Source organism: Podarcis bocagei (assembly GCF_964188305.1).
Source record: "Podarcis bocagei genome assembly, chromosome: W".
In the NCBI taxonomy this organism is placed as follows: Eukaryota; Metazoa; Chordata; class Lepidosauria; order Squamata; family Lacertidae; genus Podarcis; species Podarcis bocagei.
In genome coordinates this window covers 24,483,530-24,627,708 of record NC_138131.1, presented here as the reverse complement: position 1 = coordinate 24,627,708, position 144,179 = coordinate 24,483,530, and the positions used below count along the sequence as shown (strand labels likewise).

At 46.8% G+C, this 144,179-nt stretch overlaps 2 protein-coding genes across 2 annotated transcripts; one reads left to right on the top strand and one right to left on the bottom strand.

Moving 5' to 3' along the window:
- Positions 1–25,292: 25,292 nt before the first annotated feature.
- Positions 25,293–79,885, bottom strand: LOC308577844 (uncharacterized protein; the record flags this gene model as incomplete). Its single annotated transcript, XM_081178241.1, has 9 exons — positions 25,293–25,495; positions 27,593–27,772; positions 28,618–28,719; positions 33,719–33,872; positions 48,172–48,272; positions 49,050–49,190; positions 52,888–53,083; positions 61,288–61,367; positions 79,691–79,885. Coding segments are annotated over 9 exons (1,341 nt in total), but the record flags the coding sequence as incomplete, so codon positions are not given.
- A 4,858-nt stretch (positions 79,886–84,743) lies between these two features.
- On the top strand, positions 84,744–131,652 carry LOC308578057 (uncharacterized protein; the record flags this gene model as incomplete). The annotated part of the gene is made up of 9 exons (XM_081178341.1): positions 84,744–84,938; positions 103,264–103,343; positions 105,017–105,212; positions 114,921–115,061; positions 115,836–115,936; positions 125,619–125,772; positions 128,225–128,326; positions 129,147–129,326; positions 131,424–131,652. Coding segments are annotated over 9 exons (1,341 nt in total), but the record flags the coding sequence as incomplete, so codon positions are not given.
- Between the last annotated feature and the right edge of the window lie 12,527 nt (positions 131,653–144,179).

The following is a 144,179-nucleotide window of genomic DNA, read 5'->3' as shown; positions in this document are numbered from 1 at the left end:
ATCTTCCATTCAATCTCTTGGTTCATCAGTTCCATATATTGTGTCTGGTATAACTTGATCTCTCTCAAAATCTCCTGGGACTTTGGTTTTGATCTCAATTTCTTCTCTCCTTCTTTTATCTTTTCCAGGATCTTTTCCTTCTTCTCATTTTGCTTTCTCTTTTTTACTGAATTTTGTTGGATTAGGAATCCTCGCATCACAGCTTTACTTGCGTCCCAGATCACTCTTTTTTCTACATCAGTTTTTAGGTTTAATTCAAAATAGTCCTTTAAGGTTTTTTGGGCCTTTCTGTGGATCTCCTCATCTCGAAACATGGTGTCATTCATCCTCCATCTAAATTGACCAGTTGTTATAAATTTCATTTCCATATTCACGGCGTTATGGTCAGAGCAAGTCTTGGGGCCCACTAGTAATCCAGATTTGATCGATTCTGGTCCAGGTCATCATTGCTTGAGAAAAGAAAGTTCCCTCTCTTTCGAGTGGGTTCCTTGTTCTCCAAATATCTATCAAGTCCATATTTTCAGTCATTTCAAAGAAGGTCTTTGGAAGTCTCCCTTCCTTAGAGATTGTCTGTCTTTGTGCCTTGTCCATATTTGTAGAAACCACACCATTCATATCTCCCATGATTACTACATTATAGTCCAAATAGTCCATCAGAGTTCCATGCAGCTTCTTAAAAAATTCCGCCTTCCCTTCATTTGGTGCATAAATTCCAACAATTAACAGTTTTTCTCCTTGTATTTGTATTTCAATTGCCAAATATCTTCCTTGTTCATCTTTAAACATCATTCTTGGGGCCAATTTCTCTTTTGCATAAATCACCACTCCTCTTTTCTTAACTTTATCCGATGAGATGAATTCTTGTCCTAGTCTTTTATTTATAAGTAATTTCCTGTGTACCCTTGTCACATGGGTTTCTTGTAAGCAAATCAAATCCAATTTTTCTCTTTTCAGAATATGAAAAACTTGACGTCTTTTCGTGGGCATGTTCAGCCCATTACAATTCCAGCTAAGGAATTGCAGGGCCATCTTGTTATTTGTCATTTACTCCTCCTACCGCTCCAAGTTGCTGCTCTTCCTCTGATGGTGGTTTAAGTCCAAATGATAGATTCAAGATATCTACCGCCCCTTTTACCTCTGGAATTGGGTCTACCGTTCCCTTCTGCAAATCCTCGTGGTTTTTCTCCAAAAACTTCTCTTTGTCTTGAATTGTTTTTATTTTCACCTTCTTTCCCTTGTAGTTAAAGGACAGTCCTTGTGGGAATTCCCACCTAAAAAGTATGTTGTTCCTTTTCAGCAGGTAGACCAGATCTTTATAGAAGGTTCTCACCTCAAGAATATATTTAGGGATGTCCTTGAAGATTTGTATATGAGAGTTTTCAATTTCCAAGGCCTTTTGGTAATGTAGTTTTAATATTTTGTCCCTTTCTTCCTTGGATCTAAAAGTAATCAGGCAATCCCTCGGAGTCTTTCTGTTCTGTCTCCTGCCCAATCTGAATGCTGTTGTTATCTTAAATTCTTCCTCCTGCAATTCTTCCTGCCAAAAGTCAGAAAACTCTTGTGTGAGGAACTCCACAAGGCTGTCCCCTTCACTTTCGGGAACTAGTCTTAATTTCAGGTTTCTCTCCTTTCTCTGTAATTCCAGCAAAGACAAGGTCGCATCATGTTCATACACTTTTCTGGAGATTGGTTCTAGTTTTTCCTGTGTCTCTTCAGCAATATGTCTGGCGTCCTCTGCGATTTTACGTGTTGCAGAGTTTTCTTCAATCAGCTTATTTATAGATTCTGTGTTAGATGTCACACTTTTCGTATTCAAGTCCAACCTTGCTGTTAATTCTGTTAATTTTTGTGAATTTTCTGTACTCTGCTTTGTCAAAGCTTCTAAAGATTGATTTAACTTGAGTAACGCCTGTGTCATTGAATCCATTGAAACAGCTGTCACTTTTTCTTGCCCAGCTGCTCCTGTCGGTGTTAGGCTTGATATTGAGCCTCTTTTCTTTTGTTGTTGTTGTTTTGCTTTAGCTCTGGTAGTTATCTCATCTGCTGGGCCGCTCATGTCCCAAGGACGTTCTCACAGGAGCAGTTTCCTGATGGAAAATCCCACTGTCTTAATCCGTTGCTCTGCAACTGTTACTTCTCAACCCTCTAGAGGGAGCAAACCAAAATGTCCAAGTGAAGGAAACAAAGAACAAAGAACAAAGAGACCAGGATTCCTCAATATAAGTGCTGCAACACTTTTTCTATATAATTACTCTGTCCACACTATCCAAAGAGTTGTTGCAGCAAAGTCCCAACACTGTAACAAGCAGAGCTTCCACAGTATAACTTTGTAACAAGTTGTATCAAGTTCTAAATACAGTTCCTGGTATCTTATTTTGACAGTCCGTCTCAGGGGATTAAGGCAGCGGAAAACTTTTCTCTTTTAAAAAGTCATGCAGGTTATAAAGTCACTTTTTCTCCCCTCTGCCCCTGCCTGCTAGAGAGGAGATCATGTCCAATGCCAAGGTTAAGCAGTCATAAGATTATTTTCCTTCAGATGCAGCTTTGTGTTTTCGTTGCTTAGTCTGTCATGCAGTTGGGGGAAGGCAGACTTCCTTATTTTTTGCCTTTCCCGTTTCCGGCTGAATTTTAAATTTTAGTTTTAAAGTCCCAAATAATCTTTCAGTCCTACTCACGGGTTTTTCAGTCGAATTTCAATTTACAGGAAGGAATCGGCGCTCTCCGTTCATGGCAACGCGGCTTCACTCCGCGGGCTGGGTTGCGACTCTCAGCACCACGCTCACTCCCGATGCCGTTCCGGAGCCTTTAAAAAGGCTCTTTCGCAGTAAAGGGGGGCGCTTCTGGTTCCCACCGAGTCTCCTTGTTCACAGGCTTCTGCGCCTGTGATTTTAGGGGTCCCCCGCTTGCCGTAGCGGGTCAGACCCGAACTCACGGAGCAGTCCTTCTCCGGAGCTCGGAGAAAGGACCGCCATTAAACGCTGGCGCCGACTGGAAGTCTCCAAGGGGGGGGATCGTGCTCGGGGGTGGACACGGACCGCTTTTACTGGTGGGACGATCAGCCAGAAGTGGGGTGGAGCAGGAGGTGGCTAAGGTGGCCTTGGCAAACAGCATCGCCCGAGGTAACAGGGGGAGAGGAAGACATGGACGTGTTGGGGGAGGAGCCCGGGTTCGAGCACACATACACTGAATTGGAAGCAGAGGAGATCGACGTAGACGAGGTCATCAAGGACTGGCCGGATCCAGTTGGGGGGCGGCAGACCGGGGGAAATGAACTGTTTCCAGCATTACCCCCCACGGCAATGGAGCACCCGGAACCAGCACCCGAGCAGCGGGAGGGGGGAAGGGGGGGCTTCGAGGGGGGATGGATGTCAGGGGTTCAGGAGCAGAGGCACATGGGAGGCAGGAGAGGGAGGACTATTGGGAAGAGTCCGAGGACAGCGAGGAAGAGGAGGACGGTGGCCCGAGGGATTCCATGAGCCTTTCCAGCGAATCGGGGGATTCCCAGGAGGGGGCGCCTGTAGCCAAGACAAGAGGAGCCCCAGGGGGGACTCATCAGGGGGAAGGAGCAAATAGGGAATCCCGAAGCAGCAGCTGGAGATCGGGACCGGCTTCCCCTCCAGAGCGTAGCGAAGGGGGGGAGGTTCCAGTGTGTCAGGGGAAGCAGCTCCGTCGGCAGGAACAGAGGGGAGGTCAGAACAAGCTATCGTCCCGGAAGGGGAGGGGAGCAGTGAGAGGAGTGATGTAACGATCAGGAGAAAGGTTGGAAGCTGGGCGCGCGCGCCAAGTTCAAATGTGCAAGCGCGAGGGGAAACGGAGAGCCTGGGGGAGGAGCCAGGTCCCAAAGCCCGCAGGAGGGAGGGAGAGCCATCTGGGGATTCAGTGTCAGAGGAATCCAGGAGGGGCGAAACTCCAGCGGGCAGAAAGACCCTGCGGAAAAGGAAAGACAGGAGGAGGTGGAGCAAAGCAAGCATCTTAAACTGGTGCAGGGGAGGGACTGATTCAGAGGGGACTTCAGCGGTCTAGCGTTACGGACGTGGGGCTGCGCGCCTCGGCTGTGAAACGAAAAATGAACTGCAATAAACGTTTCTGTATATAAAGAGAGACTGGCGTTGGTCCTTTGTGAGCTGGGACCTGAGGCAGCCCTGACAGGCGCGAAAATGATCCCGCCCTCCAGGATTCAAACGCATTTATCGAGGCTATGGACGCTTGTTTTAAATCAACGGTAGATGTGGATGTGGCCAGGAGGGAAACGCACGGGCTGCAGCAGGGCAAAGCCATGGTGAGACAATATCACTCCCGCTTTTTTGCGTTGGTAAATGTGCTGGGCTGGGAGAAGGACTCTGATGCCGTGAGGGATCTGTTCTGGGAGGGGCTAAATGGACCCGTGAAAGATGAGCTGGCGAGGGGGGAGAGACCTACCACTACCACAGAAGTCGTCCAGAGAGCGCTGACGATAGGGGTACGCCTGGAAGAACGCCCTTGGGGCAGGGATGAGGGTCGTCTGGCACGCACACCGGCCAAAACACCTCCCTTCATACCCAGAGAAACAGGGCACGCGCACTCCACGCCTCCACTGGGGAAGGGAGAAGAGCCGATGGAGATCGGTGGTGCCAAGGCTCAGACAGCGACCAGAGCCCAAACACCAGGAGCAGTCAAGACGAAGGCTCCTAGAGGGAGCAGGAAGTGTTACATCTGCGACAGTGCACAGCACATGGCCAAAGAGTGTCCCCAGAGGATCCAGAAGCACACTGCAGCCTCAGCAACAGTAAGAGGAGCAGTTCAGCAGGGGGAACAGCTGCAGGGAAACGACGAAGCCTGGCTGCAGGCAGAGGCACTGGGGCCCAGCCAGGCGAGTCAGTGAAGCAGTCCCCAGAGATTTTGCAGCCCACAGACCCCCTCCCACCCAAACCAGTGGTGCAACTCACCGCATCACTTCAGCTGCCAAATGGATTCACCCTGGAAGTCCCTATTACCATTGACTCTGGTAGTAATGCAGACTTTGTGGGGGTGGACTTCATCAGGCGACATCGCATAGCGCTCCTACCAGCCACGATGCCCCTAAACGTTGTCACGGTCGATGGCAGGGAGCTACTGGGTGGACAGGTGGTATAGCAAACGCCGCCTATGGTACTGCAAATTGGAAATCACTGCGAAGTCATCAGCTTCAATGTCACCCACCTGTCGGACATGCCCATAGTGTTGGGCATGAGTTGGCTGGATAGGCACAGCCCGGCATTAGCATGGTACCAGCGGCAATTGACCTTCTGCTCCTCCTACTGCGCAGAACACTGCATCCGAACCGGCCAGGAAGAGGAGGGACAGGAAGATGAACAGCAGCTACACCTAGGCATGGTGCAGGTGGTGCCCAACAAGTACAAGGCAATTTTGGAGGTCTTCTGCGAGAAGGAAGCGGACAAGATGCCTCCCCACCTGCCCTACGACTGCACGATTGACCTCCTACCGGGGGCGACACTGCCGACTGGAAAACTATATTCCATGTCTGAGGACGAACTGCAAGAACTCAGGGAGTTCATAGATCACAACTTGAATCCAAAGCAGTGGGGGGCAGTCCCCTGTTTTTCGTGAAGAAGAAAGACACGCCCCAACGGAGAATCGTAGTTGATTCCAGGATCATAAATTCCAGGACAAAGCCCACAGCATTCCCCATGCCCAAGATCTACGACCTGCTTGCGACGGTGAGGAAGGGACGGATCTTCACCAAGTTGGATCTACGAGGGGCGTACAACCTTATACGCATGCGGGAGGGCGATGAGTGGAAGACGGCCATGTTTACGCCTTTAGGCACCTATGAATATAGAGTTATGCCGTTTGGTCTGCAAAATGGCTCCCATTGTTTCCAAGCCTTCATGCACCACGTGTTAGTGGGCCTCCTCTACAAGAAGTGCGTATGCTTCCTAGACGACATCCTGATCTTCTCGGAATCGCAGGAGGCTCACGAGGGAGACGTCAAGGAGGTCCTGCAGAGACTACGGGAGCACAGACTTTACGCCAAACTGGAGAAGTGCCAGTTCGACGTGACGGAGGTGGATTTCCTGGGCTACAAGCTGTCCGACAAGGGACTCGCCATGGACAGCGCCAAGGTCCGCTCGGTGTTGGACTGGAAGAGCCCGCACAATCGGAAGGAGGTCCAGAAGTTCGTCGGCTTCGCCAACTTTTACCGCAAGTTCATCAAGGGGTTCGCGAAGGAGACGGCGGCTATCACGGACACCCTCAGCTCCAAGAAGAAGAAGTTCACCTGGACGGACCAGGCGGAACAGTCTTTTCGGAGACTCAAGCATCTCTTCGCGTCCGAAGAACAGCTGCTACACGTAAACCCCGGCAAACCAATGAGGGTTGAGACTGACGCATCAGACAGAGCGGTGGGGGCGGTCCTGTTGCAGCAAGATCCGCAAGGGAACTGGAGGCCCTGCGCATTCTACTCCAGGAAACTCAGCAAGTCGGAACAGAACTACACCATCTGGGACAGGGAGTTGTTGGCCATTCATGCAGCCTTCAAGGCGTGGCGGCACTTCCTCATCGGAGCCAGACACACTGTGCAGGTCCGCACGGACCATAAGAACCTGGAGTACTGGCGCACGGCGCGGTTCCTGAACCAGAGACACATCCGCTGGGCGGAGTTCTTTGCGGATTTCGACTTCCGGATAGAATACATCCCGGGAGACAACAACGTCATGGCAGATGCACTATCCAGGAAACCGCAGTATCTCGAGGAAGCGGCACTGGTGGCGGCCAAACACATTTTCGCACTGAAAGCGTGGGCATGCGCTTCAGCCACCGTGGACCTGGATGCAGTGCGTCGCGCACTGCAGACGGATGCCTTCGCACAATCCAAGATGGAGGAGGTGCGAAGAGGCACAGCGAAGGACGACGAGTTCCAGATACGCGACGGACTGCTCACCCGCAAAGGAGCTCTCTACGTGCCTGGGGACGACCTCCGAGCTAAAGTCCTGCAGCAGTTACACGACGCGCCCAGTGCTGGGCACTTCGGCAAGGACAAGACGGCGGAATTGGTGGCCAGAGACTTTTGGTGGCCCCAGATGAGGGGAGAAGTCGCGGATTACATCTCTAGGTGTGACACATGCCAAAGGGCCAAACCAGTGCACAAGAAGCCGGCGGGACTGCTGGAACCGCTACAGACGCCGCTCGAACCGTGGGAGAAAGTGGCCCTGGACTTTGTCACAGATCTGCCCAGCTCGCGAGGCAAAACAGCGGTACTCGTGGTCGTAGACCTGTTCACCAAGATGGCGCACTTCATTCCTTGCGCGAAGGTGGCCACAGTGGAACAGACTGCCAAACTGTTCATAGACCACGTGTTCAAAGTTCACGGCTTACCACGGTCCATCCTGTCTGACCGGGGTCGCCAATTCGTCTCGAGCTTCTGGCAGAAGCTGCTGGGCATCCTGAACGTCAAGATCAACTTAGCGTCGGCACGACACCCGCAGACCAACGGACAAGCGGAGTGGGTCAACGCCATCATGCAGCAGTACCTGCGATGCTACGCGAATCAACAGCCCTCGACCTGGGTGGACTACCTACCGCTGGCCGAGTTTGCCTACAACAACACGTAGCACGGGTCTACAGGGGTGACACCGTTCTTCGCCAACAATGGGCAGCATCCCAGAACCTTCCCGGGGTTAGAGACGAAGGGGGAGGGGGAGCCACGGGGAGCAGAGCACTTGGCAGCAGAGTTACAGGAGGTCCACGAGCAACTCCGAAGGACCTTGGAACTAGCAAAACACGCCTACAAAGTGCAGGCAGACAGGCACAGGAGAGTCGGGGAAGACATCCAGGTGGGGGACTGGGTCTGGTTAGCGGCCCAGGCAGTGCCGGCCAGAACGTTAGCTAAGAAGAAGCTCAAACACAAGCAGTTAGGGCCTTACCAAGTCGAGGCACAAATCAACCCAGTGGCCTTCCGGTTGACACTCCCGGAGGGCTCCAGAATGCACCCGGTATTTCATAGGTCAGTCCTCACACCCTACAAGGAACCCCACAGGTTTCAGGTGCCAGGGACCGCACCTCGCCCACTTAGAAAGTCGCCAACGGGGGAGGGGTCACCGAGGGCGGCGCCACTCAATGAGGTCACGGAGATTTTAGACTCAAGATGGGGGAAAGAGGGAGTTGAATATCTCCTCGCCAGGGAAGGTACCCCGGCCAGCGCCAACTGGTGGGTGCCGGACTATGCCTTGGAGGAGCACTACCTCAAAGACGAGTTCCATGCACTCTTCCCGCACAGACAGCAGATTTTCACACCCACACTTTCAACCAGCACGTTCCAGGGGTTCTCATCTGCTGAGGAAACGGCGCCAGACACAAGCTCCCCGGAGGGATCACTCTTGGGGTCTGCCACGGACCGCTCTTATTGGTGGGACACTCAACCGAAGGTGGGGTGGAGCAGGGAACTGCTAAGGGGGCCCTGGCACGCAGCATCACCCGAGGTAACAGGGGGAGAGACGGACATGGACGTGTTGGGGGAGGACCTTGGGTTCGAACACGAATGCAGAGAGATGGAAGCAGAGGAGATCGACGTCGGCGAGCCCATTACGGGCTGGCCGGATCCAACTGGTCGGCTGCACGCCAGGGGGAAAGAACTGTATCCCGCACTCACCCCCACAGCACTGGAGCACCCGGAACCCGCCCCAGAAGAGGGGAAGGGGGGAAGGGGGGCTTCGAGGGCGGGATGGATGTCAGGGGCTCAGGAGCAGAGGTACAGGGGAGAGAGGAGATGGAGAGCAAAGGGGAAGGATCTGAGGGCAGCGTAGGGGCAAGGGGGGTCCCAGGGGAGACACACCAGAAACAAGGGGCCAGCGGGGACTCCCAAAGCAGCAGCTGGAGATCAGGACCAGCTTCCCCACCAGAGCATAGTGGGGGGGAAGAGTCCCAGGTGTCAGGGGCAGCGTCTCCTCCAGCAGGGAGAGAAGAAGAGTCGGGACTGACCACGCCTCTGTCGGAGAGTGGGGAAACAGAGGGGATGTCAGGTCCAGCTGGCCTCCCCGAAGGGGGAAGCAGTGACAGGAGCAGTGTAACGGTCAGGAGGAGGGTTGCCGGCTGGGCGCGCGCGCCAAGTTCGAATGTACAGGCGCGCGGGACAGCAGAAAACCCGGATGGGGAACCAGGTCCTAAAGCCCGCCGGAGGCAGGGGGAAGACTCAGGGGACTCAGCGTCAGAAGAGTCTAGGAAGGGCGAGACCCCAGCTGACAGGCGGACCCAGAGGAGGAAAGAGCAAAGGAAGAGGTGGAGCAAGGCTAGGGTCTTAAACTGGTGTCTGGAGGGAGGAGACTCAGACGGAGCTTCGGCGGTCTAGAGTCTCAGACGTAGAGCTGCACGCTCCTGATGTGAAAGACAAACTGAACTTCAATAAAGACTTTTGTATATAACAACGGACTGGCGTTGGTCCTTTGTGAGCTGGGACCCTGGGCAGCTCTGACAATAATGAACTAAAAAAGGTATTTAAATATACCTTCCCTAAGAAACCAGAGGCCTTCCTTTTGGGCATTGTTGGCCAGAGGGTGCTAAAGAAGGACAGAATTTTATTTATGTATGCGACAACAGCAGCAAGAATACTCATCGCAAAGTACTGGAAGACAGAAGATTTGCCCACTCTGGAAGAATGGCAGATGCAACTGATTGACTACGTGGAATTGGCAGAAATGACTGGCAGAATGCGAGACCTGGGAGAAGAGACAGTGGAAGAGGACTGGAAAAAATTTAAGGACTATTTGCAAAAGTACTGTAAAATGTATGAATGTTAGAATGATGCAGGATATAAAGACAACATGGCATTAGTAACCAAGTTGAACGAAATATGAAAATAACTGAACTATAAGAACAAAGATGAAATTTGAATAATATTATGTCAAGTTTAAATATCTAAATATTTGATAACAAAGGGTAAAATTGGAGACATAATAGCTGAAATGTTTAATTTAAAACAAATTGCTGAACATGATTTGGTAAATGGGAACACAGGAAAGGGAGAGGCGAGGGGGGTCAAGAAAGAGGGTTATGGAAGTTTGGTTTAACTATGTTGTATGTTTTATGTCTGTATTTTTGTATCGTATTGTTTTTTGTTTTGTGTGATTTCGTTTTTTTTTGTCTTTTACTGTGAAAATTTAATAAAATATCTTTAAAAAAAACATAAAAAACAAACAAAAACACCAATTTGAAATAAGCCCAATCAGAGCTTTATCATCTTCTTTTTATGTAGATGGAACCCAAAATACCTTTTTCCATTGGTTTGGGGTGATTCTGGCGCACACCCAAATAACACCATGCGAATTGAAAAAAGCCCAATCAAAGCTTATATGTCCTCTCTCTATGCATATGGAAGCGAAAAGATGGTGTTGTGTTATTTTGGTCTCATTACACACACTTTGCGATTTCTGTGTCAATGTGCATTAAAAGCAAAAAACACGAAATGAAGTAAACGCAATCCAAAATTCTTTTTTCTATGTAGTTGGAAAACAAAACAACCTGTTTGGCTTTGTTTAGGCTTATTGCACCGCTTTGCTATTTGTGGGTGAATGAACACCGAAAGAGCAATCGAAGCTTATTTGTCCTTTTACTATTGAGATGGAACCAAAACACCTATTCTTGATTTGGGCTGGTAACAAACATGTCACCTGCGATTTTTGGTTGAATGTGCATTCTAACCCCAAAAACACCAATTTGAAAAAAGCCCAATCAGAGCTTTATCATCTTTGAATCATAGAATCATAGAATCATAGAATAGACAACTCATGGTGGAATAGACAACTCATGCTGGTAGCTTCGAGAACACTGTCCCACCATCTCGTCCTCCGTTGTCCCCTTCTCCTTGTGCCCTCCATCTTTCCCAACACCAGGGTCTTTTCCAGGAAATCCAGGAAATGCTGGGTGAGATCCCATGGACAGTAATACTAAAAGGAAAGGGAGTTCATGATGGCTGGGAGTTTGTTAAGAGGGAGATAGTAAAAGCACAACGTCAGGCAATACCAATGAGATGGAAACATGGAAGGTGACCTAAAGAAGCCAGGGTGGCTATCTAAATAACTTTTAACTGAGTTAAGATTAAAAAAGGATGTGTACAAAAACTGGAAAAGGGGGGAAACCACCAAAGAGGAATTCAAACAAATAGCCAGCACGTGTAGACACAAAGTCAGAAAAGCTAAAGCACAGAATGAACTCAGGCTTGCTAGAGAGGTTAAAAGCAACAAAAAAGGCTTTTATGGGTATGTTCGTAGCAAAAGGAAGAACAAAGAAACAGTGGGGTCACTCAGAGGAGAAGATGGTGACACAGAAAGGGCTGAACTCCTCAATGCCTTCTTTGCCTCAGTCTTCTCCGATAAAGAAAACAATGCCCGACCTGAAGAATTTGGAGCAAATGATTCAGCAAAGGAAACACAGCCCAGAATAACTAAGGAGATAGTACAAGAATACTTGGCTAGTTTAGATGTATTCAAGTCTCCAGGGCCAGATGAACTTCATCCAAGAGTATTAAAAGAACTGGCAGATGCGATCTCAGAACCACTGGCAGTCATCTTTGAGAATTCCTGGAGAACAGGCGAAGTCCCGGCAGACTGGTGGAGGGCAAATGTTGTCCCTATTTTCAAAAAGGGGAAACGAGAGGATCCAAATAATTACAGCCCAGTCAGTCTGACATCAATACCAGGGAAGATTATGGAGCAGATCATTAAGCAAACAGTCTGTGAGCACCTAGAAAGGAAGGCTGTGATCACCAATAGTCAGCATGGATTTCTGAAAAATAAGTCATGTCAGACTAACCTGATCTCGTTTTTTGACAGAATTACAAACCTGGTAGATGAAGGGAACGCAGTGGATGTAGCCTACCTTGATTTCAGCAAGGCATTTGACAAGGTGCCCCATGATATTCTTATAAAGAAGCTGGTAAAATGCGGTCTTGACTATGCTACCACTCAGTGGATTTTTAACTGGCTGACTGACCGAACCCAAAGGGTGCTCATCAATGCTTCCTCTTCATCCTGGAGAAGAGTGACTAGTGGGGTGCCACAGGGTTCTGTCTTGGGCCCGGTCTTATTCAACATCTTTATCAACAACTTGGATGATGGATTCAAGGGCATCCTGATCAAATTTGCAGATGACACCAAACTGGGAGGGGTGGCTAACACCCCAGAGGACAGGATCACACTTCAAAACGACCTTGACAGATTAGAGAACTGGGCAAAAACAAACAAAATGAATTTTAACAGGGAGAAATGTAAAGTATTGCACTTGGGGGGAAAAAATGAGAGGCACAAATACAAGATGGGTGACACCTGGCTTGAGAGCAGTACATGTGAAAAGGATCTAGGAGTCTTGGTTGACCACAAACTTGACATGAGCCAACAGTGTGACGCGGCAGCTAAAAAAGCCAATGCAATTCTGGGCTGCATCAATAGGAGTATAGCATCTAGATCAAGGGAAGTAATAGTGCCACTGTATTCTGCTCTGGTCAGACCTCACCTGGAGTACTGTGTCCAGTTCTGGGCACCACAGTACAAGAAGGACACTGACAAACTGGAACGTGTCCAGAGGAGGGCAACCAAAATGGTCAAAGGCCTGGAAACGATGCCTTATGAGGAACGGCTAAGGGAGCTGGGCATGTTTAGCTTGGAGAAGAGGAGGTTAAGGGGTTATATGATAGCCATGTTCAAATATAGAAAAGGATGTCATATAGAGGAGAGAGAAAGGTTGTTTTCTGCTGCTCCAGAGAAGCGGACACGGAGCAATGGATCCAAACTACAAGAAAGAAGATTCCACCTAAACATTAGGAAGAACTTCCTGACAGTGAGAGCTGTTCGACAGTGGAATTTGCTGCCAAGGAGTGTGGTGGAGTCTCCTTCTTTGGAGGTCTTTAAGCAGAGGCTTGACAACCATATGTCAGGAGTGCTCTGATGGTGTTTCCTGCTTGGCAGGGGGTTGGACTCGATGGCCCTTGTGGTCTCTTCCAACTCTATGATTCTATGATTCTCTTCTCATGAGGTGGCCAAAGTCTTGGAGCCTCAGCTTCAGGATGTGTCCTTCCAGTGAGCACTCTGGGCTGATTTCCTTCAGAATGGATAGGTTTGATCTTCTTGCAGTCCATGGGACTCTCAAGAGTCTCCTCCAGCATCATAATTCAAAAGCATCAATTCTTCGGCGATCAGCCTTCTTTATGGTCCAGCTCTCACTTCCATACATCACTACTGGGAAAACATAGCTTTTACTATACTGACCTTGCTGGCAAGGTGGTGTCTCTGCTTTTTAAGATGCTGTCTAGGTTTGTCGTGAGATGATTACCCCTCCTTTATTGCCTGTTCCGGGTTGCCCAACCACTACCCCAGAGTCCTCTCTTGGCAGATCAAGAGGAGCAGGTGACGGCAAAGGCGGCCGGGTTTTGAGCTGGGGCAGTCAGAATAAGGTCCACTCTCGATTCAAAACCCTCAAATGTATTTGATATCATTGATTTTTCATTTCTATTCCTTGCAGATCATCTCGTTGTTTTATTGCTACAACCAAGGGCTGATGCAAATTAAGAGGATAATGATGATAATAATAATAATAATAATAATAATAATAATAATAACAACAACAACAACAACAACAACAACAACAACAACAACAACAACAACAACTTTTATTTGTATCCTGCCCTCCCCGTCCGAAACCGGGCTCAGGGAGGCTAACACCAAATATGTAACACTGGTATAAAATCAAGCAATAACGAAATTACCTCCTGAAAACAAGCCAGGATCAAATTCAAATCCAATTAGATGGCTTTCCGCAGGATTAGGGTTGGGAACAGTAAACGCTCATCAGGCCCAACTCTTATATGGGCCTGTGAGAACACTGGGAGGCCTCTTTCATACTAGTCCTTACACAAAAAGAGAAGGGGAGTCAGGTTGAACCAAAGGCCCGGCGGAACAACTCCATCTTACAGGCCCTGCAGAAAGATGTCAGATCCGACAGGGTCCTGATCTCTTTTTTTTATATATATAAATTTTTTATTGGTTTTACAGAATTTTTTAAAGACAAACAAACACCTAAAAAGACATACAAACACGTATAATTTCATAACATTTTTTCATAAACCTCTTTTCCGGGACTCCCCCATATCCCCCCTTTCTGCATCCCAATGTCCATAATTTTTTAGCAACTTCTAAATATTCCTTTCCAACCTCTGTCGTCTTAACCTTTTCTATAATCTGGTCTTATATCACTGTATCCCTTTTTTCCTGAAAACCTCAACATTCTAGCATTCATCAAGTTTATAATAGTCCTTAAGATAGCTTTTAAATTTTCTCCATTCTTCTTCCGCCGTCTCTTTTCCCTGATCACGGATTCTGCCTGTCATCTCAGCCAATGTCATATAGTCCATCACCTTCATCTGCCATTCTTCCAGAGTGGGTAGATCTTGTGTCTTCCAATACTTTGCGATGAGTATTCTTGCTGCTGTTGTAGCATACATAAAGAAAGTTCTATCCCTCTTTGACACCAATTGGCCGACAATGCCCAAGAGAAAGGCCTCTGGTTTTTTAGGGAAAGTACATTTAAGTACCTTTTTCATTTCATTATAAATCATTTCCCAGAAGGCCTTAATCTTCGGGCATGTCCACCAAAGGTGATAGAAGGTACCTTCAGTCTCTTTACATTTCCAACACTTATTATCAGGCAAATGATAAATTTTTGCCAGCTTGACTGGGGTCATGTACCACCTGTAAACCATTTTCATAATGTTTTCCTTTAAGGATATGAGTTTCTTCACTGCTTTAGCTTCCACTGGAGACACCCATCTGGGGGTTTTGTTTTCCAACAGATCTTTATATCTTATCCAAACATTAAACAATGCTTTTCTGACAATATGATTTTTAAAGGCCCTATGCAGCTTAATTTTATCATACCATAGATATGCGTGCCAACCAAATGCATTATTAAAACCTTCCAAATCCAAAATGTCTGTGTTCTCGAGGAGCATCCACTCTTTCAGCCAGCAAAACGCTGCTGCCTCATAGTACAATTTTAAGTCCGGCAGGGCAAAACCCCCTCTTTCTTTAGCATCTGTCAATATTTTAAATTTGATTCTGGGCTTTTTGCCCTGCCAGACAAATTTCGAGATATCTTTCTGCCACCTCTTAAAACATTCCATCTTGTCAAGAATCTGCAAGGTTTGAAACAAGAATAACATTCTAGGCAATACATTCATCTTAATCACTGCAATTCGGCCTAACATTGACAATTTCAAATTTGACCATATTTCTAGATCTTTTTTAATTTCTGACCAACATTTTTCATAGTTATTGTGAGGGAATGATTAGCTGCTTGTGCGTAAAAGCGTACTCCCTCAGAGTTTGTGCGGCTCCACAAACCTCTGTGCGTGACAGAGCTCCTCAGACATGTCTGCTCTAGTCACTCGTAGAGTCTGACAGTGGCTGCCGGCGGAAGCGCTTCCAGCAAAGAAGCTCCTTGACGGAAACGCGTCTCCTGGATTCACGGCGTGACAGTTTCCGGCGAGGCGTGGGTCTCCCCACGGGCGCCTCAGATACCTCCCCGCTATTCTCACTGGAAGCGTCTCTGAGCCCCCCCTCCTGCTCGCATTCCCTCAGAGATTCACTCCTCCCCCTGCTGGTTCCTGCCTCAGCTGTTGAGTCTCTTTCTTCCTCCCTGAGCCCCTCCGCCTGTTCCTCCGATGGCAGTTCCCTGACATCCACCTCCCCTCCAGGGCCCCCCTCACCCCCTCCCATTTCCTCTCCTCTGGGAGATGAAGGGTAAAAACCCCGAAAAGAATCTTCTTCATCTTCAGACGTCTCGAACAATTCCCTCCATCGATCGCCGTCCTGGCTCGCTGAATCCTCCTCCTCCTCGGAATCTGTGAACCCCTCCAACTCCTCTTCTTCGTCGGTGGTGGCAAAGTATTTCCTCCGGAACCTCGCTACGGGCTGAGGTTTACGTGGGAACCTCTGATGAAAAGTTTCTATTAAAACTTCGTCATTGACATCCTCTGCCCTAACCCAGGTGTTTTCCGACTCCGGTTCCCCTTCCCACATTACCAAATACTCTACTTGATCTCCCTTCCACCTGGAATCGAGGATCTCCGCAACCTGGTAGCTGTGTTCCTTCTCCTCCATTGCTGGCCCCCTAGTGACCCTCCCTTCTCTGTCTCCTTTATACGGTGACAGCAACGACCTGTGGAAAACTGGGTGCAGCTTCATGTGGTTCGGTAACCGGAGTCTGAAAGCCACTGGGTTGACCTGCTGCGTGACTTCAAATGGACCCAGCCTTTTGGGTCTTAACTTCTTACAACCCCCTTTGAATGGTAACCCTTTGGTTGACAGCCACACCTGGTCCCCCACCCTAATGGTTTCACCTTCCCTTCTGTTTTTGTCTGCCTGCCTCTTATATTCCTCCTTAGCCCTGTTTAAGTTAAGTTGGAGCTGGCGATGGATCGCTTCCATTTCTTCAACGAACTGTTCTGCAGCTGGAACGCTCCAGTTCTCCCCTTCCCCCCCTGGGAAGGCTCGGGGATGGCACCCGTGATTAGCCAAAAAGGGGCTCATTCCCGTGGACACGTTCTCTGCATTGTTGTAGGCAAATTCTGCCAACGCCAGCTTCTCCACCCAATCATTTTCTCTGTCATTCACATAACACCTCAAATACTGCTGGAGGACACCATTAGCTCTTTCCGCCTGCCCGTTGGTTTCTGGATGACGGGCAGTTGAGAAATTAACTTCAACATGCAGTAAGCTCATGAGCTTCCTCCAGAACCTGGAAGTAAATTGTTTCCCTCGGTCTGAAACCACCCTCAAGGGGGCGCCATGCAACCTAAACACATTTTCTACAAACAATTTAGCGGTTTCTTCTGCTGTGACCGCATGTGAGCAGGCTATGAAATGGGCCATTTTAGTTAACAGATCTACCACAACCATGATGGCTGTTTTCCCTCTAGACCTCGGCAGATCAGTCATGAAATCTATTGCCACTGTTTCCCATGGTCTTTCAGGTGTGGGTAGTGGTTCTAATAAACCTGCCGGTGCCCGCCTCTCCCCCTTGGCTCGTTGGCATTGGTCACACCCTCTCACATACTCCCGCACATCTTCCCTGACCTTGGGCCACCAAAATTCCCTGGTAACCAGCCACATGGTTTTGTGTTGCCCAAAATGCCCTGCTGTGGGGCTATCGTGCAGTTGCTTGAGTACCTTCTCCCTTAATTCCCCTTCAGGTATATATAACGCTCCCTTGTAATACAACGCCCCGTTTCTCTCCTCAAAACCCCCGGGTTTGTCTCCCTCCCTCCTGAGACCCCTGAGTTTATCCTGGGCGTATTCATCATGCACTGTTTCCTCTACCAATTCCCTTTGCCCCACCAATACCGCCCCACACACCCAGCGGTCTTCTGGAATGACATGTGTCTCTTCGGGTGCCCCCTCCCCCTCCAGATATTCGGGTTTGCGTGAGAGAGCGTCCGCCCTAACGTTCTCTGGGCCTGGCACGTAACATATCTCAAAGTTAAATTTGGAGAATTCCTGGGCCCATCTCAACTGCCGTTGGTTGAGCACTCGCGCAGTTCTCCAGTACTCTAGATTCTTATGGTCCGTGCACACTTGCACCTTATGTTGTGCCCCAATTAGCAGGTGCCTCCATCTCCGGAAAGCCTCATGAATAGCAAGAAGCTCCCGGTCGTACACCGTGTAGTTCCTCTCGGATTTGTTCAGCTTTCGCGAAAAGAAGGCACACGGTCGCCACTCTGACTCCTCCTTCTCCGGCTGCAGAAGAAGCACCGCCCCTATGGCTCTGTCAGATGCGTCTGTTTCGACCCTCAGCCTTTTTTGTAAATCCACATGCAGAAGTTGTTCTTCAGAGGCGAAGGCCCTTTTCAGTTCCTCAAACGCTCGTCCCGCCTCCGCCGTCCAAACAAACTTCTTTTTACTGCTGAGACAGTCCGTAATGGGTGCCGTCAGGTGGGCGAAGTTTCGGATGAACTTACGATAAAAGTTCCCAAACCCTAGGAACCTCTGCACATCCTTCTTGGTTTTGGGTGTTTTCCATTCCAGCACTGCCTGAACCTTGCCGGGATCCATGGCCAATCCCTTGTCTGACAGGAGGTACCCCAGGAATTCCACCTCCTTGGTATGAAACTGACACTTCTCCAGTTTCACCCACAGCCTGTTGGCTCGCAGCCTGCTCAACACTTCTCTGACGTCTCTCACATGTTGCTCCTCATTCTCCGAATACACCAACACATCATCTAGGAAGGCGACGCAATTCTTGTAGAGCAAAGGACCCAGTACGTGGTTCATAAATGCTTGAAAACACGCTGAGCCTGCTTGTAATCCAAAAGGCATAACGAGGTATTCAAATGCCCCCAAAGGTGTGAACATGGTGGTTTTCCATTCATCCCCTTTCCTTATACGTATCAGGTTGTACGCCCCCCTTAGATCCAGCTTTGTAAAAATCTTTCCCTTCCGCACCCTGGTCAAAATATCATCAATCCTGGGCATAGGGAAAGCCACTGGTTCTGTCACTGCATTTAACAGCCTAAAATCACATACAAGTCTCGGCTTGTTCGTGTGTTTTTTATCCACAAAGAACACTGGGCTACCTCCCGCTGCTTTGGACTCTCTGATGAAGCCTCTCTTCAGGTTCTTGTCAATGAACTCTCGCAACTCCTGCATTTCTCTGTCTGACATGGCATACAACTTGCCTACAGGAAGCTGTGCTCCAGGGAGTAAATTGATCTGGCAATCAAAGGGCCTATGCGGGGGTAGTTGGTCAGCTTCCTTCTCGCTGAACACGTCGCTGAGATCTGCATACTGTGGTGGTACCTTCACCTTCTCCATTACTTCAGTCCCTGCTAGGGTGGCTTGGGCCCCTGCTGAACCCTTTTCCCCTTTGCAGTGTTCTAAGCAATGTGCCGAACCAAAGGAAACCACTCTTTGATGCCAGCCCACCAGCGGATCATGTAGCGCTAGCCAGCTCATCCCCAAAATAATGGGAGCGCCTCCCAAGGTGGCCACATTAAATGCTATCAGTTCTGTGTGCCTTGCCACCCTCATTATCATTGGGACGGTCTGCAAGCTGACTCCTCCTCCCAACAACTCCCTGCCATCGATCGTGGTCACCTGCAGGGGGTTGCTTAAAGGGATAGTCTGTATCTGGTGTTCAGCAGCAAACTCCTTGCTCATAAAATTGCAGGAGCTGCCTGAGTCCAACAGCGCCTTTATTTTTAGGGGGTGTCCATTTTGCAGCTCTAGCGACACTTCAATCACTAGAGCAGGTTGAGGTGCTTCTGGCACGGGCACTTTCACTGCTCTTTGGCCTGGCTGCAGTGCCCCGACTGTGGCAACCAGGCGTTGGCTTTTACCTGCTCTGTTTCTCCCTGCTCTCCTCCCTCAACAGCTCCCACCATCCCTTGCCATTCCTTCCTCTGGGGGCAGACTCTGGCAAAGTGGCCTGGCTGTTGGCAGAGGTAGCATTTCCGGGCGCCCTTTCCCTCCTTCTTAACCCCCTCACTGGGTTTTGAAAATGCGCGCGCGCGCGCTGTTCCGATTTCCATCGGCTCTGCAGGCGGGAAAGCTGGCTCAGGAATGTCTGGAATGCGGAACTCCTTCCAACGTTCCCCTCTCCCTTCCCGCCTCTCCAAGGCTCTTGCCTCCTGGCGCGCTCCTATGGTCAGCGCAGATTTGGTCAGCTGATCCATAGACACCGCCCTGGGGCTCCGGGACAGTTCATCTTTCACAGCCGAAGAAAGACCTTCTTCAAATAACATCTGAATGGTTGCCGCCGATAAATCCCAACCCAATCTGTGTACCAGCATGGTAAATTCAGTCCAGTACTCACGGACAGATCGGCTTCCCTGCTTGCAAGCCATTAGCTGCCTGCGCACCACCCCTTCCTCAATATCGCTGGAAAACATGATATCCATTGCACGAAAGAACTTCATCGTGTCCTTTAGGACGTCATTGTGCGTTGCCATCAGGGGTCGAACCCAGTCCCGCGCCCCCTTCTCAAGGTGCCCAATTACGAAGGCAACTCGCGATTCCTCATCAGGGAACTCATCAAACTGCACATTAAGGGCATATTGCATCTCTGTCCTAAAGGCATGGTAATCCTTGGGGTCCCCCCCAAACTTCTGCACCAATCCTGGTACCTTTCTGGGGAACTGAGTGACTCTCCCCTTTTGGTCTGCATCCTGCGCCCTCCTCTCCTCAAGCCTCGCCGTCTGCAATGCAAGTTGGACTTCCAACGCTCGGTATCTTTCTTCCAAGCTTGGACCAGTCCCAACCCCTGCTCCTCCGGTGCCGGCTGGGTCGCTCATGATGCTTTCTCCTGCACAGGCAGCGTACAGAGACTGTCAGACTGCTGTGAGGGAATGATTAGCTGCTTGTGCGTAAAAGCGTACTCCCTCAGAGTTTGTGCGGCTCCACAAACCTCTGTGCGTGACAGAGCTCCTCAGACATGTCTGCTCTAGTCACTCGTAGAGTCTGACAGTGGCTGCCGGCGGAAGCGCTTCCAGCAAAGAAGCTCCTTGACGGAAACGCGTCTCCTGGATTCACGGCGTGACAGTTTCCGGCGAGGCGTGGGTCTCCCCACGGGCGCCTCAGATACCTCCCCGCTATTCTCACTGGAAGCGTCTCTGAGCCCCCCCTCCTGCTCGCATTCCCTCAGAGATTCACTCCTCCCCCTGCTGGTTCCTGCCTCAGCTGTTGAGTCTCTTTCTTCCTCCCTGAGCCCCTCCGCCTGTTCCTCCGATGGCAGTTCCCTGACAGTTATCCTTATACAAATTCAAATTTTTAGATGTCAAATAAACCCCTAGGTATTTCACCTTCTTGACCACCGTCAACCCTGTCTCCTCTTGGAATTTCTCCTTCTCCATATCTGTTAAATTTTTTCCTAAAACTTTAGTTTTTTGTTTATTCAACTTAAATCCGGCTACCTGGCCAAACTGTTGGATTATTTCTAGCACCTTTTTCGTACTAGTGTTTGGCTCTTGCAAAGTCAATACTAGGTCATCTGCAAATGCTCTTAACTTGTAATGTTTAGCTCCGACCTGTACACCTTTGACCTGCTGGTCATTTCTAATCATATTCAGCAACACCTCCAGAACCAAAATAAAAAGCAATGGGGAAATTGGGCACCCCTGTCGTGTTCCTTTTTCTATCTTAAGTTCCTCAGTTATTACATTATTTACAATCAACTTAGCTTTTTGTTCAGAATATATTGCACCCATACCATTCTCAAAACCTTGGCCTACCCCCATCCCATGAAGATTCTTTGTCATAAAACTCCAAGAAATATTGTCAAAGGCTTTCTCCGCGTCCACAAAAATCAATACTGCTTTAGTATTTATATTTACCTCTAACTTTTCCAAAATGTCTATTATATTCCTTACATTGTCTGCTAGGTGTCTTTTTGGGAGAAAGCCTGCTTGGTTCTTATGAATCTTTTCCATCAACACTTTTTTAAATCTTTTTGCCAAAATGTCTGCAAAAATTTTGTAATCCACATTAAGTAGTGATATTGGGCGGTAGTTCTTCAATTGAGTCTTTTCAGTCTCTGTCTTTGGTATGAGTGAAATATACGCTTCTTTCCACGATTCAGGTGCCTTTTTTCCCTCTAGAATCTCATTACAGACTTCTTTTAATGGTTGAATCAACCACTCCTTCAAAGATTTGTAGTATCTGGAAGTCAGTCCATCTGGTCCTGGAGATTTGCCCAGTTGCATATTCTGAATGGCAGCCTCTATCTCTTGTTCTGTTATTCTCTGATTCAGATCCATCTTACTTTGATGAGAGATTTTTTGTAATCCATATTTGTCAAGGAATTTATCTATATCTTCTTCATTTTGCGGTCCTTGAGTCCCTTTTTTAAAGTAGCTCAAAAAGCAATTTCTAATTTCATTAGGTTTAGATATGTTCTTTCCATCCACTTCTAGGCTTGTAACTGTATTTAATTTCTGCCTTTTCTTCAATTGCCATGCCAGGAGTTTGCCACATTTATCTGCCGATTCAAATGTCTTTTGTTTCATTTGCTTTATCTTCCATTCAATCTCTTGGTTCATCAATTCCATATATTGTGCTTGATATAACTTAATCTCTCTTAAAATCTCCTGGGACTTTGGTTTTACTCTTAATTTTTTCTCTCCTTCCTTTATCTTTTCCAAAATCTTTTCCTTTTTCTCATTCTGTTTCTTCCTCTTTATTGAGTTTTGTTGAATCAAAAAACCTCGCATCACAGCTTTGCTTGCGTCCCAGATCACTCTTTTTTCCACATCGGCCCTTAAATTTATTTCAAAATAGTCCTTTAAAGTTTTTTGGGCCTTCATGAGGATCTCCTTATCTCGAAAGAGGGTGTCATTCATTCTCCATCTAAATTGACCAGTTGTTGTAAGTTTCATTTCCATCTTCACAGCGTTATGGTCGGAGCAAGTTTTTGGGCAGATTTCTACCTTCTTAATCTTTGGAGCCATCCCACTAGTAATCCAGATTTGGTCGATTCTGGTCCAGGTCGTCATTGCTTGGGAGAAAAAGGTTCCCTCTCTCTCAAGAGGGTTCCTTGTTCTCCATATGTCTATTAAGTCCATATTTTCCGTCATTTCAAAAAAAGTCTTAGGAAGTCTCCCTTCCTTGGTAACTGTCAGTCTTTGTGCCTTGTCCATGTTAGTGGAGACCACACCGTTCATGTCTCCCATAATTATCATATTATAATCCAGATAGTCCGTCAAAGTTTCATGAAGTTTCTTGAAGAATTCAGCTTTACCTTCATTTGGTGCATAAATTCCAACTATCAAAAATTTTTCTCCTTGTACTTGTATCTCAACTGCCAAATATCTCCCTTGTTCATCTTTAAACATCATTTTTGGAGCCCATTTCTCTTTTACATAGATCACAACTCCTCTTTTTTTGACTTTGTCTGATGAGATAAATTCTTGTCCTAGTCTTTTGTTTATAAGTAATCTCCTGTGAGCTCTGGTTATATGGGTTTCTTGTAGGCATATCAAATCCAGTTGTTCTCTGTTCAGAATATGAAAAACTTGTCGTCTCCTCAAAGGCATATTGAGCCCATTACAATTCCAACTAAGGAATTGCAGAGCCATCTTGTTATTTTTCTGACACTCCTCCAACAGCTCCAAGTTGTTGCTCTTCCTCTGATGGTGGTGGAATGTGTCCAAACGAAAGATTCAAAATGTCTATTGCTCTCCTCTGTTCTGCAATTGGGTCCACAGTTCCCTTCTGTAGGTCCTCTCGGTTTCTTTCCAAAAATTTCTCTTTGTCTTGTATAGTCTTTATTTTCACCTTCTTCCCCTTGTAATCGAAAGACAATCCCTGTGGAAATTCCCACCTAAAGAGGATGGTATTCTTCTTTAACAAAAAAAACAGATCCTTATAGAAGGTTCTCAGATCCAAGATATATTTTGGGATGTCTTTAAAAATCTGTACAGCTGAATTTCCAATTTGCAAGGCCTTTCCAAAATGTAGTCTTAATATTTTGTCTCTTTCTTCCTTGGATCTAAGGGTAATCAAACAATCCCTCGGGGTCTTTCTGTTCTGTTTTTTACCCAGTCTAAACGCTGTTGTGATTTTAAATTCGTCTTCCTCCAAATCTTCCCAGCAGTCAGCAAACTCTTGTGTTAAAAACTCCATGAGATTGTCACCTTCGTTCTCTGGAATTAATCTCAATTTCAAATTTCTCTCTTTTCTCTGTAATTCCCACAAAGCCAGAGTTGCGTCATGCTCGTGCACCTTTTTGGCAATCGGTTCTAAGTTCTCTTGAGTCTCTCCAGCAATAGCTCTAGCTTCTTCCGCAATTTTACGTGTTGCAGAATTTTCCTGGACCAATTTGTTTATAGATTCTGTGTTCAGATCTAATCTTGCTGATAACTCTGTTAATTTTTGTGTATTTTCTGAGCTCTGCTTTGTTAGAGTCTCCAGGGATTGGTTTATCTTAAGTAAAGCTTGTGTCACAGCATCCATGGAGACAGCTGTCACTTTTTCTTGTCCTGTTATTCCTGTAGGTCCTGTAGGGGTTGCGCCTGTAATCGAGCCTCTCTTCTTTTGTTGCTGTTGCTGTTGCTGGTGCTGTTGTTGTTGTCTAGTCTTAGCTCTTGTGGCTATCTCTTCTAGTGGACCACTCATGTCCCAAGGTCGTTTCCCACGGGAACCGTTTCCGGATGGAAAATTCCACTGTCTTGAGCTATATCGGCCTTTACTTTACCCTCTAGGGGGAGCAAATCAAAATGTCCAGATACAGAGACAAAGAAAATGTCCAAATACAAAAAGAAAGAAAGAAAGTTTAAAACAAGTATATCAGGAGGCTTGTAAATATAAATTGCAGCAGTTTTCCAGTAGATACTGTCTCAGCCTACTCTGGTATACTGTAGCAAAAGAATCCAGGAACTTTGTATCACAATGTAACCTTCACAGGGAAAAGTCAGTTCAGTGCCCTATTGTCTTATTTAGCAGTCCGTTTCAGGTTATTGAGGCAGCAGAAATTTTTTTCTTTTAAATAGATCATGCAGTTACTAATGTCTCTTTTGCCTCCCCTCTGCCCTGCTAGCTAGAGGGGAGATCTAAAGTCCAAATGTCAGATTTAATTAATCAAAGGCAATGTCTCTTGCGGATGCAGCTTTAAAGTTTCGTTGCTTTCACTTTCATGCAGTCGGGGGAAGGCAGACTTCCTTAATTTTCACCTCCCCGTTTTCAGCCAAATTTCCAGACTTTAGTTTCAAATAGACGTTCAGTCTTACTCACGGGTTTTTTCAGTCCGAAATTTACAGGAAGGAATCGGCGCTCTCCGCTAATAGCGACGCGGCTTCACCCTGCGGGCTGGGTAGCGATTCTCAGCACCGCGCTCCCCCGATGTCGTTCCGGAGCCTTTAAAAAGGCTCTTTCTGCGGTAAAGGGGGGGCGCTCCTGGTGCCCACCGAATCTCCTCGTTCACAGGCTTCCGCGCCTGTGATTTTAGGGGTCCCCCGCTTGCCGTAGCGGGTCAGACCCGAACTCGCAGAGCAGTCCTCCTCCGGAGCTCGGAAAGAGGACCGCCATTAGCGCTGGCGCCGACCGGAAGTCACCCAGGGTCCTGATCTCTTGTGGCAGAGAGTTCCACCAGGCCGGGGCCAAGGCTGAAAAGGCCCTGGCCCTGGTCGAGGCCAGCCTAATCTCCCTGAAGCCCAGGACCTCTAACATTTTTTTATTTGCAGACTGTTAGATCCTCCGTGGAGAGGCGGTCCTAGGCTGTATTCATTCGTTTGGCCCAACGTGGGGCTCGTACCCATGACCCCAAGATTCAGAGTCTCAGCGCTCTGCCGCCTGAGCTACTCACACAGCTGCCCTCTTGTGCACCTCACCTCAAATTTGTCCGAATTGTGCATGCCTGGGATTGACTGCATGAGATGGGAGGTGGGGTGGTTCCCAAAGTCAGAGCTCAGGTAGCCAACGCGGAGCCGGCCCTCACTGCCTTTCAGGTCCTTGGGGTGCTCGTAAGGCGGCTTGTGGAGCACGTTGATCTAGCAAGGGGATTCAAGAAAGCCGGGTTACGGAAATGACATGGGGGTGGGGGACATGAGGCCACATCTTTGAAGTTGTTCCAATGTTACAAATATACATACCTTTGACTTGACAGCCCAAGAAAGACATGCAGAAAATCTATGCTTTAACCGACTCTCCTCATTCCGCCATTTGAACGAATTTGGGCTCCACCTCCCTCCATGAGCCAAGAAGCAGGAAGTCATGTAGGCAGCAGGAACAGGGCATCCCGCCAGAATTCCCCAAGCCTGAGAGCACATACACGGCACCCCACCGAGGGAGGGACCAAGGGGGCAACCATAGACATCTGCCAAGGCAGTTTAGCAAGGCAGGTGTTCTGAATGCCCATCTCCAGACAAGTCCAGTGGGAAAGGACGTGTCAAGAGTTTTATTGTTCTTTCAGTGATGGAGATTTAAGGGGTCTGATAAAGGGACCTCATAGTGAATGCATAACCCTTGTATACCCCTCCTCATTTGTGATGTGCTAGTGATGTAGTGATGATGTATCAACGATGCTGCTTGAAGTGTATTCTGGGGGGAAGAAGGAAGTTTTAAAAGTTGACATTGCCCCATGCTCGGGGTTCTTACTCCTGGGCAGACCTGTGGTGCAACAGTAAGAATCATGGTCTACTGACCACTGTTTTGCTCCAAATTACCGGGCTGGGACTTCCTCCTTTTACTGACAGCATGGACCCATGGGGGACAAGTGCCCCGGTGAGCTAGGCTGTCAAGGAGTCACTCACCCTGGAATTTTTTCGCTTAACAGCCATTGGCGCCAATACAGAGCAGGCTTCCTAAACCTTGGCCCTCCAGCTGTTTTCAAACTACAGTGCCCATCATCCCTGACCACTAGACCTGCTAGCTAGGGACCATGGAGCTGTAGGCCAAAAGCATCAGGAGGGCCAAGGTTGAGGAAGCCTGATAGAGAGCTCTACCTCTCTTTCAAATCAGAGCCGGCAAAGGCGGTGGAGTTCCTGCGCGGGTGCCTCGAGGCGGTTGGAGGATGGATGGCAGCTAACTGGTTGAGGTTGAATCCTGACAAGACTGAAGTTCTGTGGTGTGTGGGCGGGTGGGGGGGACTCCCTGGTCCTGAACGGGGCAACTGTGCCCCTGAAGGACCAGCTGCACAGTCTGGGGGTCATTTTGGACCCATGGAGGCACAGGTCTGTTCTGTGTCCAGGGCAGCTCTATCTGGGATGCAGGATAAGACCCTCCCTGCCCACGGACTCTCTTGCCAGAGTGGCGCATGCTCTTGTTATCTCCAGCTTGGACGACTGCAATGCGCTCTATGTGGGGCTACCTTACTGCAATTAATCCAGAATGTGGTAGCCAGACTGGGGGCCGTGAACAGCCGCAGAGACCACATAACACCAGTCTTGAAAGACCTGCATTGACTCCCAGTACGTTTCCGGGCACAATTCAAAGTGTTGGTGCTGACCTTGAAAGCCCTAAACAGCCCAGCAGATGAAACTTTCCTCTGGTTGTCAATATTAAGAGGATGCCAGCAAGATCAAACCTTTCTGTAAAATAAAGGATTTAAATCCAGTCTGACTGAGACCACATACCACCGGTCCCAAGAGATCTGCTTTGGCTCCCAGTACGTTTCCAAGCACAATTCATAGTGTCGGTGCTGACCTTGAAAGCCCTCAATGGCCTCGGCCCAGTAGACCTGAAGGAGCATCTCCACCCCGGACACCGGGGTCCCTCTCCCGAGGGCCTTCTGGTGCTTCCCTCCCTGCAAGAAGCCAAGTTACAGGGAAGCAGGCAGAGGGCCTTCTCGTGGTGACGGCCGCCCTGTGGAACGCCCTTCCATCAGATGTCAAAGAAATAAGCAATTATCTCACTTTTAAAAGACATCTGAAGGCAGCCCTGTTTAGGGAAGTTTTTAAATATTTAATGCTGCCTTGTGTTTTTAATATTTGGTTGGCAGCCACCCAGAGTGGCTGAGGATACCCAGACAGATGGGCAGGGTAGAAATAATAAATTATTATATATTATTATATATCCAAAGCCAACATGAAAGCATTCAAACTCTGACGGAACGGAGCGGCGCACACCTCTTCACAGCATAGACCCACCTTGTCCAGGCAAAGGTTCCCATGTCTCTCGGCAATAGCCTTTCGGAAGCCGTGAGACAGTGGATACAGCATGCTGTGATGCGGGTGCACCGAAGGGAGCCGGTTCTTCTCCAGCTGGTCAGCCACAATACTGACAAGCTTCTTCATTCTCTCGTCGTAATCGGTCCAATCACAGACGATCTGAAAGGGGGCAAAGAAAACCAGGGTTCTAGATTCAGGTAGGTAGCCGTATTGGTCTGATGAAGTCAAAATATATATAAAAATTGTCCAGTAGTGCCTTAGAGACCAACAAAGTTTGTTCTTGGTATAAGCCAGGCACCCCAAGCCTTCGGCCCTCCAGATGTTTTAGACTACAATTCCCATCATCCCCGACCACTGGTCCTGTTAGCTAGGGATCATGGGAGTTGTAGGCCAAAACATCGGGGGGGGGCGCAGGTTGGGGATGCCTGATATAAGCTTTTGTGTGCATGCACACTTCTTCAGATACACTGAAGCGGAAGTCCCCAGACCCTGATATACAGAGGGAGAAGTCCCCAGACCCTGCTATATAAGAGTAAGGAGAAGCCCCCAGACCCTGATATATAGTGGGAGGGTGAGTTGGGGTTTTTCTCCGAAGGGTAGTAGGAGTCAATGGGTATGGTCCACCTGCTGGCAACTGTGAATGACTGAAAAAACAAGGGATGGTACGCAGATGACCTGAAATAGTTTTAGGATATGTAATGAGACACAGTCGTCCACAGGTTGACCATACCGATTGAGTCCTACTACCGTTCAGAGAAATACCCCGCCCCACCCTCCCTCTAAATATCAGGGTGTGGGGACTTCCGCTTCAGTGTATCTGAATAAGTCTGCCTGCACATGAAAGCTTAGACACAGAACAAACTGAGTTGGTCTCTAAAGTGACATTGGACAATTCCTGAATTAGGTGACGCTTTTACCATTACCGTGGTACCTTGGGACTCAAACGCCTCGGTTCCCAAATGCCGGAAACCCTGGGAGTGTTGGCCCTTAAAACTCTGCCTCACCTGCAAACAGTGCGCCAGGTTGCAGTAAGCGTCAGGAAAATCCGGCTTCAGTTTCAAGGCGGTGCAATACGAAGCAATTGCCTCTGGGATGTTTCCGGAATCCTAGAAAGGGAGGGATATTTCAGCAATTGCCACTAGCTTTTTTCTCAACCATCAAAACCAAAGATGAAGAACAGACAGAAGGCACGATGATCCACACCTGGTAGACTTATAAAGTAACATTCAACAATCATTGGAATAGAACAGGGGTCGGCAAACTTTTTCAGCAGGGGGCCGTCCACTGTCCCTTAGACCTTGTGGGGGCCAGACTAGATTTTGGGGAGGGGGAAAAAGGAACGCATTCCTATGTCCCACAAATAACCCAGAGGTGCATTTTAAATAAAAGGACACATTATACTGACGAACAGAGACGGCTCAGGGAGAGCAAGTCTGGCGCAGCAAGCTCCACCGGGAGAAAGGGGGGGGCGAAGCAAGATGAGAGCTTTGTTCAGGCTTTTGCAGCTCGTCGGTGTTACGTGTGTGGATCTCACAGTCATTTGAAAAGAGACTGCCCACAGAAAGCGAGAGCAGCTGGGCAGGAAGCCTTCAAGGACACCTATCATGGAAATCAGTCGGGTTTCCATGGGAACCAGTCTGGGAGAGGAGGCCAGCCTGGGAACGCAAGAGGAGGACGTGGAAAACAACATGAGACGTATCAGATAGCAGCGAGCATGGCTTTGTTCGAAGACGGCTGTGTGGAAAATTCCAAGTTTCGTTTTGTTATTGACTCTGCAGCTAATCGCAATTTGATTCCAGAGACACCTGCTGTCGAGAGGTGGAAGTGCACGGCAATACCTGCCGGGAAATCTGTACTGTTTGCAAATGGACAGAAAGGAAATCTGACTAACGTTGTAAATCTGCATTTTCGTGTTTTGCAAGAAACGCTGGAGTGTTGTACCGTTCCTGGGTTGCACCACTGTCTGTTATCTGTGCCTTATTTACTGAAAAAGGGATTTACGTTTTCTTTTCAGGATGACGTGTGCACAATCTCCAAAGGAGGGAGGATGCTTGCCAAGGTTAAAAAGGGGCAGAATGATCTTTTCATTCTTAAAACGTCTCTGGAGGGTGAGGGGAAGGTTGAGAAAGCACAAGCCCTGTGTACTGAGATTCCCGCTCAAGTGCAATGTGCACATATTTGGCATGCTAGGACGGCTCATAGTTCAGTAGAAGAACTACAGGTACTGCCGGAAGTTTCTAAAGGGTGTAAGATTTCAGAATGTGGACATGATGTAAGTTGTGAAACTTGCAAGCTGGCAAAGATAAAAGGATGCAGTTATCCAAAGATTGAGAGGATAACCACTAGGCCTTTTGAACAAATTCACATAGATTTGTGGGGTCCGGTAAAGGAACCAAGTCTGGGAGGGTCAAGATATCTGCTCTCAATGCAGGATAATTTTACCCAGAATTCCTGGACACATGGTCTCAAATCCAAGGATGATGCAGCACAGCTAATCAAACGTTGGATTGAGGAGGTGGAACAAAAGTTTTCCACCAAAGTGCAAGCTGTCACAAGTGACAGGGGAGCTGAGTTTACAGGTTCTGTTTTGCAGAAGTACTTTCGCAAGAAAGGAATACGTCACACAGTGACTGCACCCAATCAGGGGGGGAAGGCAGAGCAGATAATAATAATAATGAGTCAGGCTCTGGTTAAAACTGCTCAGGTGTTGCTGAAAGATTCTGGGTTACCGCCAAGGTTTTGGTTGGAGGCAATCAAGTATGTGAGCTTCACCTGGAACCGCACCTACAATTCCATGGTAGGGGACACACCGTTTGGGCTGTTGCATGGCAGGAAACCCCAGAATCATTTTTTGCGCAGGTTTGGATCGCTTGCTTCTGTGTCAGTACCTGCTGCGTTGCAGGGGCCAGATGGATCCAAGTTCCGGAAAATGATCTTCTGTGGGTATGAGCCAACAGCGAATGCGTGGAAATTTGCATTTCCATCAGGTGATCAGAGTAAGTTACTGATCAGCAAACACGCTGAGTTCTATGAGCAGGATGAAAAGTCAAAACCTGCTGCCAAGCGTGATGTTCTCTCAGAGTGTCTCTCTGATTCAGAACAGGAAGATTCTGAGGGGGAAGAAGGGGAGGAAGAAGAAACTGAGTCTGATGATGACGATCAGGTAACTGACCAAAGTCAGGAACAGGAGGAGGTATCTGTAGTTTCTCCACAGGTTAAGAGAACACCCAAAAGCGAGCCCAGTTCTCCGGTAAGTGTAATGGAGAAGGTCCGAAAACGTTTTAAGTCAGAGGGGGAATCCCGTGAGGATGAGGACACAGGTTCTGGTGGCAGTGAGTCAGAGGTAACATCTGAGTTTGTGCCCAGAAGATCTAGTCGCTCAACGAAGGGAATTCCGCCGGACAGGTACCAGGCGACAAGTGCATGGGCCTGGTTCGCACAGTGTGCTTCTGGGAGTATTGAAGGGGTTCAATGGGTGCCTGGGAAAGATGCTGGGAAAGAGCACAAGGCAAAGGGGAAGGTGTTGAACTCAAAAGGGTCTTGTCAGAAGGTGCAGCAAGGGGGGGTGTGGGAGCTGGAACTTAACGAGTTAAGCTTTTCCCATGATGCTACACCATTCTGACGTCATTTTTAGAAGCTCGGGCGGAGCTTAGGAAAAGTTTGCCAGTCCCACTTTGAACTTTGTGGGGAAAAGACGTGGTCTTGGTATGGCTGCTAATAGCCCTGGAAATACCTGAGAAATGTTGGAAATAAATGCTGTATAGAGACAAACGGGACTCTGTGTGTTTGTCTGGGAGCTGATCCAGCAGGTGACAGTTTACAACGCTGTGCGAAGCTCTGCTGACCGTGACGAAGAAGAGCTGGGGTGGAAGCGTGCCGGGCAGCAATAAACCGCTAATCGAGGTTTGTAAATCAATTAGCGGGGGTCACGGCTAATAAATTAGCACATATACTCGTGTCAAAACATGCCGACTCCCGGCTAGATTGAGAAGGCCATGGGGCCGTAGTTTGCCTCCCCATGCTATAGAATAATATTGAGTATCAGCATGTAAAAATTCAATAGAAACCTACTCTTAACAATTACAATAAATTGTAATTAATCGTACAATAAATGAATATTACAATGAATGATTATTGTAATTGATCATAGAATAAATGTTACAATAAATGGTTATAAAACAATGGCAAGTCACAGTGTCTACAATAGCCGCAGCGAGAATCTTAACAGACAAAGGATGGAAAGGAGAATCCCATCCCTACTAAGTTGGCGTAGCTAGCAAAAAGGCTAAAATACGCAGAATTAGCAAGATTATAATACAGGCAGAATTACGAGAGGTTTTGGAAGAAACATTTCATAGAGAACAGGACACTTGCAGAGTACAGTGGTACCTCTGGATGTGAATGGGATCCGTTCCGGAGCCCCGTTCGCATCCTGAAGCGAATGCAACCCGCATCTGCACGTCGCAATTCGCCGCTTCTGCGCATGACATCATTTTGAGGGTCTGTGCATGCGGCGAAACCCGCAAGTAACGTGCTCCGTTACTTCTGGGTCACTGCGGAGCGCAACCCAAAAATATTCATCCTGAAGCATATTTAACCCGAGATAGGACTGTATTGTCTAAATTTACAGGGGTGCCCAAATTTTCCCAAAGAGGGCCAGATTTGACATGAGGGCGGGGCAAATTTGTTGAGCTGTTTTAGGATTTAACCCCAAGGTTGTTGAGCTCTTTTTAGGATTGAAGTTGTTGAGCATTGGGGGGGGGGTTGCCCCAGTAAGTAAACCAGGTTACGCTCCCCGGCCACACGCTGGACATGTGTGGTCTAAAAAAAAATGTTGGGAAAATTTAAATTCTTTGGCAGGTGTGGATTGACAAAGGACAGCAGGAAATATGACAAAACCAATGCATTTTGAGATCTAGGAGAGACGAGCAAAAGGGCGCCATCGGAAATGTGACGTAGGGGTGATTGGAAGTCACAATGAGATTTTTGGGTGTGGAACTCCACCATACTTTCCGTCTATATAAGCCACCCTCTATTTGGGGGGGCTCAAATTTAAGAAAATGAGCCATTCACCCACCCAATCACCCGTATAAGACCTCCCCCCCATTTTTATTTCAAAGTAAAAATAGCAATTTTTTTCATTTTCCTTTTAAAAAAATTATTTACAAACAAACACATAGACACAAAACAAAATTCGTATTACCCTACCACCCAAAATTTCAGACATTAAAACCACCCTTGTGGCTTCCCTCCACCGCCCCTCACCCTCCTATATAATATTTCACATTGCCATTTTTATTTCCCCCCTATTTATTTATTTATTTTTGATTTCATTTTACATGCTAGTTGCCGTACATTTTCAACACTATACATTACATATATGGATTCCCCACATCTAACCCTATACACAACTCAGCATTTACCCAAATACCCACGTGACTTCCTTCACTCACATTCACATTGCAATTTTTATCTAAATTTATATTTCTTAACTCTTTTAACTTACTATTTATTATTATTATAAACCAGATTTACAAACATTAAACCAAACATATCAACATGTTAGTTTTTGAGCAGTACTTGAACACATAATCTTCAAACCATTTCCATTATATTTTTATTTTCCAGTTTGATTGGTACCTTATTACTGCACTTGACCTTGCCAGTTCTATAAATTCAATTAGTTTCTTTATCCAGTCATCCTTTGTGGGTATATATTTCCTGTTCCAGTTTTGTGCAAGGAGTAGCCTTGCTGCAGCTGTCGCGTATAAGAATAATATCTTCCCATCTTGTGGTATTTCTTTACCTCTTATACTCAGTAAATATGCCTCTGGTTTTCCCCTCTAAATTAATTCTGATCATCTTTTTTATTTCCTCATGAATTTTTTAACGTTTCTGTAGCCCCACCATAAACGTATCGGCGTGCCCTCTGCCTCCTCACACTTCCAGCATAAATTCCAATTCTCCCCTTTTTCTTTTTGTGCCCCATCTCGGTTTGGGACGGCTTTTGCCAGTTGTTTTCCTTTTGTAAAAACTAAGATTCCCCTGCTGCCCCCCCCCCCAGTTTTTTTTTTTAAATAAATTTAGCAGAGACACAAAGCTTACCTTATGGATGGAAGCGAGGTTGCTGTGGGCATCGGCAAACGCAGGATTTATCTGGATTGCTCTTGTGTAGCATTGCAGAGCTCCCTGGACGTCTTGCATTTCCTTCAAGGTGTTCCCCATGTTGGAATAGGTGTCTGCAAAAGTGGGGCTGATTCTGACATGGAGGGCGAGAGAAAAAGTGCCATTTTGGTACAAAAATACTCTGAAGTTACGCTGGAAATGTAAGGGTCAAGAAGGCTCTTTCTATCCTATACGGTGGTCTTTAGGGCAGTTCATTAAAAAAACTTTTTTAAAAAATGCCTTCTCCAAAGCCTTCACAAAATAGGAAAACGTCCAAGAAAACAGCTATTTTCATGGAGGGTTGAGATATTAACTGATATGCACAAAATTTCAGATATAGCTATATAATCCCTAGTGTAGTAAGATAAGACCTTGGGAGCAGGCATCTTCAAAAAAGTGTTTTTTATGAACCACCCTAGTGGTCATGTGAGACAGTGAGACCTTGGTTCTCAAATGTGTTTTATACAGGTTTCTTTATACAGAAGGTTTTTTATACAGAAAGGTTCAGCATTGTGGCATCCTCTTCATACGGACAAGCAGCACTTTCCTTTTGGGAAATTCCATGCTCCTCAATTCTGGCAATTATTAATCACTCTCAATTCCACCCTAATAATTGCCACCTGCCCGGATTTTAACTTGTCTGAATTAATTTTTATTTGAATTACTTGATGTCTGCTTTTAGGCTCGTTGTGTTGTTTTTATGATGTTAGCTGCTCTGAGCCCAGCCTTGGCCGGCGAGGGTGGGATACAAACAAAAACAAATTATTATTATTATTATTACTACTACTCAAACGCTTTGGTTCCCAAATGCCGAAAACCCAGAAAAAGTGTTCCAGTTTCCAGGCGTTTTTCGGAAGCCAAACATCAAATTTGGCTGTCAGCTATTCTTTCTGGGGCGCCTTCTTGGACTTTGTTGGTCAGCCGCGGTCCCCGCTGATTGATTTGCGACTCTCAATTAGCGATTTATGGCCGCCCGGCACACTTCCTTTTGCGCAGCTCTCAGTCACGCCTCAGCAGAGTTTCACACAGCGGTGTAAAACTGTCAAGTATCTTGGCTCAGCTTCCAGACAAACACACACAGTACCGGTTTGTCTATTTACAGTTGTTTATTCCAACAAATCTCCGGAAGAACCAGGACTGCTTGCAGCCATTATAGGACTGCTCTTTTCCCCTCACAGCATAGAGTGAGAATGACAAACTCCTCCCAAGCTCCTCCCAAGCTTCCAAAACTGACGTCAGAATGCTGAGGCATCATGGGAACAACTTAACCTGTTAAGTTCCACATCCCACACCCCCTCTTGCCGAACCATTCTGACAAGACCTTTTTGAGCTCAACACCTTTCCCTTTGCCTTGTGCCCCTTCCCGGCATCTTTCCCAGGCACCTGTTGAACCTCTTCAACATTCCCAGAATCACACTGTGCGACACTTTCCCACGCACCCGTGACCTGAAACCCCTCTGACCCACTTGGGCCAGCAGTTGTGTCTTCTCCGTCAGACTTTGCCCCCTCTGACTTGACAACCCGTCCGTGAGCTTTCTCCATTACGCTTACCGGAGATGAAGCCTCACACCTGGACATTCCTTTCACAACCCTTGGAGATGCCCAAACCTGCCCTGACCCCTGACCCTGGACCTGGTCCCCATCACCGGGTTCTGAACCCTGATCCTGGACCTGGTCCCCATCACCGGGATCAGCCTCTGCCTCCCTCTCCTCCCCTTGAGGAGACTTTGCACCCGTCACCTGGTGACGTATTCCCTTTTCCTTGAAAAACTCCTCCAGAGCAGACCCAGTAAACTGTGACCCTCGGTCGCTCTTGAACCCTTGCACCCTGGTGAAGAACCTTCGTTCCACCTCTGCAACCCAATCCTGGATCAGTTGCGCCACCTCCCCCTGTGATTTGAGAGAGAAACACCAGCCAACCTGGCTGTGGTCATCTGTCAGCGACAGCACATACCTGGCCCCACCCAGACTCTCACACCTCATGGGTCCTGACAGATCTGTGTGAACAAGCTCAAAGGGCTCTTTGGCTACCCTCCCAAACCCGGGAAAACCAAGTACCTTTGCACCTTTGCATGCCCTGCACCCTTGGGACCTCCTCCCACATTTCCGGAGTTCGCACCCTTTTGTGCACCTGTGCAACTTTTGAACATGACTGGGAACCTTAGCACACTGCACCTGTGCTTTTCCAGCATTCCCACCACCCTCCAGAGGTGACTCCAGAACAAAGAGATTGTTCTCCCTCTGCACGTTGACCAGTTGTCTCCCTCCTCTGAAAATGGAACAGGTGTCATTTTCAAAGCAAACATTGTATCCCTGCTTCATTAGAGCTGATACAGATAATAGACAACAATTCAGTCCCGGCACAACGTAGACCTCTAGCTCCTCCTGTAAAGGAGAGAAAAACACGTTAGCCACACCACAGACTGATTTTTGTGTTCCATCTGCGAACATAACAGTCATTCCAGTTGAAACAGCCCTGCAGTTCCGCATTTCGCCAGCAGGTTCGCTTATCAGGTGACGACTGACAGTAGTATCCAAAACCCAGCGCGTCACCGTGTCCTGGCTGGAGTTGTTCTTCACAGTTGCCATAGAAGCAGTGATAAGAAAACAACCCTCCCCAGTGTCTGAGCCACGTCCTTCCCTTGCGTTCCCACGCTGGCCTCCTCTTCCAGACTGATTCCCATGGGAACTCAGCTGGTTGACCTTGGCAAACTTGGCAACATCCTGTCTTGCCTCTCTGCTCCGGTGGGGGCAACTGCCACGCAGATGTTGAACTCCAGTGGAAAAACACTGCCCGGGGCTCCTCCCAGCTGGCCTCCTTCTCCTTCTTCTTCCGGAAAAGCACTCCTTGCCAGCTTTGCCCCCTCTGAACCGCCATCTCATTCCAGCAGGCTTCTTGAACTTGCCTTTGGAATCCTTCGCCCCCCCGACCTGCTCACCAGCGCTCCTTGAGGCTAAAACATCAGGAACAGGGGCTACAGCCATCTCTAGGCTTTTGTATTCCTTCCCCAGGGCTCTGGCCTCCTGCTGAAGCTTCACAGCAAACACAGCAGTACATCCCCAGACAGCCCTTGCTGACTTCACGTCCTTGCCCAACTTCTTAGAGTGAGCTTTCCAGACGGAATGTCCTCCAAGACCTGGCTGCCTGCCATTGTCTTCCGTTCTCCCAAGGGTCCCCAAGCTTACTCACAGCTTATCCAGCACCCCGTCCGGAGAGACGATTTCCTGCTGCTCTCAAACTCCGCAGCAACACAGCACAGGCAAACCTTTGCGTCTTTCAACTAGCCGCTTGCCTCAAAACTCCGGCCTCCGCCTCCTGCCGTGCTCCTTTGCTCTAAACCGCAAACTTCAAACGCATTCCGGCAGCACCAGTGACAGTTTTACGATCGGTGATTTAGGGTCCATAACCTCTTGGACTTTGTTGGTCAGCCGCGGTCCCCGCTAATTGATTTGCGACTCTCAATTAGCGATTTATGGCCGCCCGGCACACTTCCTTTTGCGCAGCTCTCAGTCACGCCTCAGCAGAGTTTCACACAGCGGTGTAAAACTGTCAAGTATCTTGGCTCAGCTTCCAGACAAACACACACAGTACCGGTTTGTCTATTTACAGTTGTTTATTCCAACAAATCTCCGGAAGAACCAGGACTGCTTGCAGCCATTATAGGACTGCTCTTTTCCCCTCACAGCATAGAGTGAGAATGACAAACTCCTCCCAAGCTCCTCCCAAGCTTCCAAAACTGACGTCAGAATGCTGAGGCATCATGGGAACAACTTAACCTGTTAAGTTCCACATCCCACACGCCTGCACCAATCAAACAGACTTCGGGAACAGATTAAGTTTGGTGCTTTGGTTTTTGCAATTTATGTGGTGTTTTTGTTTCGGAGGCTTTTTTGGTTCATTTGTTTTTGCGACTGTGCGGATCCCAGTTTAGTTACTGATTGATTGATTGATTGATTGATTGTGTGATTGCAGAAACGGATAGAAGCCCCGGTCCCCATCCGAACAATGACTATCATCAGTGCAGGTGAGGAAAAAAAATAATTTTCATTTTTATCATTTACAAGACTGTTGTATTTATTTTAGAGTACAGTACATGGATGACTGCTTTCATTTTAGGGATCAGTGGTCTCGTTAGATAGTAAAATTCATGTTAAATGGCTGTTTTAGGGATTGTTTTTCAAAGTCTGGTACGGATTAATCCGTTTTGCATGACTTTCTATGGGAAAGTGTGTTAGGATATTTCCGTTCCACCTTAAAGGGAGCAGGCTTTGGGAGTCACAGAGTCTGCGCATGTCCTATTCACAGGATGTTTATGTTCTGATATTCCTTTCGTTTTTGTCAGACGGCCAGAGATGCTGACACAGAACGGTCATGTTTTCTTTTGTTCTGTTCAACACTAAATAAAGTCTGTAAATAATGCTCTTCTGCTCTTCTGCGGTGCAAGCTTTTGACTGTGCTTTCTGCTGAAAGAGGGTGCACCAGCCTAGGAATGTGGCTAGGAATTTCCAAAGGCTTTGTGCCCCTAACTGTTGGATCTGCGTGACTACGGGAGGCCGATGGAATCTCCGAACTCCGGCTTGGGGGCCATGATGGACGTTATCTCCCTGGCAGTTTCCCAACAAAGTGCACCTTGGTTTTGGAACACATTCAGTTTGAGAACCAAGGTACCACTGTATAATTAACTGGGGGGGGGGAGAGAACATTTGTGTAAAAAACAGAAGCCTTTCTAATAGGTTTAACGGGTGAAGAAATACCAAGAGATCTAAAAAGACAGTGTATTCTATTTATGCCAGAATGTTCTTAGCCCGGATGTGGAAGGAAGAGAAGGTCCCAACAAAAGAAGAGTGGATTATCAAAATGACTGTGAAGATCAGACATCAAGATGATAGGAAATTTAAGCAAAGAAAAAAGTTAAAAGGACAAAATGGGGAAAATAATGAAGATGAAATGTGAAAAAGCATGGTGCAAAAACCTTAAGGATATAACCATCGTTAGTTCAAAGATGGCAAAATTAAGGGAGAATGAGATAGGCAGGAGAAGTAAATATTTAAAAAACCAGAAGAGGGAAGCTGGGGGAGATTGGGATTCATGTATGCTGTCTGCAAGAATGATGTTTGTGTTGAATATAAAATGCTAAAACTTAATAAAAACTATTTATATATATAAAAAAATTAAACAAGAATGGGAAAAATTTATTGAATACCTTAAAGATACATATTTAGAAATAATAATAATAATAATAATAATAATAATAATAATAATAATAATAATAATAATAATAATAATAATTGTATCCCGCCCTCCCTGGCCGAAACCGGTCTTAGGGCAGCTAACATCAAATATATAACATTAGTATAAAATCAAACAATAATTAAATTACCTCCTAAAAACAAATCGGGATCAAATTAAAATCGAATTAGATGGTTTTCCACAGGCAGGATTGATATAACATTGATGAAGCCAAAGTAGCAAATAAGGAAATGGAATAGAACGAATCATTGTAATTACATGCAAGAAAAGATGGCAAAATATGGAAACGGGGGGTGGGGGGTGGGGGAGAGTCCAAGGGGTTTGTATAATCCCAGTATTGTATATATTGAAAATGTTTGGAGTGTATGGAAATAAAATGATAAAATAAAAAAACTGAATAATAATTGTCAGGGGTTCAGGAGCAGAGGCAAGGGCAAGGGAGGAAACAGAGAGCGAGGGGGAGGAGGCAGAAGAAAAGATGAGTGATGACGACGACCCGAGATCTCCGAGTCTTTCCAGTGAATCGGAAGATTCACAGAAAGGAGCACCAGTGGCCAGGGCAAGGGGGGAGCCTAGGGGGACACCCCAGCAAGATAGAGCCAGAGGGGACTCAGAGGAGAGCAGTTGGAAATCGGGACCAGCGTCACCGCCAGAGAGCAGGGAAGAGGAAGGGAGCCAGGGATTAAGTGCTGGCAGCTCACAACAGGGGGGAGGGCATGAGTCAGGAGTGGCCACACCTCCATCGGGGAGCGAAGAAACGGTCAGACGGAAAGTGGAAGGTTGGGCGCGCGCGCCAAGTTCAAATGCACAGGAAAGTGACGCAGTAGGCAGCCCTGAAAGAGAGCCAGGTCCTAAAGCCCGGCGCAAGGAGACAGGAGGGTCCGGGGGGTCGGCGTCAGAAGAATCCAGGAAGGAAGAGACCCCGGGGGGCAGAGGGACCCAGAGGAGAACAGTCAGGCGGAAAAGGTGGAGCAGGGCTAGGATATTAAGTTGGTGCACAAAGGGCGGAGACTCAGACGGAGCTTCGCCGATCTAGCCACTAGACGTAGAGTTGCACGCAGTAGCTTGAGAATGGAAACTGTAACTCAATAAAGACTTTTACTTAATGATCGCTGGCTAGCGTGATCCTCTGTGAGCTAGGATCTGGAAGCAGCTCTGACAGTAAGCTCCGTCTCCTAATTGTGGGCATCTACAGCCTCGAGGTGAGGAGAGAAGCAGGTGCCTACTAGCGAGCTCACGAACGGCAGACGACATGACGGCTGAGCAGCAGATAGCGGAACTCAGAGAAGCAGTGTCACAACTGAATGCCGAGGCTCTCGCATCCAGGAAGAGAGAGGAGGAGGCAGCTGCCGCCTGCAGGGATCTCCAGGTCAGGTTGGACATGCTTACTAAGCAAGGGCAACTGACACCCAAACAGGAGGGAATTGGGTTGGCGAGACGAACAGGCGGTCTGGTCTCTCACTTCGATGGGAATCTGCAACAGTACCCCAACTTTAGAGCAGATGTAATGTGTGCACTGCAACTGCTGAAAAAAGACTTTAGAGATGAGCAAGAGAAAGTGGGATTCATCATGTCCCATTTGCATGGAGATGCAAAAGCATGGCTGCGCAATTTGTGGAGGGATGGGGATCCGGCGCTCCAAAATGCGGATGCCTTTATTAAAGCGATGGATGGGTGTTTTTTATCAAGCATTGACGTGGATCTTGCTCGGCAGCAGATACATGGACTGAAGCAAGGGAGGGCCAGCGTAAGGCAGTATCATGCCCGCTTTTTCGCTTTGGTCAGTGCCCTGGAATGGGACAGAGATTCGGCTCCTGTAAGAGACCTGTTTTGGGAGGGATTGCACGGCTCGGTTAAAGATGAAATTGCGAGGGGGGAGAGACCCCGGACCACGCAGGAGATCGTTCAGAGGGCGCTGGCGGTGGGGGTGCGGCTGGAAGAACGTCCGTGGAGCAGGGACGAAGGGCGTGGCGGGCGCGAACCAGCCAGGGGCTCCTCCTTCCTTCCCAGAGAAGCAGCGCGTGCGCAATCCACGCATCCACCAGGAGGAGGGGTGGAACCTATGGAGGTTGGAAGTGCAAGGGCTCAGTCAGCAGCCAGAGCCCTAGCACCGGCAACAGTGAAAGCGAAGCCTCCTAGAGGGAACAGGAAGTGTTACATCTGCGATGATCCACAGCATATGGCGAAAGAGTGTCCCCAGAGGCTCCACAAGCACACTGCAGCCTCAGCAATGGTAACTGCAGCAACGCAGCAAGGAGTACCACAGCAGGGAAACGACGATGTCTGGCTGGAGGAAGAGGCACTGGGGCCCAGCCAGACGTGTCAGTGAAGCAGTCCCCAGAGATTTTACCGCCCATGGACCCCCTCCCGCCCAAACCAGTGGTGAGGCTCACCGCATCGCTCCAGCTGCCCAATGGAATCACCATGGACGTGCCAATCACCATGGACTCAGGAAGCAATGCGGACTTTATAGGGCAGGACTTTGTCGACCGGCACGCTATACAGTTGCTGCCTGCCACGCTACCCCTGCAGGTTGTCACGGTGGATGGCAGGGAGCTGCTAGGGGGGCAAGTGGTGAAGCAGACGCCACCAATGGTGATGCGGCTTGGGAATCACAGGGAAATCATCAGCTTCAACGTCACTCAACTATCGGACACGCCCATTGTATTGGGCATGAGTTGGCTGGACAAGCACAGCCCAACGCTGGCTTGGTACCAGAGGCAGCTGACCTTCGGCTCTTCCTTTTGTGCTGAACACTGCATCATGCCCCGGCAGGAAGGAGAGGAAGAGGAGTCACAGCTGCTGCTAGGCACGCTGCAAGCGATTCCCCACAAGTACGCAGAATTTTTGGAGGTTTTCTGCGAGAAGGAGGCAGACAGGCTGCCCCCCCACAGACCATATGACTGCAAAATTGACCTGCTGCCAGGGGCGGCGCTGCCTAAAGGAAAGCTGTATTCCATGTCTGAGGACGAACTGCAGGAACTCAAAGAGTTCATAGATCATAATTTGGAGCGCGGTTTCATCCGGGAGTCCAAGGCAGCGGGGGGCAGTCCTGTATTCTTTGTTAAGAAGTGGGACACGCCCCAAAAAAGGCTTGTAGTGGACTATCGCATCTTAAACAGTGTGACCAAGCCATCGGACTTCCCCATGCCCCGAATCGACGACCTCCTCGCAAAGGTACGGAAGGGCAGCGTGTTCACCAAGTTAGACCTGCGAGGGGCGTACAACCTCATTCGCATGCGGGAAGGAGATGAGTGGAAGACAGCCATGTTCACGCCACTGGGCACCTACGAATATAGAGTTATGCCTTTTGGATTGCAAAATGGCTCCCACGTTTTTCAAGCGTCCATGCATCACGTGTTGGCGGGGCTCCTCTACAAGACGTGCGTCTGTTTCTTAGATGACATCCTGATCTTTTCGGAATCGCAGCAGGAGCATGACAGACACGTCAAGGAAGTGCTGAGCAGGCTGCAGCAGCATAGGCTCTACGCCAAGCTGGAGAAGTGCCAATTCGACGTGACGGAGGTGGATTTTCTGGGCTACAAGTTGTCTGACAAGGGGCTCGCCATGGACAGCGCCAAGGTTCGAGCGGTGTTGGATTGGAAAAGCCCACGCAACCGGAAGGAGGTCCAACGGTTTGTCGGCTTCGCGAACTTCTATCGCAGGTTTATCAAAGGCTTCGCTATGCAGACAGCGGCCATCACGGACACGCTTAGCTCCAAGAAAAAGAAGTTCATCTGGACAGAGCAGGCGGAGCAGTCCTTTCAGGCACTCAAACGTCTCTTCGCGTCGGAAGAGCAGCTGCTGCATGTCGACCCCAGCAGGCCGATGAGGGTCGAGACAGACGCCTCGGACAGAGCCGTGGGAGCAGTCCTGCTGCAGAAAGACCCGCAGGGGGTTTGGCGTCCGGGAGCGTTTTACTCCAGGAAGCTCAGCAAGTCCGAACAGAACTACACCATCTGGGACAGGGAGTTGCTGGCCATTCATGCAGCGTTCAAAGCGTGGAGGCACTTCCTGATCGGCGCCAAGCACACGGTGCAGGTCTGCACGGACCACAAGAATCTGGAGCACTGGCGCACGGCACAGTTCCTGAACCAGAGGCAGATACGTTGGGCTGAGTTCTTTGCGAACTTCGACTTCCGAATAGAGTATGTCCCGGGGGACACCAACATCATGGCGGACGCTCTCTCCCGTAAGCCACAGTATCTGGAGGACGCCACGCCAGCGGCCGCCATGCACATCTTCGCACCAACAGTGTGGGCGTGCGCTGCGGCAACAGTGGACCTGGAGGCGGTGCGACGAGCGTTGCAGGATGACTCCTTCGCGCAAGCAAAGATGGCAGAGGTGCAAAGGGGCACGGCAGCGACCGATGAGTTCCAGCTGAGAGATGGATTGCTCATCCGTAAAGGGGCCATCTACGTGCCGGGAGACGAACTTCGCGCCAAGGTACTGCAGCAGCTGCACGACGCGCCCACTGCCGGGCACTTCGGCAAGGAGAAGACGGTGGAATTAGTCGCCAGGGACTTCTGGTGGCCCGGAATGAGAGGGGAGGTCGCGGACTACGTGGCGAGGTGTGACACCTGCCAGAGGGCCAAACCAGTGCACAGACCGCCGGCCGGACTGTTGGAACCGCTGCAAACTCCGGTCGAACCATGGGAGAGAGTGGCCCTGGACTTTGTCACGGATCTGCCCAGCTCGAGGGGCAAGACGGCCGTGCTGGTGGTGGTGGACTTGTTCTCCAAGATGGCACATTTCATCCCGTGTGCTAAGGTGGCCACGGCGGAGCAAACCGCCAAACTGTTCATAGACCACGTGTTCAAGGTTCACGGTCTGCCACGGTCTATTCTGTCCGACCGGGGGCGGCAGTTCATCTCGAATTTCTGGCAGAAGCTGATGGGCTTCCTGAACGTCAAGATCAACCTGGCGTCGGCGAGACACCCGCAGACCAACGGGCAAGCGGAGCGGGTCAATGCCATCATGCAGCAGTACCTGAGATGTTATGCGAATCAACAGCCTGCGACGTGGGTGGATTACCTGCCGCTCGCCGAGTTCGCCTACAACAACACGAAGCACGTGTCCACGGGGGTCACGCCGTTCTTCGCCAACAACGGGAGGCACCCCAGAACCTTCCCGGGACTGGAAAGAATGGGGGAGGGGGAGCCGCAGACAGCAGATGCGTTCGCGTCGGAGTTGCAGGAGGTCCACGATCAGCTGCGGCGGCACCTGGAGCTGGCCAAACATGCATACAAGGTGCAGGCGGACAAACACAGAAGAGTTGGCGAAGAGATCCATGTGGGGGACTGGGTCTGGTTAGCAGCCCACGCAGTGCCGGCCAGGTCGTTGGCCAAGAAGAAGCTGGGGCATAAGCAACTGGGGCCCTACCAAGTCGAAGAGCAGGTCAACCCGGTGGCTTTCAGGCTGGCGCTTCCGGAGGGTTCCAGAATGCATCCGGTGTTCCACAGATCGGTGCTCACTCCCTACAAGGCACCGCACAGGTTTCAGGAACCCGGAACGGCACCGAGTCCGCTCAGAGAAAGAACCGGGCACGCGGGAGTGGCACAGGAGGAGCGCGTCAACGAAGTCACGGAGATTTTGGACTCCAGATGGGGGGAAGAGGGGGTAGAATACCTTCTCGCCAAGGAGGGCACCCCGGCCAGTGCGAACAGCTGGGTGCCGGGCTACGCCTTGGACGAACCTCTGCTCAAAGACGAGTTTCATGCCCTCTTCCCACATAGACCAATGCCAGCAGACTTTTTCGACGACTGGCTTTTCACGCCCACGCTTTCTGCCAGCACGTTCCGGGGGTTCGACTCGGACGAGGACCCGATACGAGACGCCCGTTCCCCAGAGGGGTCACCCTCGGGATCTGCCTCTGAACCCTCGTTTTGGTGGGACGATAGACCAGAGGAGCAGTGGCGCAGGAAGTGGCTGGAAGGTCCAGGACGAGCAACGCCGCCAGGAGGAAGTGAGGGAGAGACGGACATGGACGTTTTCAGGGACGACCCTGGTTTCGAGCACGGCGGCACAGAGATGGAAGCGGAGGTGACCGTCGTCGACGAGAGCAGGGAGGAAGAACCGGGAGACTTCAGATGGAGGCCCGCCACGAGAAGCGAACTGTATCCGACGTTCGTCCCTCTGACACAGCAGCACCCAGCTCCCGCACCGGAAGGAGGGGAGGGGGGAACGGGGGGCTTCGAGGGGGGGGGATGTCAGGGGTTCAGGAGCAGAGGCAAGGGCAAGGGAGGAAACAGAGAGCGAGGGGGAGGAGGCAGAAGAAAAGATGAGTGATGATGACGACCCGAGATCTCCGAGTCTTTCCAGTGAATCGGAAGATTCACAGAAAGGAGCACCAGTGGCCAGGGCAAGGGGGGAGCCTAGGGGGACACCCCAGCAAGATAGAGCCAGAGGGGACTCAGAGGAGAGCAGTTGGAAATCGGGACCAGCGTCACCGCCAGAGAGCAGGGAAGAGGAAGGGAGCCAGGGATTAAGCGCTGGCAGCTCACAACAGGGGGGAGGGCATGAGTCAGGAGTGGCCACACCTCCATCGGGGAGCGAAGAAACGGTCAGACGGAAAGTGGAAGGTTGGGCGCGCGCGCCAAGTTCAAATGCACAGGAAAGTGACGCAGTAGGCAGCCCTGAAAGAGAGCCAGGTCCTAAAGCCCGGCGCAAGGAGACAGGAGGGTCCGGGGGGTCGGCGTCAGAAGAATCCAGGAAGGAAGAGACCCCGGGGGGCAGAGGGACCCAGAGGAGAACAGTCAGGCGGAAAAGGTGGAGCAGGGCTAGGATATTAAGTTGGTGCACAAAGGGCGGAGACTCAGACGGAGCTTCGCCGATCTAGCCACTAGACGTAGAGTTGCACGCAGTAGCTTGAGAATGGAAACTGTAACTCAATAAAGACTTTTACTTAATGATCGCTGGCTAGCGTGATCCTCTGTGAGCTAGGATCTGGAAGCAGCTCTGATAATAATAATAATAATAATAATAATAATAATAATAATAATAATAAATTTATTTATATCCTGCCCTCCCCAGCCGAAGCCGGGCTCAGGGCGGCTAACAACAATCAAAATAGTCCAACATTTTAAAACATTCATTATAAAATTAATTAAATCAAATTAAAATCAAATTAATGGCAACCATCAAGCAAAATTCTGTGCAGGTTGCCAGATGAGGGAGTCAGTCTGCGCCCTGACCAAAGGCCTGGTGGAACAGCTCTGTCTTGCAGGCCCTACGGAAGGATGTCAGGTCCCACAGGGCCCTAGTCTCTTGTGACAGAGCGTTCCACCAGATTGGAGCCGCAGCCGAGAAGGCCCTGGCTCTAGTTGAGGCCAACCTAACCTCTCTGTGACCTGGGATCTTTAGGGTGTTTTTATTTGCAGACCGTAAATTTCTCTGTGGGACATACCAGGAGAGGCAGTCCCATAGGTACGAGGGTCCTAGGCCGTATAGGGCTTTATAGGTTAAAACCAGCACCTTAAACCTGATCCTGTACTCCACCGGGAGCCAGTGCAGCTGGTACAGCACCGGATGGATATGATCTCGCAGCGAAGACCCCGTAAGGAGTCTCGCCGCGGCATTCTGCACCCGCTGGAGTTTCTGGGTCAGTCTCAAGGGCAGCACCACGTAGAGCGAGTTACAATAATCCAGTCTGGAGGTGATCGTCGCGTGGATCACAGTGGCTAGGTCAGGGTGAGAGAGATAAGGAGCCAACTGCTTAGCTTGGCGGAGATGAAAAAATGCCGCCTTTGTTATAGCTGTAATCTGCGCCTCCATGGAAAGGGAGGTGTCGAAGATTACACCCAAACTCTTAACGGACGATGCTGGCACTAATTGCACCCATGCAAGAGATGGGAGTTGCCCCCTCAATCCCATATCGCTCCGTCCCAGCCAGAGGACCTCTGTCTTCGAAGGATTTAACTTCAACCGGCTCCCACGTAACCATCCAGCCACAGCTTCCAGACATCTGGTCAGTGTATCTGGGGCCGAGTAAGGATGGCCATCCATCAACAGATAGAGTTGGGTGTCATCGGCATACTGATGGCAACCCAGCCCAAAACTTCGGACAAGCTGGGCGAGGGGGCGCATAAAGATGTTAAAAAGCATCGGGGAGAGTATCGCACTCTGAGGCACTCCACACACCAAGGAGTGGCACGATGACAATTCCCCCCCAAGCGCCACCCTCTGTCCCCGACCGGAGAGAAACGAGCGCAGCCATTGAAGGACTGTGCCCTGGATCCCCACGTCGGCAAGGCGGTGGTCCAGAAGTTCGTGATCGACCATGTCGAAGGCTGCTGACAGGTCTAGAAGAATCAGCAGCCCCGACCCGCCTCGATCCAGCTGCCTGCGGAGATCATCTGTTAGGGCGACCAGAGCCGTCTCGGTCCCATGACCAGCGCGGAAGCCGGACTGGAATGGATCGAGAGCAGATGTTTCATCCAGAAACCTACCAAGCTGTTCAGCAACCGCTCTCTCAATCACCTTACCCAGGAATGGAAGATTCGAAACCGGGCGGTAATTGGATAGATCTAAAGGATCTAATGATGTTTTCTTTAAGAGCAGACACACCACTGCCTCCTTCAGTTCCCCTGGGAATATCCCAGTGCCAAGGGACAAATTGATGATATCCCCCAGGGGGGCCCGCACCTCGTCTGGACACGCTCTAATCAGCCAGGACGGGCACGGGTCAAGAGGACAGGTGGTGGGCTTTCCAGCTCGGAGGAGTCTGTCCACATCGGCTGGGGATATCCGGTCAAAGTGGTCCAATACTGGACCCGAGGACAGTCGAGGGGCCTCCAGTTCCTTTATTGTATCCAAATTGGCAGGGAGGTCATGGCGGAGCAACAGGACCTTCTCCGCAAAAAAGCTCGCAAATGCCTCGCAGCTGTGTGTCAGATTGTTATTTAAATTTGGCTGTCCTTCAAGGGACAAAAAATAAAATAAAAATAAAAAAAATAAAAAATAAAAAACCTAAAAGAAAAAGAGAAAGTGCTTTATCCACAAGAGGAGTAATAATAATTATTAACAACAGCAACAATAATTTATTATTTATACCCAGCCACTCTGGGCGGCTTCCAGCAAAAGATTAAAATACAGTAAGGAGGAGCTCTTTCAATCTATTTTCCCCATGGCTTTGGAAGCTCACCTGATGGCCTCCTTGTAGTGCATGAGGGCCTCCTGGAGCTTCCCCTGCTGTTGCAAAACACTGGCTAAATTTGAATGCGCAGCTGCAAACTCCGGGAAGACCTGCGGGGAAGAAGCTCACTCTTAGTTTCCCTGAGAAGCATTCTAAAGAGACGGAGGCTGCTCTTTGAGGCTCAAAGGTTGTGGGCGTGAAATAAATCCTCATTTGGATTGACTTGCAAAAATTAAGGAGGAGGAGGAACCTATGGACTGCCTTTTTAGCATGCATAGGAAATACTGTTGGGAGATCAGACTGTCAAATGACCAATGCCGTATTTTAAAGAGCCCCTCTTTGATGCTCAAATGTGGCAGGGGCTGGCTGCAAAATAAATCACCGTTTGGAATGATTTGTGGTAATGATAATAATAATAATAATAATAATAATAATAATAATAATAATAATAATAATAATAATAATAATGGGCCTATGAACTGCCTTTTTCGTACGCATAGGAAATACTGTTAGAAAATAAGACTGTCAGGGGATCAAGCTCAGCTGACACAGAGAACAGCATGTGCCCAGCTTTTATTTCAATTTCTGTACCGTTCCTTAACACCTTGCATTGTTCTTCTGATGAAAAAGCAGATTTTTGGTCATTCCAGGAGGCCTAGGAATATAAAAAGGGGGACAGACCCTCTTCCTTCCAAAAGGGACTTATCGGACCATGCTTTGTCGAGCCTCAAAATGCTACTTCACTTTCACTTCTTCACCATTATTTCCGTTATTGATCAAGAAAAATTTGATCGGCGATTTTTAAAAAGACCCAGACTAGGAGTCCAGGGTACGCATGCCTAACCCTTATATGTCAATTTAATTGTTGTAATTCTCCACGCACGTACCTCAAGAGCTTTCCGGTAGAGGCGGACAGCCTCCTCGATATTCCCTTGTTCTCGCTTGATGTTCGCCAGGTTATTAAGAGAATCCGCGTGAGTCGGACATAAACGGAGAGCTGTATTGTAGCATTCCTCGGCTTCGGCAACCTTCGAAACACAAAACAGAGTTTTTACACGAATATTAGTATGTCTTTCACAGGAGCCCAAAAGGCTGCTCTGTGATGTGATGGCTGGATTGAGGTTTGATACGGCCCCTCAGCTCCTGACGGTAACTTGGTATTAGAGCGGTTCATAAAAAACTCTTTTTTTGAAAATGCCTGCTCCAAAGTTCTTCTCTTACCAACAGTAGAGATTATATAGCTATATCTGGAATGGCATGCATATCAGTTAATATCTTTTATATATATATGCCAGCTGTCCTTTGTCAACAACCAATTGTTGCTGTTTTTTATATTGAATATATGCTATATGGTAACTGTTGCACCTCATAGGTAACTCAAGCCTTCTGCACGTCACAAAAGATGTATTTTATCAAAGTCATTGTTGAACTGAAATACAATTAAGAAGTATATTAATAGTGAAATGCAATTAAGAAGAAGCATATTAACAGTAAAACCCCACAATTGTTGAGCCTTTTTTAAGGATTTGACCCCAGAGGTGCTGACCTTTTTTTAGGATTAAAGTTCTTGAGCTTTTTGGGGGGAAGTTTTGCCCTAGTAAATAAACCGCCACGAGGGCCGGATTAAATCGACCAGAGGGCCAGATTAGGCCCCTGAACTGGACTTTGGACATGCCTGGTCTAAAAGAACATTGGGAAAATTTTAATTCTTTGGCAGGATAGCAGGAAATATGACAAAACCAATGCATTTTGAGATCTAGGAGAGATGGGTGGAAGGCCCCCAAAGTGGACTTTGGACATGCTTGGTTTAGGGGAACATAAATACAAGAGCAGACTAATCCGATTCAAACTCTCTTTCCCGCACACTTACCGTCTTTTGCAAGATGTATTTAAGGAAGACAGTAAGGGAAATGGTTTTGGTCATACTAAATCAAAATTAAGAGACAGAGTTGCTAGATAGTAAAAGAAAATCATTGCCAAAAACGTATAAGAATGGCATAGAAAGGATGAAGAAGTTAAGTCGGTTATGATTAAATGGGCTCAAGATTTTGGTCATAACATTGAATTAGATAAGTGGGAAAGATTATGGGCAAAAACAATTTATTGAATGTACAGCACTAATTAAAAATTTAATGAAGGTGACGTATAGGTGGTATTTGACGCCGACTAAACTTGCTAAAATATATATAACTCAAGATAAGGCACGCTAGAAATGCAAGGAGAAGGAAGGGAATTTCGTCCATAGGTGGTGGATGTGCACTAAAGTCAAAGTCTACTGGGATATGATTTACAAAGAATTGAAAAAGATCTTTAAATATACTGTTATTAAAAAAACCAGAGGCTATTCTATTGGGTATTGTGGGAGAAGAAATTCCAAAAGTAGACTTATGTATGCTACCATAGCTGTAAGGACATTTTTAGCCCAGAAATGCAAGCGGCAGGAACTTCCAATTTTGGAAGAATGGCAGACAAAAACAATTGAATATGCAGAACTGGCAAAGCTGGCAGTGAAAATCCGAAATCGGCGCGACAAACTGTTTGAAAAGGACTGGAGTAAATTTATAAAAGATGTGAAAGAACATCTGAGAATGTTTGCTGGTTTGATTTAAAATATTTTGTCATGATAATTTTTGAAAGTGATTTACAAATGCTAAAGTAGTGTTAAAGAAGGATAGAACCTTTTTTATGTATGCTACCACAGCAGCAAGAATCCTTATCGCTAAGTATTGGAAGACTCAAGATTTGCCCACACTGGAAGAATGGCAGACGCAATTGATGAACTACATGGAGCTAGCTGAGATGACTGCCAGGATCCGAGATTTGGGAGAAGAAGCAATGGAGGAGGACTGGAAAAAATTTAAAGACTATTTGCAAAAGTTTTATAAGTTATATGAACTATAAGATGCCGCATGACTTGGAAGGTTAGCCCCAGCAATGAGAGTGGATTATATATGAAATTGGATAACACTATTGAAAGAATCAAAGTTTAAATGGTTAAAAATGACAATATGTTTTGTTTCTAGAGTAAATGGAAAATAAGGGATTTAAACTTAAATCGTAATTGAAAGTACAAAAGAAACACATGAAACAAGGTTATAATTTGCTGATAAATTTATTGTTAAGAATGCACTGTGCGGGAGATGTGGGGAAGTTCGATAGAAAGTTGAAATAAGTTGTTGAAATGGTTTGTTTTTTTCTTTTTCTTTTCTTATCTTCTCTGGTTTTTTTTTTCTTCTGTTCTATCTGTAACTGGAAAAAATGTAATAAAAATCATTATAAAAAAAAATACAAATGCTAAAGTAAATTGTTTTAAGTAGAGTAAGAAGGTAAATAGGGCGATATATGTTCAGGTAGGCAGCTGTGGTGGTCTAACGCAGTTGAAATATATAAAAAATATATAAATTGTCCAGTAGCACATTGCAGACCAACTCAGTTTGGTCTTGGTAGAAGCTTTTGTATCTGAAGAAGTGGACCTGCATACAAAAAATTATACCAAGAAGAAGCCAAGTTTAGCAAGCCCTGTTTAGGGAAGCTTTTAATGTTTGACGGACTATTGTATTTTAATATTTTGTCGCCAAGAGTGGCTGGGGAAACCCAGCCAGATAGGCGGGGTATAAATTTTTTATTATTATTATTATTATTATTATTATTATTATTATTATTATTATCAGGTGCTACTGGACAATTTTTAAAGGGTGATATAGAAATGCTAAGAGGATCGTGACTGCTTAAGAAAGCCAGGGAGTGGGAGCGGGGGAGGGGGGAGGGGAGTCGACGCTTGGTATGAGCAAAGTTGTATGTGACGATATGACAAAGGAAAAAATAAAAGAGGACTTCTTCTAGGTTCTGTACCCCAAATCCCCCCCCCAAGAGCCCAATTTCGAGGTCACCATCATCCGGAAGGCTTTTTTCAGCAAACCCTCTGACATACAGAAAGCAAAAGGGACCGGTTTCATTTTCTTTTTTTAATTTTTATTTTATTTATAACATAGTCCACAACAACTCATACATACAAACAGACCCACCACCATTGACTAATTATCAAAATTAAACTCCTATCCCCTTACACAAAGAAAACATAACATAAAAATAAAAGACTTTATTCTGTTAAATGGCCGCCTTATTTACCTCTTGTATACTATTTCTTTTGTATGGGATTATTACAATTTTTCCTAATTATGACTTAAACCACAAAGTCTCCTGTAGAAATTAATTGAAACAAGTCCAAGTGTATATTTTGGGGCACTGTTTGGTAAAGTATTCTCTGCATTTTCCCCATTCCTTTTGGAATTCTTGTCTGGGTTGTGCCCTAATTGTCTCTGTTAATCTGGCCAATTCAGCATTTGGTAAAAGCCTAAGAAAAAGCTAAACAACTTCAATCCTAAAAAAAGTTCAACAATTTAAACCCTAAGAAAAGAGCTCAACAACTTCAATCCTTAAAAAAAGTAAACAACTTTGGTCGGCCCTTATGGCCCTTCACTTCATCAAATCTGGCCCTCTTTGAAAAAAGTTTGGACACCACTGCCTAATAGGAAAGTTTTTGTATTTTTTTTTCACAGGCCCACCAGAAATGTATAAGTGTCCCTTCTTCTTTACTGCACCTCCAGCACAGTTTTTTTGTTTTATACATTTTAGCTATTTTGGCAGGTGTTAAGTACCATCTATAAAACATCTTTTATATAGATGTTCCCCCCCACCCCAAGGCAAAAGGGACCAGTTTCTTACGCTGCCTTTCTCTTTCAGCGCGTTGGCCAGGTTGCAGTAGGCGTCAGGGAAGTGGGGCTGGAGCTCAATGGCCCTCTTGTAGGTATCGACTGCCAGATCGATCAGCCCCTGTTCGTAATACACACATGCCAGGTTGCCGTGGACAACAGCGTGGTTGGGACTCAGGCTCAGGGCCCGTAGGTAGGCTGCAACGGCTCTGAAATGAGATCAAGGACTGGTTCAGTTTCATTGTCACCAGGGTGGATAAAAATCTGTTTTTAAAAAAATAAAATGCTTTGGGAGGACGATTAAGAGGATCGAGGCGGGCCGGGACTGCTGATTCTTTTAGATTTGTTAGCGGCCTTCGACATGGTCGATCACAAACTTTTGGACCACCGCCTTGCCAACGTGGGGATTCAGGGCACAGTCAGACAATGGCTGTGCTCCTTTATCTCAGGTCGGGGACAGAGGGTGGCGCTAGGGAGGGAGTTGTCGCTGCGGCACTCCTTGTTGTGTGGAGTGCTGCAGGGCACAATCCTTTCCCAGATGCTTTTCAATATCTTTATGCGCCCCCTTGCCCAGATTGTCCGGAGTTTAGGGCTGAGTTGTCGTCAATATGCTGATGACACCCAACTTTATCTGTCAATGGACTCGGCCCCAGACACACTGACCAGATGCTTGGAAGCCGTGGCTGGGTGGCTGCGTGGGAGCCAGTTGAAGTTAAATCCTTCGAAGACAGAGGTCCTCTGGCTGGGTCAGGACAACATGGGGTTGGGGGGCCAACTCCCATCTCTTGTGGGGGCGCAATTAGTGCCAGAGCCTTCTGTCAAGAGCTTGGGTGTAACCTTCGATGCCTCTCTTTCCATGGAGGCACAGGTTGCAGCCACAGCAAAGGTGGCATTTTTCCACCTCCGCCGTATTAAGGAATTGGTTCCTTACCTTTCTCGCCCTGATCTGGCCAGTGATCCATGCGATGGTCACCTCCAGGCTTGATTATTTTAACTCGCTCTATGCTTAGACTCACTCTGACACCCTATATGGGATTTGGTATATAAATTTTCCCGTGGCTTTTTTTGCTGGCCCATGTAGCACCAGCATGGATAGCTGGCTTGGGTGAATAGCTGATGTTTCCTCCCTTTGTAGTCTTGATGAGGCTGCATTTTAAGCTGTATTTTAATTAACTGGGGTTTTTTCCTATTCTATTTTATTGTAATTTATATTTGGTGTTAGCCGCCCTGAGCCCGGCCCTGGCCAGTGAGAGCGGGGTAGAAATAAATAAATAAATAAATAATTCAGGGAAGAATTATTTGTTTTAAGTTTTTCATGTGTGCGAAAACTCAGTCCAAGTTTTTCTTGGGGAAAAAATGTTTCAGCACATCAGTTAAGCAACATGGATACATATGCTACCATGTTACTGTTTTAGTGAAATAAATTGCTTAAATTGTTATGAAGGAAATGTTTCTTTTCTCCTTCCAATCAAGTACAGCAGAAAAGTTGTTCAAATAAAAAGTGTTCACTTATTAAAACTCACCATCATTTCGTCACAATCGGGCTGTATATAGCAGAACCAAATCATTTTGATATAACTGTAGAAAAGACTCTGAAGTTAGGATTCCAAAAAGGAAACCTGCCTCCGATTGTCAATATTAAGAGGATGCCAGCAAGGCTGAACCTTCCGGTAAAAGGGGGATTTAAATCAAGTCTTATGGATTTGGGATTTAAATCAATTTGCTTTAAATAAAATCAACCCTCTAGGCAACAATGGGAGTTAGTTTGGGTATGGGTGCTGTCAGAGCTGCTTCCAGATCCTAGCTCACAGAGGATCACGCTAGCCAGCGGTCACTTTATAAAAGTCTTTATTGAGTTACAGTTTCCATTCTCAAGCTGCTGCGTGCAGCTCTACGTCTTATGAGTTAGACCGGCGAAGCTCCGTCTGAGTCTCCGCCCCCTGTACACCAGCTTAATACCCTAGCCTTACTCCACCTTTTCCGCCTGACCGTTCTTCTCTGGGTCCCTCTGCCCCCCATGGTCTCTTCCTTCCTGGACTCTTCTGACGCTGACCCCCCGGACCCTTCTGTCTCTTTGCGTCGGGCTTTAGGACCTGGCTCCCTTTCCGGGCTGCTTACTGCGCCACCTTCCTGTGCATTTGAACTTGGCGCGCGCGCCCAACCTTCCACTTTCCGCTTGACCGTTTCTTCGCTCCCCGATGGAGGTGTGGCCACTCCTGACTCATGCCCTCCCCCCTGCTGCGAGCTGCCAGAGCTCGATACCTGGCGCCCTGTTGGTGACGCTGGCCCCGATTTCCAACTGCTGCCCTCTGAGCCCCCTCTGGAACTTTCTTCCTGGGGTGTCCCCCTAGGCTCCCCCCTTGCTCTGGCCACTGGCGCTCCTTTCTGTGAATCTTCTGATTCACTGGAAAGACTCGGAGATCTCGGGTCGTCGTCATCACTCATCTTTTCTTCGGCCTCCTCCCCCTCGCTCTCTGTTTCCTCCCTTGCCCTCCCCTCTGCTCCTGAACCCCTGACATCCATCCCCCCTCGAAGCCCCCCTGCCCCCCTCCCCTCCTTCCGGTGCGGGAGCTGGGTGCTGCAATGTCATGGGGACGAATGCCGGATACAGTTCGCTTCCCGTGGCGGGCCTCCAACTGAAGACTTCCGGTTCTTCCTCCCTGCGCTCGTTGACAACTGTCACCTCCGCTTCCATCTCTGTGCCTCCGTGCTCGAACCCAATATCCTCCCCGTACATGTCCACGTCCGTCTCCGCCTCAGTCGTTCCCGGGTCCGTCGCTCGACCTGGAACCTCCAGCCACTTCCTGCGCCACTGTTCCTCTGGTCTATCGTCCCACCAATACGAGGGTTCTGAGGCAGATCCTGCGGGCGACCCCTCCGAGGAACGTGTGTCCATTGTCGGTTCCTCGTCCGAGTCGAACCCCTGGAACGTGCTGGTTGAAAGCGTCGGTGTGAAAAGCCAATCGTCGAAAAAGTCTGCTGGCATGGGCCTGTGTGGGAAGAGGGCATGAAACTTGTCTTTGAGCAGAGGTTCCTCCAAAGCGTAGCCCGGCACCCAGCTGTTGGCACTGGCCGGGGTGCCCTCTCTGGCGAGAAGGTATTCTACTCCCTCTTCTCCCCATCTCGAGTCCAAAATCTCTGTGACTTCGTTGATGCGCTCCTCCTGTGGCACTCCCCTTTGCTCGGTTCCCTCTCGGAGCGGACTCGGCGCCGTTCTTGGTTCCTGAAACCTGTGAGGTGTCTTGTAGGGAGTGAGCACCGATCTGTGGAACACCGGGTGCATCCTGGAGCCTTCCGGAAGCGTCAGCCTGAAGGCTACCGGGTTGACCTGCTCTTCGACTTGGTAGGGTCCCAGTTGTTTATGCCCTAGTTTCTTCTTCGCTAATGACCTGGCCGGCACTGCGTGGGCTGCTAACCAGACCCAGTCTCCCACATGGATCTCTTCGCCAACCCTCCTGTGTTTGTCCGCTTGTACCTTGTATGCGTGCTTAGCCAGCTCCAGGTGCCGCCGAAGCTGATCGTGGACCTCCTGCAACTCCGACGCGAACGCGTCTGCTGTCTGCGGCTCCCCCTCCCCCATTCTTTCCAGTCCCGGGAAGGTTCTGGGGTGCCTTCCGTTGTTGGCGAAGAACGGCGTCACTCCCGTGGACACGTGCTTTGTGTTGTTGTAGGCGAACTCGGCGAGAGGCAGGTAATCCACCCACGTCGCGGGCTGTTGATTCGCATAACATCTCAGGTACTGCTGCATGATGGCATTGACCCGCTCCGCTTGTCCGTTGGTCTGCGGGTGTCTAGCCGAAGCCAGGTTGATCTTGACGTTCAGGAAGCCCATCAGCTTCTGCCAGAAGTTCGAGATGAACTGCCGCCCCCGGTCGGACAGTATAGACCGCGGCAGACCGTGAACCTTGAACATGTGATCTATGAACAGTTTGGCGGTTTGTTCCGCCGTGGCCACCTTTGCACACGGAATGAAATGTGCCATCTTGGAGAACAAGTCCACCACCACTAGCACTGCCGTCTTGCCTCTCAAGCTGGGCAGATCCGTGACAAAGTCCAGGGCCACTCTCTCCCATGGTTCGAACGGGGTTTGCAGCGGTTCCAGCAGTCCCGCCGGCGGTCTGTGTACTGGTTTGGCCCTCTGGCAGGTGTCGCACCTCGCCACGTAGTCCGCGACTTCCCCTCTCATTCTGGGCCACCAGAAGTCTCTGGCGACTAATTCTATCGTCTTCTCTGTGCCAAAGTGCCCAGCGGTGGGCGCGTCGTGCAACTGCTGCAGTACCTTGGCGCGAAGATCGTCCCCCGGCACGTAGATGGCCCCTTTACGGAGGAGTAATCCGTCTCGAACCTGGAACTCGCCGGTCGCAGTCGTGCCCCTGTGTGCCTCTGCCATCTTCGCTCTCGCGAAGGAGTCGTCTTGCAACGCACGTCGAACCGCCTCCAGGTCAACAGTCGTGGAAGCGCACGCCCACGCTGTCGGTGCGAAGATGTGCATGGCCGCCGCTGGCGTCGCCTCCTCGAGGTATTGCGGTTTACGGGAGAGGGCGTCCGCCATGATGTTGGTGTCCCCCGGGACATACTCTATGCGGAAGTCGAAGTCCGCAAAGAACTCTGCCCAACGTATCTGCCTCTGGTTCAGGAACCTCGCCGTGCGCCAGTGTTCCAGGTTCTTGTGGTCCGTGCGGACCTGCACCGTGTGCTTGGCTCCGATCAGGAAGTGCCTCCACGCCTTAAAGGCTGCATGAATGGCCAACAACTCCCTGTCCCAGATGGTGTAGTTCTGTTCTGACTTGGTGAGCTTCCTGGAGTAGAACGCTCCCGGTCTCCACGCCCCCTGCGGGTCTTGCTGCAACAGCACAGCTCCCACGGCTCTGTCCGAGGCGTCCGTCTCCACCCTCATCGGTCTGCTGGGGTCGACGTGTAGTAGCTGCTCTTCCGACGCGAAGAGACACTTGAGTACCTGAAAGGACTGCTCCGCCTGCTCCGTCCAGATGAACTTCTTCTTCTTGGAGCTGAGCGTGTCTGTGATGGCCGCCGTCTGCATCGCAAACCCCTTGATAAACTAGCGTTAGAAGTTCGCAAAGCCGACAAACCGCTGGACCTCCTTTCTGTTGCGCGGACTTTTCCAATCCAAAACCGCGTGAACCTTGGCGCTGTCCATGGCGAGCCCCTTGTCGGACAACCTGTAGCCCAGGAAGTCCACCTCCGACACGTCGAACTGGCATTTTTCCAGCTTGGCGTAGAGCTTATGCTGCTGCAGTCTGCTCAGCACTTCCTTGACGTCTCTGTCGTGATCCTGCTGCGAGTCAGAAAAGATGAGTATGTCGTCAAGAAAACAGACACACTTCTTGTAGAGGAGCCCCGCCAGCACGTGATGCATGAAAGCTTGAAAACAGTGGGAGCCATTTTGCAATCCAAACGGCATAACTCTGTATTCGTAGGTGCCCAGGGGCGTGAACATGGCCGTGTTCCACTCATCGCCTTCCCGCATGCGAATGAGGTTGTATGCCCCTCGCAGGTCCAACTTGGTGAAGACGCGTCCCTTGCGCACCGTCGCGAGGAGGTCGTCTATCCTGGGCATGGGGAAGTCCGATGGCGCGGTCACCGCGTTCAAGGTCCGGTAGTCCACCACGAGCCTTTTTTGGGGCGTGTCTTTCTTCCTGACAAAGAATACAGGACTGCCCCCCACTGCCTTGGACTCTCGGATGAAACCGCGCTCCAAATTGTGATCTATGAACTCCTTGAGTTCCTGTAATTCGTCCTCCGACATGGAATACAGCTTCCCTTTTGGTAACGCCGCCCCTGGTAGGAGGTCAATCTTGCAGTCGTATGGTCTGTGGGGGGGTAGCTTGTCCGCCTCCTTCTCGCAGAAAACCTCCAAAAATTCTGCGTACTTGTGGGGAACCGCTTGCAGCGTCCCTAGCTGCAGCTGCGACTCCTCTTCCTCTCCTTCCTGCCGCGGCAGGATGCAGTGTTCAGCACAATAGGAAGAGCCGAAGGTCAGCTGCCTCTGGTACCAAGCCAGCGACGGGCTGTGCTTGTCCAGCCAACTCATGCCCAATACAATAGGCGTGTCCGATAGTTGAGTGACATTGAAGCTGATGACTTCCTCGTGATTCCCAAGTCGCATCACCATTGGTGGCGTTTGCTTCACCACTTGCCCCCCTAGCAGCTCCCTGCCATCCACCGTGACAACCTGCAGGGGCAGTGTGGCGGGCAGTAACTGTATAGCGTGCCGGTCGACGAAGTCTTGCCCTATAAAGTCCGCATTGCTTCCTGAGTCAATGGTGATTGGCACGTCCATGGTGAGGCCATTGGGCAGCTGGAGCGATGCAGTGAGCCGCACTACTGGTTTGGGCGGGAGGGGGTCTGTGGGCTGCAAAATCTCTGGGGACTGCTTCACTGACACGTCTGGCTGGGCCCCAGTGCCTCTGTCTCCAGCCAGACTCCGTCGTTTCCCTGCTGTGGTACTCCTTGCTGCGTTGCTGCAGTTACCATTGCCGAGGCTGCAGTGTGCTTGTGGATCCTCTGGGGACACTCTTTCGCCATATGCTGGGGATTGTCGCAGATGTAACACTTCCGGTTCCCTCTAGAAGGCTTCGCTTTCACTGCTCCCGGTGCTAGGGCTCTGGTTGCTGACTGAGCCCTTGCAGCTCCAACCTCCATAGGTTCCGCTCCTCCTCCTGGCGGAGGCGTGGATTGCGCACGCGCTGCTTCTCTGGGAAGGAAAGAGTAGCCTCTGGCTGGTTCGCGCCCTCCACGCCCTTCGTCCCTGCTCCATGGACGTTCTTCCAGACGCACCCCAACCGCCAGCGCCCTCTGAACGATCTCCTGCGTGCTCCGGGGTCTCTCCCCCCTTGCAATTTCGTCTTTAACCGCGCTGTTCACTCCTTCCCAAAACAGGTCTCTGACCGGAGCCGAATCTCTGTCCCATTCCAGGGCACTGACCAATGCAAAAAAGCGGGCATGATACTGCCTTACACTGGCCCTCCCATTGTTTCAGTCCATGTACCTCCTTCCGGGCAAGATCCATGTCTATGCTTGATAAAAAGCACCCATCCATCGCTTTAATAAAGGCATCCGCATTTTGGAGCGCCGGATCCTTATCTCTCCACAAATTGCGCAGCCATGCTTTAGCATCTCCATGCAAATGGGACATGATAAATCCCACCTTCTCTTGCTCATCTCTAAAGTCTTTGTCCAGCAGTTGGAGTGCACACATTACATCTGCTCTAAAGTTGGGGTACTGTTGTAAATTCCCATCGAAGTGAGAGACTAGACCGCCTGTTCGTCTCCCCAACCCAATGCCCTCCGGTCTGGGTGTCAGTTGCCCTTGCTTCGTAAGCATTTCCAACCTGACCTGGAGATCCCTGTAGGCGGCAGCTGCGTCCTCCTCTCTCTTCCTGGATGCAAGTATCTCGGCATTCAGGCGTGTCACTGCTTCTCTGAGATCCGCTATCTGCTGTTCGGCCGTCATATTGTCTGCCGTTCGTGAGCTCGCTAGTAGGCACCCGCTTTCTCTCCTCTCCGCGAGGCTGTAGATGCCCACAACTGAAGAGACGGAGCTTACTGTCAGAGCTGCTTCCAGATCCTAGCTCACAGAGGATCACGCTAGCCAGCGGTCACTTTATAAAATCTTTATTGAGTTACAGTTTCCATTCTCAAGCTGCTGCGTGCAGCTCTACGTCTTATGAGTTAGACCGGCGAAGCTCCGTCTGAGTCTCCGCCCCCTGTACACCAGCTTAGTACCCTAGCCTTACTCCACCTTTTCCGCCTGACCGTTCTTCTCTGGGTCCCTCTGCCCCCCGTGGTCTCTTCCTTCCTGGACTCTTCTGACGCTGACCCCCCGGACCCTTCTGTCTCTTTGCGTCGGGCTTTAGGACCTGGCTCCCTTTCCGGGCTGCTTACTGCGCCACCTTCCTGTGCATTTGAACTTGGCGCGCGCGCCCAACCTTCCACTTTCCGCTTGACCGTTTCTTCGCTCCCCGATGGAGGTGTGGCCACTCCTGACTCATGCCCTCCCCCCTGCTGCGAGCTGCCAGAGCTCGATACCTGGCGCCCTGTTGGTGACGCTGGCCCCGATTTCCAACTGCTGCCCTCTGAGCCCCCTCTGGAACTTTCTTCCTGGGGTGTCCCCCTAGGCTCCCCCCTTGCTCTGGCCACTGGCGCTCCTTTCTGTGAATCTTCTGATTCACTGGAAAGACTCGGAGATCTCGGGTCGTCGTCATCACTCATCTTTTCTTCGGCCTCCTCCCCCTCGCTCTCTGTTTCCTCCCTTGCCCTCGCCTCTGCTCCTGAACCCCTGACAGGTGCAACCACTAAACTGAGAATATAAGACGTAATGTGATTATACGCAAAACCAATAAAAAACATTTATATAAAAAAGAGAATATAAGCTCTATGCCTATTTGCTTACCTGTCAAATATACGCGCCTCCTTCAAGACGTTCCCCAGATTAATGTAAGCATCCAGGAAGTTGGGGTCCAGGGTCACCGCCTGAAAATATTTAAGATAATAGATTTTTGTTACTAATACAGTCATACCTCAGGTTGAAGTAGCTGCGGGTTAAGCATTTTCGGGTTGTGCTCCGTGGCGACCTAGAAGTAACAGAGCGCGTTACTTCCGGGTTCTGCAGCTTGCGCACGTGCAGACACTCAAAATGATGCCACACGCATCTACGGAAGCAGCAAATTGTGACCCGAGCATGTTCGCTTCAGGATGCGAACGGGGCCCCGGAACGGATCCCGTTCGCATCCAGAGGTACCACTGTATAACAGCATGGTTACTTTTAAATAAGTGGGTCAACTTTGACCTAGGCTGCCTCCTACCTACCTTCCTACCTTATCGATCTACCGACTTTATCTTATTATCTATCTACTTGCCTACCTATCTATCTATCTATCTATCTATCTATCTATCTACCTACCCTATCTATCAAATCTATCTACCTACCTACCATCTAATCCAGGTGTGGCCCAACTTGGCCCTCCAACCCCCATCATCCCTACCTAACAGGACCAGTGGTCAGGGACAATGTGAGTTGTAGTCCCAAAACAGCTGGAGGGCCAGGTTTGGCCATGCCTGAATCTATCTACCTACTCAATCAATCAATCTAACTAATCTATCTATCCATCTACCAACCTTTCTTATATATGTATCTATCTAATCTACCTACCTAATCTATCTATCTAATCTAATCTAATCTAACTATCTATCATCTATCTAATCTATCTATGCAAGGAATATCAACTGTACGAGAAATGGTACCAACTAATGGTACTAACAGGACACCGGAGGCCCATTGCAGCTGAAAAAATGCCTCCAGTTTTAATATAAAAAAGAATGGGAAACGTTTATTGCATATTGACAAAAGCAGTGCACACAGGTTAATACATTAGCAGGATTAATTTTTTTTAAAAAACCCACCTGTAATGGTTAAATTTAAAGTAGAATCATAGAATCATACAGCTGGAATAGACCACAAGGGCCATCGAGTCCAACCCCCTGCCAAGCAGGAAACACCATCAGAGCACTCCTGACATATGGTTGTCAAGCCTCTGCTTAAAGACCTCCAAAGTAGGAGACTCCACCACACTCCTTGGCAGCAAATTCCACTGTCAAACAGCTCTTACTGTCAGGAAGTTCTTCCTAATGTTTAGGTGGCATCTTCTTTCTTGTAGTTTGGATCCATTGCTCTGTGTCCGCTTCTCTGGAGCAGCAGAAAACAACCTTTCTCCCTCCTCTATGTGACATACTTTTCTATATTTGAACATGGCTATCATATCACCCCTTAACCTCCTCTTCTCCAGGCTAAACATGCCCAGCTCCCTTAGCCGTTCCTCATAAGGCATCGTTTCCAGGCCTTTGACCATTTTGGTTGCCCTCCTCTGGAGTAAGGACAGTCCCCGGATTTACAAATCAGTCCCCATACAAAATCCATTTAAGTTGAAAAGTATCCCCGGACTCATTGAAAAAAAAATCTGATAACCTTAAATTAGTGATGATGATTTTATTGAAGAAGAAGAAGAGTTTGGATTTGATATCCCGCCTTTCACTCCCTTTAAGGAATCTCAAAGCGGCTAACATTCTCCTTTCCCTTCCTTCCCCACAACAAACACTCTGTGAGGTGAGTGGGGCTGAGAGACGTCAGAGAAGTGTGACTGGCCCAAGGTCACCCAGCAGCTGCATGTGGAGGAGTGGAGACGCGAACCCGGTTCCCCAGATTATGAGTCTACCGCTCTTAACCACTACACCACACTGGCTCTCCAGTGATGATAATGAATGATGATAATACAAAGGAACCAGGGGAGGCAAGTCAAATAATCCCATAATGTGGGATTAACATTGATTGTGTATACAGTTGTTTTTTAAAAAAATATTATTTAATTTAATGATTTGGTTTTTTGTGAAAACTAAAAAAATATTATACAGTGGTAGCTTGGGTTAAGTACTTAATTCGTTCCGGAGGTCTGTTCTTAACCTGAAATTGTTCTTTTTTTAAATAATAATAATAATTTTTATTAAATTTTCCTATTTACAAATTCGCCATCCCAAACAGTATTCACAAATTTCAACTTTTTGGACTTCCACGAGCTTTTCCACCAATCCATATTTTCTATTTTTATGCATTCTCTAAATTTATATTGCCATTTAATATTATCCTTTCAGTTCTATTTCTTTTTTACAATACATCTTTAACTTTCACAAAGCCTCTTTAAATCCCACTAGCGTTGTCTGTTCGTCACATATGCTTTTCCGATAATCTGTAAACTTTCCCGAGTCCTCGATGAACTTGTGATCCCATTGATATCTAATCTTCCCAGTCAGTTTATCCAGTTCTGCATAGTCCATAAGTTTCATTCTCCACTCTTCAAGGGTCGGTAGCTCCTCTTGTTTCCATTTTTGGGCCATTAATATTCTTGCCGCTGTTACTGCGTATTGGAAAAGTTTGCAATCCTTCCTATTTATCTCTCTTCCAGTTATTCCTAACAAAAAGGCTTCTGGTTTCCTTACAAATGTGTATTTAAGCATCTTCTTCAACTCATTATATATCATTTCCCAGAAACCCTTTACCTTCTTACATTCCCACCACATATGGAAAAAAGATCCTTCTTTTTCTTTACATTTCCAACACTTATTACATGTTTTGAACATTTTTGCTAACTTAACCGGTGTTATGTACCATCTATATACCATTTTCATAATATTTTCCTTTTTCCATTTTCATAATATTTTTCCCAGTCAGCCAATTGTATATTATAACCAAAGTCTCTGTCCCAATGTATCATAACCGACTTTACCTCCTCGTCCATCGTTTGCCAATCCAACAACATTTTATACATTTTTGACAATATCTTATAATCATTGTTTATCATCTCTATTTGAAATTTCGATTCTTTTTCCGTATATCCACTCTTTTAAATCCTTTTTAAACATTTCATTTACCTGAAAATAATGCAACCAATCAAACACATGTTCTTTTACTTGTTCATATGGCTTCATTTTCCATTTCCCCCCTTCTTTAATTATTAGCTCTCCGTAAGTGATCCAATTCCCTCTCATATTGATTTTCTTTACACTCATAACCTCTAATGGAGACAACCAGTGTGGAACTTTGGGTTCTAATATATTTTTATACCTATCCCATATTTCTATTATGGAGCTCCTGAAAATGTGATTCTCAAAACCCTTGTGACTTTTCTTCTTCTCCAACCACAAATACACGTGCCACCCAAATCTATTATCAAATCCTTCTAACTCTAACAGTTTATTGTTTTTTAATTTTATCCATTCCCTTAACCAGCAGAGACAAGACGCTTCATAATATAATTTCAAATCTGGCAGCGCAAAGCCTCCTCTTTCCTTTGCATCTGTCAATAACTTAAATTGTATTCTTGGCTTTTTGCCCTGCCAGATATATCTTGAATTTGCCACTCTTTGAAAGTCGTTGTCCCCCTAATTATAGGAATCATTTGGAACAAAAATAACATCTTTGGAAGCACACTCATTTTGATCGTTGAGATTCTACCCCAAAAAGAAAGTTTCATCCTTCCCCAAACTTACAAAACTTTTTTGATTCTGTTCCACACCGGTATATAGTTGTTTTGAAATAAATCAATATTTCTTGGAGTTAACCATATTCCCAGATATTTTACCTTCTTCGCCACTTCAATCCCTGATTCTCGTTGCATTACTTCTATTGCACTTTGGTCCATATTCTTAATCATTACTTTGGTTTTTTTCTTATTTAATTGTGGGAGCCAGGAAGTCATGGAAAAGGCTTGTAGTGCCACCTGGTGCCTTGCTGACCTCGGTGACCAGCACTCTGAGCTTACAATGTATTAGAATGTATTGACCCTATAAGGAGTTAGGTTCCCCCCTCTGGGCACTGTAACCCTATATGGTTTGTGGGTGGGTTAAAGCTTGACCGGATGAGGTAACGTGAGACATTGGAATGCAGCCATGCGGCTGGAGAGAACAAAGGATAATAAAATCGGAGGAGAGAGAGGAAGGAGCTTTTTTGCCCTCCGTCCATGGAGACATTTGCCTTTGTGTGTGTTTTTTCTTTGCCTTGCACCCCAAAATGACGGCTGGTTTCCGTCAACTGGTTCCCACAAGTGGTGCCCTCTCTGAGGCAGAATAAAAGGATACGGCTGAGGTTTTTAAAAGGGAAAAAAGAAGCAACTGGAAGCAAACAGTCTGAGGCAGACTAAGAGGATTTTAAAAGAAACTGTGAGAGGATTTTTGATCCAAGCAGTGGTTATCATCGACTCACTACGTCCGGCAAGGATTGCAAAGCGCTCTACATCTTTAAAAAAGATCCCGGTGAGTTCGATCCCTTCTATTATATTGATTTTTGAAAAATGGGCAGCTCTTTGACTACTCCCCAACAGAAATTTTTAAAAGACTTAAAATTTCTCCTCTCCTCCAACAAACTGGAAGTTCCCGAGGGTGATTTGATACAGCTCATTCTGGCCATTGATGAACATTCTCCCTGGGACTTGGGTGTAATTGCAAATGGGACTTGGGAACTGAAACTTTGGGACAAGATTGGTGAACATTTTCATGAGCTCCCCAGCATCAGTACTCGGATTTTAAATGCATGGTGCAAGGTTCATTACGCTATGGGCTCTTTATCACCAAAAAATATCTCCCTGGCTGCATTGCCATCACAACCTCCAGCTTCTTTAATCCAGTCTGCTGTGTTAGAGTTTGTTCCAATCCTTGCCCTGCCAGCAGCTCCAGAACCCAAGCCTCCAGATTATAGTTCCTCACTAGAGGACCCAATCCTGCAAAAATATCGTGGTCTGGCTGGAAATTACCCTGCTCTTTCAGCAGCAGAACCAGCTACCCCCTTTCAACGTGCAGCCCTTGCCTGTTCCTTATCTCAGGATACCATGGCATTCCCTGTTATTGTGCCCCCTGCTGGTGCTCCAGCAGGAACTCAAGCCCAGCACCAACCTTTTGACTTTAAAATCTTGAAAGAGCTCCAATTGTCAGTCAGGACAAATGGACTGCAAGCACCATTCACACAGGCTCTTTTGGAAGCCACATTAGCCCAGCTGTTGGTTCCAGATGACATCAAGCTTTTGGCACGTACAGTTTTACCTCCATCAGCTGGTGTATTATTTGCTCATGAATGGGAAATCGCCTGTCGTGGTTATGCTCCTGCCTTACTGCAACAAGCAAGAGGGAATAATCCTAATATTACCCTCGCAGATGTGATGGATGCTATGATGGGGCGTGGGCCTTTTGCTCAGGCTTCAGTACAAGCCACACTGCTGCAGATTTTATTGAGGGATACTGCTCTTGCTGCTCAACAAGCAATGAGAAAAATCCCAGAACCCACCAGTATTCAATCAAGGTGGGGTTCAATCAGGCAAGAGGCAAGAGAATCATATTCTTCCTTTATGGACAGGCTGATTACAGCAGTGAGTAGACAAATTGAAAATCCTGAAGCCAAACAAATAATTATCAAACAATTGGCCTTTGAATATGCCAAAGAGGATTGTAAGGTTGCGTTAAGACCGATAATACACAATCCTGCCACAGACACAGCAGCCATGCTTCGCATTTGTCAGTCTGGTGATACAGCCACCCACAAGATTCATCTGCTAGCAGCAGCGCTCAATGAAAACCAGCCTGTAGCCACCGATACAACGTTTCCAGCATGGCAAACCAGGATCACCGATACCTCAGTGTGGGTAGAACGGTGGCCTCCACCAAAAGAAAAATCCGCAGCAATGGCACCATCCTGTTTCTGAACAGCTTATCTCTGAACAATTGACTTTCGGCCACATTGAACCATCTTCATCCCACTGGCTCCAGCAGACAAGGAACAGTTTGCTTTTACATTGCCAGTATATCACGATTCGCAACGTTATCAGTGGATTGTCCTCAAGGCATGTGGAATTCCCCTACACTTTGTCAACATTTTGTGGGTGAAGCATTGAAACCTTTCCACATGCGCCACCTAGAGGTGCTGCACACGAGCTGCACCTGGCCGTATTTGCTACATCGTTGCCAACAGGAATTTTATATGCTCAGGCGGAACAAGAAGAAGACTATCTGCATTATAGAATGGTTACATCTACCACATACCCCACCGAAGAACATTTATTCAGTAATTGAATCCACATCAGACATTGTTATCAAAGGACGTTCACGTGCAAATTGCTTTAGCTGATTTTATAGGTGTCATCATTTTTAACCCTCCAAAGGATGACCGTTTGACATTTCTGACACAGGTCACCTATGTTTGGCTACCCCCTTGTCTCTCACACCTCTCCCCTCTGCACTAACCCTCTTCACGGATAGAACAAGAAGTAGGGGGGTGGTGACATGGGAGGAGGGAGGAAAATGGAAATGTTTATATACCCCTCCACAGTCTTCTGCCCAGTGAGCTGAGCTAGCAGCTGTGATTCTTGCCTTTCAATCCTTTCCTACTCAACCTTTCAATCTTATTGTGGATACTCAGTATGTATATCGCCTTTTTGCTAGTTTACCAATATCTTATATAACTCCTTCCTTGGATTCTGACTTGTTTTCCTTGTTTCTTGGCCTGCAGGCCTTACTTCAGCACAGAGAGTTATCTTATTATGTTGCACATCTTCGCTCCCACACATCACACCCAGGGTATTTAGCAGAGGGCAATGCAAGAGCAGATGTGGCTCTGAGGGACATTTCTACCTTTTCTCTCTTTTCTGACCCTATACTAGGTCATAACACCTTTCACCTTCCTGCGAAAGCATTGGCAAAGCATTTTTCTATTCCTTTGGCCCAAGCAAGGGATATAGTTTCCCAATGTGCTTCTTGTTCTAAATCTCAGCTGGCCATTCCTTTTGATGCTGTCAATCCTAGGGGCACGTCTGCATTGGCGTGTTGGCAGATGGATGTCACACACACACCTGTGTTGGCTCCACTCTCCAAGGTTCACCTCACGGTGGACACCCACTCTGGATTCATATGGGCTACGCCCATGAGGGGGGAAATAGCTCGGCATGTCATTCAGCACACTATCCACTGTTTCTCAGTCATGGGTAAACCTGCGCGTATCAAAACTGATAATGGTCCAGCATATATTTCTAAAACATTTTCGGAATTTTGTATGTTGTGGAATGTGAAATTAACTCATGGCATACCCTTTAACTCCACAGGTCAAGCTATAGTGGAAAGAGCACACCTGACGTTCAAAACACTATTGCTTAAACAGCTTGGTGGCCAAAGCATACCAACGGCAGATATCCCTTCGGCTGTTCACCAAGTTCTTTTTGTACTTAACCATCTTTTATATCCACATAATAGGACCCATACTCCCGCGGAATTGCATTTTAGGAAGGAGGAGGCACTCCCCCGCCCCTTGGTGGTGTACCGACGCTTGCCTGATCCCGCGTGGCATGGACCTGTTCCGCTGATCACGTGGGGACGAGGGTACGTGGCAGTGGACGTCGAGGACAAGCCTTTGTGGGTTCCAGCTCGATGCGTGCGGCCATGGCGAGTCCCTTCAACTACAGAAGTGCCTTCCTAACCATTTGCCTTGCCATCTTTTGCTGCATCATTATACAAGGAAGAGAAGCAGACGACACAATCCAGTTGCAGCCACCATATTTCACCTTATCGGCTGGCAAGCAGCTGTCGCCTGAATCCTACTCTGGCTGGCAGTATCCACGGCTCAGCCACTCTCGAACTATAAGAACAGCATTGTTGAATAAGACTTTTAGGGGAGAAAATTATCATAAGATATGGAGGAATAATATTTTTGTACAAGATATGATTAAGTTTACCAGTTTATTGCATGCTTCTAAATGTTGGTTATGTATGCACATGCCGCCCTTTGCCAGTCATTCAGGCATAATGCTTCATGGCGTGCCTGTCAATGGATCTTTTCAATTTACTAATATTATATCCCCTAAGCAAACTTTTTGGCCTCCAGTACAATTGACCCTCCATGAGCCTGCCCCCATTTGTTTTCAAATTAAAGAGGGGAAAGAATCATGGGGCATATATCCAAACTGTCAATATACATTGAAATTCATGTTTAATAGCTCTTGTTCTCTTACAGGAACATACAGTGACCAATCTCAGTGCTTTAGAAGCGATACCAGTGCATGGCTAAAAACTAGGAAAGAAACCTACCATGCAAATTGGAGTCTGAATTCTTCTATCCCTGGCTTAGCAAATGCCACAGATGAGCAATTTCATATCAGTTCCTGTCAGGGAACTGCCATCGGAGGAACAGGTGGGGAGAGGGCTCACGGAGGCTGGGAGGGACTCAGCAGCGGAAGCAGGGACCAGCAGGGGGAGAGATGGGTCTCTGGAGGAAGGTCTCACGAATGCTGAGAGAGACGCAGCAGCTAAAGCAGGAACTAGCAGGGAAAGGGGAGGATCTCTGAGGGAAAGCGAGCAAGAGGGAGGGCTCAGGGACACGTCCAGCGAGAACAGTGGGGAGGTGTCAGAAGCTCCAATAGGGAGACCCATTCCTCGCCGGAAGCTGTCACGTCGTGAGTCCAGAAGACGTGTTTCCGTTAAGGAGCTTCTATGCTGGAAGCGCTTCCGAAAACAACCACTGTCGGAATCTGCAAGTGACTAGGGCAGACATGTCTGAGGAGCTCTGTCACACACAGAGGTTTGTGGAGTTGCACAAACTCTGAGGGACCACGATTTTACGCACAAGCAGCTAATCATCCCATCACAGCATTCCGACAGTCTTTGTAAGCTGCCTGTGCAGGAGAAGGCATCATGAGCGACCCAGCCGGAACCGGAGAGGCAGGAGTTGGAGCGGGTCCAAGCTTGGAAGAAAGGTACCGAGCGTTGGAAATCCAACTGGCGCTGCAGACGGCGAGGCTTGAGGAGAGAAGGGCTCAGGATGCAGACAAGAAGGGGAGAGCCACCCAGTTCACCAGAAAGGTACCAGGATTGGTGCAGAAGTTTGGGGGGGACCCCAAGGACTACCATGCCTTTAGAACAGAGATGCAATATGCCCTCAATGTGCAGTTTGATGAATTCCCTGACGAGGAATCGCGAGTGGCTTTTGTGATTGGGCATCTTGAAAAAGGGGCGAGGGACTGGGTTAGACCCCTGATGGCAACACACAATGACGTCCTAAAGGACACCAAGAAGTTCTTTCGTGCAATGGATCTCATGTTTTCCAGCGATATTGAGGAGGGAGTGGTGCGCAGACAGCTAATGGCTTGCAAGCACGGAAGCCGATCTGTCCGTGAGTACTGGACTGAGTTCACCATGCTGGTTCACAGATTGGGGTGGGACTTATCGGCGGCACCCATTCAAATGCTATTTGAAGAAGGCCTTGCTTCGGCTGTGAAAGACGAACTTTCCCGGGGTCCTAGGGCGGATTCTATGGATCAGCTGACTAAATCTGCGCTGACCATAGGAGCGCGCCAGGAGGCGAGAGCTTTGGAGACGCGGGAAGGGAAGGGGGAACGTTGGAAGGAGTTCCGCATTCCAGACATTCCAGAGCCAACTTTCCCGCCGGCAGAGCCGATGGAAATCGGAACAGCGCGCTCGCTCGCAGTTTCAAAGCCCAGTGAGGGGGGAAAGAAGGAGGGAAAAGGCGCCCGGGAATGCTATCTCTGCCAACAGCCAGGTCACTTTGCCAGAGTCTGCCCCCAGAGGAAGGAATGGCAAGGGATGGTGGGAGCTGTTGAGGGAAGAGAGGAGGGAAAACCGGAGCAGGTAAAAGCCAACGCCTGGTTGCCACAGTCGGGGCACAGCAGCCAGGCCAAAGAGCAGTGAAAGTGCCCATGCCAGAAGCTCCTCAACCTGCCCTAGTGATTGAAGTGTCGCTAGAGCTGCAAAATGGACACCCCCTAAAGATAAAGGCGCTGTTGGACTCAGGCAGCTCCTGCAATTTTATGAGCAAAGAGTTTGCAGCTGAACACCAGATACAGACTATCCCTTTAAGCAACCCCCTGCAGGTGACCACGATCGGTGGCAGGGAGTTGTTGGGAGGAGAAGTCAGCTTGCAGACCGTCCCAATGATAATGAAGGTGGCAAGGCACACAGAACTGATAGCGTTTAATGTGGCCACCTTGGGAGGAGCTCCTATTATTTTGGGGATGAGCTGGCTAGCGTTACATGATCCGCTGGTGGGCTGGCATCAGAGAGTGGTTTCCTTTGGTTCAGCACATTGCTTAGAACACTGCAAAGGGGGAAAGGGTTCAGCAGGGGCCCAAGCCACCCTAGCAGGGACGGAAGTAACGGAGAAAGTGAAGGTACCACGACAATACGCAGATCTCAGCGACGTGTTCAGCGAGAAGGAAGCTGACCAACTACCCCTGCATAGGCCCTTTGACTGTCAAATCAATTTACTCCCTGGGGCACAGCTTCCTGTAGGCAAGTTGTATGCCATGTCAGACAGAGAAATGCAGGAGCTAAGAGAGTTCATTGACAAGAACCTGAAGAGAGGCTTCATCAGAGAGTCCAAAGCAGTGGGGGGTAGCCCAGTGTTTTTTGTGGATAAAAAAACCACGGACAAGCCGAGACTTGTATGTGACTTCAGGGCATTAAACGCAGTGTCAGAACCCTTGGCTTTCCCTATGCCCAGGATTGACGACATTTTGACCAGGGTGCGGAAGGGAAAGATTTTTACAAAGCTGGACCTAAGGGGGGCGTACAACCTGATACGTATAAGGAAAGGGAATGAATGGAAAACCACCATGTTCACCCCTTTGGGGGCATTTGAATATCTCGTGATGCCATTTGGCTTACAAGCAGGCTCGGCGTGCTTCCAATCGTTTATGAACCACGTACTGGGGCCTTTGCTTTACAAGAATTGTGTGGCCTTCCTAGATGACGTGTTGGTGTATTCTGAGAATGAGGAGCAGCATGTGAGAGACGTCAGAGAAGTGTTGAGCAGGCTGCAAGCCAACAGGCTGTGGGTGAAACTGGAGAAGTGTCAGTTTCATACCAAGGAGGTGGAATTCCTGGGGTACCGCCTGTCAGACAAGGGATTGGCCATGGATCCCGGCAAGGTCCAGGCAGTGCTGGAATGGAAAACGCCCAAAACCAAGAAGGATGTGCAGAGGTTCCTAGGGTTTGGGAACTTTTATCGTAAGTTCATCCGAAACTTTGCACACCTGACGGCGCCCATTACGGACTGTCTCAGCAGTAAGAAGAAATTTGTTTGGACTGAGGAGGCGGAGCGAGCGTTTGAGGAACTGAAAAGGGCCTTCGCCTCTGAAGGACAACTTCTGCATGTGGATTTACAAAAAAAGCTGAGAGTCGAAACAGACGCATCAGACAGAGCCATAGGGGCGGTGCTTCTTCTGCAGCCAGGGAAGGAGGAGTCAGAGTGGAGACCGTGTGCCTTTTTTTCGCGAAAGCTGAACAAATCCGAGAGGAACTACACGGTGTACGACCGAGAACTTCTTGCTATTCATGAGGCTTTCCGGAGATGGAGGCACCTGCTAATTGGTGCACAACATAAGGTGCAAGTGTGCACTGACCATAAGAACCTAGAGTATTGGAGAACGGCGCGAGTGCTCAACCAACGGCAGTTGAGATGGGCCCAGGAGTTCTCCAAATTTAACTTTGAGATTTGTTACGTGCCAGGCCCAGAGAACGTTAGGGCGGACGCTCTCTCACGCAAACCTGAATATTTGGAGGGGGAGGGAGCACCCGAAGAAAGACATGTCATTCCAGAGGACCGCTGGGTGTGTGGGGCGGCATTGGTGGGGCAAAGGGAACTGGTAGAGGGAACGGTGCATGATGAATACGCCCAGGAGAAACTCAGGGGTCTCAGGAGGGAGGGAGACAAACCCGGGGGTTTTGAGGAGAGAAACGGGGCGTTGTATTACAAGGGAGCGTTATATATACCTGAAGGAGAGTTGAGGGAGAAGGTACTCAAGCAACTGCACGATAGCCCCACAGCAGGGCATTTTGGGCAACACAAAACCATGTGGCTGGTTACCAGGGAATTTTGGTGGCCCAAGGTCAGGGAAGATGTGCGGGAGTATGTGAGAGGGTGTGACCAATGCCAGCGAGCCAAGGGGGAGAGGCGGGCACCGGCAGGGTTATTAGAACCACTACCCACACCTGAAAGACCATGGGAAGCAGTGGCAATAGATTTCATGACTGATTTGCCAAAGTCCAGAGGGAAAACAGCCATCATGGTTGTGGTAGACCTGTTAACCAAAATGGCCCACTTTATAGCCTGCTCACATGCTGTCACGGCAGAAGAAACCGCTAAATTGTTTGTAGAAAATGTGTTTAGGTTGCATGGCGCCCCCTTGAGGGTGGTTTCAGACCGAGGGAAACAATTTACTTCCAGGTTCTGGAGGAAGCTCATGAGCTTACTGCATGTAGAGGTCAATTTTTCGACTGCCCGGCATCCTGAAACCAACGGGCAGGCGGAAAGAGCCAATGGCATCCTCCAGCAATATTTGAGGTGTTATGTGAATGACAGAGAGAATGATTGGGTGGAGAAGCTGGCGTTGGCAGAATTTGCCTACAACAATGCGGAGAACGTGTCCACGGGGATGAGCCCCTTTTTGGCTAATTACGGGTGCCATCCCCGGGCTTTCCCAGGGGGGGAAGGGGAGAACTGGAGCGTTCCAGCTGCCAAACAGTTCGTAGAAGAAATGGAAGCGATCCATCGCCAGCTCCAACTTAACTTAGACAGGGCCAAGGAGAAATATAAGAGGCAGGCAGACAAAAACAGAAGAGAAGGTGAAACCTTTAGGGTGGGGGACCAGGTGTGGCTGTCAACCCAAGGGTTACCATTCAAAGGGGGTTGTAAGAAGTTAAGACCCAAAAGACTGGGCCCATTTGAAGTCACGCAACAGGTCAACCCAGTGGCTTTCAGACTCCGGTTACCGAACCACATGAAGCTGCACCCAGTTTTCCACAGGTCGTTGCTGTCACCGTATAAAGGGGACAGAGAAGGGAGGGTCACTCGGGGACCAGCAATGGAGGAAAGGGAACACAGCTACCATGTAGCGGAGATTCTCGATTCCAGGTGGAAGGGAAATCAAGTAGAGTATTTGGTAACGTGGGAAGGGGAACCGGAGTCGGAAAACACCTGGGTCATGGCAGAGGATGTCAATGACGAGGTTTTAATAGAAACTTTTCATCAGAGGTTCCCACGTAAACCTCAGCCAGTGGCGAGGTTCCGGAGGGAATACTTTGCCACCACCGACGAAGAAGAAGAGTTGGAGGGGTTCACAGATTCCGAGGAGGAGGAGGATTCAGCGAGCCGGAACGGCGACCGATGGAGGGAAATGTTCGAGACGTCTGAAGATGAAGAGGATTCTTTTCGGGGTTTTACCTCCTCACCGCCCAGAGGAGAGGGAATGGGCGGGGGTGAAGGGGGTCCTGGAGGGGAGGTGGATGTCAGGGAACTGCCATCGGAGGAACAGGTGGGGAGAGGGCTCACGGAGGCTGGGAGGGACTCAGCAGCGGAAGCAGGGACCAGCAGGGGGAGAGATGGGTCTCTGGAGGAAGGTCTCACGAATGCTGAGAGAGACGCAGCAGCTAAAGCAGGAACTAGCAGGGAAAGGGGAGGATCTCTGAGGGAAAGCGAGCAAGAGGGAGGGCTCAGGGACACGTCCAGCGAGAACAGTGGGGAGGTGTCAGAAGCTCCCATAGGGAGACCCATTCCTCGCCGGAAGCTGTCACGTCGTGAGTCCAGAAGACGTGTTTCCGTTAAGGAGCTTCTATGCTGGAAGCGCTTCCGAAAACAACCACTGTCGGAATCTGCAAGTGACTAGGGCAGACATGTCTGAGGAGCTCTGTCACACACAGAGGTTTGTGGAGTTGCACAAACTCTGAGGGACCACGATTTTACGCACAAGCAGCTAATCATCCCATCACAGTTCCTTATTTACTGAAGCCTTTAATTGGTCCCAACAGAGTAGTAATATCAGCTATTTACTCCAAAGAGAGTTATGGCTGCTTTGTGGCGAAAAAGCATACAAAGCCATTCCTCGAAACCTCACAGGCACATGTACATTGGGTCTCGTGGTTCCGTTGTTGTATAAGGTTGATAAGTTACCATCTTCTCTTAGACTACGAAATCGTCGGGAGGTAAATTCACCCATAAATCAATATATCGGTACCCAGGTCTCTCGGGCCTTGCTGCCCTCGGTGGGTGCAGCAATGAACTATAGGGACCTCCATCGTCTAGCAAATTGGACTGAAGGATTATTCAATGATACCATAAAAGCTTTGAAGGAACTCAACCAGGAGGTGTCTGCAATGAGAGAAGTGGTTTTACAGAATCGTTATACTTTGGATGTGATTTTAGCTTCAAAAGGAGGAGTTTGTGCGCTTGTTCATTCTCACTGTTGCATGTTTATTCCTGATAATAATGTCAGCATATCTGCGACAATCGACCATATGGAAACCATGGTAGCCCACAATCCGTTTGCCCCCCCTCCTTCCGTTGATCCATGGGCATGGTTATATTCTTGGCTTCCGGATGGAAGTTGGCTTCGACATTTATTGATTTTAGTGATCATTATAGTAGTTATTTGCATTATTTTGTGTTGCTGTATACAATGTATTCCTTCTTTAATTTCTGTATGTACTGCATGGTTCTCCAGTCCGGTCTCACAAGAGTCGCCTATCGCGCTCGATATAACCGTATTGGTACTGACATATATGACTCTGATTAAATAAATAAAGAAAGAGGGCATGTGGGAGCCAGGAAGTCATGGAAAAGGCTTGTAGTGCCACCTGGTGCCTTGCTGACCTCGGTGACCAGCACTCTGAGCTTACAATGTATTAGAATGTATTGACCCTATAAGGAGTTAGGTTCCCCCCTCTGGGCACTGTAACCCTATATGGTTTGTGGGTGGGTTAAAGCTTGACCGGATGAGGTAACGTGAGACATTGGAATGCTGCCATGCGGCTGGAGAGAACAAAGGATAATAAAATCGGAGGAGAGAGAGGAAGGAGCTTTTTTGCCCTCAGTCCATGGAGACATTTGCCTTTGTGTGTGTTTTTTCTTTGCCTTGCACCCCAAAATGACGGCTGGTTTCCGTCAACTGGTTCCCACATTTAATATAAACCCGGCCACCTTGCCAAATTCCATCTCCACATTTAAACTCTTTAAAGGATCTTCTATCGTTATTACCAGGTCATCAGCAAAGGCTTTAACTTTATATTCGTTTTGACCTACTGTCACCCCTTTTATTAATTCATTTCGTCTAATTGCACTCAAGAGGACTTCCAGAACCATTCTGAATAACAGTGGCGAGAGAGGACAACCCTGTCTTATACCCTTCCATATCTTCACTTCTTCTGTTATTACATTATTCACAATCAATTTAGCTCTTTGCTCTGTATAAATCGCCCTTATTCCATTATAGAAATCGTTCCCCACCTCCATAAATTCTAAATTTTTTAACACAAATTCCCATGATATACAGTGGTGCCTCGCAAGACGAATGCCTCGCAAGACGGAAAACCCGCTAGACGAAAGGGTTTTCCGTTTTGGAGGCGCTTCGCAAAACGAATTTCCCTATGGGCTTCCTTCGCAAGACGAAAGCCCATAGGGAAATCTCCGGGACAGCGGGGAAGCGCAGCGCGTCTTCCCCACTGTCCTCGGACCTCCTCCGAAGGCTGGCGGTGGTGTGGAGACCTCCTCCCGCCGCCAGCCTTCGGAAGGCTGCTCTGAAGCCTGGCGGTGGGGTGGAGAAACCTCCTCCCGCCGCCAGGCTTCGGAAGGATGCTCCGAAGCCTGGCGGCGGGAGGAGGTCTCTCCGCCCCACCGCCAGCCTTCAGAAGGCTGCTCCAAAGCCTGGCGGCGGGAGGAGGTCTCTCCGCCCCACCGCCAGCCTTCGGAAGGCTGCTCCGAAGCCTGGCGGTGGGGCGGAGAGACCTCCTCCCGCCGCCAGGCTTCGGAAGGCTCTCCGAAGGCTGGCGGTGGGGCGGAGAGACCTTCTCCCCGCGCCAGCCTTCGGGTGGCTGTCCTGAAGACTTGCGGTGGGAGGAGGGTTTTCCTTCCCACCGCCAACATTCAGAATGCTGTTCTGAATGTTGGCGGTGGGGAGGAAAAACCCTCCTCCCACCGCAAGCCCCGGGAACAGAGGAGAAGCGCTGCGCCCCTTCCCCTCTGTTCCCGTATCTGTCCTGAAGGCTTGCGGTGGGGAGAAAAGCCCTTCTCCGCACCGCCAGCCTTGAAAGCGGTTTCCATAGGAACGCATTAATTGATTTTCAATGCATTCCTATGGGAAACGGTGCTTCCCAAGACGAAAAACTCGCAAGAAGAAAAAACTTGCGGAATGAATTAATTTCGTCTTGCGAGGCACCACTGTATTATCAAATGCCTTCTCCGCATCTACAAACATTAGTATAGCTTGTTTCTCATTCCTAGCAGACAGATATTCCAAAACATTTATTATATTTCTCACATTATGTTTCATCTGCCTGCCTGGAAGAAACCCTGCTTGATCATCGTGAATAAATTCTCTCAATACCTTTTTTAATCTTTTTGCTAATATTCCAGCAAAAATCTTATAGTCTGTGTTTAACAATGAGATCGTGTGTTAAATCAGAATCTTGCTTGGGAATAAGTATGATGAAGGCTTCTTTCCAAGTTTCCAGAATATCTTTTTCCTTCAAAATATTATTCATAACTTCTTTCAGTGGTACCGTCAGGGTGTGCCTCAATTCTTTGTAATAACTGGCTGTAAATCCATCTGGTCCTGGAGCCTTTCCTTTTTTCAATTCTTTTATGACCTCTATTATTTCCTCATTCTCAATTGGGGCATTCAGTCTGTCTTTCTTTTCTGTCGGGATCTTTTGCACCTTTTTTTCTTTTAAATATCTTTCTATTCTCTTCAAATTGTTCTTTTCTCTGTTGCTGTACAAATGATTATAAAAGTCCAAGAATCCTTTTCTAATGCCTTTCGGGTTCTCAATCTCTTCTCCATCCACAATAATTTTGTTGATTATGTTTTGTTCCTTTCTTTTCTTAATTTGCCACGCGAGCCATTTACCTGACTTATTGGCATTGTCCATAAAATATTCCATCAACTTCTTTTGCGCCTCTTGTATGATTTTTTGATCACCCAAGAGGTAATCGTTAATTCTCCATCTAAATGATCTTTCTTCATAACCTTTAATTTCCAATTTTATTGGACTGTGGTCTGAAATTACTCTTGGCTGAATTTCAATTTGCCGAATTCTTGGAGTTAGTTCATTCGAGACCCAAATTTGATCTATTCTTGACATTGACTGATTTGGTTCCGAATAAAATGTAAACTGTTTCTCCAGTGGATGTCTAAGTCTCCAAACATCAATTAGATTACAGTTTTTCGTCATTGAAAAGAAAGTCTTGGGTAGTTTTCCTTCTTTGCTAACCTGAAATTGTTCTTAACCTGAACTTTAGCTAATGGGGCCTCCTGCTGCCATTGAGCCGCCAGAGCACGATTTCTGTTCTCATCCTGAAGCAAAGTTCTTAACCTGAAGCACGATTTCTGGGTTAGCGGAGTGTATAACCTGAAGTCTATGTAAAACGAGGTACCACTGTATATATTTAAAAATTGCATCCAATTTTGACAGTGTTATTACAAACCACTTCATTCAGCCCTGCAACATCTTGCGAAGCAGCGATATACTAATATGCATCTGTTATTATGTGACATTGGTCAAGGCTTTCTGGGAAATAATATATGATGAGTTTAAAGAAAATGTTTGAAAATACATTTGTCAAAAAAGCCAGAAGCCTTCTCACTAGGTATAAGACTTCTTATGTCTGCAACGACGGCAGCAAGAATGCAACTAGCCCAATGGGGCTTAAATTGGATTGTTATGAATGAAAAAAATTAGTAAAAAAATATTTCAAAAGAGAATGCTACTTGCCCAATTAATGGGGCTTAGATCAGGTTATTCATGAAAGAAATGATAAAAAAATATTTTAAAGAAGAGAGAATGCTACTAGCCCAATTAATGTGGCTTATATTTGATTGTTATTAATGAAAAAATTAATAAAAAATAATTTAAAAAGAGAATGCCACTAGCCCAATTAATGGGGCTCATATGGGATTGTTATTAATGAAAAAATTAATGAAAAAATAATTTACAAAGAGAATGCCACTTGCCCAATTAATAGGGCTTAAATCAGATTGCTATGAATGAAAATAATAAATTCTTTAAAAGAAGAAGAGAGAACGCTACTAACCCAATTAATGGGGCTTCTATTGGATTGTGATTAATGAAAAATTAATAAAACATTATTTAACAGAAGAAGAGAGAACGCTACTAGCCCAATTAATGGGGCTTATATTGGATTGTTATCATTATCATTATTTTTCCAGGCCTTCCCATCTAGAGCCCAGAAACTCTGTAACAGTTACCTTCTCAAAGTGATGAATCGCCAGCCAGATTTCCCCTTGCGCATTGAACACACAGCCGAGGTTACTCCATGCCACAGCAAAGTTGGGTTGGGTCTCGATGGCTTTCAGGTAGCAGGCCTTGGGAGGGTCGAGAGGTAGGTAGGTACAGGGGGAAGGGGGTATTTGCACAAAAGAAAAGCAAGAGAAAAGTCCCAGTTAGTATCCCTCCTCTGACCGGCCAAAAGTGATCCTGCGGTAGAGGCTCGCTCGCTGGCGCCAAAACTAGCGTGCTGGCGGGTGATGCTGCGCCAGCGCAAACCAGGACCCGAGTGCAAATCCACCATTGTCAGTTATGCTGACCCTTCGATATATAGCAATTCTTTCCTAGCAAGCAATTCCTTGGCCAAGGCCAGGACAGTTGCTTTCACACTCGCAATCGGCTTCCAATACGCCGCCGTTTGGATTGCAACAGTTTGGATTGTGACACAGTTTGGATAGCATCCTGGCTGAGGTCAGATGATCTTAGGGCCAGTCTCTCCCAAATATTCTCCAGTTGTCAAAATGACAGCAGGGCCTTGGTTCTCAAACGCCGAAAACCTGGAAGGAAGCTTCAAATTCTTCTTTTACAGCAGCCTTTCTCAACCTTGGGTCCCCAGATGTTGTTGGACTACAACTCCCATAATTCCTAGCCAGCATGACCTGTGGTCAGGGATGATGGGAGTTGTAGTTCAAGAACATCTGGGGACCCAAGGTTGAGAAAGGCTGTTTTACAGGAAGGCTCAACTTTTACTGGCATCCTCTTCACACGGACAAGAGGAGGTTTCATTTCGGGAGCCACAAAATCCCTGCTACTCAAACGCCGAAAACCCAGAAGGAAGGGTTAATCCTTCTTTTACAGAAAGGTTCATATGGACAATAGGGCAGTTTATGAAAAAGAAATTTTGGAAAATGTCTGCTGCAGAGATCTTATCTTACTACACTACGGATTATATAGCTATCTCTGAAATTTCATGCATTATCAGTTAATATCTTGACCCTACTCCACTGAAAAGCATTGGGTGTTCAGTAGGGCGGTTCAAAAAAAACTTTTTTTAAAAAAAATGCCTTCTCCAAAGGTGCTACACCAGGGACCCTCCTTCGTTTTCCTATATCGTGAAGGCTGAAATGTCAATTCAGTGGAGCTGGGTCAAGATATTAACTAATATGCATGAAATTTCAGATATAGCTATATACTGTAATCCCTAGCGTAGTATGAAAATACCTTTGGAAAAGGCATTTTCAAAAAAAAAAGTTAATATGAACCGCCCTAATGGATAGGCGCAGGTTTCCTTTTGGGAGTCACAAAATCCCTGCTACTCAAACACCTTGGTTCCGAAACGCCAAAACCCCGGAAGGAAGCGTTCCTGTTTCTGGAGCTTCTTGGAAGCCAGATGTCTGACGCAGCTGTCGGCGATTGTTTCTGGGGCGCCTGCACCAATCAGAAGCTGTGCCTTGGTTTCCAAACATTTTGGAAGTCCAACAGGCTTCCGGAATGGATTAAGTTTGGCGCTTTGGTTTTTGCAATTAATTTTGTGCTTTTGTTATTTCTTGTATAGTACAGTACATTATCGCTTTCATTTTATGGATCAATGGTCTTGTTAGATAGCAGAATTCGTGTTCAATGGCTGTTTTTGTAAAAGTCTGGAACGGACGAATCCATTTTGCATTCCTTTCCATGGGAAAGCACGCCTTGGTTTTGGAACGCTTTTGAAACGGACTTCCAGAGCGAATGAAGTTTGAGAACCGTGGTAACAGGTCGTTAAAAACTTCCCTAAAGGTTCAGCCTTGCCGGCATCCTTGGTTTTGGAACGGATTCCGTTTCAGAACCAAGGGACTACTGTAAGTAGAAATTACATTAGAAGATCCAGAATACCCCATGAAAGACACGGTCACTCTTTTTAAAGAGCAGAAACTTGGCTCTCCAACCCTGAACTCACCTGTGCAGGACGCACATCTGAATGTTACTTTCACAACCTCAAATGACAGCTTTGCACAAAGGTCCCGGTCCCTGCAATGCGAGCGCGAGAAGTCGCCAGCGCCCCCTAACAGCACGCCGCTCGCGCCCTCGCTGCCAACTGCCGCGCTTTGCCGCAACGCCCCTGGGTGCTATGAGTGGCCAACCAGACTGATTCATCTGCCGGACAGGCCCATGCAGAAACTCAGGGGGGTGGGGAGTCTTAAATTTGTGCCAGAAACCTCAATGCATTGCAACCCAATTTTGCTGAGAGGCCTAGAGGAGCCGCCCACATGGAGATGAATCGTCTAGTCCACCATTCACAAGGGCCCCATCACACGCCGTGCGCATTTCCGCTGCGCCGCCCTTGCGCTACCGCAGGACCACAGCGCGTCATCGGCAGAGCAGAACGCTGCAATCCAAACAAAGAAGGAAAAAGGATAAAAAATGAACCACCGGGAAGAGTTAGATACTTTTAACTAAGTCCTTTCCCAATTATCTCTTTTAAATCTTAAGGTACTTTTTTTACGTTTATTTCTCGGAAAGAAACGTGGCTAGGACTATCAATTGCTCTCTAACGTTACTCGCTTGTACAGAAAATACTTAAGCAGTTTCCGAAGCCACAAGACAGAAGATTCAGGCATGGAGCAAATGGTTTTTGTCGTGGCAGTTACAAACCCGTTACCATATTTCTCATGTGAGTTTTCGGTGCGTTCCTTCCTGGAAGAGGAGGAGGAGGAGAGTTTCTGCTTTAGATCCAGCCCTCGAGCTCCCTCTCCTTACGCATGGAAAAAGTTTCCCCCACCTGAAACCTTTGTTTCTTTCTTTGGCCATCAGTGCATTTGCAAGACCAAACCAGCACAATCTTTACCACCTGAATTGAAATTCAATTGTTGCGGGAGTTTCGGAGCCTTTCTTCCAGTTTGCTGTTGCCCCCCATTAACCCCTTTCCCTTCTGCATGCCCCCCCCCGATACAGACCAACCGCCCCCCACCCCTCCACCCCCCGTGTTAAGACATACCCAGAGATTTTCGATTGCTTTGTTGGAACTTTTTACTAATGATCTTGTTTTATTTTCTCTCTCGTTTTTGGTTTTCCACCACTGATATTACATTTAGAAGGTTTCAGGTGGGGGAAACTTTTTCCATGCGTAAGGAGAGGGACCTCTTCCAGGAGGCGTGCTGTTAGGGGGCGCTGGCGAGCGGCGTGCTGTTAGGGGGCGCTGGCGACTTCTCGCGCTCGCATTGCAGGGACCGGGACCTTTGTGCAAAGCTGTCATTTGAGGTTGTGAAAGTAACATTCAGATGTGCGTCCTGCACAGGTGAGTTCAGGGTTGGAGAGCCAAGTTTCTGCTCTTTAAAAAGAGAGACCGTGTCTTTCATGGGGTATTCTGGATCTTCTAATGTAATTTCTACTTACAGTAGTCCCTTGGTTCTGAAACGGAATCCGTTCCAAAACCAAGGATGCCGGCAAGGCTGAACCTTTAGGGAAGTTTTTAACGACCGGTTACCACGGTTCTCAAACTTCATTCGCTCTGGAAGTCCGTTTCAAAAGCGTTCCAAAACCAAGGCGTGCTTTCCCATGGAAAGGAGTGCAAAATGGATTCGTCCGTTCCAGACTTTTACAAAAACAGCCATTGAACACGAATTCTGCTATCTAACAAGACCATTGATCCATAAAATGAAAGCGATAATGTACTGTACTATACAAGAAATAACAAAAGCACAAAATTAATTGCAAAAACCAAAGCGCCAAACTTAATCCATTCCGGAAGCCTGTTGGACTTCCAAAATGTTTGGAAACCAAGGCGCAGCTTCTGATTGGTGCAGGCGCCCCAGAAACAATCGCCGACAGCTGCGTCAGACATCTGGCTTCCAAGAAGCTCCAGAAACAGGAACGCTTCCTTCCGGGGTTTTGGCGTTTCGGAACCAAGGTGTTTGAGTAGCAGGGATTTTGTGACTCCCAAAAGGAAACCTGCGCCTATCCATTAGGGCGGTTCATATTAACTTTTTTTTTTGAAAATGCCTTTTCCAAAGGTATTTTCATACTACGCTAGGGATTACAGTATATAGCTATATCTGAAATTTCATGCATATTAGTTAATATCTTGACCCAGCTCCACTGAATTGACATTTCAGCCTTCACGATATAGGAAAACGAAGGAGGGTCCCTGGTGTAGCACCTTTGGAGAAGGCATTTTTTTTAAAAAAAGTTTTTTTTGAACCGCCCTACTGAACACCCAATGCTTTTCAGTGGAGTAGGGTCAAGATATTAACTGATAATGCATGAAATTTCAGAGATAGCTATATAATCCGTAGTGTAGTAAGATAAGATCTCTGCAGCAGACATTTTCCAAAATTTCTTTTTCATAAACTGCCCTATTGTCCATATGAACCTTTCTGTAAAAGAAGGATTAACCCTTCCTTCTGGGTTTTCGGCGTTTGAGTAGCAGGGATTTTGTGGCTCCCGAAATGAAACCTCCTCTTGTCCGTGTGAAGAGGATGCCAGTAAAAGTTGAGCCTTCCTGTAAAACAGCCTTTCTCAACCTTGGGTCCCCAGATGTTCTTGAACTACAACTCCCATCATCCCTGACCACAGGTCATGCTGGCTAGGAATTATGGGAGTTGTAGTCCAACAACATCTGGGGACCCAAGGTTGAGAAAGGCTGCTGTAAAAGAAGAATTTGAAGCTTCCTTCCAGGTTTTCGGCGTTTGAGAACCAAGGCCCTGCTGTCATTTTGACAACTGGAGAATATTTGGGAGAGACTGGCCCTAAGATCATCTGACCTCAGCCAGGATGCTATCCAAACTGTGTCACAATCCAAACTGTTGCAATCCAAACGGCGGCGTATTGGAAGCCGATTGCGAGTGTGAAAGCAACTGTCCTGGCCTTGGCCAAGGAATTGCTTGCTAGGAAAGAATTGCTATATATCGAAGGGTCAGCATAACTGACAATGGTGGATTTGCACTCGGGTCCTGGTTTGCGCTGGCGCAGCATCACCCGCCAGCACGCTAGTTTTGGCGCCAGCGAGCGAGCCTCTACCGCAGGATCACTTTTGGCCGGTCAGAGGAGGGATACTAACTGGGACTTTTCTCTTGCTTTTCTTTTGTGCAAATACCCCCTTCCCCCTGTACCTACCTACCTCTCGACCCTCCCAAGGCCTGCTACCTGAAAGCCATCGAGACCCAACCCAACTTTGCTGTGGCATGGAGTAACCTCGGCTGTGTGTTCAATGCGCAAGGGGAAATCTGGCTGGCGATTCATCACTTTGAGAAGGTAACTGTTACAGAGTTTCTGGGCTCTAGATGGGAAGGCCTGGAAAAATAATGATAATGATAACAATCCAATATAAGCCCCATTAATTGGGCTAGTAGCGTTCTCTCTTCTTCTGTTAAATAATGTTTTATTAATTTTTCATTAATCACAATCCAATAGAAGCCCCATTAATTGGGTTAGTAGCGTTCTCTCTTCTTCTTTTAAAGAATTTATTATTTTCATTCATAGCAATCTGATTTAAGCCCTATTAATTGGGCAAGTGGCATTCTCTTTGTAAATTATTTTTTCATTAATTTTTTCATTAATAACAATCCCATATGAGCCCCATTAATTGGGCTAGTGGCATTCTCTTTTTAAATTATTTTTTATTAATTTTTTCATTAATAACAATCAAATATAAGCCACATTAATTGGGCTAGTAGCATTCTCTCTTCTTTAAAATATTTTTTTATCATTTCTTTCATGAATAACCTGATCTAAGCCCCATTAATTGGGCAAGTAGCATTCTCTTTTGAAATATTTTTTTACTAATTTTTTTCATTCATAACAATCCAATTTAAGCCCCATTGGGCTAGTTGCATTCTTGCTGCCGTCGTTGCAGACATAAGAAGTCTTATACCTAGTGAGAAGGCTTCTGGCTTTTTTGACAAATGTATTTTCAAACATTTTCTTTAAACTCATCATATATTATTTCCCAGAAAGCCTTGACCAATGTCACATAATAACAGATGCATATTAGTATATCGCTGCTTCGCAAGATGTTGCAGGGCTGAATGAAGTGGTTTGTAATAACACTGTCAAAATTGGATGCAATTTTTAAATATATACAGTGGTACCTCGTTTTACATAGACTTCAGGTTATACACTCCGCTAACCCAGAAATCGTGCTTCAGGTTAAGAACTTTGCTTCAGGATGAGAACAGAAATCGTGCTCTGGCGGCTCAATGGCAGCAGGAGGCCCCATTAGCTAAAGTTCAGGTTAAGAACAATTTCAGGTTAGCAAAGAAGGAAAACTACCCAAGACTTTCTTTTCAATGACGAAAAACTGTAATCTAATTGATGTTTGGAGACTTAGACATCCACTGGAGAAACAGTTTACATTTTATTCGGAACCAAATCAGTCAATGTCAAGAATAGATCAAATTTGGGTCTCGAATGAACTAACTCCAAGAATTCGGCAAATTGAAATTCAGCCAAGAGTAATTTCAGACCACAGTCCAATAAAATTGGAAATTAAAGGTTATGAAGAAAGATCATTTAGATGGAGAATTAACGATTACCTCTTGGGTGATCAAAAAATCATACAAGAGGCGCAAAAGAAGTTGATGGAATATTTTATGGACAATGCCAATAAGTCAGGTAAATGGCTCGCGTGGCAAATTAAGAAAAGAAAGGAACAAAACATAATCAACAAAATTATTGTGGATGGAGAAGAGATTGAGAACCCGAAAGGCATTAGAAAAGGATTCTTGGACTTTTATAATCATTTGTACAGCAACAGAGAAAAGAACAATTTGAAGAGAATAGAAAGATATTTAAAAGAAAAAAAGGTGCAAAAGATCCCGACAGAAAAGAAAGACAGACTGAATGCCCCAATTGAGAATGAGGAAATAATAGAGGTCATAAAAGAATTGAAAAAAGGAAAGGCTCCAGGACCAGATGGATTTACAGCCAGTTATTACAAAGAATTGAGGCACACCCTGACGGTACCACTGAAAGAAGTTATGAATAATATTTTGAAGGAAAAAGATATTCTGGAAACTTGGAAAGAAGCCTTCATCATACTTATTCCCAAGCAAGATTCTGATTTAACACACGATCTCATTGTTAAACACAGACTATAAGATTTTTGCTGGAATATTAGCAAAAAGATTAAAAAAGGTATTGAGAGAATTTATTCACGATGATCAAGCAGGGTTTCTTCCAGGCAGGCAGATGAAACATAATGTGAGAAATATAATAAATGTTTTGGAATATCTGTCTGCTAGGAATGAGAAACAAGCTATACTAATGTTTGTAGATGCGGAGAAGGCATTTGATAATACAGTGGTGCCTCGCAAGACGAAATTAATTCATTCCGCAAGTTTTTTCTTCTTGCGAGTTTTTCGTCTTGGGAAGCACCGTTTCCCATAGGAATGCATTGAAAATCAATTAATGCGTTCCTATGGAAACCGCTTTCAAGGCTGGCGGTGCGGAGAAGGGCTTTTCTCCCCACCGCAAGCCTTCAGGACAGATACGGGAACAGAGGGGAAGGGGCACAGCGCTTCTCCTCTGTTCCCGGGGCTTGCGGTGGGAGGAGGGTTTTTCCTCCCCACCGCCAACATTCAGAACAGCATTCTGAATGTTGGCGGTGGGAAGGAAAACCCTCCTCCCACCGCAAGTCTTCAGGACAGCCACCCGAAGGCTGGCGCGGGGAGAAGGTCTCTCCGCCCCACCGCCAGCCTTCGGAGAGCCTTCCGAAGCCTGGCGGCGGGAGGAGGTCTCTCCGCCCCACCGCCAGGCTTCGGAGCAGCCTTCCGAAGGCTGGCGGTGGGGCGGAGAGACCTCCTCCCGCCGCCAGGCTTTGGAGCAGCCTTCTGAAGGCTGGCGGTGGGGCGGAGAGACCTCCTCCCGCCGCCAGGCTTCGGAGCATCCTTCCGAAGCCTGGCGGCGGGAGGAGGTTTCTCCACCCCACCGCCAGGCTTCAGAGCAGCCTTCCGAAGGCTGGCGGCGGGAGGAGGTCTCCACACCACCGCCAGCCTTCGGAGGAGGTCCGAGGACAGTGGGGAAGACGCGCTGCGCTTCCCCGCTGTCCCGGAGATTTCCCTATGGGCTTTCGTCTTGCGAAGGAAGCCCATAGGGAAATTCGTTTTGCGAAGCGCCTCCAAAACGGAAAACCCTTTCGTCTAGCGGGTTTTCCGTCTTGCGAGGCATTCGTCTTGCGAGGCACCACTGTATATCATGGGAATTTGTGTTAAAAAATTTAGAATTTATGGAGGTGGGGAACGATTTCTATAATGGAATAAGGGCGATTTATACAGAGCAAAGAGCTAAATTGATTGTGAATAATGTAATAACAGAAGAAGTGAAGATATGGAAGGGTATAAGACAGGGTTGTCCTCTCTCGCCACTGTTATTCAGAATGGTTCTGGAAGTCCTCTTGAGTGCAATTAGACGAAATGAATTAATAAAAGGGGTGACAGTAGGTCAAAACGAATATAAAGTTAAAGCCTTTGCTGATGACCTGGTAATAACGATAGAAGATCCTTTAAAGAGTTTAAATGTGGAGATGGAATTTGGCAAGGTGGCCGGGTTTATATTAAATGTGGGAACCAGTTGACGGAAACCAGCCGTCATTTTGGGGTGCAAGGCAAAGAAAAAACACACACAAAGGCAAATGTCTCCATGGACTGAGGGCAAAAAAGCTCCTTCCTCTCTCTCCTCCGATTTTATTATCCTTTGTTCTCTCCAGCCGCATGGCAGCATTCCAATGTCTCACGTTACCTCATCCGGTCAAGCTTTAACCCACCCACAAACCATATAGGGTTACAGTGCCCAGAGGGGGGAACCTAACTCCTTATAGGGTCAATACATTCTAATACATTGTAAGCTCAGAGTGCTGGTCACCGAGGTCAGCAAGGCACCAGGTGGCACTACAAGCCTTTTCCATGACTTCCTGGCTCCCACATGCCCTCTTTCTTTATTTATTTAATCAGAGTCATATATGTCAGTACCAATACGGTTATATCGAGCGCGATAGGCGACTCTTGTGAGACCGGACTGGAGAACCATGCAGTACATACAGAAATTAAAGAAGGAATACATTGTATACAGCAACACAAAATAATGCAAATAACTACTATAATGATCACTAAAATCAATAAATGTCGAAGCCAACTTCCATCCGGAAGCCAAGAATATAACCATGCCCATGGATCAACGGAAGGAGGGGGGGCAAACGGATTGTGGGCTACCATGGTTTCCATATGGTCGATTGTCGCAGATATGCTGACATTATTATCAGGAATAAACATGCAACAGTGAGAATGAACAAGCGCACAAACTCCTCCTTTTGAAGCTAAAATCACATCCAAAGTATAACGATTCTGTAAAACCACTTCTCTCATTGCAGACACCTCCTGGTTGAGTTCCTTCAAAGCTTTTATGGTATCATTGAATAATCCTTCAGTCCAATTTGCTAGACGATGGAGGTCCCTATAGTTCATTGCTGCACCCACCGAGGGCAGCAAGGCCCGAGAGACCTGGGTACCGATATATTGATTTATGGGTGAATTTACCTCCCGACGATTTCGTAGTCTAAGAGAAGATGGTAACTTATCAACCTTATACAACAACGGAACCACGAGACCCAATGTACATGTGCCTGTGAGGTTTCGAGGAATGGCTTTGTATGCTTTTTCGCCACAAAGCAGCCATAACTCTCTTTGGAGTAAATAGCTGATATTACTACTCTGTTGGGACCAATTAAAGGCTTCAGTAAATAAGGAACTGTGATGGGATGATTAGCTGCTTGTGCGTAAAATCGTGGTCCCTCAGAGTTTGTGCAACTCCACAAACCTCTGTGTGTGACAGAGCTCCTCAGACATGTCTGCCCTAGTCACTTGCAGATTCCGACAGTGGTTGTTTTCGGAAGCGCTTCCAGCATAGAAGCTCCTTAACGGAAACACGTCTTCTGGACTCACGACGTGACAGCTTCCGGCGAGGAATGGGTCTCCCTATGGGAGCTTCTGACACCTCCCCACTGTTCTCGCTGGACGTGTCCCTGAGCCCTCCCTCTTGCTCGCTTTCCCTCAGAGATCCTCCCCTTTCCCTGCTAGTTCCTGCTTTAGCTGCTGCGTCTCTCTCAGCATTCGTGAGACCTTCCTCCAGAGACCCATCTCTCCCCCTGCTGGTCCCTGCTTCCGCTGCTGAGTCCCTCCCAGCCTCCGTGAGCCCTCTCCCCACCTGTTCCTCCGATGGCAGTTCCCTGACATCCACCTCCCCTCCAGGACCCCCTTCACCCCCGCCCATTCCCTCTCCTCTGGGCGGTGAGGAGGTAAAACCCCGAAAAGAATCCTCTTCATCTTCAGACGTCTCGAACATTTCCCTCCATCGGTCGCCGTTCCGGCTCGCTGAATCCTCCTCCTCCTCGGAATCTGTGAACCCCTCCAACTCTTCTTCTTCGTCGGTGGTGGCAAAGTATTCCCTCCGGAACCTCGCCACTGGCTGAGGTTTACGTGGGAACCTCTGATGAAAAGTTTCTATTAAAACCTCGTCATTGACATCCTCTGCCATGACCCAGGTGTTTTCCGACTCCGGTTCCCCTTCCCACGTTACCAAATACTCTACTTGATTTCCCTTCCACCTGGAATCGAGAATCTCCGCTACATGGTAGCTGTGTTCCCTTTCCTCCATTGCTGGTCCCCGAGTGACCCTCCCTTCTCTGTCCCCTTTATACGGTGACAGCAACGACCTGTGGAAAACTGGGTGCAGCTTCATGTGGTTCGGTAACCGGAGTCTGAAAGCCACTGGGTTGACCTGTTGCGTGACTTCAAATGGGCCCAGTCTTTTGGGTCTTAACTTCTTACAACCCCCTTTGAATGGTAACCCTTGGGTTGACAGCCACACCTGGTCCCCCACCCTAAAGGTTTCACCTTCTCTTCTGTTTTTGTCTGCCTGCCTCTTATATTTCTCCTTGGCCCTGTCTAAGTTAAGTTGGAGCTGGCGATGGATCGCTTCCATTTCTTCTACGAACTGTTTGGCAGCTGGAACGCTCCAGTTCTCCCCTTCCCCCCCTGGGAAAGCCCGGGGATGGCACCCGTAATTAGCCAAAAAGGGGCTCATCCCCGTGGACACGTTCTCCGCATTGTTGTAGGCAAATTCTGCCAACGCCAGCTTCTCCACCCAATCATTCTCTCTGTCATTCACATAACACCTCAAATATTGCTGGAGGATGCCATTGGCTCTTTCCGCCTGCCCGTTGGTTTCAGGATGCCGGGCAGTCGAAAAATTGACCTCTACATGCAGTAAGCTCATGAGCTTCCTCCAGAACCTGGAAGTAAATTGTTTCCCTCGGTCTGAAACCACCCTCAAGGGGGCGCCATGCAACCTAAACACATTTTCTACAAACAATTTAGCGGTTTCTTCTGCCGTGACAGCATGTGAGCAGGCTATAAAGTGGGCCATTTTGGTTAACAGGTCTACCACAACCATGATGGCTGTTTTCCCTCTGGACTTTGGCAAATCAGTCATGAAATCTATTGCCACTGCTTCCCATGGTCTTTCAGGTGTGGGTAGTGGTTCTAATAACCCTGCCGGTGCCCGCCTCTCCCCCTTGGCTCGCTGGCATTGGTCACACCCTCTCACATACTCCCGCACATCTTCCCTGACCTTGGGCCACCAAAATTCCCTGGTAACCAGCCACATGGTTTTGTGTTGCCCAAAATGCCCTGCTGTGGGGCTATCGTGCAGTTGCTTGAGTACCTTCTCCCTCAACTCTCCTTCAGGTATATATAACGCTCCCTTGTAATACAACGCCCCGTTTCTCTCCTCAAAACCCCCGGGTTTGTCTCCCTCCCTCCTGAGACCCCTGAGTTTCTCCTGGGCGTATTCATCATGCACCGTTCCCTCTACCAGTTCCCTTTGCCCCACCAATGCCGCCCCACACACCCAGCGGTCCTCTGGAATGACATGTCTTTCTTCGGGTGCTCCCTCCCCCTCCAAATATTCAGGTTTGCGTGAGAGAGCGTCCGCCCTAACGTTCTCTGGGCCTGGCACGTAACAAATCTCAAAGTTAAATTTGGAGAACTCCTGGGCCCATCTCAACTGCCGTTGGTTGAGCACTCGCGCCGTTCTCCAATACTCTAGGTTCTTATGGTCAGTGCACACTTGCACCTTATGTTGTGCACCAATTAGCAGGTGCCTCCATCTCCGGAAAGCCTCATGAATAGCAAGAAGTTCTCGGTCGTACACCGTGTAGTTCCTCTCGGATTTGTTCAGCTTTCGCGAAAAAAAGGCACACGGTCTCCACTCTGACTCCTCCTTCCCTGGCTGCAGAAGAAGCACCGCCCCTATGGCTCTGTCTGATGCGTCTGTTTCGACTCTCAGCTTTTTTTGTAAATCCACATGCAGAAGTTGTCCTTCAGAGGCGAAGGCCCTTTTCAGTTCCTCAAACGCTCGCTCCGCCTCCTCAGTCCAAACAAATTTCTTCTTACTGCTGAGACAGTCCGTAATGGGCGCCGTCAGGTGTGCAAAGTTTCGGATGAACTTACGATAAAAGTTCCCAAACCCTAGGAACCTCTGCACATCCTTCTTGGTTTTGGGCGTTTTCCATTCCAGCACTGCCTGGACCTTGCCGGGATCCATGGCCAATCCCTTGTCTGACAGGCGGTACCCCAGGAATTCCACCTCCTTGGTATGAAACTGACACTTCTCCAGTTTCACCCACAGCCTGTTGGCTTGCAGCCTGCTCAACACTTCTCTGACGTCTCTCACATGCTGCTCCTCATTCTCAGAATACACCAACACGTCATCTAGGAAGGCCACACAATTCTTGTAAAGCAAAGGCCCCAGTACGTGGTTCATAAACGATTGGAAGCACGCCGAGCCTGCTTGTAAGCCAAATGGCATCACGAGATATTCAAATGCCCCCAAAGGGGTGAACATGGTGGTTTTCCATTCATTCCCTTTCCTTATACGTATCAGGTTGTACGCCCCCCTTAGGTCCAGCTTTGTAAAAATCTTTCCCTTCCGCACCCTGGTCAAAATGTCGTCAATCCTGGGCATAGGGAAAGCCAAGGGTTCTGACACTGCGTTTAATGCCCTGAAGTCACATACAAGTCTCGGCTTGTCCGTGGTTTTTTTATCCACAAAAAACACTGGGCTACCCCCCACTGCTTTGGACTCTCTGATGAAGCCTCTCTTCAGGTTCTTGTCAATGAACTCTCTTAGCTCCTGCATTTCTCTGTCTGACATGGCATACAACTTGCCTACAGGAAGCTGTGCCCCAGGGAGTAAATTGATTTGACAGTCAAAGGGCCTATGCAGGGGTAGTTGGTCAGCTTCCTTCTCGCTGAACACGTCGCTGAGATCTGCGTATTGTCGTGGTACCTTCACTTTCTCCGTTACTTCCGTCCCTGCTAGGGTGGCTTGGGCCCCTGCTGAACCCTTTCCCCCTTTGCAGTGTTCTAAGCAATGTGCTGAACCAAAGGAAACCACTCTCTGATGCCAGCCCACCAGCGGATCATGTAACGCTAGCCAGCTCATCCCCAAAATAATAGGAGCTCCTCCCAAGGTGGCCACATTAAACGCTATCAGTTCTGTGTGCCTTGCCACCTTCATTATCATTGGGACGGTCTGCAAGCTGACTTCTCCTCCCAACAACTCCCTGCCATCGATCGTGGTCACCTGCAGGGGGTTGCTTAAAGGGATAGTCTGTATCTGGTGTTCAGCTGCAAACTCTTTGCTCATAAAATTGCAGGAGCTGCCTGAGTCCAACAGCGCCTTTATCTTTAGGGGGTGTCCATTTTGCAGCTCTAGCGACACTTCAATCACTAGGGCAGGTTGAGGAGCTTCTGGCATGGGCACTTTCACTGCTCTTTGGCCTGGCTGCTGTGCCCCGACTGTGGCAACCAGGCGTTGGCTTTTACCTGCTCCGGTTTTCCCTCCTCTCTTCCCTCAACAGCTCCCACCATCCCTTGCCATTCCTTCCTCTGGGGGCAGACTCTGGCAAAGTGACCTGGCTGTTGGCAGAGATAGCATTTCCGGGCGCCTTTTCCCTCCTTCTTTCCCCCCTCACTGGGCTTTGAAACTGCACGCGCGCGCGCTGTTCCGATTTCCATCGGCTCTGCCGGCGGGAAAGTTGTCTCTGGAATGTCAGGAATGCGGAACTCCTTCCAGCGTTCCCCCTTCCCTTCCCGCCTCTCCAAAGCTCTCGCCTCCTGGCGCGCTCCTATGGTCAGCGCAGATTTAGTCAGCTGATCCATAGAATCCGCCCTAGGACCCCGGGAAAGTTCGTCTTTCACAGCCGAAGCAAGGCCTTCTTCAAATAGCATTTGAATGGGTGCCGCCGATAAGTCCCACCCCAATCTGTGAACCAGCATGGTGAACTCAGTCCAGTACTCACGGACAGATCGGCTTCCGTGCTTGCAAGCCATTAGCTGTCTGCGCACCACTCCCTCCTCAATATCGCTGGAAAACATGAGATCCATTGCACGAAAGAACTTCTTGGTGTCCTTTAGGACGTCATTGTGCGTTGCCATCAGGGGTCTAACCCAGTCCCTCGCCCCTTTTTCAAGATGCCCAATCACAAAAGCCACTCGCGATTCCTCGTCAGGGAATTCATCAAACTGCACATTGAGGGCATATTGCATCTCTGTTCTAAAGGCATGGTAGTCCTTGGGGTCCCCCCCAAACTTCTGCACCAATCCTGGTACCTTTCTGGTGAACTGGGTGGCTCTCCCCTTCTTGTCTGCATCCTGAGCCCTTCTCTCCTCAAGCCTCGCCGTCTGCAGCGCCAGTTGGATTTCCAACGCTCGGTACCTTTCTTCCAAGCTTGGACCCGCTCCAACTCCTGCCTCTCCGGTTCCGGCTGGGTCGCTCATGATGCCTTCTCCTGCACAGGCAGCTTACAAAGACTGTCGGAATGCTGTGATGGGATGATTAGCTGCTTGTGCGTAAAATCGTGGTCCCTCAGAGTTTGTGCAACTCCACAAACCTCTGTGTGTGACAGAGCTCCTCAGACATGTCTGCCCTAGTCACTTGCAGATTCCGACAGTGGTTGTTTTCGGAAGCGCTTCCAGCATAGAAGCTCCTTAACGGAAACACGTCTTCTGGACTCACGACGTGACAGCTTCCGGCAAGGAATGGGTCTCCCTATGGGAGCTTCTGACACCTCCCCACTGTTCTCGCTGGACGTGTCCCTGAGCCCTCCCTCTTGCTCGCTTTCCCTCAGAGATCCTCCCCTTTCCCTGCTAGTTCCTGCTTTAGCTGCTGCGTCTCTCTCAGCATTCGTGAGACCTTCCTCCAGAGACCCATCTCTCCCCCTGCTGGTCCCTGCTTCCGCTGCTGAGTCCCTCCCAGCCTCCGTGAGCCCTCTCCCCACCTGTTCCTCCGATGGCAGTTCCCTGACAGGAACTGATATGAAATTGCTCATCTGTGGCATTTGCTAAGCCAGGGATAGAAGAATTCAGACTCCAATTTGCATGGTAGGTTTCTTTCCTAGTTTTTAGCCATGCACTGGTATCGCTTCTAAAGCACTGAGATTGGTCACTGTATGTTCCTGTAAGAGAACAAGAGCTATTAAACATGAATTTCAATGTATATTGACAGTTTGGATATATGCCCCATGATTCTTTCCCCTCTTTAATTTGAAAACAAATGGGGGCAGGCTCATGGAGGGTCAATTGTACTGGAGGCCAAAAAGTTTGCTTAGGGGATATAATATTAGTAAATTGAAAAGATCCATTGACAGGCACGCCATGAAGCATTATGCCTGAATGACTGGCAAAGGGCGGCATGTGCATACATAACCAACATTTAGAAGCATGCAATAAACTGGTAAACTTAATCATATCTTGTACAAAAATATTATTCCTCCATATCTTATGATAATTTTCTCCCCTAAAAGTCTTATTCAACAATGCTGTTCTTATAGTTCGAGAGTGGCTGAGCCGTGGATACTGCCAGCCAGAGTAGGATTCAGGCGACAGCTGCTTGCCAGCCGATAAGGTGAAATATGGTGGCTGCAACTGGATTGTGTCGTCTGCTTCTCTTCCTTGTATAATGATGCAGCAAAAGATGGCAAGGCAAATGGTTAGGAAGGCACTTCTGTAGTTGAAGGGACTCGCCATGGCCGCACGCATCGAGCTGGAACCCACAAAGGCTTGTCCTCGACGTCCACTGCCACGTACCCTCGTCCCCACGTGATCAGCGGAACAGGTCCATGCCACGCGGGATCAGGCAAGCGTCGGTACACCACCAAGGGGCGGGGGAGTGCCTCCTCCTTCCTAAAATGCAATTCCGCGGGAGTATGGGTCCTATTATGTGGATATAAAAGATGGTTAAGTACAAAAAGAACTTGGTGAACAGCCGAAGGGATATCTGCCGTTGGTATGCTTTGGCCACCAAGCTGTTTAAGCAATAGTGTTTTGAACGTCAGGTGTGCTCTTTCCACTATAGCTTGACCTGTGGAGTTAAAGGGTATGCCATGAGTTAATTTCACATTCCACAACATACAAAATTCCGAAAATGTTTTAGAAATATATGCTGGACCATTATCAGTTTTGATACGCGCAGGTTTACCCATGACTGAGAAACAGTGGATAGTGTGCTGAATGACATGCCGAGCTATTTCCCCCCTCATGGGCGTAGCCCATATGAATCCAGAGTGGGTGTCCACCGTGAGGTGAACCTTGGAGAGTGGAGCCAACACAGGTGTGTGTGTGACATCCATCTGCCAACACGCCAATGCAGACGTGCCCCTAGGATTGACAGCATCAAAAGGAATGGCCAGCTGAGATTTAGAACAAGAAGCACATTGGGAAACTATATCCCTTGCTTGGGCCAAAGGAATAGAAAAATGCTTTGCCAATGCTTTCGCAGGAAGGTGAAAGGTGTTATGACCTAGTATAGGGTCAGAAAAGAGAGAAAAGGTAGAAATGTCCCTCAGAGCCACATCTGCTCTTGCATTGCCCTCTGCTAAATACCCTGGGTGTGATGTGTGGGAGCGAAGATGTGCAACATAATAAGATAACTCTCTGTGCTGAAGTAAGGCCTGCAGGCCAAGAAACAAGGAAAACAAGTCAGAATCCAAGGAAGGAGTTATATAAGATATTGGTAAACTAGCAAAAAGGCGATATACATACTGAGTATCCACAATAAGATTGAAAGGTTGAGTAGGAAAGGATTGAAAGGCAAGAATCACAGCTGCTAGCTCAGCTCACTGGGCAGAAGACTGTGGAGGGGTATATAAACATTTCCATTTTCCTCCCTCCTCCCATGTCACCACCCCCCTACTTCTTGTTCTATCCGTGAAGAGGGTTAGTGCAGAGGGGAGAGGTGTGAGAGACAAGGGGGTAGCCAAACATAGGTGACCTGTGTCAGAAATGTCAAACGGTCATCCTTTGGAGGGTTAAAAATGATGACACCTATAAAATCAGCTAAAGCAATTTGCACGTGAACGTCCTTTGATAACAATGTCTGATGTGGATTCAATTACTGAATAAATGTTCTTCGGTGGGGTATGTGGTAGATGTAACCATTCTATAATGCAGATAGTCTTCTTCTTGTTCCGCCTGAGCATATAAAATTCCTGTTGGCAACGATGTAGCAAATACGGCCAGGTGCAGCTCGTGTGCAGCACCTCTAGGTGGCGCATGTGGAAAGGTTTCAATGCTTCACCCACAAAATGTTGACAAAGTGTAGGGGAATTCCACATGCCTTGAGGACAATCCACTGATAACGTTGCGAATCGTGATATACTGGCAATGTAAAAGCAAACTGTTCCTTGTCTGCTGGAGCCAGTGGGATGAAGATGGTTCAATGTGGCCGAAAGTCAATTGTTCAGAGATAAGCTGTTCAGAAACAGGATGGTGCCATTGCTGCGGATTTTTCTTTTGGTGGAGGCCACCGTTCTACCCACACTGAGGTATCGGTGATCCTGGTTTGCCATGCTGGAAACGTTGTATCGGTGGCTACAGGCTGGTTTTCATTGAGCGCTGCTGCTAGCAGATGAATCTTGTGGGTGGCTGTATCACCAGACTGACAAATGCGAAGCATGGCTGCTGTGTCTGTGGCAGGATTGTGTATTATCGGTCTTAACGCAACCTTACAATCCTCTTTGGCATATTCAAAGGCCAATTGTTTGATAATTATTTGTTTGGCTTCAGGATTTTCAATTTGTCTACTCACTGCTGTAATCAGCCTGTCCATAAAGGAAGAATATGATTCTCTTGCCTCTTGCCTGATTGAACCCCACCTTGATTGAATACTGGTGGGTTCTGGGATTTTTCTCATTGCTTGTTGAGCAGCAAGAGCAGTATCCCTCAATAAAATCTGCAGCAGTGTGGCTTGTACTGAAGCCTGAGCAAAAGGCCCACGCCCCATCATAGCATCCATCACATCTGCGAGGGTAATATTAGGATTATTCCCTCTTGCTTGTTGCAGTAAGGCAGGAGCATAACCACGACAGGCGATTTCCCATTCATGAGCAAATAATACACCAGCTGATGGAGGTAAAACTGTACGTGCCAAAAGCTTGATGTCATCTGGAACCAACAGCTGGGCTAATGTGGCTTCCAAAAGAGCCTGTGTGAATGGTGCTTGCAGTCCATTTGTCCTGACTGACAATTGGAGCTCTTTCAAGATTTTAAAGTCAAAAGGTTGGTGCTGGGCTTGAGTTCCTGCTGGAGCACCAGCAGGGGGCACAATAACAGGGAATGCCATGGTATCCTGAGATAAGGAACAGGCAAGGGCTGCACGTTGAAAGGGGGTAGCTGGTTCTGCTGCTGAAAGAGCAGGGTAATTTCCAGCCAGACCACGATATTTTTGCAGGATTGGGTCCTCTAGTGAGGAACTATAATCTGGAGGCTTGGGTTCTGGAGCTGCTGGCAGGGCAAGGATTGGAACAAACTCTAACACAGCAGACTGGATTAAAGAAGCTGGAGGTTGTGATGGCAATGCAGCCAGGGAGATATTTTTTGGTGATAAAGAGCCCATAGCGTAATGAACCTTGCACCATGCATTTAAAATCCGAGTACTGATGCTGGGGAGCTCATGAAAATGTTCACCAATCTTGTCCCAAAGTTTCAGTTCCCAAGTCCCATTTGCAATTACACCCAAGTCCCAGGGAGAATGTTCATCAATGGCCAGAATGAGCTGTATCAAATCACCCTCGGGAACTTCCAGTTTGTTGGAGGAGAGGAGAAATTTTAAGTCTTTTAAAAATTTCTGTTGGGGAGTAGTCAAAGAGCTGCCCATTTTTCAAAAATCAATATAATAGAAGGGATCGAACTCACCGGGATCTTTTTTAAAGATGTAGAGCGCTTTGCAATCCTTGCCGGACGTAGTGAGTCGATGATAACCACTGCTTGGATCAAAAATCCTCTCACAGTTTCTTTTAAAATCCTCTTAGTCTGCCTCAGACTGTTTGCTTCCAGTTGCTTCTTTTTTCCCTTTTAAAAACCTCAGCCGTATCCTTTTATTCTGCCTCAGAGAGGGCACCACTTGTGGGAACCAGTTGACGGAAACCAGCCGTCATTTTGGGGTGCAAGGCAAAGAAAAAACACACACAAAGGCAAATGTCTCCATGGACGGAGGGCAAAAAAGCTCCTTCCTCTCTCTCCTCCGATTTTATTATCCTTTGTTCTCTCCAGCCGCATGGCTGCATTCCAATGTCTCACGTTACCTCATCCGGTCAAGCTTTAACCCACCCACAAACCATATAGGGTTACAGTGCCCAGAGGGGGGAACCTAACTCCTTATAGGGTCAATACATTCTAATACATTGTAAGCTCAGAGTGCTGGTCACCGAGGTCAGCAAGGCACCAGGTGGCACTACAAGCCTTTTCCATGACTTCCTGGCTCCCACAATTAAATAAGAAAAAAACCAAAGTAATGATTAAGAATATGGACCAAAGTGCAATAGAAGTAATGCAACGAGAATCAGGGATTGAAGTGGCGAAGAAGGTAAAATATCTGGGAATATGGTTAACTCCAAGAAATATTGATTTATTTCAAAACAACTATATACCGGTGTGGAACAGAATCAAAAAAGTTTTGTAAGTTTGGGGAAGGATGAAACTTTCTTTTTGGGGTAGAATCTCAACGATCAAAATGAGTGTGCTTCCAAAGATGTTATTTTTGTTCCAAATGATTCCTATAATTAGGGGGACAACGACTTTCAAAGAGTGGCAAATTCAAGATATATCTGGCAGGGCAAAAAGCCAAGAATACAATTTAAGTTATTGACAGATGCAAAGGAAAGAGGAGGCTTTGCGCTGCCAGATTTGAAATTATATTATGAAGCGTCTTGTCTCTGCTGGTTAAGGGAATGGATAAAATTAAAAAACAATAAACTGTTAGAGTTAGAAGGATTTGATAATAGATTTGGGTGGCACGTGTATTTGTGGTTGGAGAAGAAGAAAAGTCACAAGGGTTTTGAGAATCACATTTTCAGGAGCTCCATAATAGAAATATGGGATAGGTATAAAAATATATTAGAACCCAAAGTTCCACACTGGTTGTCTCCATTAGAGGTTATGAGTGTAAAGAAAATCAATATGAGAGGGAATTGGATCACTTACGGAGAGCTAATAATTAAAGAAGGGGGGAAATGGAAAATGAAGCCATATGAACAAGTAAAAGAACATGTGTTTGATTGGTTGCATTATTTTCAGGTAAATGAAATGTTTAAAAAGGATTTAAAAGAGTGGATATACGGAAAAAGAATCGAAATTTCAAATAGAGATGATAAACAATGATTATAAGATATTGTCAAAAATGTATAAAATGTTGTTGGATTGGCAAACGATGGACGAGGAGGTAAAGTCGGTTATGATACATTGGGACAGAGACTTTGGTTATAATATACAATTGGCTGACTGGGAAAAATATTATGAAAATGGAAAAAGGAAAATATTATGAAAATGGTATATAGATGGTACATAACACCGGTTAAGTTAGCAAAAATGTTCAAAACATGTAATAAGTGTTGGAAATGTAAAGAAAAAGAAGGATCTTTTTTCCATATGTGGTGGGAATGTAAGAAGGTAAAGGGTTTCTGGGAAATGATATATAATGAGTTGAAGAAGATGCTTAAATACACATTTGTAAGGAAACCAGAAGCCTTTTTGTTAGGAATAACTGGAAGAGAGATAAATAGGAAGGATTGCAAACTTTTCCAATACGCAGTAACAGCGGCAAGAATATTAATGGCCCAAAAATGGAAACAAGAGGAGCTACCGACCCTTGAAGAGTGGAGAATGAAACTTATGGACTATGCAGAACTGGATAAACTGACTGGGAAGATTAGATATCAATGGGATCACAAGTTCATCGAGGACTCGGGAAAGTTTACAGATTATCGGAAAAGCATATGTGACGAACAGACAACGCTAGTGGGATTTAAAGAGGCTTTGTGAAAGTTAAAGATGTATTGTAAAAAAGAAATAGAACTGAAAGGATAATATTAAATGGCAATATAAATTTAGAGAATGCATAAAAATAGAAAATATGGATTGGTGGAAAAGCTCGTGGAAGTCCAAAAAGTTGAAATTTGTGAATACTGTTTGGGATGGCGAATTTGTAAATAGGAAAATTTAATAAAAATTATTATTATTATTTAAAAAAAGAACAATTTCAGGTTAAGAACAGACCTCCGGAACGAATTAAGTACTTAACCCAAGCTACCACTGTATAATATTTTTTTAGTTTTCACAAAAAACCAAATCATTAAATTAAATAATATTTTTTTAAAAAACAACTGTATACACAATCAATGTTAATCCCACATTATGGGATTATTTGACTTGCCTCCCCTGGTTCCTTTGTGTTATCATCATTCATTATCATCACTGGAGAGCCAGTGTGGTGTAGTGGTTAAGAGCGGTAGACTCATAATCTGGGGAACCGGGTTCGCATCTCCACTCCTCCACATGCAGCTGCTGGGTGACCTTGGGCCAGTCACACTTCTCTGACGTCTCTCAGCCCCACTCACCTCACAGAGTGTTTGTTGTGGGGAAGGAAGGGAAAGGAGAATGTTAGCCGCTTTGAGATTCCTTAAAGGGAGTGAAAGGCGGGATATCAAATCCAAACTCTTCTTCTTCTTCAATAAAATCATCATCACTAATTTAAGGTTATCAGATTTTTTTTCAATGAGTCCGGGGATACTTTTCAACTTAAATGGATTTTGTATGGGGACTGATATGTAAATCCGGGGACTGTCCTTACTCCAGAGGAGGGCAACCAAAATGGTCAAAGGCCTGGAAACGATGCCTTATGAGGAACGGCTAAGGGAGCTGGGCATGTTTAGCCTGGAGAAGAGGAGGTTAAGGGGTGATATGATAGCCATGTTCAAATATAGAAAAGTATGTCACATAGAGGAGGGAGAAAGGTTGTTTTTTGCTGCTCCAGAGAAGCGGACACGGAGCAATGGATCCAAACTACAAGAAAGAAGATTCCACCTAAACATTAGGAAGAACTTCCTGACAGTAAGAGCTGTTTGACAGTGGAATTTGCTGCCAAGGAGTGTGGTGGAGTCTCCTACTTTGGAGGTCTTTAAGCAGAGGCTTGACAACCATATGTCAGGAGTGCTCTGATGGTGTTTCCTGCTTGGCAGGGGGTTGGACTCGATGGCCCTTGTGGTCTATTCCAGCTGTATGATTCTATGATTCTACTTTAAATTTAACCATTGCAGGTGGGTTTTTTTAAAAAAATTAATCCTGCTAATGTATTAACCTGTGTGCACTGCTTTTGTCAATATGCAATAAACGTTTCCCATTCTTTTTTATATTAAAACTGGAGGCATTTTTTCAGCTGCAATGGGCCTCCGGTGTCCTGTTAGTACCATTAGTTGGTACCATTTCTCGTACAGTTGATATTCCTTGCATAGATAGATTAGATAGATGATAGATAGTTAGATTAGATTAGATTAGATTAGATTAGATAGATAGATTAGGTAGGTAGATTAGATAGATACATATATAAGAAAGGTTGGTAGATGGATAGATAGATTAGTTAGATTGATTGATTGATTGAGTAGGTAGATAGATTCAGGCATGGCCAAACCTGGCCCTCCAGCTGTTTTGGGACTACAACTCACATTGTCCCTGACCACTGGTCCTGTTAGGTAGGGATGATGGGGGTTGGAGGGCCAAGTTGGGCCACACCTGGATTAGATGGTAGGTAGGTAGATAGATTTGATAGATAGGGTAGGTAGATAGATAGATAGATAAGATAGGTAGGCAAGTAGATAGATAATAAGATAAAGTCGGTAGATCGATAAGGTAGGAAGGTAGGTAGGAGGCAGCCTAGGTCAAAGTTGACCCACTTATTTAAAAGTAACCATGCTGTTATACAGTGGTACCTCTGGATGCGAACGGGATCCGTTCCGGGGCCCCGTTCGCATCCTGAAGCGAACATGCTCGGGTCACAATTTGCTGCTTCCGTAGATGCGTGTGGCATCATTTTGAGTGTCTGCACGTGCGCAAGCTGCAGAACCCGGAAGTAACGCGCTCTGTTACTTCTAGGTCGCCACGGAGCACAACCCGAAAATGCTTAACCCGCAGCTACTTCAACCTGAGGTATGACTGTATTAGTAACAAAAATCTATTATCTTAAATATTTTCAGGCGGTGACCCTGGACCCCAACTTCCTGGATGCTTACATTAATCTGGGGAACGTCTTGAAGGAGGCGCGTATATTTGACAGGTAAGCAAATAGGCATAGAGCTTATATTCTCTTTTTTATATAAATGTTTTTTATTGGTTTTGCGTATAATCACATTACGTCTTATATTCTCAGTTTAGTGGTTGCACCCATACCCAAACTAACTCCCATTGTTGCCTAGAGGGTTGATTTTATTTAAAGCAAATTGATTTAAATCCCAAATCCATAAGACTTGATTTAAATCCCCCTTTTACCGGAAGGTTCAGCCTTGCTGGCATCCTCTTAATATTGACAATCGGAGGCAGGTTTCCTTTTTGGAATCCTAACTTCAGAGTCTTTTCTACAGTTATATCAAAATGATTTGGTTCTGCTATATACAGCCCGATTGTGACGAAATGATGGTGAGTTTTAATAAGTGAACACTTTTTATTTGAACAACTTTTCTGCTGTACTTGATTGGAAGGAGAAAAGAAACATTTCCTTCATAACAATTTAAGCAATTTATTTCACTAAAACAGTAACATGGTAGCATATGTATCCATGTTGCTTAACTGATGTGCTGAAACATTTTTTCCCCAAGAAAAACTTGGACTGAGTTTTCGCACACATGAAAAACTTAAAACAAATAATTCTTCCCTGAATTATTTATTTATTTATTTATTTCTACCCCGCTCTCACTGGCCAGGGCCGGGCTCAGGGCGGCTAACACCAAATATAAATTACAATAAAATAGAATAGGAAAAAACCCCAGTTAATTAAAATACAGCTTAAAATGCAGCCTCATCAAGACTACAAAGGGAGGAAACATCAGCTATTCACCCAAGCCAGCTATCCATGCTGGTGCTACATGGGCCAGCAAAAAAAGCCACGGGAAAATTTATATACCAAATCCCATATAGGGTGTCAGAGTGAGTCTAAGCATAGAGCGAGTTAAAATAATCAAGCCTGGAGGTGACCATCGCATGGATCACTGGCCAGATCAGGGCGAGAAAGGTAAGGAACCAATTCCTTAATACGGCGGAGGTGGAAAAATGCCACCTTTGCTGTGGCTGCAACCTGTGCCTCCATGGAAAGAGAGGCATCGAAGGTTACACCCAAGCTCTTGACAGAAGGCTCTGGCACTAATTGCGCCCCCACAAGAGATGGGAGTTGGCCCCCCAACCCCATGTTGTCCTGACCCAGCCAGAGGACCTCTGTCTTCGGAGGATTTAACTTCAACTGGCTCCCACGCAGCCACCCAGCCACGGCTTCCAAGCATCTGGTCAGTGTGTCTGGGGCCGAGTCCATTGACAGATAAAGTTGGGTGTCATCAGCATATTGACGACAACTCAGCCCTAAACTCCGGACAATCTGGGCAAGGGGGCGCATAAAGATATTGAAAAGCATCTGGGAAAGGATTGTGCCCTGCGGCACTCCACACAACAAGGAGTGCCGCAGCGACAACTCCCTCCCTAGCGCCACCCTCTGTCCCCGACCTGAGATAAAGGAGCACAGCCATTGTCTGACTGTGCCCTGAATCCCCACGTTGGCAAGGCGGTGGTCCAAAAGTTTGTGATCGACCATGTCGAAGGCCGCTAACAAATCTAAAAGAATCAGCAGTCCCGGCCCGCCTCGATCCTCTTAATCGTCCTCCCAAAGCATTTTATTTTTTAAAAAACAGATTTTTATCCACCCTGGTGACAATGAAACTGAACCAGTCCTTGATCTCATTTCAGAGCTGTTGCAGCCTACCTACGGGCCCTGAGCCTGAGTCCCAACCACGCTGTTGTCCACGGCAACCTGGCATGTGTGTATTACGAACAGGGGCTGATCGATCTGGCAATCGATACCTACAAGAGGGCCATTGAGCTCCAGCCCCACTTCCCTGACGCCTACTGCAACCTGGCCAACGCGCTGAAAGAGAAAGGCAGCGTAAGAAACTGGTCCCTTTTGCCTTGGGGTGGGGGGAACATCTATATAAAAGATGTTTTATAGATGGTACTTAACACCTGCCAAAATAGCTAAAATGTATAAAACAAAAAAACTGTGCTGGAGGTGCAGTAAAGAAGAAGGGACACTTATACATTTCTGGTGGGCCTGTGAAAAAAAAATACAGAAACTTTCCTATTAGGCAGTGGTGTCCAAACTTTTTTCAAAGAGGGCCAGATTTGATGAAGTGAAGGGCCATAAGGGCCGACCAAAGTTGTTTACTTTTTTTAAGGATTGAAGTTGTTGAGCTCTTTTCTTAGGGTTTAAATTGTTGAACTTTTTTTAGGATTGAAGTTGTTTAGCTTTTTCTTAGGCTTTTACCAAATGCTGAATTGGCCAGATTAACAGAGACAATTAGGGCACAACCCAGACAAGAATTCCAAAAGGAATGGGGAAAATGCAGAGAATACTTTACCAAACAGTGCCCCAAAATATACACTTGGACTTGTTTCAATTAATTTCTACAGGAGACTTTGTGGTTTAAGTCATAATTAGGAAAAATTGTAATAATCCCATACAAAAGAAATAGTATACAAGAGGTAAATAAGGCGGCCATTTAACAGAATAAAGTATTTTATTTTTATGTTATGTTTTCTTTGTGTAAGGGGATAGGAGTTTAATTTTGATAATTAGTCAATGGTGGTGGGTCTGTTTGTATGTATGAGTTGTTGTGGACTATGTTATAAATAAAATAAAAATTAAAAAAAGAAAATGAAACCGGTCCCTTTTGCTTTCTGTATGTCAGAGGGTTTGCTGAAAAAAGCCTTCCGGATGATGGTGACCTCGAAATTGGGCTCTTGGGGGGGGGGATTTGGGGTACAGAACCTAGAAGAAGTCCTCTTTTATTTTTTCCTTTGTCATATCGTCACATACAACTTTGCTCATACCAAGCGTCGACTCCCCTCCCCCCTCCCCCGCTCCCACTCCCTGGCTTTCTTAAGCAGTCACGATCCTCTTAGCATTTCTATATCACCCTTTAAAAATTGTCCAGTAGCACCTGATGATAATAATAATAATAATAATAATAATAATAATAATAATAATAATAATAATAATAAATTTATACCCCGCCTATCTGGCTGGGTTTCCCCAGCCACTCTTGGCGACAAAATATTAAAATACAATAGTCCGTCAAACATTAAAAGCTTCCCTAAACAGGGCTTGCTAAACTTGGCTTCTTCTTGGTATAATTTTTTGTATGCAGGTCCACTTCTTCAGATACAAAAGCTTCTACCAAGACCAAACTGAGTTGGTCTGCAATGTGCTACTGGACAATTTATATATTTTTTATATATTTCAACTGCCTTAGACCACCACAGCTGCCTACCTGAACATATATCGCCCTATTTACCTTCTTACTCTACTTAAAACAATTTACTTTAGCATTTGTATTTTTTTTTTATAATGATTTTTATTACATTTTTTCCAGTTACAGATAGAACAGAAGAAAAAAAAAACCAGAGAAGATAAGAAAAGAAAAAGAAAAAAACAAACCATTTCAACAACTTATTTCAACTTTCTATCGAACTTCCCCACATCTCCCGCACAGTGCATTTGTAGCACCCTGCTTGTGGTTAACGCTTAGCTGGAATGAAATATTCAACGCAGCAACAGAGAAATTAAATAATAATTTATTTGTCAGACAAATAAATGAGAGGCACAGTGGTATATGGTTACCAAGCTCTGGCCTGGCTCCTGCCATTATGGCCAGCCCTTATATTTCCTTAATCCAGCCCCCTTTGCTCCTCCTTTGGCTGCCTCTGTTCAATCAGCCTGCTTGAATTTCCTATTGGCTGATTGCTATAACCAATTTTAAGATACACTCATATCCTCCTGTCCTTATATGGAACACAAAGAGCTATATATTGTTACATCTATAAATGACAAATAAGTAGTAATATATCTTACATGTGTCTCAACAAAGAATCTTAATTACCAGCTCACCTCTTGCCCTCCTTGCCCTCCAAAACAGATGGTTAATAATTTTAAAATTTTATCTTGAACAGATGTCAGAGACCTTGGGTTCACATAAACATTGAAAGATCTCCTTCATTTGAAGGTTTCTAAACAAATGTCTGGCAACTAATATATCTGGATGGCGTCTCTTGTCTGACAAGAGGCTGGGCTCAATGGCCCCTGTAGTCTATTCCAACTCTAGGACTCTATGATTCTATGAAATAAGAATTTAACATTTGTTAAATCCTTTGCATAATTACATTTAAGCCAGCATATTTAAACTTCCTCAAAGTAACAAGGAAGGAACAGTTTACAGCCTCAAAATAAAATAGGGAAAAAAAAGCCTCTTCCCCTGTTCACACTTCCCCCCTTCTCCAGCCGGTTTGTTTTCCATGTGCTCTTGGCCTTTTGACCTTAGGCTCAAGTTTAAGGCACATGGTTTTATTTTACTGTTTACCAAACTCTTAATTATGTAGGGTCTGTGTAACCTTGGTCTTCAGCCTGTAATTCCAGCTTTTACGACTTTGAGAATTGTTTTCTGCTATCGATCAAAGGGGCCCCTCCCTTGTCTAGGAAAACATTGCCAAGGCTCTCTGAACAGCTGGTCTGCCTGGCATGAAACTTTTGAAAGTCTAAGCCCATTTACCTGATCAAGATATAAACCAATATATGCCTTGATTAAAAATGCAGTCTATATTCAGATGCCACAATCCCCCCTTTCAAGCTCAAGGACCTTGCTACCAAGCGTCCTTGATAGCTTGATCTTCATCATATTCCTGTGTTAAAGCTGTGTATAGGGCCATGATATAAGGTAGAGTTTCATTCGAAATCATCTTGCTAATTGTACTTCTAAAACATGAGATGATACATGGCATCATACATAAAACCATCACTACTACCGTCAAGAAAAACAAGCAAGACAATAGTATCCCTTTGAGTCCTGTGACATTGGGTAACCATCCCCTATCCCATCCTTCCCATGTTTGTACTGGGACATGTGCTATATTCTCCATCTTTGTGGCCAACACACGGATTGCCTCACCATTATCTGAAATGTTAAAGCAACAGGCATTCCCTGTCAAGTTCAAGACTCCACATAGGCCTCTCTGCTTGGCAAGTACATAATCCATTCCCATTTTCAGCTGCAAAATGACAGCTCTACTTTCATCCAACTGTTGTGCAATAAGTCTCAAACTCTGGGCCGTTACATTGGTTACAAGTTCCACTACTGCTTGCAATCAAATTATTCTGTTTAGATTATAAATAGGATCCCGTGCCCCTTGTATGAGCTCACCAGGATTCCAGGAGGCAGGATCATAATAGGCTATAATGCGCTCTGGTGGCCAATCATCAGTATCGCTCCAACTTTGGGTACTTCCTCCTGCTATATGAGAAATATCAGCGTTTCTTCGTGTTCGCTTAGCTGAACTAGTGGGCAAAATCCAAATTGGTGGTAATACCCATCCCAGGAAACAAGTCCCACTCCATTTGGAAGGGAGTTTCTTGTATGCCCATTCTCCACATATCCACCACAACCATCGGGTCTGAGGTTTTTGGTACGTGGAGTACAGAAGGCGAAATATCACAAGGGGTATAGAGTTCACAGTGCAGGATGTTAGATTGCCTTTCTCTGTCACAGTTATGTTCTATACCACTTTCCATGCATGAATAAAAGGGGTTGCACAGGGCAAGGTATTCCGAGTTCGATAGGTAGTACCGTTTGCCCAGGTATGACTATTCTTAATATAATCCCAAGTATAGTGACAATGAGAAGAGCCTATCATGGTAGAATCAGCTGCATCTGATGATTTATGTACACAGAATTCCCCTTGTACAGGTATAACTCGTAATGTTTAGTTGAGTTCCATCCGGGGAAATTCTGTACTTCTGTTTGGTGTAGCATTTCGCTTACCATACCAATGGCATTTATTGGTATCGGTAATAAGGGCACACCTCCCTCTGAATCATCTGGCCCAAGAGAGCAAACAAGGCAATTGGTCCTATTTGCACATTGGCTACCATCTCAGCTAAACCTACCCACATATTGTGGTCATAGCGGAATCCATATTTAGCAAATTTGGTCAGATTCAAGGACCCTCCCCTTCCCAAGGGATCAGGATTAATAATAAAATCATGTTGATGTCTAGCATATGCATTCCTTCCACAAAAAATTACCTTATTGTGTTAGCAGAAAACTATTAGTCCCAATATAATTCCCCCAGTGACAGAAATGGGGAACCACCAAGACCAAAACATATATCCCAAGGATCCCCAATGTGTAATATCCCTGATAATTGTTCCACAAGGGGGCAGTCAATCAATTGTATAAGAGAATCTTCCCGCTCACAGTCTCTGGTTCAGACGCTCCTCAAGCTTCAGGCGTGCGCAGGTCAGCCAGCTTCCAGGTTTGTGGCTGCAGCAGGCCGGTCGTCTAATGTTGCCCGAGACCTAGCCCGTTCCCGGTAGGGCTAGATACAGGGGTTTTTGGAGAGAGTCAGTTTAAGAGGATTAGAGGGGTCACCTTTGCATGTCCAACTGCCTTCGGACTTCTTCAAACGGGAGTGATGAATCCAGGGGGGTCACCTCAGCTACCTTCACCGCTGTTGGAGTAGAGAGCAAGACGGTGTAAGGTCCACGCCACTTAGGTGCAAGTGGATCACGTTTCCACTCTTTCACCCATATGCTATGCCAGCCTGAAGCTGATGAATCGGCACGGCAATGCTGCACGGCGTGCGCTCGAGGGCCCACCTGTTAAGATAAAAACAAACAAACAAACAAACACGAGAGAGAGACAAAAACACGGGAGAGAGATTGCACTTGTCCCTGTGTCACATGGTCTCTTATTTGTTTGAGGTCAGTTGGAATATCCTGAACAAAGGAGGGCGGCCTCCCATACAGGAGCTCAAAAGGTGACAACTTAAGTCTTTTGTGGGTGTGCACCGAACACAAAACAGTGTTATGGGTAACACGTCTACCCTCCTGAGACTTTAAACATATTAGTGGGCTTCTGGCATGCCCTGCAGATACCTTGCACAAGCGTCTGGCGGTAGGTGGTAAGCCTGGCCAGGTGAATTGCATTGTTTGGATCCCAATTAGGATCTTCCAAGGGAAAGTTGTCCTGGAGATGACGGTCAATATTATAAATATTTCCCACTCTGGCCTGCTCACGCAAATATATCTGTGCCTTTTCAATTATGTCTCTCCTTTCCTCAGTGGTGAAGAGAGTATTCAGGAGCTGGCGACAATCTGTCCAAGTAGGACTATGAGTATTTATTATTGAAGTCACCAAGTCTATCATAGCCTGAGGTGGCTGTATTGCTTGCTGACCGATCAAGGTCTCCCTGTAACTTCTGTAATAATTCTCTAGGACTTGGATGTACAGGGGTTTGGGGTAGGCAATCAGTTGTTCCACTAAAGGAGACTGTAGATGGAGTTCTACTGGGACTCACAGGTGGAATAACCACTTCTGCTTGGGCTTCATTATAGAACTCCAATGCCTCCTGAAGATATTTATCATAATCTATCAAGGAATCAAGTTCTGTGACTCCACCCCCATTATTCATTCCACTTTCTTGCCTTGGGGTTACAACTGGTGGAGTGTTTGGATTTATTTGGCAAGATTCCTTTCCTAGCTTTGGCTTTTACAGCCAATAATTTGCATCGTTGGACTTTGCATTCCCTTATCCATGGAGGATTTTTATTTAATGTGCTCAGCCAAGAATCTATATATGAAAATTGTTCTGGGCACCCTCCAGTCTCTTTGGCGAAGTTAGACCAAAGTTTGCTTACTAAATTTATATCAAAGGTTCCTTGAGATGGCCATTCAATATTTTGATTCGGCCACTCTAATTCACATAACGTTCTCAGGCGCTCTGGCGTCAGTTTGACTCCATATGCCCCTGAGAAGGCTTTCTTAAAATTATTTAACATACATTCAAAAGGTGTATTTCCCCCCTTTGAACCCCCAACTCCCATTGTATGGCCCTGTGAAGTATCCACTCAGTCACTCACACACACACCTTACTGGTAAACGAAGTAGTACTCACTCCACACTTAGGTCAGCTACACATTGTACTTTCTCACACATGCAATGCGCCAGATACTTCACCACACACTACCTCCCATTCTTCCCTTTTCCCCCACCAGATCACCATCTGATATACCCAGCCACCTAGCGTACTCAGTTCCCCTTTACTGAGACGCAGAAGTTTGATCAGGACTTCTCTTCCTCCCAATTAATTGGAGGGCCAAAACCCCTTAGTGCACTTACCCTTAGCTGGTTCCCTGTTTATTTCTCTGGTCCCCCCCGGTCCGTCGCCGTCAGTGGGCAGGGTATCAGACAGACGAGACTGCTGCGTTCCCCTGGAAAAAATTTTTCCAGTGCGCGCTGGGTAGGCACAGTTGTCCTCTCTCTTGTACCCCGTCCAGTGAGGCGAAGGCGCTGCGTTCCAGCAGACCACTTATCCGAGTCGCAGGCACCATAAAATGTAGCACCCTGCTTGTGGTTAACGCTTAGCTGGAATGAAATATTCAACGCAGCAACAGAGAAATTAAATAATAATTTATTTGTCAGACAAATAAATGAGAGGCACAGTGGTATATGGTTACCAAGCTCTGGCCTGGCTCCTGCCATTATGGCCAGCCCTTATATTTCCTTAATCCAGCCCCCTTTGCTCCTCCTTTGGCTGCCTCTGTTCAATCAGCCTGCTTGAATTTCCTATTGGCTGATTGCTATAACCAATTTTAAGATACACTCATATCCTCCTGTCCTTATATGGAACACAAAGAGCTATATATTGTTACATCTATAAATGACAAATAAGTAGTAATATATCTTACATGTGTCTCAACAAAGAATCTTAATTACCAGCTCACCTCTTGCCCTCCTTGCCCTCCAAAACAGATGGTTAATAATTTTAAAATTTTATCTTGAACAGATGTCAGAGACCTTGGGTTCACATAAACATTGAAAGATCTCCTTCATTTGAAGGTTTCTAAACAAATGTCTGGCAACTAATATATCTGGATGGCGTCTCTTGTCTGACAAGAGGCTGGGCTCAATGGCCCCTGTAGTCTATTCCAACTCTAGGACTCTATGATTCTATGAAATAAGAATTTAACATTTGTTAAATCCTTTGCATAATTACATTTAAGCCAGCATATTTAAACTTCCTCAAAGTAACAAGGAAGGAACAGTTTACAGCCTCAAAATAAAATAGGAAAAAAAAAGCCTCTTCCCCTGTTCACACTTCCCCCCTTCTCCAGCCGGTTTGTTTTCCATGTGCTCTTGGCCTTTTGACCTTAGGCTCAAGTTTAAGGCACATGGTTTTATTTTACTGTTTACCAAACTCTTAATTATGTAGGGTCTGTGTAACCTTGGTCTTCAGCCTGTAATTCCAGCTTTTACGACTTTGAGAATTGTTTTCTGCTATCGATCAAAGGGGCCCCTCCCTTGTCTAGGAAAACATTGCCAAGGCTCTCTGAACAGCTGGTCTGCCTGGCATGAAACTTTTGAAAGTCTAAGCCCATTTACCTGATCAAGATATAAACCAATATATGCCTTGATTAAAAATGCAGTCTATATTCAGATGCCACACATTCTTAACAATAAATTTATCAGCAAATTATAACCTTGTTTCATGTGTTTCTTTTGTACTTTCAATTACGATTTAAGTTTAAATCCCTTATTTTCCACTTACTCTAGAAACAAAACATATTGTCATTTTTAACCATTTAAACTTTGATTCTTTCAATAGTGTTATCCAATTTCATATATAATCCACTCTCATTGCTGGGGCTAACCTTCCAAGTCATGCGGCATCTTATAGTTCATATAACTTATAAAACTTTTGCAAATAGTCTTTAAATTTTTTCCAGTCCTCCTCCATTGCTTCTTCTCCCAAATCTCGGATCCTGGCAGTCATCTCAGCTAGCTCCATGTAGTTCATCAATTGCGTCTGCCAGTCTTCCAGTGTGGGCAAATCTTGAGTCTTCCAATACTTAGCGATAAGGATTCTTGCTGCTGTGGTAGCATACATAAAAAAGGTTCTATCCTTCTTTAACACTACTTTAGCATTTGTAAATCACTTTCAAAAATTATCATGACAAAATATTTTAAATCAAACCAGCAAACATTCTCAGATGTTCTTTCACATCTTTTATAAATTTACTCCAGTCCTTTTCAAACAGTTTGTCGCGCCGATTTCGGATTTTCACTGCCAGCTTTGCCAGTTCTGCATATTCAATTGTTTTTGTCTGCCATTCTTCCAAAATTGGAAGTTCCTGCCGCTTGCATTTCTGGGCTAAAAATGTCCTTACAGCTATGGTAGCATACATAAGTCTACTTTTGGAATTTCTTCTCCCACAATACCCAATAGAATAGCCTCTGGTTTTTTTAATAACAGTATATTTAAAGCTCTTTTTCAATTCTTTGTAAATCATATCCCAGTAGACTTTGACTTTAGTGCACATCCACCACCTATGGACGAAATTCCCTTCCTTCTCCTTGCATTTCTAGCGTGCCTTATCTTGAGTTATATATATTTTAGCAAGTTTAGTCGGCGTCAAATACCACCTATACGTCACCTTCATTAAATTTTTAATTAGTGCTGTACATTCAATAAATTGTTTTTGCCCATAATCTTTCCCACTTATCTAATTCAATGTTATGACCAAAATCTTGAGCCCATTTAATCATAACCGACTTAACTTCTTCATCCTTTCTATGCCATTCTTATACGTTTTTGGCAATGATTTTCTTTTACTATCTAGCAACTCTGTCTCTTAATTTTGATTTAGTATGACCAAAACCATTTCCCTTACTGTCTTCCTTAAATACATCTTGCAAAAGACGGTAAGTGTGCGGGAAAGAGAGTTTGAATCGGATTAGTCTGCTCTTGTATTTATGTTCCCCTAAACCAAGCATGTCCAAAGTCCACTTTGGGGGCCTTCCACCCATCTCTCCTAGATCTCAAAATGCATTGGTTTTGTCATATTTCCTGCTATCCTGCCAAAGAATTAAAATTTTCCCAATGTTCTTTTAGACCAGGCATGTCCAAAGTCCAGTTCAGGGGCCTAATCTGGCCCTCTGGTCGATTTAATCCGGCCCTCGTGGCGGTTTATTTACTAGGGCAAAACTTCCCCCCAAAAAGCTCAAGAACTTTAATCCTAAAAAAAGGTCAGCACCTCTGGGGTCAAATCCTTAAAAAAGGCTCAACAATTGTGGGGTTTTACTGTTAATATGCTTCTTCTTAATTGCATTTCACTATTAATATACTTCTTAATTGTATTTCAGTTCAACAATGACTTTGATAAAATACATCTTTTGTGACGTGCAGAAGGCTTGAGTTACCTATGAGGTGCAACAGTTACCATATAGCATATATTCAATATAAAAAACAGCAACAATTGGTTGTTGACAAAGGACAGCTGGCATATATATATAAAAGATATTAACTGATATGCATGCCATTCCAGATATAGCTATATAATCTCTACTGTTGGTAAGAGAAGAACTTTGGAGCAGGCATTTTCAAAAAAAGAGTTTTTTATGAACCGCTCTAATACCAAGTTACCGTCAGGAGCTGAGGGGCCGTATCAAACCTCAATCCAGCCATCACATCACAGAGCAGCCTTTTGGGCTCCTGTGAAAGACATACTAATATTCGTGTAAAAACTCTGTTTTGTGTTTCGAAGGTTGCCGAAGCCGAGGAATGCTACAATACAGCTCTCCGTTTATGTCCGACTCACGCGGATTCTCTTAATAACCTGGCGAACATCAAGCGAGAACAAGGGAATATCGAGGAGGCTGTCCGCCTCTACCGGAAAGCTCTTGAGGTACGTGCGTGGAGAATTACAACAATTAAATTGAGATATAAGGGTTAGGCATGCGTACCCTGGACTCCTAGTCTGGGTCTTTTTAAAAATCGCCGATCAAATTTTTCTTGATCAATAACGGAAATAATGGTGAAGAAGTGAAAGTGAAGTAGCATTTTGAGGCTCGACAAAGCATGGTCCGATAAGTCCCTTTTGGAAGGAAGAGGGTCTGTCCCCCTTTTTATATTCCTAGGCCTCCTGGAATGACCAAAAATCTGCTTTTTCATCAGAAGAACAATGCAAGGTGTTAAGGAACGGTACAGAAATTGAAATAAAAGCTGGGCACATGCTGTTCTCTGTGTCAGCTGAGCTTGATCCCCTGACAGTCTTATTTTCTAACAGTATTTCCTATGCGTACGAAAAAGGCAGTTCATAGGCCCATTATTATTATTATTATTATTATTATTATTATTATTATTATTATTATTATTATTATTATCATTACCACAAATCATTCCAAACGGTGATTTATTTTGCAGCCAGCCCCTGCCACATTTGAGCATAAAAGAGGGGCTCTTTAAAATACGGCATTGGTCATTTGACAGTCTGATCTCCCAACAGTATTTCCTATGCATGCTAAAAAGGCAGTCCATAGGTTCCTCCTCCTCCTTAATTTTTGCAAGTCAATCCAAATGAGGATTTATTTCACGCCCACAACCTTTGAGCCTCAAAGAGCAGCCTCCGTCTCTTTAGAATGCTTCTCAGGGAAACTAAGAGTGAGCTTCTTCCCCGCAGGTCTTCCCGGAGTTTGCAGCTGCGCATTCAAATTTAGCCAGTGTTTTGCAACAGCAGGGGAAGCTCCAGGAGGCCCTCATGCACTACAAGGAGGCCATCAGGTGAGCTTCCAAAGCCATGGGGAAAATAGATTGAAAGAGCTCCTCCTTACTGTATTTTAATCTTTTGCTGGAAGCCGCCCAGAGTGGCTGGGTATAAATAATAAATTATTGTTGCTGTTGTTAATAATTATTATTACTCCTCTTGTGGATAAAGCACTTTCTCTTTTTCTTTTAGGTTTTTTATTTTTTATTTTTTTTATTTTTATTTTATTTTTTGTCCCTTGAAGGACAGCCAAATTTAAATAACAATCTGACACACAGCTGCGAGGCATTTGCGAGCTTTTTTGCGGAGAAGGTCCTGTTGCTCCGCCATGACCTCCCTGCCAATTTGGATACAATAAAGGAACTGGAGGCCCCTCGACTGTCCTCGGGTCCAGTATTGGACCACTTTGACCGGATATCCCCAGCCGATGTGGACAGACTCCTCCGAGCTGGAAAGCCCACCACCTGTCCTCTTGACCCGTGCCCGTCCTGGCTGATTAGAGCGTGTCCAGACGAGGTGCGGGCCCCCCTGGGGGATATCATCAATTTGTCCCTTGGCACTGGGATATTCCCAGGGGAACTGAAGGAGGCAGTGGTGTGTCTGCTCTTAAAGAAAACATCATTAGATCCTTTAGATCTATCCAATTACCGCCCGGTTTCGAATCTTCCATTCCTGGGTAAGGTGATTGAGAGAGCGGTTGCTGAACAGCTTGGTAGGTTTCTGGATGAAACATCTGCTCTCGATCCATTCCAGTCCGGCTTCCGCGCTGGTCATGGGACCGAGACGGCTCTGGTCGCCCTAACAGATGATCTCCGCAGGCAGCTGGATCGAGGCGGGTCGGGGCTGCTGATTCTTCTAGACCTGTCAGCAGCCTTCGACATGGTCGATCACGAACTTCTGGACCACCGCCTTGCCGACGTGGGGATCCAGGGCACAGTCCTTCAATGGCTGCGCTCGTTTCTCTCCGGTCGGGGACAGAGGGTGGCGCTTGGGGGGGAATTGTCATCGCGCCACTCCTTGGTGTGTGGAGTGCCTCAGAGTGCGATACTCTCCCCGATGCTTTTTAACATCTTTATGCGCCCCCTCGCCCAGCTTGTCCGGAGTTTTGGGCTGGGTTGCCATCAGTATGCTGATGACACCCAACTCTATCTGTTGATGGATGGCCATCCTTACTCGGCCCCAGATACACTGACCAGATGTCTGGAAGCTGTGGCTGGATGGTTACGTGGGAGCCGGTTGAAGTTAAATCCTTCGAAGACAGAGGTCCTCTGGCTGGGACGGAGCGATATGGGATTGAGGGGGCAACTCCCATCTCTTGCATGGGTGCAATTAGTGCCAGCATCGTCCGTTAAGAGTTTGGGTGTAATCTTCGACACCTCCCTTTCCATGGAGGCGCAGATTACAGCTATAACAAAGGCGGCATTTTTTCATCTCCGCCAAGCTAAGCAGTTGGCTCCTTATCTCTCTCACCCTGACCTAGCCACTGTGATCCACGCGACGGTCACCTCCAGACTGGATTATTGTAACTCGCTCTACGTGGGGCTGCCCTTGAGACTGACCCAGAAACTCCAGCGGGTGCAGAATGCTGCGGCGAGACTCCTTACGGGGTCTTTGCTGCGAGATCATATCCATCCGGTGCTGTACCAGCTGCACTGGCTCCCGGTGGAGTACAGGATCAGGTTTAAGGTGCTGGTTTTAACCTTTAAAGCCCTATACGGCCTAGGACCCTCGTACCTATGGGACTGCCTCTCCTGGTATGTCCCACAGAGAAATTTACGGTCTGCAAATAAAAACACCCTAAAGATCCCAGGTCACAGAGAGGTTAGGTTGGCCTCAACTAGAGCCAGGGCCTTCTCGGCTGCGGCTCCAATCTGGTGGAACGCTCTGTCACAAGAGACTAGGGCCCTGTGGGACCTGACATCCTTCCGTAGGGCCTGCAAGACAGAGCTGTTCCACCAGGCCTTTGGTCAGGGCGCAGACTGACTCCCTCCTCTGGCAACCTGCACAGAATTTTGCTTGATGGTTGCCATTAATTTGATTTTAATTTGATTTAATTAATTTTATAATGAATGTTTTAAAATGTTGGACTATTTTGATTGTTGTTAGCCGCCCTGAGCCCGGCTTCGGCTGGGGAGGGCAGGATATAAATAAATTTATTATTATTATTATTATTATTATTATTATTATTATTATTATTATTATTATTATTATTATTATTATTATTTGTGGAGCCTCTGGGGACACTCTTTCGCCATATGCTGTGGATCATCGCAGATGTAACACTTCCTGTTCCCTCTAGGAGGCTTCGCTTTCACTGTTGCCGGTGCTAGGGCTCTGGCTGCTGACTGAGCCCTTGCACTTCCAACCTCCATAGGTTCCACCCCTCCTCCTGGTGGATGCGTGGATTGCGCACGCGCTGCTTCTCTGGGAAGGAAGGAGGAGCCCCTGGCTGGTTCGCGCCCGCCACGCCCTTCGTCCCTGCTCCACGGACGTTCTTCCAGCCGCACCCCCACCGCCAGCGCCCTCTGAACGATCTCCTGCGTGGTCCGGGGTCTCTCCCCCCTCGCAATTTCATCTTTAACCGAGCCGTGCAATCCCTCCCAAAACAGGTCTCTTACAGGAGCCGAATCTCTGTCCCATTCCAGGGCACTGACCAAAGCGAAAAAGCGGGCATGATACTGCCTTACGCTGGCCCTCCCTTGCTTCAGTCCATGTATCTGCTGCCGAGCAAGATCCACGTCAATGCTTGATAAAAAACACCCATCCATCGCTTTAATAAAGGCATCCGCATTTTGGAGCGCCGGATCCCCATCCCTCCACAAATTGCGCAGCCATGCTTTTGCATCTCCATGCAAATGGGACATGATGAATCCCACTTTCTCTTGCTCATCTCTAAAGTCTTTTTTCAGCAGTTGCAGTGCACACATTACATCTGCTCTAAAGTTGGGGTACTGTTGCAGATTCCCATCGAAGTGAGAGACCAGACCGCCTGTTCGTCTCGCCAACCCAATTCCCTCCTGTTTGGGTGTCAGTTGCCCTTGCTTAGTAAGCATGTCCAACCTGACCTGGAGATCCCTGCAGGCGGCAGCTGCCTCCTCCTCTCTCTTCCTGGATGCGAGAGCCTCGGCATTCAGTTGTGACACTGCTTCTCTGAGTTCCGCTATCTGCTGCTCAGCCGTCATGTCGTCTGCCGTTCGTGAGCTCGCTAGTAGGCACCTGCTTCTCTCCTCACCTCGAGGCTGTAGATGCCCACAATTAGGAGACGGAGCTTACTGTCAGAGCTGCTTCCAGATCCTAGCTCACAGAGGATCACGCTAGCCAGCGATCATTAAGTAAAAGTCTTTATTGAGTTACAGTTTCCATTCTCAAGCTACTGCGTGCAACTCTACGTCTAGTGGCTAGATCGGCGAAGCTCCGTCTGAGTCTCCGCCCTTTGTGCACCAACTTAATATCCTAGCCCTGCTCCACCTTTTCCGCCTGACTGTTCTCCTCTGGGTCCCTCTGCCCCCCGGGGTCTCTTCCTTCCTGGATTCTTCTGACGCCGACCCCCCGGACCCTCCTGTCTCCTTGCGCCGGGCTTTAGGACCTGGCTCTCTTTCAGGGCTGCCTACTGCGTCACTTTCCTGTGCATTTGAATTTGGCGCGCGCGCCCAACCTTCCACTTTCCGTCTGACCGTTTCTTCGCTCCCCGATGGAGGTGTGGCCACTCCTGACTCATGCCCTCCCCCCTGTTGTGAGCTGCCAGCGCTTAATCCCTGGCTCCCTTCCTCTTCCCTGCTCTCTGGCGGTGACGCTGGTCCCGATTTCCAACTGCTCTCCTCTGAGTCCCCTCTGGCTCTATCTTGCTGGGGTGTCCCCCTAGGCTCCCCCCTTGCCCTGGCCACTGGTGCTCCTTTCTGTGAATCTTCCGATTCACTGGAAAGACTCGGAGATCTCGGGTCGTCGTCATCACTCATCTTTTCTTCTGCCTCCTCCCCCTCGCTCTCTGTTTCCTCCCTTGCCCTTGCCTCTGCTCCTGAACCCCTGACATCCATCCCCCCCTCGAAGCCCCCCGTTCCCCCCTCCCCTCCTTCCGGTGCGGGAGCTGGGTGCTGCTGTGTCAGAGGGACGAACGCCGGATACAGTTCGCTTCTCGTGGCGGGCCTCCATCTGAAGTCTCCCGGTTCTTCCTCCCTGCTCTCGTCGACGACGGTCACCTCCGCTTCCATCTCTGTGCCGCCGTGCTCGAAACCAGGGTCGTCCCTGAAAACGTCCATGTCCGTCTCTCCCTCACTTCCTCCTGGCGGCGTTGCTCGTCCTGGACCTTCCAGCCACTTCCTGCGCCACTGCTCCTCTGGTCTATCGTCCCACCAAAACGAGGGTTCAGAGGCAGATCCCGAGGGTGACCCCTCTGGGGAACGGGCGTCTCGTATCGGGTCCTCGTCCGAGTCGAACCCCCGGAACGTGCTGGCAGAAAGCGTGGGCGTGAAAAGCCAGTCGTCGAAAAAGTCTGCTGGCATTGGTCTATGTGGGAAGAGGGCATGAAACTCGTCTTTGAGCAGAGGTTCGTCCAAGGCGTAGCCCGGCACCCAGCTGTTCGCACTGGCCGGGGTGCCCTCCTTGGCGAGAAGGTATTCTACCCCCTCTTCCCCCCATCTGGAGTCCAAAATCTCCGTGACTTCGTTGACGCGCTCCTCCTGTGCCACTCCCGCGTGCCCGGTTCTTTCTCTGAGCGGACTCGGTGCCGTTCCGGGTTCCTGAAACCTGTGCGGTGCCTTGTAGGGAGTGAGCACCGATCTGTGGAACACCGGATGCATTCTGGAACCCTCCGGAAGCGCCAGCCTGAAAGCCACCGGGTTGACCTGCTCTTCGACTTGGTAGGGCCCCAGTTGCTTATGCCCCAGCTTCTTCTTGGCCAACGACCTGGCCGGCACTGCGTGGGCTGCTAACCAGACCCAGTCCCCCACATGGATCTCTTCGCCAACCCTTCTGTGTTTGTCCGCCTGCACCTTGTATGCATGTTTGGCCAGCTCCAGGTGCCGCCGCAGCTGATCGTGGACCTCCTGCAACTCCGACGCGAACGCATCTGCTGTCTGCGGCTCCCCCTCCCCCATTCTTTCCAGTCCCGGGAAGGTTCTGGGGTGCCTCCCGTTGTTGGCGAAGAACGGCGTGACCCCCGTGGACACGTGCTTCGTGTTGTTGTAGGCGAACTCGGCGAGCGGCAGGTAATCCACCCACGTCGCAGGCTGTTGATTCGCATAACATCTCAGGTACTGCTGCATGATGGCATTGACCCGCTCCGCTTGCCCGTTGGTCTGCGGGTGTCTCGCCGACGCCAGGTTGATCTTGACGTTCAGGAAGCCCATCAGCTTCTGCCAGAAATTCGAGATGAACTGCCGCCCCCGGTCGGACAGAATAGACCGTGGCAGACCGTGAACCTTGAACACGTGGTCTATGAACAGTTTGGCGGTTTGCTCCGCCGTGGCCACCTTAGCACACGGGATGAAATGTGCCATCTTGGAGAACAAGTCCACCACCACCAGCACGGCCGTCTTGCCCCTCGAGCTGGGCAGATCCGTGACAAAGTCCAGGGCCACTCTCTCCCATGGTTCGACCGGAGTTTGCAGCGGTTCCAACAGTCCGGCCGGCGGTCTGTGCACTGGTTTGGCCCTCTGGCAGGTGTCACACCTCGCCACGTAGTCCGCGACCTCCCCTCTCATTCCGGGCCACCAGAAGTCCCTGGCGACTAATTCCACCGTCTTCTCCTTGCCGAAGTGCCCGGCAGTGGGCGCGTCGTGCAGCTGCTGCAGTACCTTGGCGCGAAGTTCGTCTCCCGGCACGTAGATGGCCCCTTTACGGATGAGCAATCCATCTCTCAGCTGGAACTCATCGGTCGCTGCCGTGCCCCTTTGCACCTCTGCCATCTTTGCTTGCGCGAAGGAGTCATCCTGCAACGCTCGTCGCACCGCCTCCAGGTCCACTGTTGCCGCAGCGCACGCCCACACTGTTGGTGCGAAGATGTGCATGGCGGCCGCTGGCGTGGCGTCCTCCAGATACTGTGGCTTACGGGAGAGAGCGTCCGCCATGATGTTGGTGTCCCCCGGGACATACTCTATTCGGAAGTCGAAGTTCGCAAAGAACTCAGCCCAACGTATCTGCCTCTGGTTCAGGAACTGTGCCGTGCGCCAGTGCTCCAGATTCTTGTGGTCCGTGCAGACCTGCACCGTGTGCTTGGCGCCGATCAGGAAGTGCCTCCACGCTTTGAACGCTGCATGAATGGCCAGCAACTCCCTGTCCCAGATGGTGTAGTTCTGTTCGGACTTGCTGAGCTTCCTGGAGTAAAACGCTCCCGGACGCCAAACCCCCTGCGGGTCTTTCTGCAGCAGGACTGCTCCCACGGCTCTGTCCGAGGCGTCTGTCTCGACCCTCATCGGCCTGCTGGGGTCGACATGCAGCAGCTGCTCTTCCGACGCGAAGAGACGTTTGAGTGCCTGAAAGGACTGCTCCGCCTGCTCTGTCCAGATGAACTTCTTTTTCTTGGAGCTAAGCGTGTCCGTGATGGCCGCTGTCTGCATAGCGAAGCCTTTGATAAACCTGCGATAGAAGTTCGCGAAGCCGACAAACCGTTGGACCTCTGTTTCCTCCCTTGCCCTTGCCTCTGCTCCTGAACCCCTGACAATTATTATTCAGTTTTTTTTATTTTATCATTTTATTTCCATACACTCCAAACATTTTCAATACATACAATACTGGGATTATACAAACTCCTTGGACTCTCCCCCACCCCCCACCCCCCGTTTCCATATTTTGCCATCTTTTCTTGCATGTAATTACAATGATTCGTTCTATTCCATTTCCTTATTTGCTACTTTGGCTTCATCAATGTTATATCAATCCTGCCTGTGGAAAACCATCTAATTCGATTTTAATTTGATCCCGATTTGTTTTTAGGAGGTAATTTAATTATTGTTTGATTTTATACTAATGTTATATATTTGATGTTAGCTGCCCTAAGACCGGTTTCGGCCAGGGAGGGCGGGATACAATTATTATTATTATTATTATTATTATTATTATTATTATTATTATTATTATTATTATTTCTAAATATGTATCTTTAAGGTATTCAATAAATTTTTCCCATTCTTGTTTAATTTTTTTATATATATAAATAGTTTTTATTAAGTTTTAGCATTTTATATTCAACACAAACATCATTCTTGCAGACAGCATACATGAATCCCAATCTCCCCCAGCTTCCCTCTTCTGGTTTTTTAAATATTTACTTCTCCTGCCTATCTCATTCTCCCTTAATTTTGCCATCTTTGAACTAACGATGGTTATATCCTTAAGGTTTTTGCACCATGCTTTTTCACATTTCATCTTCATTATTTTCCCCATTTTGTCCTTTTAACTTTTTTCTTTGCTTAAATTTCCTATCATCTTGATGTCTGATCTTCACAGTCATTTTGATAATCCACTCTTCTTTTGTTGGGACCTTCTCTTCCTTCCACATCCGGGCTAAGAACATTCTGGCATAAATAGAATACACTGTCTTTTTAGATCTCTTGGTATTTCTTCACCCGTTAAACCTATTAGAAAGGCTTCTGTTTTTTACACAAATGTTCTCCCCCCCCAGTTAATTATACAGTGGTACCTTGGTTCTCAAACTGAATGTGTTCCAAAACCAAGGTGCACTTTGTTGGGAAACTGCCAGGGAGATAACGTCCATCATGGCCCCCAAGCCGGAGTTCGGAGATTCCATCGGCCTCCCGTAGTCACGCAGATCCAACAGTTAGGGGCACAAAGCCTTTGGAAATTCCTAGCCACATTCCTAGGCTGGTGCACCCTCTTTCAGCAGAAAGCACAGTCAAAAGCTTGCACCGCAGAAGAGCAGAAGAGCATTATTTACAGACTTTATTTAGTGTTGAACAGAACAAAAGAAAACATGACCGTTCTGTGTCAGCATCTCTGGCCGTCTGACAAAAACGAAAGGAATATCAGAACATAAACATCCTGTGAATAGGACATGCGCAGACTCTGTGACTCCCAAAGCCTGCTCCCTTTAAGGTGGAACGGAAATATCCTAACACACTTTCCCATAGAAAGTCATGCAAAACGGATTAATCCGTACCAGACTTTGAAAAATAATCCCTAAAACAGCCATTTAACATGAATTTTACTATCTAACGAGACCACTGATCCCTAAAATGAAAGCAGTCATCCATGTACTGTACTCTAAAATAAATACAACAGTCTTGTAAATGATAAAAATGAAAATTATTTTTTTTCCTCACCTGCACTGATGATAGTCATTGTTCGGATGGGGACCGGGGCTTCTATCCGTTTCTGCAATCACACAATCAATCAATCAATCAATCAATCAGTAACTAAACTGGGATCCGCACAGTCGCAAAAACAAATGAACCAAAAAAGCCTCCGAAACAAAAACACCACATAAATTGCAAAAACCAAAGCACCAAACTTAATCTGTTCCCGAAGTCTGTTTGATTGGTGCAGGCGTGTGGGATGTGGAACTTAACAGGTTAAGTTGTTCCCATGATGCCTCAGCATTCTGACGTCAGTTTTGGAAGCTTGGGAGGAGCTTGGGAGGAGTTTGTCATTCTCACTCTATGCTGTGAGGGGAAAAGAGCAGTCCTATAATGGCTGCAAGCAGTCCTGGTTCTTCCGGAGATTTGTTGGAATAAACAACTGTAAATAGACAAACCGGTACTGTGTGTGTTTGTCTGGAAGCTGAGCCAAGATACTTGACAGTTTTACACCGCTGTGTGAAACTCTGCTGAGGCGTGACTGAGAGCTGCGCAAAAGGAAGTGTGCCGGGCGGCCATAAATCGCTAATTGAGAGTCGCAAATCAATCAGCGGGGATCGCGGCTGACCAACAAAGTCCAAGAAGGCGCCCCAGAAAGAATAGCTGACAGCCAAATTTGATGTTTGGCTTCCGAAAAACGCCTGGAAACTGGAACACTTTTTCTGGGTTTTCGGCATTTGGGAACCAAAGCGTTTGAGTAGTAGTAGTAATAATAATAATAATTTGTTTTTGTTTGTATCCCACCCTCGCCGGCCAAGGCTGGGCTCAGAGCAGCTAACATCATAAAAACAACACAACGAGCCTAAAAGCAGACATCAAGTAATTCAAATAAAAATTAATTCAGACAAGTTAAAATCCGGGCAGGTGGCAATTATTAGGGTGGAATTGAGAGTGATTAATAATTGCCAGAATTGAGGAGCATGGAATTTCCCAAAAGGAAAGTGCTGCTTGTCCGTATGAAGAGGATGCCACAATGCTGAACCTTTCTGTATAAAAAACCTTCTGTATAAAGAAACCTGTATAAAAAACATTTGAGAACCAAGGTCTCACTGTCTCACATGACCACTAGGGTGGTTCATAAAAAACACTTTTTTGAAGATGCCTGCTCCCAAGGTCTTATCTTACTACACTAGGGATTATATAGCTATATCTGAAATTTTGTGCATATCAGTTAATATCTCAACCCTCCATGAAAATAGCTGTTTTCTTGGACGTTTTCCTATTTTGTGAAGGCTTTGGAGAAGGCATTTTTAAAAAAAGTTTTTTTAATGAACTGCCCTAAAGACCACCGTATAGGATAGAAAGAGCCTTCTTGACCCTTACATTTCCAGCGTAACTTCAGAGTATTTTTGTACCAAAATGGCACTTTTTCTCTCGCCCTCCATGTCAGAATCAGCCCCACTTTTGCAGACGCCTATTCCAACATGGGGAACACCTTGAAGGAAATGCAAGACGTCCAGGGAGCTCTGCAATGCTACACAAGAGCAATCCAGATAAATCCTGCGTTTGCCGATGCCCACAGCAACCTCGCTTCCATCCATAAGGTAAGCTTTGTGTCTCTGCTAAATCTATTTTAAAAAAAAAAAACTGGGGGGGGCAGCAGGGGAATCTTAGTTTTTACAAAAGGAAAACAACTGGCAAAAGCCGTCCCAAACCGAGATGGGGCACAAAAAGAAAAAGGGGAGAATTGGAATTTATGCTGGAAGTGTGAGGAGGCAGAGGGCACGCCGATACGTTTATGGTGGGGCTACAGAAACGTTAAAAAATTCATGAGGAAATAAAAAAGATGATCAGAATTAATTTAGAGGGGAAAACCAGAGGCATATTTACTGAGTATAAGAGGTAAAGAAATACCACAAGATGGGAAGATATTATTCTTATACGCGACAGCTGCAGCAAGGCTACTCCTTGCACAAAACTGGAACAGGAAATATATACCCACAAAGGATGACTGGATAAAGAAACTAATTGAATTTATAGAACTGGCAAGGTCAAGTGCAGTAATAAGGTACCAATCAAACTGGAAAATAAAAATATAATGGAAATGGTTTGAAGATTATGTGTTCAAGTACTGCTCAAAAACTAACATGTTGATATGTTTGGTTTAATGTTTGTAAATCTGGTTTATAATAATAATAAATAGTAAGTTAAAAGAGTTAAGAAATATAAATTTAGATAAAAATTGCAATGTGAATGTGAGTGAAGGAAGTCACGTGGGTATTTGGGTAAATGCTGAGTTGTGTATAGGGTTAGATGTGGGGAATCCATATATGTAATGTATAGTGTTGAAAATGTACGGCAACTAGCATGTAAAATGAAATCAAAAATAAATAAATAAATAGGGGGGAAATAAAAATGGCAATGTGAAATATTATATAGGAGGGTGAGGGGCGGTGGAGGGAAGCCACAAGGGTGGTTTTAATGTCTGAAATTTTGGGTGGTAGGGTAATACGAATTTTGTTTTGTGTCTATGTGTTTGTTTGTAAATAATTTTTTTAAAAGGAAAATGAAAAAAATTGCTATTTTTACTTTGAAATAAAAATGGGGGGGGAGGTCTTATACGGGTGATTGGGTGGGTGAATGGCTCATTTTCTTAAATTTGAGCCCCCCCAAATAGAGGGTGGCTTATATAGACGGAAAGTATGGTGGAGTTCCACACCCAAAAATCTCATTGTGACTTCCAATCACCCCTACGTCACATTTCCGATGGCGCACTTTTGCTCGTCTCTCCTAGATCTCAAAATGCATTGGTTTTGTCATATTTCCTGCTGTCCTTTGTCAATCCACACCTGCCAAAGAATTTAAATTTTCCCAACATTTTTTTTTAGACCACACATGTCCAGCGTGTGGCCGGGGAGCGTAACCTGGTTTACTTACTGGGGCAACCCCCCCCCCCCCAAATGCTCAACAACTTCAATCCTAAAAAGAGCTCAACAACCTTGGGGTTAAATCCTAAAACAGCTCAACAAATTTGCCCCGCCCTCATGTCAAATCTGGCCCTCTTTGGGAAAATTTGGGCACCCCTGTAAATTTAGACAATACAGTCCTATCTCGGGTTAAATATGCTTCAGGATGAATATTTTTGGGTTGCGCTCCGCAGTGACCCAGAAGTAACGGAGCACGTTACTTGCGGGTTTCGCCGCATGCACAGACCCTCAAAATGATGTCATGCGCAGAAGCGGCGAATTGCGACGTGCAGATGCGGGTTGCATTCGCTTCAGGATGCGAACGGGGCTCCGGAACGGATCCCATTCACATCCAGAGGTACCACTGTACTCTGCAAGTGTCCTGTTCTCTATGAAATGTTTCTTCCAAAACCTCTCGTAATTCTGCCTGTATTATAATCTTGCTAATTCTGCGTATTTTAGCCTTTTTGCTAGCTACGCCAACTTAGTAGGGATGGGATTCTCCTTTCCATCCTTTGTCTGTTAAGATTCTCGCTGCGGCTATTGTAGACACTGTGACTTGCCATTGTTTTATAACCATTTATTGTAACATTTATTCTATGATCAATTACAATAATCATTCATTGTAATATTCATTTATTGTACGATTAATTACAATTTATTGTAATTGTTAAGAGTAGGTTTCTATTGAATTTTTACATGCTGATACTCAATATTATTCTATAGCATGGGGAGGCAAACTACGGCCCCATGGCCTTCTCAATCTAGCCGGGAGTCGGCATGTTTTGACACGAGTATAATGTGTCCTTTTATTTAAAATGCACCTCTGGGTTATTTGTGGGACATAGGAATGCGTTCCTTTTTCCCCCTCCCCAAAATCTAGTCTGGCCCCCACAAGGTCTAAGGGACAGTGGACGGCCCCCTGCTGAAAAAGTTTGCCGACCCCTGTTCTATTCCAATGATTGTTGAATGTTACTTTATAAGTCTACCAGGTGTGGATCATCGTGCCTTCTGTCTGTTCTTCATCTTTGGTTTTGATGGTTGAGAAAAAAAGCTAGTGGCAATTGCTGAAATATCCCTCCCTTTCTAGGATTCCGGAAACATCCCAGAGGCAATTGCTTCGTATCGCACCGCCTTGAAACTGAAGCCGGATTTTCCTGACGCTTACTGCAACCTGGCGCACTGTTTGCAGGTGAGGCAGAGTTTTAAGGGCCAACACTCCCAGGGTTTCCGGCATTTGGGAACCGAGGCGTTTGAGTCCCAAGGTACCACGGTAATGGTAAAAGCGTCACCTAATTCAGGAATTGTCCAATGTCACTTTAGAGACCAACTCAGTTTGTTCTGTGTCTAAGCTTTCATGTGCAGGCAGACTTATTCAGATACACTGAAGCGGAAGTCCCCACACCCTGATATTTAGAGGGAGGGTGGGGTGGGGCGGGGTATTTCTCTGAACGGTAGTAGGACTCAATCGGTATGGTCAACCTGTGGACGACTGTGTCTCATTACATATCCTAAAACTATTTCAGGTCATCTGCGTACCATCCCTTGTTTTTTCAGTCATTCACAGTTGCCAGCAGGTGGACCATACCCATTGACTCCTACTACCCTTCGGAGAAAAACCCCAACTCACCCTCCCACTATATATCAGGGTCTGGGGGCTTCTCCTTACTCTTATATAGCAGGGTCTGGGGACTTCCGCTTCAGTGTATCTGAAGAAGTGTGCATGCACACAAAAGCTTATATCAGGCATCCCCAACCTGCGCCCCCCCCCGATGTTTTGGCCTACAACTCCCATGATCCCTAGCTAACAGGACCAGTGGTCGGGGATGATGGGAATTGTAGTCTAAAACATCTGGAGGGCCGAAGGCTTGGGGTGCCTGGCTTATACCAAGAACAAACTTTGTTGGTCTCTAAGGCACTACTGGACAATTTTTATATATATTTTGACTTCATCAGACCAATACGGCTACCTACCTGAATCTAGAACCCTGGTTTTCTTTGCCCCCTTTCAGATCGTCTGTGATTGGACCGATTACGACGAGAGAATGAAGAAGCTTGTCAGTATTGTGGCTGACCAGCTGGAGAAGAACCGGCTCCCTTCGGTGCACCCGCATCACAGCATGCTGTATCCACTGTCTCACGGCTTCCGAAAGGCTATTGCCGAGAGACATGGGAACCTTTGCCTGGACAAGGTGGGTCTATGCTGTGAAGAGGTGTGCGCCGCTCCGTTCCGTCAGAGTTTGAATGCTTTCATGTTGGCTTTGGATATATAATAATATATAATAATTTATTATTTCTACCCTGCCCATCTGTCTGGGTATCCTCAGCCACTCTGGGTGGCTGCCAACCAAATATTAAAAACACAAGACAGCATTAAATATTTAAAAACTTCCCTAAACAGGGCTGCCTTCAGATGTCTTTTAAAAGTGAGATAATTGCTTATTTCTTTGACATCTGATGGAAGGGCGTTCCACAGGGCGGCCGTCACCACGAGAAGGCCCTCTGCCTGCTTCCCTGTAACTTGGCTTCTTGCAGGGAGGGAAGCGCCAGAAGGCCCTCGGGAGAGGGACCCCGGTGTCCGGGGTGGAGATGCTCCTTCAGGTCTACTGGGCCAAGGCCATTGAGGGCTTTCAAGGTCAGCACCGACACTATGAATTGTGCTTGGAAACGTACTGGGAGCCAAAGCAGATCTCTTGGGACCGGTGGTATGTGGTCTCAGTCAGACTGGATTTAAATCCTTTATTTTACAGAAAGGTTTGATCTTGCTGGCATCCTCTTAATATTGACAACCAGAGGAAAGTTTCATCTGCTGGGCTGTTTAGGGCTTTCAAGGTCAGCACCAACACTTTGAATTGTGCCCGGAAACGTACTGGGAGTCAATGCAGGTCTTTCAAGACTGGTGTTATGTGGTCTCTGCGGCTGTTCACGGCCCCCAGTCTGGCTACCACATTCTGGATTAATTGCAGTAAGGTAGCCCCACATAGAGCGCATTGCAGTCGTCCAAGCTGGAGATAACAAGAGCATGCGCCACTCTGGCAAGAGAGTCCGTGGGCAGGGAGGGTCTTATCCTGCATCCCAGATAGAGCTGCCCTGGACACAGAACAGACCTGTGCCTCCATGGGTCCAAAATGACCCCCAGACTGTGCAGCTGGTCCTTCAGGGGCACAGTTGCCCCGTTCAGGACCAGGGAGTCCCCCCCACCCACCCACACACCACAGAACTTCAGTCTTGTCAGGATTCAACCTCAACCAGTTAGCTGCCATCCATCCTCCAACCGCCTCGAGGCATCCGCGCAGGAACTCCACCGCCTTTGCCGGCTCTGATTTGAAAGAGAGGTAGAGCTCTCTATCAGGCTTCCTCAACCTTGGCCCTCCTGATGCTTTTGGCCTACAGCTCCATGGTCCCTAGCTAGCAGGTCTAGTGGTCAGGGATGATGGGCACTGTAGTTTGAAAACAGCTGGAGGGCCAAGGTTTAGGAAGCCTGCTCTGTATTGGCGCCAATGGCTGTTAAGCGAAAAAATTCCTGGGTGAGTGACTCCTTGACAGCCTAGCTCACCGGGGCACTTGTCCCCCATGGGTCCATGCTGTCAGTAAAAGGAGGAAGTCCCAGTCCGGTAATTTGGAGCAAAACAGTGGTCAGTAGACCATGATTCTTACTGTTGCACCACAGGTCTGCCCAGGAGTAAGAACCCCGAGCATGGGGCAATGTCAACTTTTAAAACTTCCTTCTTCCCCCCAGAATACACTTCAAGCAGCATCGTTGATACATCATCACTACATCACTAGCACATCACAAATGAGGAGGGGTATACAAGGGTTATGCATTCACTATGAGGTCCCTTTATCAGACCCCTTAAATCTCCATCACTGAAAGAACAATAAAACTCTTGACACGTCCTTTCCCACTGGACTTGTCTGGAGATGGGCATTCAGAACACCTGCCTTGCTAAACTGCCTTGGCAGATGTCTATGGTTGCCCCCTTGGTCCCTCCCTCGGTGGGGTGCCGTGTATGTGCTCTCAGGCTTGGGGAATTCTGGCGGGATGCCCTGTTCCTGCTGCCTACATGACTTCCTGCTTCTTGGCTCATGGAGGGAGGTGGAGCCCAAATTCGTTCAAATGGCGGAATGAGGAGAGTCGGTTAAAGCATAGATTTTCTGCGTGTCTTTCTTGGGCTGTCAAGTCAAAGGTATGTATATTTGTAACATTGGAACAACTTCAAAGATGTGGCCTCATGTCCCCCACCCCCATGTCATTTCCGTAACCCGGCTTTCTTGAATCCCCTTGCTAGATCAACGTGCTCCACAAGCCGCCTTACGAGCACCCCAAGGACCTGAAAGGCAGTGAGGGCCGGCTCCGCGTTGGCTACCTGAGCTCTGACTTTGGGAACCACCCCACCTCCCATCTCATGCAGTCAATCCCAGGCATGCACAATTCGGACAAATTTGAGGTGAGGTGCACAAGAGGGCAGCTGTGTGAGTAGCTCAGGCGGCAGAGCGCTGAGACTCTGAATCTTGGGGTCATGGGTACGAGCCCCACGTTGGGCCAAACGAATGAATACAGCCTAGGACCGCCTCTCCACGGAGGATCTAACAGTCTGCAAATAAAAAAATGTTAGAGGTCCTGGGCTTCAGGGAGATTAGGCTGGCCTCGACCAGGGCCAGGGCCTTTTCAGCCTTGGCCCCGGCCTGGTGGAACTCTCTGCCACAAGAGATCAGGACCCTGTGGGATCTGACATCTTTCTGCAGGGCCTGTAAGATGGAGTTGTTCCGCCGGGCCTTTGGTTCAACCTGACTCCCCTTCTCTTTTTGTGTAAGGACTAGTATGAAAGAGGCCTCCCAGTGTTCTCACAGGCCCATATAAGAGTTGGGCCTGATGAGCGTTTACTGTTCCCAACCCTAATCCTGCGGAAAGCCATCTAATTGGATTTGAATTTGATCCTGGCTTGTTTTCAGGAGGTAATTTCGTTATTGCTTGATTTTATACCAGTGTTACATATTTGGTGTTAGCCTCCCTGAGCCCGGTTTCGGACGGGGAGGGCAGGATACAAATAAAAGTTATTATTATTATTATTATTATTATTATTATTATTATTATTATTATTATTATTATTATTATTATTATTATTATCATCATCATCATTATCCTCTTAATTTGCATCAGCCCTTGGTTGTAGCAATAAAACAACGAGATGATCTGCAAGGAATAGAAATGAAAAATCAATGATATCAAATACATTTGAGGGTTTTGAATCGAGAGTGGACCTTATTCTGACTGCCCCAGCTCAAAACCCAGCCGCCTTTGCCGTCACCTGCTCCTCTTGATCTGCCAAGAGAGGACTCTGGGGTAGTGGTTGGGCAACCCGGAACAGGCAATAAAGGAGGGGTAATCATCTCACGACAAACCTAGACAGCATCTTAAAAAGCAGAGACACCACCTTGCCAACAAGGTCAGTATAGTAAAAGCTATGTTTTCCCAGTAGTGATGTATGGAAGTGAGAGCTGGACCATAAAGAAGGCTGATCGCCGAAGAATTGATGCTTTTGAATTATGATGCTGGAGGAGACTCTTGAGAGTCCCATGGACTGCAAGAAGATCAAACCTATCCATTCTGAAGGAAATCAGCCCAGAGTGCTCACTGGAAGGACACATCCTGAAGCTGAGGCTCCAAGACTTTGGCCACCTCATGAGAAGAGAATCATAGAATCATAGAGTTGGAATAGACCACAAGGGCCATCGAGTCCAACCCCCTGCCAAGCAGGAAACACCATCAGAGCACTCCTGACATATGGTTGTCAAGCCTCTGCTTAAAGACCTCCAAAGAAGGAGACTCCACCACACTCCTTGGCAGCAAATTCCACTGTCGAACAGCTCTTACTGTCAGGAAGTTCTTCCTAATGTTTAGGTGGAATCTTCTTTCTTGTAGTTTGGATCCATTGCTCCGTGTCCGCTTCTCTGGAGCAGCAGAAAACAACCTTTCTCCCTCCTCTATGTGACATCCTTTTATATATTTGAACATGGCTATCATATCACCCCTTAACCTCCTCTTCTCCAGGCTAAACATGCCCAGCTCCCTTAGCCGTTCCTCATAAGGCATCGTTTCCAGGCCTTTGACCATTTTGGTTGCCCTCCTCTGGACACGTTCCAGTTTGTCAGTGTCCTTCTTGAATTGTGGTGCCCAGAACTGGACACAATACTCTAGGTGAGGTCTGACCAGAGCAGAATACAGTGGCACTATTACTTCCCTTGATCTAGATGCTATACTCCTATTGATGCAGCCCAGAATTGCATTGGCTTTTTTAACTGCTGCGTCACACTGTTGGCTCATGTCAAGTTTATGGTCAACCAAGACTCCTAGATCCTTTTCACATGTACTGCTCTCAAGCCAGGTGTCCCCCATCTTGTTTTTGTGCCTCTCATTTTTTTTGCCCAAGTGTAATACTTTACATTTCTCCCTGTTAAAATTCATCTTGTTTGTTTTTGCCCAGTTCTCTAATCTGTCAAGGTCGTTTTGAAGTGTGATCCTGTCCTCTGGGGTGTTAGCCACCCCTCCCGGTTTGGTGTCATCTGCAAATTTGATCAGGATGCCCTTGAATCCATCATCCAAGTCGTTGATAAAGATGTTGAATAAGACCGGGCCCAAGACAGAACCCTGTGGCACCCCACTAGTCGCTCTTCTCCAGGATGAAGAGGAACCATTGAGGAGAACCCTTTGGGTTCGGTCAGTCAGCCAGTTACAAATCCACTGAGTGGTAGCATAGTCAAGACCGCATTTTACCAGCTTCTTTACAAGAATATCATGGGGCACCTTGTCAAATGCCTTGCTGAAATCAAGGTAGGCTACATCCACTGCGTTCCCTTCATCTACCAGGCTTGTAATTCTGTCAAAAAAGGAGATCAGGTTAGTCTGACATGACTTATTTTTCAGAAATCCATGCTGACTATTGGTATCACAGCATTCCTTTCTAGGTGCTCACAGACTGTTTGCTTCATGATCTGCTCCAGAATCTTCCCTGGTATTGATGTCAGACTGACTGGGCGATAATTATTTGGGTCCTCTCTTTACCCCTTTTTGAAAATGGGGACAACATTTGCCCTCCTCCAGTCTGCCGGGACTTTGCCTGTTCTCCAGGAATTCTCAAAGATGACTGCCAGTGGTTCTGAGATCACATCTGCCAGTTCTTTTAATACTCTTGGATGAAGTTCATCTGGCCCTGGAGACTTGAATACATCTAAACTAGCCAAGTATTCTTGTACTATCTCCTTAGTTATTCTGGGCTGTGTTTCCTCTGCTGAATCATTTGCTCCAAATTCTTCAGGTCGGGCACTGTTTTCTTTATCGGAGAAGACTGAGGCAAAGAAGGCATTGAGGAGTTCAGCCCTTTCTGTGTCCCCTGTTTGCATTTCACCATCTTCTCCTCTGAGTGACCCCACTGTTTCTTTGTTCTTCCTTTTGCTACGAACATACCCATAAAAGCCCTTTTTGTTGCTTTTAACCTCTCTAGCCAGCCTGAGTTCATTCTGTGCTTTAGCTTTTCTGACTTTGTGTCTACACGTGCTGGCTATTTGTTTGAATTCCTCTTTGGTGGTTTCCCCCCTTTTCCAGTTTTTGTACACATCCTTTTTTAATCTTAACTCAGTTAAAAGTTCTTTAGATAGCCACCCTGGCTTCTTTAGGCACCTTCCATGTTTCCGTCTCATTGGTATTGCCTGACGTTGTGCTTTTACTATCTCCCTCTTAACAAACTCCCAGCCATCATGAACTCCCTTTCCTTTTAGTATTACTGTCCATGGGATCTCACCCAGCATTTCCTGGATTTCCTGGAAAAGACCCTGGTGTTGGGAAAGATGGAGGGCACAAGGAGAAGGGGACAACGGAGGACGAGATGGTGGGACAGTGTTCTCGAAGCTACCAGCATGAGTTGGACCAAACTGCGGGAGGCAGTGGAAGACAGAAGTGCCTGGCATGCTCTGGTCCAGGGGGTCACGAAGAGTTGGACACGACTAAACAACAACACAATCATCTCCTCAAGGCTTTTTATAAAGCACATGTGAGGCATCAGGCATAAGCCTGCATTTTATTAATGTTTGATCAGGACTTGTATATTAAAGAGAGGGCTTAGATTTTCAAAAGTTTCATGCCAGGCACAAGACCTGCTGCTTAGAGAACCTTGACAGTGTTTTCCTCTTAGACAAGGGGCCCCTTTTGATTGATAGCAGAAGACAATTCTCAAAGTCGTAAAAGCTGAAATTACAGACTGGGTAAGGACACTGACCCTACATGTTACAGAAGATAACAAAGGCAGAGATAAATATAATTAGGAATGAGTAAATAGTAAAATAATGCCAATGTGCCTCCCAGTAAAATGAGCCAGATCTTCTTTCCAAGGTTAAAGGCCAAATGGAGAAGCATCTAGCTGGCAGAAATTTTGGGAAGTCTTTTAAAGCTGTTTCTTTCTTAAACTGAGAGAGTTTGAAGGCAATAAATGTTGGGAAGAGCTAATGGAAACAAAGCAACTGGCTGGAGAAGGGGGGGGAGTGTTAAACTGAAGAGGCTTCTTTTAAAGCGGTTTTTTACTGTGTTCCTTTTTTTACTGAGTTCCCTTTTCTACTTCTACTTTACAAAGGCCTTATTCCTTTTAAAAGGCTACCTATGTTATGTATTAAATATATTGTCTTAAATATAATTATGCAAAGGATTTAACAAATGCTAGAAGAGTTGTACTTATCTTGAAATTAAGTCAGCCAGCAGCCTAGCCCTCCAGCCAGACAGGAAGACGCCATCCAAGCTGTCTTGATATATTAGTTGTCAGACATTTGTTTAGAAACCTTCAAATGAAGGAGATCTTTCAATGTTGATGTGAAACTCAAGATCCTTGACATATGTTTAAGATAAAAATTTAAGATTAACCATTTGTTTTAGAAGGCAATAGGGCAAGGAGGGCAAGAGGTGAGCTGGTAATTAAGATTCCTTGTTGAGACACATGTAAGATATATTACTACTTATTTGTCATTTATAGATGTAACAATATATAGCTCTTTGTGTTCCATATAAGGACAGGAGGATATGGGTGTATCTTTTAGGATTGGATATAGCAATCAGCCAATAGGAAATTCAACCAGGCTGATTGGACAGAGGCAGCCACAGGAGGAGCAAAGGGGGCTGGATTAAGGGAATATAAGGGCTGGCCATAATGGCAGGAGGCCAGGCCAGAGCTTGGTAACCATATACCACTGTGCCTCTCATTTATTTGTCTGACAAATAAATAATTATTTTAATTTCTCTATTGCTGCGTTGAATATTTCATTCCAGCTAAGCGTTAACCACAAGCAGGGTGCTACATTTTATGGTGCTCCTGTGACTCGGATAAGTGGTCTGCTGGAACGCAGCCCCTTCGCCCTATTGGGCAGGGTACAAGAGAGAGGATCTCTAAACTGCTTACCCAGCGCGCACTGGTAAATTTTTCCAGGGGAACGCAGCAGTCTCGTCTGTCTGATACCCTGCTCACTGGCGGCGACGGACCGGGGGGGAAACGGAACCAACCAAGGGTAAGTGCACAAAGGGATTTTTGGCCCTCCAATTAATTGGGAGGAAGAGAAGTCTTGATCAAACTTCTGCGTCTCAGTAAGTGGGAACTGAGTACGCTAGGTGGTTGGATACATCAGGTGGTGATCTGGTGTAGGGGAAAGGAAAGTTGGGAGGTAGAGTGTGTGGTGAAGTATCTAGCGCATTGTATGTGTGAGAAAGTACAGAGCAATCTGTAGCTGACCTGAGTGTGGAGTGGGCAGTACTTCGGTTCCTGGTAAGGCGACTTCACCAGGCAAGGAAACCCACGAAGCGTGTGTGTGAGTGACTGAGTGGATACTTCACAGGGCCATACAATGGGAGTTGGGGGTTCAAAAGGGGAAAATACACCTCTTGAATGTATGTTAAATAATTTTAAGAAAGCCTTCTCAGGGGCATATGGAGTCAAAATGACGCCAGAGCGCCTGAGAACGTTATGTGAATTAGAGTGGCCGAAGCAAAATACTGAATGGCCATCTCAAGGAACCTTTGATATAAATTTAGTAAGCAAACTTTGGTCTAACATCGCCAAAGAAACTGGAGGGTGCCCAGAACAATTTTCATATATAGATTCCTGGCTGAGCACATTAAATAAAAATCCTCCATGGATAAGGGAATGCAAAGTCCAACGATGCAAATTATTGGCTGTAAAAGCCGAAGCTAGGAAAGGAATCTTGCCAAATAAACTCAAACCCATTTTTGAGGGACCAGAGGAAGAGCTGCTTCCACCTCCACCCTATGCTCCACATCGAAGGGAGCCTAATCCAAACACTCCACCAGTTGTAACCCCAAGGCAAGAAAGTGGAATGAATAATGGGGCTGGAGTCACAGAACTTGATTCCTTGATAGATTATGATAAATATCTTCAGGAGGCATTGGAGGCCTATAATAAAGCCCAAGCAGAAGTGGTTATTCCATCTGTGAGTCCCAGTAGAACTCCATCTACAGTCTCTTTTAGTGGAACAACTGATTGCCTACCCCAAACTCCTGTACATCCAAGTCCTAGAGAATTATTACAGAAGTTACAGGGAGACCTTAATCGGTCAGCAAGCAATACAGCCAGGCGTATAAGGCTGCTAAAAGAACGCCTTGGGACAAATACCATCCCCTATGATTTGAGGCCCCTAGAGCAAAGCGAAGAGAAAGATCACGTAGTAGCCCCTCTCAGAAGAGTATTTGATGCACTTGAGGAGCCTGTGCTGGTTAACGGGCAACTCGGACCACGGCCACCTCGAACTTCGACCCTGCAATATATTCCATTCACGACTACAGATCTGATGAATTGGAAAACACACACCCCATCTTTTGCAGAAAAACCTCAGGCTATGATGGACTTGGTGACTTCAATAATAAATACTCATAGTCCTACTTGGACAGATTGCCGCCAGCTCCTGAATACTCTGTTCACCACTGAGGAAAGGAGAGACATAATTGAAAAGGCACAGATATATTTGCGTGAGCAGGCCAGAGTGGGAAATATTTATAATATTGACCGTCATCTCCAAGACAACTTTCCCTTGGAAGATCCTAATTGGGATCCAAACAATGTAATTCACCTGGCCAGACTTACCACCTATCGCCAGACGCTTGTGCAAGGTATCCGCAGGGCATGCCAAAAGCCCACTAATATGTCTAAAGTCTCAGGAGGGTAGACGTGTTACCCATAACACTGTTTCGTGTTCGGTGCACACCCACAAAAAGACTTAAGTTGTCACCTTTTGAGCTCCTGTATGGGAGGCCGCCCTCCTTTGTTCAGGATATTCCAACTGACCTTAAACAAATAGGAGACCATGTGACACAGGGACAAGTGCAATCTCTCTCCCGTGTTTTTGTTTCTCTTAACAGGTGGGCCCTCGAGCGCACGCCGTGCAGCATTGCCGAGCCGATTCATCAGTTCCAGGCTGGCGATAGCGTATGGGTGAAAGAGTGGAAACGTGATCCACTTGCACCTAAGTGGCGTGGACCTTACACCGTCTTGCTCTCTACTCCAACAGCGGTGAAGGTAGCTGAGGTGACCCCCTGGATTCATCACTCCCGTTTGAAGAAGTCCGAAGGCAGTTGGACGTGCAAAGGTGACCCCTCTAATCCTCTTAAACTGACTCTCTCCAAAAACCCCTGTATCTAGCCCTACCGGGAACGGGCTAGGTCACGGGCAACATTAGACGACCGGCCTGCTGCAGCCACAACCTGGAAGCTGGCTGACCTGCGCACGCCTGAAGCTTGAGGAGCATCTGAACCAGCGATTGTGAAAGGACAGATTCTCTTATACAATTAATTGACTGCCCCCCCCCCCTTTGTGGAACAATTATCAGAGATATTACTCATTGGGGATCCTCGGGATATATGTTTTGGTCTTGGTGGTTCCCCATTTCTGTCACTGGGGGAGTTATATTGGGACTAATATTTATTTGCTATCACAATAAGGTAATCTTTTGTGGAAGGAATGCATATGCTAGACATCAACATGATTTTATTATTAATCCTGATCCCTTGGGAAGGGGAAGGGTCCTTGAATCTGACCAAATTGACTAAATATGGATTCCGCCATGACCACAATATGTGGGTAGGTTTAGCTGAAATGGTAGCCAATGTTGCAAATAGGACCAATTGCCTTGTTTGCTCTCTTGGGCCAGATGATTCAGAGGGAGGTATGCCCTTATTACCGATACCATTAGATGCCATTGGTATGGTAAGCGAAATACCACACCAAACAGAAGTACAGAATTTCCCCGGATGGAACTCAACTAAACCATTACGAGTTATACCTGTACAAGGGGAATTCTGTGTACATAAATCATCAGATGCAGCTGATTCTACCATGATAGGCTCTTCTCATTGTCACTATACTTGGGATAATATTAAGAATACCTGGGCACACGATACTACCTATCGAATTCGGAATGCCTTGCCCTGTGCACCTCCTTTTATTCATGCATGGAAAGTGGTATGGAACATAACTGTGACAGAAAAAGGCAATCTAACATACTGCACTGTGAACTCTCTACCTCTTTTGATATTTCGCCTTCTGTACTCCACGTACCAAAAACCTCAGACCCGATGGTTGTGGTGGATATGTGGAGAATGGGCATACAAGAAACTCCCCTCCAAATGGAGTGGGACTTGTTTCCTGGGATGGGTATTACCACCAATGTGGATTATGCCCACTAATTTGGCCAAGCGTACACGAAGAAACGCTGATATTTCTCATATAGCAGGAGGAAGTACCCAAAGTTGGAGCGGTACTGATGATTGGCCACCAGAGCGCATTATAGCCTATTATGATCCTGCCTCCTGGAATCCTGGTGAGCTCATACAAGGGGCACGGGATCCTATTTATAATCTAAACAGAATAATTCGATTGCAAGCAGTAGTGGAACTTGTAACCAATGCAACGGCCCAGAGTTTGAGACTTATTGCACAACAGTTGGATGAAAGTAGAGCCGCCATTTTGCAGCTGAAAATGGGAATGGATTATGTACTTGCCAAGCAGGGAGGCCTATGTGGAGTCTTGAACTTGACAGGGAATGCCTGTTGCTTTAACATTTCAGATAATGGTGAGGCAATCCGTGTGTTGGCCACAAAGATGGAGAATATAGCACATGTCCCAGTACAAACATGGGAAGGATGGGATATGGGATGGCTCACCAATTGGTTACCTAATGTCACAGGACTCAAAGGGATACTATTGTCTTGCTTGTTTTTCTTGACAGTAGTGGTAATGGTTTTATGTATGATGCCATGTATCATTTCATGTTTTAGAAGTACAATTAGCAAGATGGTTTCAAATGAAACTCTACCTCATATCATGGCCCTATACAGAGCTTTACCTCAGGAATATGATGAAGGTCAAGCTATCAAGGACACTTGGGACGAAGGTCCTTGAGCTTGAAAGGGGGGAATGAGGCATCAGGCATAAGCCTGCATTTTATTAATGTTTGATCAGGACTTGTATATTAAAGAGAGGGCTTAGATTTTCAAAAGTTTCGTGCCAGGCACAAGACCTGCTGCTTAGAGAACCTTGACAGTGTTTTCCTCTTAGACAAGGGGCCCCTTTTGATTGATAGCAGAAGACAATTCTCAAAGTCGTAAAAGCTGAAATTACAGACTGGGTAAGGACACTGACCCTACATGTTACAGAAGATAACAAAGGCAGAGATAAATATAATTAGGAATGAGTAAATAGTAAAATAATGCCAATGTGCCTCCCAGTAAAATGAGCCAGATCTTCTTTCCAAGGTTAAAGGCCAAATGGAGAAGCATCTAGCTGGCAGAAATTTTGGGAAGTCTTTTAAAGCTGTTTCTTTCTTAAACTGAGAGAGTTTGAAGGCAATAAATGTTGGGAAGAGCTAATGGAAACAAAGCAACTGGCTGGAGAAGGGGGGGGGAGTGTTAAACTGAAGAGGCTTCTTTTAAAGCGGTTTTTTACTGTGTTCCTTTTTTTACTGAGTTCCCTTTTCTACTTCTACTTTACAAAGGCCTTATTCCTTTTAAAAGGCTACCTATGTTATGTATTAAATATATTGTCTTAAATATAATTATGCAAAGGATTTAACAAATGCTAGAAGAGTTGTACTTATCTTGAAATTAAGTCAGCCAGCAGCCTAGCCCTCCAGCCAGACAGGAAGACGCCATCCAAGCTGTCTTGATATATTAGTTGTCAGACATTTGTTTAGAAACCTTCAAATGAAGGAGATCTTTCAATGTTGATGTGAAACTCAAGATCCTTGACATATGTTTAAGATAAAAATTTAAGATTAACCATTTGTTTTAGAAGGCAATAGGGCAAGGAGGGCAAGAGGTGAGCTGGTAATTAAGATTCCTTGTTGAGACACATGTAAGATATATTACTACTTATTTGTCATTTATAGATGTAACAATATATAGCTCTTTGTGTTCCATATAAGGACAGGAGGATATGGGTGTATCTTTTAGGATTGGATATAGCAATCAGCCAATAGGAAATTCAACCAGGCTGATTGGACAGAGGCAGCCACAGGAGGAGCAAAGGGGGCTGGATTAAGGGAATATAAGGGCTGGCCATAATGGCAGGAGGCCAGGCCAGAGCTTGGTAACCATATACCACTGTGCCTCTCATTTATTTGTCTGACAAATAAATAATTATTTTAATTTCTCTATTGCTGCGTTGAATATTTCATTCCAGCTAAGCGTTAACCACAAGCAGGGTGCTACACATGCACTACTGATTTGGTGCTACATGGGACATGAGCGTTTCCCATGTGGAATCTGTCGGAATCGTCCCTCGAGTCCAGTCCAGGGCGAGACATTTGATCTTTCTTGCAAGGTTCAAAGCTGTCGGCATTTTGGGATTGCTTGGTGATGCAGATCAGGTGCTGGAGAGTCGAAATGGGACGGTGGGAAATTTCCTGATGGCAGTCAAGTTGTTCTGACACTTGAGATCATTTAGGCACTGACAGATTAGACCAGGCATCCCCAGCCATCGGCCCTTCAGATGTTTTGGACTACAATTCCCATCATCCCTGACCACTGGTCCTGTGAGGTAGGGATCATGGGAGTTGTAGGACAAAAACATCTGGAGGGCCGCAGGTTGGGAATGCCTGGATTAGACTGTTTGCTTGACTAAAACCCAAAGTCAGTATCTGTTGTGGGGATGAGCCACAAGAGGGAAGCTCTTTGGCAAAGATTCCCACATTGCAGGGGGTAAGCCTAGATGAGCCTCGTGGCCCTTTCAAACTCCCTAGTTCTATGATTATATATTAGCAATTGCTTCATCATTGAGGAAAGCTGTGATGGTTCATGCGCTTCGTAAATTCTGGCCTTTTCCTGCGATGTTTGGGAAAGATGGGCTTTGTCTACTGTTTATCGGCCTGTGTTTTGCTGCGCCTCACGTGCTTCCTGCTCAAGTGACCCTCAAATGTATTTTATACAATGGACTTTTTATTTCCATTCTTGATTGATATTTATTACGGCCATTGGCCCGTCACACGACAGTTTCCCACCAACATATATATACTTAAACCTCCAAATTTAAAACAGCTAAAAACTTACAAGAACAGACAAGAACCAAAGCAAAATAAGCAAAAGACCCAACAACATACATTACAATAAATTTGCAACATAGACATCGTCTTCTGCTCATAAATTAATAAAAGACATCAGTGGTGATATCACCTAGTTACATCCTAAAACATATATCATGGTTTAAAAGGGTCATCCGAGCCACACAGGAGTCCGTTTTTCTTCTTTAGGGATAGGACGCTGATCAAGAATCTGGCAACCGTGAGTGATCTTAGGGGATCTTCATCATTTAGTAGATATCTCAGTTTGGCTTCATTCCAATCATCGGCGATTCCCTTTAGATATGGATCAAGAAACTTGCTCCTGGCCGATGAGTGAGAAGCACAATCAAAGATTATGTGATGCAACGATTCCGGTGCCCCACAATTACAATCACATAAGAGCGATATCTGTCCATTGGAAAATCTATTTCTCAGCACGTTCGATGGAAAGGCGTTGAATCTTGCCTTTATAAAGGCATATCTATGAGTCGAAGAAGTTAAGGAATTCAAATAGTTTGGGAGCCTTAAGAGGGGTAATAAACCAAGGTTTTGAGGTGAGCAGGTACCACTGCCCAACACCATTTTCTGCTGCAAGTCCATCTCCTCTAGTTTACAGGTTACTGTTCTTTTAGCTGGAACTATGTCCTGCTCTAGTAATTTAGATGGGGAGATTCCCATTGCCGTAATTTTCAGTTGTAAATTTTTTACCCATGGGCTCTGGAAATCATCTCTCCACATACATTGTATCAAATACAAGTTTGGGAGATTGTGCCATAGAGATAACCAGTGACAGAGTATGTGCTTCCACAGGGCGTTTTCCAGGGATACAATATTAAGTTCCATGTGTAACGCTGTATTACTTACACAGTTGGGCAGTTTCAATATCCCTCTTAAAAACTGATTTTGAATAACCTGTAGGTGAGATAGGTTGACAAAAGTCCCCCAAGTTGAGATGGCATAAGCAATTGTCGGGATCACCTTGGCCTTGAACACTTTCAACGCCGATGGGATGTGGAGGGCTCCATCGGTGAAGAAGAATCGCAAGATCGCCAAGGAGATAGCTTTGGCTCTGTTTGTAACATAAGCTACATGGGCCTTCCATCTAAGGTTATGTTGTAACCAAACTCCCAAGTATTGGAATCTATAAACTGGTTCGATGACTCTCCCATCAATTCTCCAATTATGGAGTTTCCGGCTCTTTGAGAAAACTAGGATCTTAGATTTTCCATAATTAATTGTAAGGGAATTTGTGTTACAATATGATCCAAAAAATTTTAAGGCCCTCCTGAGACCTACTCTAGAAAAGGAGAGGATGACTGCGTCATCCGCATATAGTAACAGAGGGCAACGATAAAGTGCTAGGCGGGGTGCGTGAATCCTTTCTTGAGCCTCTGTTAGGGGAGTCCTCATGTCGCTTATGAATAAATTAAACAGGAATGGAGCCA